Raw genomic sequence first — 142178 nt, 5'->3', positions numbered from 1 at the left:
AATGTTCCCTGAAGCACTAGGTCACATCCAATTGTTCCCCACCAACTATTGGTGGGGGCAATTTAATTTAATAGTGGAGTTATAGTAATGACTTAATTTGAGGTGGTGTGATGGCATTATTTAATTAATGCTAGGATGGTTAGTGGATTATTAATTTAATGTGGGGCTAAGTTTATACAGAATAATGGCTATTAATTGTGAACAGTGCTGGGGTTGTGAGTTCGATTCCCAACCATGGCTTTATCTGTCTGGAGTTTGTATGTTCTCTCCGTGTTTGCGTGGGTTTCCTCCGGGTGCTCCGGTTTCCTCCCACACTCCAAAAACATACTAGTAGATTAATTGGCTGCTATAAAAATTGAGCCTGTCTGTGGGTGTATGTTAGGGAATTTAGACTGTAAGCTCTAAAGGGGCAGGGACTGATGTGCGTGACAAATATTCTCTGCAGAATTAGTGGTACTATATAAATAAATGATGATACCAATATATAATATTGCAGCAATTTGAGAGAATTGGGTTTAATTATTAAACAGGAATACCAATTATTTAATACTGGGAGAGTATTGAGGTGTATTTATTAAATGTGAGTACCATTAATTTGAATTCATGGGCATGGTGGTGGTGCTGGGGAAATATGTCTTATTAATTCTGAATACTATTAATTTAATGGGGCGAATTGTGGGGAAATAGGTCTATTCATTAAATGTGAATGCTATTAATTTAATGGGCTGTTTCAGGACTAATTATTGAATGTAGGTGCTATTAATTTAATGTCAGGGCTGGTTGGGGGGAGGAGGCCTAAATGGTTCACTCAATGCTAGACTTTCCTTATTTTATGTATCTCCCTTTTTTTTTTTAACAGGGCCTTGACATTCCAGACAAAGCAGCAAATGTGCATAAGGCACCAGCAGCTGCAGGTAGTGAAAGCTGAAAGAACAATTAGGAGAGAGCAGAAGAGCCTGCCAGCTGTCCTGATTCTGGTGGGGCAGTCAATATTTTGTGTGACTCTCCCACTCAGTCATGACTTTGTCCCAGCTGCTTGTACTGCTCGTTACGGGCAAGCTGTATGCAATACCGTCCTTAATAAGCAGTACAATGTGAAGCAGGCCATACATTCAAGCTACCCTTGCAGCCTTAACAAAGTTCTTACTGAGTGGGACCGTCACATAAAATTGGTACTGCCCCACCAGAATCGGGACAGTTGGTTACCATTGCCCACATTGCCCATGTATTTGAATGGGATGGGAACAGTTGGAGAGCAGCCCAGCACTGTCTCCAATGATAGCCCAGTCACTAGCATACACTGTAGTAGCTGGCATGGACAACCCCTTCTAGAAATCCTGCATTTGCCCTTGTGCCCCTGGTGTATGCAGCACCTGCTCACTATGGTGATGTGGGGTATACCTCCCAAGTTACCATGAGTCAGCACTGTCTGTGGGGACAGCATTACAGCCCCACTGAAACCAGGACAGTTGAGTGAAATGCACAAAGCTAGGCGACAAGTGCTTTGCTATGTGCAGTTCAAAGTAGCTGTGGGCATGGACTGACGCGTTCTTCTGAAGCTGGAGTTTCATCAGTGACACGAAGACACATCTTTGAGAGTAGTATTTAAATACAATCGGTATCTGGGATTAATTAGTCACCAGCAACTACAGAAGTGTTAACCTCTTTGGAATCATAGATGTGCTGATGTACAGGCTTTTATTTTAATAAACGTTATTGGTATTCAAACTGCTAAATATCTGCCTAAATCATTATAAAAAAAATAATTTATAGTGAAATCAATACAGAGAGACTATTTCTGCATTAGCATAAAAAAAAAATATTATGTGTAAGAAAATATCTCTTTGGTCCCAAAGAAATATTATCTTAATTAACCCAAAAACTGAATGTTGTTACAGGCGTAGACCTATTTCAATATCCGTCGTTTTTATAAAAGCCAAAGAAATCTCATTTCAATCTCTATAATAAACTGTACAGCCCTTAATATACCTGATTTCACTATGATACGTAAATAATTTTAACCAACTGATGAACCATGTAGATTAATCGGTCTCAATTTATAAATTAGTAGCTCAGTACAGGAGCTTTATCTTCCATAGTATAAAACATAACAGCAAAAATGTAAATAGAGTACAATAAAACAAATGTCCAGTCTCTGATACTTTATTTATTATGTATTACTTGGTAAGTTATTTTGCTGTTAATGCATTAAAAGTCGTATCATATCATGCTCTTATAGACAGTACAGCTGACTGTAATGTGAATAAATTGGACATTATACAGCTGCCACTGCTCTCCCTTTCACTCCTAAAATTTACTGTGCACAGTGTCATAATCTTTCTGCCCCCATTCGCTGGAGCCATTTTTACATAGTTTACTGCGTACGCTTCACTGAAGTTCTGTCTCCGAGAAAATGTCCGCTGCCTTAGATCTTTGCATAGAACTTGGAGACACTTTCCGGTCATATGTGTGTGAAAAGTGAATGTGAAAGCGTTGTTGACTGCTGTGGGTGGGGGAGGCTGTGCCGATCGGCTTGAGTGGAGCTGGAGTGAAGATGATGTGAGAACTGGAATAAAGAGCCGACATGTCGTGGGTCTGGGGTCTGATGCTCCAGCTACTGCCCGTCCTGCTGCTGGCGGCCATGGCATCGTCAGGTCAGTCCACACATGTGTCCATGTATGATTGGGGCCCTGTCAGTTGTGTCACTAACCTGTCCAGCTGCCCCGCTCTGCTTCACCTCCACTCACCATGTCTGTATTGTGCCAGTCACTGCCAGTCTGTGCTATGCCCCCTGCACTGCTCCTCACTACTCCCCTTATTCTTATTTTATGATCCCAGCACTTCCACCTATCCCACCACCTCCTGGGTTCTACACTGCATTCCAAATTTAGTGGTTTTTTTTATTGTACTAGTTCTACTAATGCCCCCATGCCCTTTCACACACCGATTCTTACAATCACCATCATCATCATTATTATTATTATCTTTGACTTATAACACGCCACAAAGAGTCCGCAGCGCCGTAGATCACCATTTATTTATATAGCGCCACTAATTCCGTAGCGCTGTACAGAGAACTCATTCACATCAGTCCCTGCCCCATTGGAGCCTACAGTCTAAATTTCCTAACACACACACACACACACACACACACACACAGAGACTAGGGTCAATTTGATAGTAGTCCTTTAACCTACCAGTTTGTTTTTGGAGTGTGGGAGGAAACCGGAGCACCCGGAGGAAACCCACGTAAACACGGGGAGAACATACAAACTCCACACAGATAAGGCCATGGTCGGTAATCGAACGCATGACCCCAGCGCTGTGAGACAGAAGTGCTAACCACTTAGCCACCGTGCTGCTTAGTGTACCAACGCCCACTGTGCCCTTCACTGCCCCCCTTTGTTTTCCCCCTGTGTATTTTGATTAAATATTACATTCTATTGGAGCTGCTAAGAAAGTGCACATAATGGACCTGATTTGAGATAAGGCACGCAAAAAGGAACGTAAATTGCGTTTCTTTTTTTTTAAACGCTTGTAATTCGGGCACATGCAGGTCTGTATTCAACAAGGAGCGGATCTGATGAAACGTTTTTTTGTTGAATACACCCTGCTCTGACAGACAAGACACTGCAGGATACGTTCAACAAATATGTGGAAAATAAAGTCCCAGCAGAACGCACAGAGAAAAAAAGTATTACTGTCACCAGTTAATAATAGTCATTAATGACAAAACATTCCAAAAAATTTTCTTATAATTTTTTTGTGTTTGCTTATAAAATACATTTATTAGGAGAATATTAATGTCTGCTGGACATAAAATGCATTTTTACAGTTGCTCCTACTTGCAGACACATGTTGTAGCATGCATACGCAACCATCATCACTTTAACCGGGCACTTACACCTGTGGAGAAACGCGTACCTTAGAGAGGCCCAAGCTTGAATAAGACATTGCTGCGTGCGCACGCCCTTACTGTACATTGACTACATGCATACACTCTTTCCCCTCCCCATTTTGTGCCTGAAATCGGTCCTTTGCGGTTGAAGATGAATCCGATGTTTTTGCGTTCACTGGTGTATAGTCTGGTTCTGGGCATGCACAGATCGATTTTAAACAAAATATGACACGTAACGATATTTACGTTTCTTAATGAGTCAAGCCCATTATGCATTACATCACTTTGTAGGGCTGAGAACCTCTTTAAAATTATTCCTTATTTTCACAGGGCACAGAGTCAGATGGTTAGGTTAATAGTATTTTTTTGTGAAATAATCATTCAGCATCTACCAGATTAAGAAATATTTTAACATGTTGTACAGGGGTTCAGTTTACATGAATATATTTGCTTGTACACTTCATCCTGCAACGTTTAGTAAATATCTCTTACTAGCATCCTTCTGTGGTTTTCAGCCATGATATAATCAGCTTTTGAGTTTATTCTGGCTAATTGTATAAATACATGGCTACAATGCACAGTAGAAAGAGAACTCTATGTATTCTGTAAGTGTTTCAGGAAGCATGTACAGGCCAATAAACTAAAGTTATCTCAGGATGGAAAATGCCTTTAAATGTTCTACATTCTCCATATCTGTTATTACTAGTGAAGGCACCTTTTTCTTTTACATTTTGTTGGTGCATTTTGGAATAAGTCATTTAAAACACGCTTTAAAAAAATATTTTCAAGGTTTGGCAACCTTGCTTCATCGTCACAAATATTATTCTAGCATTCGTATATCTCAGCCTTCTCTGAATGTGTGCCTCTCCCGATGCCCCCTAGCTGTGCACCTCCGTGGGGCATACGTCTTCTATTGCCACACCATCCCCTTTGTGCCCCCTCACCCATATGTACTGTCATCATGTGCACCCCAAACCTCTCTGTTGTTTTGCACGATATTTAGCCCATGTTGCAGCTTTTCTTTCCATTCAGGTTTCATGTAAGGTGTCCCATTCTCACGCTGTTCACTGCACTGCATACCCTGACTAAGGGCTTCCCAAATCCAGACCTCCGGGAGCCCTACCAGAGCATGTTTTCCAGGCCACAAGTGAAATAATTAGTACCACCATCTTTTTAAAATGTGTCATTCTGTAATGACTACACCTGTCCTCCACAAGGAAATCTGGAAAACATGCACTGTCCATGAGGGCTGTATTTGGCAAACTGCACTAACCCTTCGCTTTAGAGAGAACATAAAATACATTAGTGCAGGGTTTCCCAAACCCAGTCCTCAGGGCTCCCCAACAGTGCAGGTTTTCTGGATCACATGTGTCATAATTAGGACCACCTGTGGATCTGTTACAATGTGTCTGTCAGTAATGAATACACCTGTGCTCCAGCAAGGAGATATGGAAAACCTGCACTGTTGGGGAGCCCTGAAGACTGGGTTTGGGAAACCCTGCATTAGTGTAATGCATTCATTACCATTTTATGTTGTTTTAATGTGTCAATCATTTTAAAGATGGATTATGTTGGGAAAAATTGTTTAGTGGACGCACAAAATGTTTGTTCCTGTTTTTGATGTCATGTGCCCAGGCACACGTATGGATTAGAGTGGTAATATGGGACTGACACGGAACATGCCTCCCTGACCTGTGGGATATAATATTGCCCCTGATTTTGTGCACAAATGAAATAAATTTAGTATTGCAATATATTGTAATGAACTTCAAGAGGTGAAGGCTCCATATACTTGTTTTAGTGGGAGTCCACAGCCATTTTTGTCGCGGTTGTTAATTGGAACTGGACCGCTAATTACAATGTGACACCTCTTGCTCCATTTAGGAGCATTTTCTAGGGTTAGCTCATTAGAATGTGCACAAAATGCGTAAATAACGCTTGACATAAAGGCAAGTCTTACTACTGTCATGAGATATTTAAGTCACAATCCAGCAGTAGTTTAGGAAAATGTAAATAAATGAATGATCCTTTCCAAATGTAATAATAGACAATACTCTCTTTCAATTCTTCTCTGACCAAACATTATCAAATATTGCGAAAAGCAGAGACGGGCATTTAAATCCAGCAAATGTTGCTTGCACCTTCGTGTTTTTACACATCGTAAATGACTATTACAAATTTGTGTTTGACCAAACTGTCCGCAGATCCTGTTTATCTCTACAAATTATTTTTCATAACCTTTAACCAGAGAAGGGGAAATATGCAATCCATTACCAAAAATATACCCCAATTAGATTTTTTTTGCTTGTCACACAGGATTTGGAGACGTCTATTAAAAAATTGTGGTTTTATATATCCTTTAATGTTCGGAATATTTTGTATTTATTTCCTCCTTTGAAATATTGTAGTACACTTGTGTTATTTTAGTGCTGTTTATCCTCTAATAACCAGGCTATGTATGTTATGAAACCTCTGATGTGCTGTGATTAGCACGTAGTTTCCACAGAGGCCACAGAGCCGATCTTCCCCTTGTTGTGTCTTAACCATGACATTATGAACCAGATTTCCTGAACCATCGAACATTGTTGACTTGCTGGAAACTGTTAGCAGGCTCTAATAGTTTTATATTACTATGATAAAATGAATAATATTTTTGTGCTAACAGTAGTCTATATAGAGGCTTGTTATTCAGGTGGTAGGACGGTTCCATAGGTTGAATACATTTTCTTTGCTTGGTTGAGCACATATTTGACTTTCTTTCTCCAAGTTATATGTATTACACCTGTTGAACACACAAGTATTTTTTTAGAATACTAATTGCAATAACCCCTAATAACTACTTAAGAAGCATGGGCCTGATTTCATTAAGGATCTTAACTTAAGAAACTACTTATTTCAGTCTCCTGGACAAAACCATGTTACAATGCAAGGGGTGCAAACTAGTCTTCTGTTTTGCACATAAGTTAAATACTGACTGTTTTTCATGTAGCACACAAATATCAACTTTACATTTCAGTGAACAAATAAGCTATCAAGTGTGTGCTACATGAAAAAACAGTCAGTATTTAACTTATGTGCAAAACAGAAAACTAATTTTCACCCCTTGCATTGTAACATGGTTTTGTCCAGGAGACTGAAATAAGAAGTTTCTTGAGTTAAGATCCTTAATGAATCAGGCCCCAGATCTTCTTGCATGTGAAACTGATAATTGGGTATATTATACTAATTGACAGTAGTCTGACAATCTCAGACTTAATTGCCTGGGAACTGTAGCTTTCATTAATGTCCATTGTGTAGATCGTAATAAAAAATAAATCAATCAAGCAATATCCAGTCAGAGACTTGAATTCTGTGATGGACTGTCACAGAAATCTGGTAGACGATAGTGAACAACATATTAAATTGATGATTGTTTATATGCAGATTATGTGATTTGTGAGTTACCACACCCAAAAAAAAGGATTAAAGTGTTCTTGTACTAAGTAGCCACTTTAACCGTCACTAGGCGTGGGTCCATCATTCTGTCCCCCACATATAGGTACACACAAACTTTCTTCAAGGAATAGTACCCAGATTACAGTGACCTCTTACCATAACGTGAGGTTTATTCAGCTATACTGAGCTGCACTTTCTCATTGATGAACCATATCTTGGGTTCGTAAATGGGGTACAGGCAAACGTGGAGCAATAAACCCGCTTAGCGTCTTGGCACCACATTTTCATAAGAGGGACAATCATGTTTTTGCGGCCAAACGAGGGTGAGCCACTTAGTAAAACTGCACTGGGACGGGGCACACACGATGCTGAACACTAACGATATAATTATTTATCCGGCACAGAGCCTTGTATTGGTATACACTTGCCAGATGGTCTAATGTGATCCGGGAGAGCCTTAGCCAGGCAGTCCCGGAAGGGTTCTAATGAACGCAAAAGCAACATGACTTCCTGTGTGTCTTTAGAGGCCAAACTCTACAGCAGAACATTGTGACCTGTGACTGCCGACTCCTCCCAATTGTTCCCCTTAAATCTGCCTCTTAACCTCCTTGAGCTCAATTTGCCTCAGAGATGGCACTAGCCCCTGCTGACAAAACACGGGAAGTAAATTTGGGTGGGAGATGTAAGGATTAGATCTCTCAGCCCAAATGGTTCCAGTGCTTATTGTAAAATGTCCAGACTGACCCTCGTGGGCAGATAAGGGGCTAGTGGTGGCAGCTTTTACCCTCCGATGAGTGACTGGCTGAGCCAAGTGACACCAGTAGGTATACTCAGTGACGGTTACTTGCTGAAAACCAGCAAGACTACAAAGTGTGGCCGAGCCGAGAGAAGTCCAAGCAGCTACACACATACTGAGGACACAAATAATATAGTTACCAGAGGCTACACATTGTCATCACAATTTAGTGTGAGAAACCGCACAAGGTTTTTCCTTTTCATTCACCATTATGAGGTGAACTATCTATTGTAGGAGTGGATATGTGGATACACTTTATTGTTCTTTATTGTTCTGTTTCAACAAATCACTATTACACTCGGAAAATTTCTAAATTACCGCTGTGTAGGACTAGATCTTTAGCTCTTTGATTTATTAAGTGCAAGTACGCCCATGAAGTGAAAATATGAAGCAACAACTTTCCATTATTGGTATCAGTAGTTAAAGACTGACTCATATATTGCAGGGACCGTATTTTGTAATTAGCTTTCTTCTTTTCAACATTCTCGCTATTCATTTCTGATTACTGGTGTTTTTTAAACTCCCCCTGTGTATAGCAGTCAGTATATTCCATATATGTTTAATATATACTAATATGCAAATTGCATGAAAATCACTGACAATTTGACGGACGTTTTTTCCGCAGCCTGCGTTCTGTTAGACCGCTGCGTCCCACTCCTTTTGCAAACTACTTCTAAGCTGGGGAAAAGGAAATGTTATTGAGCATTTGTTGTTTGTTTCCAAAGTATTTTCCTATGTGCTCACCCTGATGAGCACATTAATACAGCTTGCTGTGCATTCACTAATCTACGCACCACAAAGTATACGCCAAGGGTCATCTACACTTATTATCCCTGATAACAGACACTAGTACATCTTGTGGTGTACATTGCAATGATGAGCCCAATAAATTGTAAGTCCATCCAATAATATCCCATTGTGTTGTGTTCAGAGAAATGTGATCCAGATATCAAATTTCAATGAATCGATATAAGAAAATAAACAACCACATATATACAGTGTGGTAGAACTATGAATTATTATAAAATCAAAGCATGTGTCAATTCAATAAAGTATATCAATGTGAATATAAAACTAAAACCTCTTGCGATGTGAAACGCTTTCTAATACAAGTTCCGATAAGTGAAAAAGCTCAAATGTAGGTTGTGTGAGCTTTTGTTTATTATTACATTTATTATGTTATCGTCTTGATCACTGGCACCTGTTGTAATTTTTTTTTTTATTCTGAAAACAGAAATGAAGTTCACAAAAACAAACAAACAAAAAACAATATTATATACAGTATACTCCCACACTTATGGGCGGTTATTTTGAGTCAAATATATATGTGAATCCGGGAACTCATACCGGTAGTGATAGCAGCCAGTGAACGTGCTCACTTTAAATACTCCTGACCACACTGTGTATCAGACGTGAAAACACTGCATAGCCAGGAACTTGGTAGAGTGAAATTCTTATCTTTCTAACATATAGGAACCAAGGCTGGTGCACTACTCTTGATAAAACTTGATATTTAATCACAATAAATGACATTGACATTAAAACATATAAATTATACAGGAGCAATTCTCCTGCCCAGAGAGATGAAAAGTTGAGCGTGGGCTTCTTGCTTCTGGTGTCTTCTCCTTTGCAGTTAGGTTGCATTAGGTGTCAAGGAGACGGTTGTTTAGAATACACTGTAACAGGCACTAGAGTCGCCCTTGTCTGGTGCCATTTCAATTGCAAATTTACTTGGAAAGGGATCCATTAACCCGAAGTCTTGCATAGCGTCTTTATACGTGTCAGACCATTTTCTCCCATACCATGTAATCCCCATCAATCCTATTGAATGCTTTGTCCGCCTTTGTAGAGAGAAGCAGCAGTGAGTGACCTAGCGGATGGATTTGATGGTCTTAATTTGACAACACCCACCTGATAGGTGGACGGTGCCTGGTAAACTATTTTTAAAAGTTTACTAACACTTTGAATATAATTTAGGTACACACTTAAGAGAAAAATGGGTCTGTAATCTACACAATGGGCTGCATCCTTACCCGGTTTGGGGATAACTGATGTGGGCTTCAAGGATGCTCGTGGAAAGCTGTGTAGTTCAGTGATGGCTAACCTGTGACACTCCAGGTGTTGTGAAACTACAAGTCTCAGCATGCTCTGCCAATATATAGCAGCTTATTGCTGGAAGGGTATGCTGGGACTTGTAGTTTCACAACAACTGGAGTGTCACAGGTTAGCCAACACTGATCTACACAGTCTCTGAGTGTCTTGTTACATTCTATGGTATATCCATCTAATTCCAGACTTTCCTTCCAGGTGGGGTGGGTTCCTTTAATTTTATTGTATAGTTCCTGTTGGGTAAAAGGAAGTAATTTATTTACCGCACTGGGTGAAAGGGGGTATTGTGTAATAAAGCTCATAGGATTTGTTCTGTACATTTCTGTCCGAGACTTGGTTTGTATAGGTTGGTGAGTGTATAAATCTGTGAAAAGCAAAGAATGTAGTAAGTGTCCTGTGTAATCTCTTTGACACCAAACTTATTTAATTTATGGGCAGTATATGTAACGGGTCTCCTTTCCTCTAAGGCTTTTGACAGCCGTTTAATTTAATCTTTCATATTCTGGGTTTTAACTTTTCTTTTTTTTTCACTGCTAGCCCCATTTTGATTTTTGATATTGCTGTTTTTATGGACAAGAGTATAGAATATAGTTGAAATAATGTGTGGATGTATGGTTTGCCCATACTTTATCTGTTGTGGACAGCCTTGTGTTGTGTGTGCTGGATAGGAGGTGTTATCATTTAGTGCTAGTGTTAACTAAATTTTAACCAGTTGCTGGCGACAGTTGTAGTTTCAGATGAAAAATGTCAAATACAGTTCATCTCCCCTCCGGCTGTACGTTCTACCCTGATCTCATTCTCTTAGTGACAAGCTGCTGCCTCTCGACAGTACTAAAGAAGCAGTATTTGGATCCCCCGTCAATGGGCAGCACGGTGGCTCAGTGGTTAGCACTGCTGCCTCATAGCACTGGGGTGCTACGGTTTCCTCATACACTCCAAAAACATACTAGTAGGTTAATTGGCTGCTATTAAATTAACCTTAGTCTGTCTTTCTCTGTCTGTCTCTGTGAGTGTTAGGGAATTTAGACTGTAAGCTCCAATGGGGCAGGGACTGATGTGAGTGAGTTCTCTGTACAGCGCTGCGGAATTAGTGTTTCTATATAAATAGATGATGATGATGGTATTATAAAGTTGATTGCTGAAAGGCTGCATGTGACCGGACAGCCTGGCAGCACCTTACTAATACCATGGACAGAGGCGCCAGCCACCACTGCTGGTAAGTTCTGTTCAGAGGTAATAGTGTGAATGTGGCCTTCTCACAGTGGAGACAGAGATTTTGTAGGAGGAACCAGTATTCATGAAAGTGCTGGCTACCAATTCACCAGGAACTAGTGACACAGTTGTGGTTCAGTGATATCACAAGTTCGTAGTGAACTGACAGGAAAAATGTTACTACAAAGCAAAACGCTTGTAGGCAGCCATAACTCTACACACAAATCCCCTTGTAGTTGTCTCTTCCCTATAATTCCCTTAATCTTCTCACAGCCCTTCTCTCAATCATTATCATGTGTGATAATCCTCTGACAATAAATCGGAATGAAAGTATGGTCTAGTGCACATGTATACAACCAACAGACCTGTACGGCCATTTTTATGAAGCCCTCTGGACAGACACAGGTGGGACCAAGGCCACCAGGACAGATACTCATCAGAAGTGTCCATGATCCCCCACTGTATGTCCTGTCCCACATAACATGGGGACTCAGTGTAGTGGTGGGGGCTCTCTCAAGCCCCACCCATGGAGCCACTGTGAGACTCCAGCATTTTGTCCGTGAGGTCAGTCTGTCAGTGAATCTCTGCACTGTGATTTGCTGCTGGGCTGTGACTGAGAGAGCTGATCCAAGTCTCATAGTCTCATACAAAGTTGCTTGCTTGACAGGACCATGCTCCCTACATGGGGTGGCCTTATCTCCTCTGGCACCACTAAGGGGTATATTTACTAAACTGCTGGTTTGAAAAAGGTGAAGATGTTGCCTATAGCAACCAATCAGATTCTAGCTGTCATTTTGTAGAATGTACTAAATAAATGACAGCTAGAATCTGATTGGTTGCTATAGGCAACATCTCCACTTTTTCAAACAGTTTAGTAAATATACCCTTAAGAGTCCCTGCACACAATTCTATTTCTGTGGGGACTGTTAACACTGCTGCGAAGAGTTTCCTCTTTTGCTGCAGTACATTTACTTATTAAAGCAAGTGAACTTTTATTGCGCCCCCTTCAAATGAGGAGCTCCATCCAATATGGCTGACAAAACAAGAAGATTGTGGACCCCTGGTCTAGTACCATGGACATGTCTGTCTTAGCGGGGTGATATGAAGTCATTAGGGGTGTGAACAGGTCTGTTAGAGAGGAAGCACATGGTGGAAACACTGAATTTCAAAATGGAAATCAGGACATTTTTAGGCCACACCACTGAGCTGACAACGCCATTGTGGAGCCAGTTTCACAGTGAATACCAGTTTGCTCATACTCTGTATAGAGACCCTGCTGCTGTGTAGCTTGGAAGATGGTGCAGCTCTATCACCGCAGGGGAACCACATCTTCTTATTTTGGCTAACAACGTAATGCACAAGGCACTATGTAATAAAACAACAAAATGACCTTAGAGTGCCGGGTGACACATCCTCTTTAAACATATATTTTAGAACTACTATTTGTGACACCGCTCCAGGGATTGATCAGGAGAGTCGCATGTAAGAAATAGATTTGTGAATCGAATCCTTCTTCTGCCAGTTTCACTTTCCTCTTAAACATTTACTGTGTTCTGCGATGTCTGTAAAATAAAATCCACTTACTGCGCATATGAGATATTATGTGATTATTGGTACATCACTCGTTGCTGTTTCCTAAAGTAGTAATACACACACAATACCTTTTAGTTTTGAACTAATTAATAATAAATATATATATATATATATTTTATTCTCTCCACTTAATACTATACTACTTTCACTACATATAACATTCTGAGTTTTCCAGTTCTACAGTGCTGAGATTTTCGGTTTCAGAAATGGCTGGTGCCATATTTAAGCTGAACACAATGGAAAAATATCTAAACAGCTTATATTGCCCTTGACACTCGAATGTATAGTTATTAGTGTCAAGTTTGGTAACAAAATTAAACAATATGATGGCTTGAAATGAATGTATAAAATAAAAAATTTAATTTCAAGATCCTAATTTTGTAAACAGTAAGATCTAAGTCAGCATATATTGCAAATTAAAAGATCTATGAGGACGATCCACAGGTGAGAAATGACAAATGATGATAAATAAACACAATGTACCAATAGAGTTGAATATAATGACCAATTAAAACAAGCAGAATTTCTTTGTATGTTTGCTTTTTAATAAACAAGCCAGTAGGGGGCACTGTCCAGCATGATAGTACAAGTCCAGTACCCTCTGCTCTCACAAGGGAGGAACATCCCATGATCAGCTGACCTTCAGAAGGGATGTATTAGCTACAATAAGGGTCAAAAATCAGCCCAATGTGCACCCCAAACACCACTGTGATGGCAAGCAGGAACCCCAAATCTGCTGCAAACAGCTCAAAGTGTAATGACTTTCATCACTCTCTGTCTATTGAATTCTCTCATATGAAAGCTGATGAAGTAACACAATACAAACCGCAAGGCACTAAATAAAACAATAGAGTCTAGCAGCTTGATTTTTATACCATGCCATATAGTCAGTAACAAGTTCATCATACTATGCTAAAGAGACACCTGTGCATTATTTATACAATTTAAAAATATTTATTTTATAATAAAGTAGAAGGACTTCTGATTAACGAGTTCTCTTCAGCACAAATTCCTATATCTACCTCCCGCTGAATATATTAAGTCCTGTGATCTTCATATTCCTAGGATTACTATTGTGTGAGGTGTCTCTGAACTTGATTATTGAATTAATAATGTTCCTTCTATGTTTTAAATGACAACAATCTATGGACCTAGTAGTATATCTTGTCGTAGGGCGCACCGATACTCTAAGAGAGAGATCACAATTTTGGTTTCATAGTTAATACTAGTAATATAAGTACATGTCATACAAGTGGATCTCTTTGTCTGCCCCTTTCCCCTTAGATTGTAAGCTCTGGTGATCAGGGCCCTCTTCCCTCCTGTTCTCATTACCTATAACCTCTGCTCACCAGTACACTGCGCACCTCCTCCTTGTGCTCTCTGCTCATTGACTCCATTGTCTTCGTACCTCTTTCAGTGGCTCTAAACCTGTTAGTTGTGCCCACACTAATGTGCACAGGTTTCAGCCTTCGCTGTATATACCCCTTGTACCCCAGTAGCTGTGTTGAGAATTGTAGTGTTATTTGTTTACTGTTATACCACATACTGTCTTCCCTCTGTACGGTGCTGAGGACCTCATGTAGCGCCCCATAAGTAAAGGTTAATAATAATAATAACCTATCACAAATTTTAACATCGGTGGACCTTGGATGGTAACCAGCTTTTATTTAATCTCTTAAGGGGAACAAAATGTTCCCTATTGAAACTACGAACCAACCTATATATTTTGCCTTAAAGGTAACTGCCTTTCTGGAAAGTGTCCTTTATTGTTCAAGACTATAATAAGGAATATTCAATTTAGAATTGTAGAAATGATCCCACTGAGACCCAATCAATCTGTGTTGAGGTGACAAATAAAATACATGATAGGGCTGGATGACAGGTCGTCTGTGAACACTTTTTATCGCTTGTTCTTGTGACACCGCTCCAGGGATTGACCTGGAGCGTTACATGTAATAAGATGGACTCTGTTCCTTGTCAATGGAATTCCCCAGTCAGTTTCACTTTCCTCTTACAGATTAGTTTTTCTGGGAACTCTGTAACTATGGTAACTGAAAACATTTGACATCAGTTCAGTAAACATATGAATGAGTAACCCTCTGATTGTTCGTGTGTGTTACTATATTATTTTCAATACATGTAACATTTCTCCTGAGTTTGTACACTTACTGTAGTACAGAGATTTTTCTATTTAGGAAATGGTGGGTGCTATATACAAAGTGGCCGTATTTTCTTCTTCACCTTAGATGAGGAATGTAAAATGAGTATTCTTGGGTCTATGTCCAGAAAAGAATGAGGGACCTTTAAGAAACTGGTGGAAATGTGGCATTGCCTGTGGCAACCATATAGATGTCTGATATCATTTTCTAATCTGCACTAGAAAAGGTAATTCTGCCAATGATTCCTGCGGACAGTTGTCGTTAAGGTAAAGTAGGCAACTTTCTGCAGCTCTCTTGCTGCACAATCTATTATTTTTCCATCAAACGATGCTTCTCCGTTCTTAGGGGAAATTCTGTAATAGAGAATAATGGAAATCACCCGTGTGACAGGCTCTGAGTTTTTCCAGTCCACGTAGAGTATATATACTATTTGTCCCCCTTGAACTTAGGTCCCGCCACATTTAAATGTTCCGGCACGGTCAAATGCAACATACGTCAGTGTGCCTGGCATAACTGCAATCAATTATTTCCTTTAACATAACCAAACGTCCCCAGAAGATGAATGATAGCAAAAAGCCTTTGTGGTATAAATCATTAATTATGTCTACCCACAGTATAGATTTAAATGACACCTTAACTAAGAAAAATAAGCATTTTTACAAATGTCAGTAACGTTGAGCCGGTGTTTCCCCTAAGATACGCCCGTTGACGATCCTTGTGTAGGGCGTTGGCACCAACGTTATCTGATTATAACATGTCGTCCCAGCAGGTATCTCCTCCGCACGTGCTGGGATGAACGGTTGTAGATGGTGAATTAAACATTGATGTTTGTACAGGATATACTGTGACTATTTCTAAAAATGATATAGGACCTCTTTACTTTTATTATATTTATATAGCCATTCTTTCTATAGTAGCTACTAGAAGACACTGTGATAGTGTTGAGTGTTAGTCAGTGGTTATAAGGTACCAGGAAGTATGGCTAGTGTCAATTACAGAAGCTAGAACGAGTTAAGGGCAGGAAATAAAATGGAAATTTAGCAAGAGCAAATACCATTTTTCATTTAAAGGAAATGTCCGCTTTCAAATTATACAAGTCACCTGCCCCCGCGTTTGGGAGTACACGAGTCCGTTTGCATTGGTGCGGGTCCTTTCCTTATGTCTGGACAAGATGAGAGATTTGAAATGTAAACTCACGTGCCGATTGCACTTCCTCTGCAAGGAGAGGATCATCTCTGGCATGGAATCCTCTAATGGAGGGAAGGGTTTGGTGTCTAAAATATGTATTGAGGGTATATATTTCCCTTTTAAAGACAGAATGAAGGATGCAGAATAGAATTAACAAGGTAGTAACTTCTACTAATTGGATGATTGACCCATAATATCCATTTTAGTAATGTATTTCATAGTATTGTCTTATAGTTCCTTAGTATGTTCAGCACTTCGAATCCTGAAGACATCACTGCAGAGCTCAATATATGTCACTCAAAAGTGCACTTGCCTATGTTTTATTTGTTTTGTTTCTTTAAATAACCCTTTACTCTGACCCATCCACCATGTAGTTGAACCACAGGGGTTCCATGCCCAGTTCAGAATACAATCCCCCTGGCGTTAACACTGGGCCAGGAAGGTAAATGTAAAAAAATGAAAGTAAACGGTTTATAGTTGTCCGTGATGCTGTGGACAGACCACGGCGGCTGTCTGACTATTAGCTACCTGCTATTTGCTTTTAATCCCAGATGTCTGCTTGGTAGAAGTTGCACTCTTTGGCACGGTAAGCATCTGTTGAACTATGCAGACCCCAAGCTTGGTACCATGGTGGTAGGTGGTACTACTATTGGGGCGGAGGGAGAGTGCGACAGGATGGACCGCCTATGCCACCCTCTCTGTTGTTGCTGGGAACCGGCTGGGCTTACTTTGTCACCGCCCCCTTTCGATATTCCGAATACGCCTTTCCTGCCACAGTAGGAGGAGCTTGCTGCCACCACTGAGCTCCTTTATAGCTCCCAGAACCACGTTCCTTCTGGGTAACTGTCACTGCTAGTGACTCCTGTGCTGGTACACTTGGGCTGGTACCCCTGACTGCTTACTATGGATCAGGGTGCTGTGGATGGATCCCCCTGGCCTATCACACTGGCCAAAGCTGCTGGGTAGCGGCAGAGCGGAAGTACTGGAGAAACAGCCGGAGAACGGATTAGATTTAGGGACTAATCTGCAGGTCACAGAATTACAGCAATATTGAAGAAGTTGTCAAGCAGGATCTTGAAGCAAAGAGTGATGTTTTATTTCGCTCAGGTGCCCTGACAAGGACAGTTTCACTGATTAAAGGTATTAGTGGTCAGGTCAGATGGAACACCATAATGATACATTTCAGTGTACAAGACAGTGCTTTTTATATTGATTTTTAGAATCAGGATGCAATGTGTTCACACAAACATGGATTTACATGCATTGCAAAGCTAACACTATTTACGCTTATCTGCTTATCTTAAAACCTTGCTGTGATATCCTGCATCTTACAGTGGACATCAAGTCTAATTACATCTTCCTATGACCCTCACACATCAAAAGGCCTGATTAGCATGAGACCTTTCTTCCAACAGTTGCAGAATATACATTCCCAAAGAAAGGTATAAACCCCAAACAAGTCATTTCCCCACATCACGATACACAAAAGACTTTCTAAACAAACGCTTATTGTATCAGTTATATACATCAGAAATAAGGCATTTTTTTTAGCAAGGTTAAAACAGAAAAAGCTAATTTTCTACCCTGGTCTCAGAAATAGCGATTTCCTATATCAAAATATACACAGTATAAAAAATAAAGTGCATTGGCAATTATATAAATAAGCGCCCTGTGCTACTTTCTTTAAATAAATGTATACCATAAGTTATTTATAAGTGATCCAGTCACAGAGAGTTATTGGGAAATATTGCTTGTGGGTTAAGGTTCACTTTTACAGCCACATATTATATAATTGGTATTTTTACGGTTTCCTAAAAGAATACACATTTGTTTTAGGTGCCAGATCAAACAGCACAATAACTTTAATGTCACTTAGTTTGTAGATGCAACAAATGCTTCTGCCGGAACTCCTTGCTTGTACCTCGCCCTTGACCTCGCTGCAGCTTAGTGATGTCACTTCTTCTGCCCTGTGTGTGGCTGGCTAAGGTGTGCATGTGTTACCTACAATCTATGTATCTCTTCAGGAGGTCTCGCCTTCACTTCTCATCATCTTGCAGAGCTGGAACCACCAAGTAACATTCAGATCAGGAATTATAACGGGATCCTTTCTGTGTCGTGGAACTGGGATAATGGTGATAGTGATGGCAGCCCAAATGTGACCTTTACTGCATTTTATCAGAAGTATGTTCCGCTCCCTTCTTGTAACACGGTATAAGAATAGAATGCGCTGCATGTTGTGTAATATCATGTATCCATACTTATCTGTGCAAATAACAGACAGGATACATTAACAGACACACAGTACAAAGGGTAAATATGACAATGGAATGACGCTATGAACAACACAAACATTACATATAGAGAGTTCCGAATTCAAAAGGTCGCAAAACAGGAACAACAAGTTCTCCACTCCTTTAACAGCTGAGTGGGCACCTTGTGTTGCTTGTCAGGCTTCAATATATGTATAAAAGGGAAATAAAGAGGCATCTATATGGTGAAGTATGTTTGAGTAGTGTTCCTAGTTACTATAATTGTAAATGTAGCTGAAGATATAATGGAGATTGCTTATGTGTAATTGTACCGTCATCTGTATCCCCAACTCTCTTGTAAAGGGGTCAAAATTGATGTATAATGTGGACTCTGCTTCAACACACCAAATCCACTAGGAGAAAAGAAGAATGATAGAAACAGCAATAGTATAATACCATTTTAAAAAAATTATTCCCACATAAAATAAAGTAAAAACACATATATGAAAAGGATTTACAAATCGTCAATAGAGACTTTGTGGAGATTCTTGGTTCTAAAGATCAGGTTCTCTGTTGCTACCAGAAATGCAAATCAGTGGAAGCTACAGGAGGGAGGCAGTAGAAGTGTCACCTGGGCATAGAAAGCAGATCCCCTGCTCCACGCGTTTCACCTCTCATGAACTTCATCTGGGGAAGCTTTGTTTTGAGAGATCAATGTTCAGAACTCACTCTGAGTTAATATGTTAATATTATTTGCTTATATGGAATCTATTAAAAACAAATATATATTTCTTCGGGGGGAGGAGGGGGGCTCTTAAGTGCAGACTACTGCTGTTGCTGAGAACCACATTGGAGAGTATCTTCCTGTGCATCCGGTTCAGGTTTAGGAGCCAGTGAACTTACCTTGGTCAGGTACAGGGTTTTACAGACTAAAACAAAATAATCACAGGGATGTAATCTGTTATACACATCGTCTGTGATTTAGGGTTTTCCAAATAAGGGTTGTTGTTTTTTTTTTTCTATTATTTGGAAAACAACTCCTAAAATACAATGCATTATACAAGAGATGCCTGTAATATACAGATGGAGCCTCTCTAACATAGTGACACTAGGCTTTATTTATGGCAGGTTATAGGCTGTTTATAGGGATTATTACAATTTCTCTGGATTAAACAGTGCTGGTCATCTAAGTTTAGGCAACATTCACAGTCAGTAGGGCAGCAACTAGATTTTTTTACTCTACAATGCCATAGGGGTAGATTTCTCAAATCTTCTAAAAAGGAAAATTGGAGTGGTTGCTATGGGCAATCCATCATATTCTAAATATCATTTATCCAGTACATTCTAGTTCTAATTGGTTGCTATAGGCAACATCTCCACTTTTCTTGTTTAGAAGTTTTGATAAACCTACCCCATATCTCCTCTGTTGGGTTATCACCATGTACTAAAAATGTGAAGATCATTTTGTTGTAAACTTAAATGTTATTAAAAATAATTTATTGAAAGAACTGTACTCCTCCACGTTTCCCCTTTTAGTACTTAAACTCGTTTAGACAAATGACAGAAATATGTCTCGTTTACTGAATTGAGTCTTTGCAACTGTACAAACAAGGAATAAAACTATAATATGACCCTAAAATAGACTATCCTGTTTTACCCTTCTACTGATTACATGTTATATTGCTCTGAAGGTCTGGGGCACTAGCCAGCGAAATCCCTGGATGTATTCACACTGATTCATACATATGCAATATCCCCCCTGAATTACTGGATATCAGTCAACAGTATATTCTACAGGTCCGAAGTGAAGCACCCCAAGGAGAAAGCCTATCTAACGCCATAGTCTTCAGTCCAAACCTTGTTGGTAAGCAAGTGGTAGTCCATTGTCCTATCTTTTATACACTATACACTATAAATTTGAATTTCAGAATACTCCTGTTGTGTTAGTGACATTGGCTATTTACGCTGGAGTCCACCAGTGTCGCCATCCTGCTCTACGAACGTAGGACTTTGTATGGGGGACTAATTCCTTAGAGGGAGCAGCAAAGCAGAATATCCACCAAGGAGGAAGCCATTTATATGTGAAAGAATAAGGTTTCCGTTCATATTCCCTGCAGACCAGGCTGCCCATATTATTTAAATAAAAAATAGAGCACCCGTGGTATATGAAATGTGTTCATACGTCTTGTGTTCTCTCGGGCACTAAGTGCAGATATGCTATATTTAGTTCTCTGCAGGCAGACGGTAAACCTCTTAATTTTTACATTTATGAGTAATCTACCAAACTGGGCCCATCATGTACAAACATCAAAATGATCTGGACAGAAATAGCGCCCCCATCTCAAATGGAGAAGATTAAAACTACACCCTCCATGTGGGCGTATTCCTTTTTTTTTCCCCCCAATAGCCCCATATAAAGTAATGTGTTAACAACAGAGCACAGGTAGATTGACATCATATTGGTTAATTATACCGCTCCTAATTCAGAATAACTTGAACGGCATTATTTTTCCCTTTGTCTTGGCCATTTAACTAGATACTGAACCTCCTCCTCTTCTGTGGGTGGATTCTACTGATGGGATTGTAATAGTTAATATGTCAACTCAATATACATTGTCCGATGATGCAGCTGTGATTTATATCATATTTCTCCAAGAAAATGACTCTAACGTGGAGGTAAGTGGCTCTTTGGATTCTGCAGTAGGCAGTATGGAAGTTCTCAGTTTAATTTAAGCTACTTTAATATGTAGAATGGGAAAGGCATAGATTGTATATCATCTTCTGTATTGAAATGTTAGGAAACATTTTGATATTTAACAAGGAAGTCATCTTATATTTGAGTCTTTGTTAAAGATGGTGATTATGGAATTATGGATGGTGAAAAGGAAATATCACTTTTCTTACCATAATCCATATGTGCCGCTCTGTCTATGATTAATGGACTCTTATTCTCTAGACTCTTCGGCTTCATAAATCACTTTACTACCTAACTCTGTGCATCTTGTCTGCACCCTATTTTTTTTTCTTTGTTAAATAAAATTGTCAGAATCACTGGTCACTGCCAATAGATTCATTAAGGAACGTAGATGCCGATACATGCCACATTTTGTGTAAAATGCTCATATAGTGCCTGTTCTAATAGTAGAAACAATGGTTATTTTTTATTATAATAGGACTCGGGAAATAGGTGACATTCAATATCATAATCCTGAGCCCTCAAAACCCAAATGGAGATATGTATATAGTATAAACTAAATGATCCCTGTCGCAAACCTGCTCAAGGGCACCACCCCTTGTGAAAACATACCAAACAAATACAAAGTAAGGTGCGCCCGGGGAAGAAACCACAATAATAATTGAATAATATAAAAAATATTTGATATATATTAAAAAAAATAAAAGATGTCGGACCTTGTCTGAAATACAAAAAATATCTTTATTTTGACCAATACTAAAAAATGTGTTGTTATAAAAAATATTAATATTATGAATGCAACAAATATATATCTCAGAATGATTACATTCAAACTAATGCATAAAACGCTGACTCCATAACAGGATGATAGTATGTGTCAATTATTATTGTGGTTTGTTCCCTCGGCGCACCTTACTTTGTATTTATCCGGGAAGTACCCTATTTGCTGGCGTATAAGACTACTTTTTTGCCCTGAAAAACATGCCTCCAAGTGGGGGGGTCGTCTTATACACCGGGTCCAGTATCGCGCGGTATCCAATGCAGCCGCGGCGGGTCATCAGCGTGGCTGCGGCGAGCATCAGCAGCGATACAGGGGTGCCAGCCTTTTCGGCGTGACCGGCCCATTCTGCTGACAGGGAGGGCAGACAAGGAGCAGGGACCAATCCAATCAGGCTTTGTATACAGCCAACAGCCAACCACATTACTGCACCATTGTACAGTACAATACAGCATAGAAAATGTCCAGCAGTCAAACCCCTATCAACCCTATCATGGCACCAGCAAAAAGAAAGAAATATAATGCAAGTTTTAAACTTAAAGTTGTAAACTTTGCCATGGAACATAATAATTGTGCTGCTGCAAGACAATATGGAGTAACAGAAAAGATGGTTCGGGACTGGAAATCAAATGAAAAAGCATTAAAGATTATGCCAAGGGGTAAGTGTGCACTTGCTCTCTCCCTCTATTTGCTATCTTCCTTCTATCATTGACTAGTGAATTACGTTTAATAAACTTGCACTGTTTTAAGTTTACTGTACATGTTTGATAACATACAGCCTTGTGACAGTTTCCCTGCATGTCATAGGCATTCGAATATAAATTAACATGTTGAAATCAAATCTGATGTTTTTTACGTTTTATTTGGTGGGGTAGTCTTATATGGCGAGTATATAACAAACTCTATATTTTGAGTGGAAATGTTGGGGGTCGTCTTATACGCCGGCAAATACGGTAGGTGCTGGGGAGAACACTGGCATATATACTGTTATAAAATTGACTTTTCCAAAATCTACCATTCACCTATGTGACTTTCCTTTTAGCCTTCAAGATCAGTCAGAACCTGTCACGCCCATCCTTAAAAATGACAGCAGTAATATCTGGGTATTTATCTAGGACAAAGGTTCTTAACCTTTTCCTTTTGAATGTTTTATCTGTGAATCAGCTTTGTGACCTATGCTTCAGTTTTTAATTAATCGTGTCCTTTAAAACCACGTTACTGTGGTCTAACCTCGGGTATTATTATTGAGTGTAATGCATTGGAAATTGGCTTCTAGCTTCAAATAATAATAAAATATGATATAACAATTAGCTAATTAGTTGGTAGAGCACAATCGGTTTGCCAAAAGTGGATCATGGCAATCTCCCCTAAATGGCATAGTGACCAATGTTTAGAGACCTGACCTATAGGTTAAAAATACCCTGTCCTAGAAGTCTGACCTGGCAGCATTGCGGGTGCTAGATATTACGGCTCAACGCGCTTTGGTACAAGAGTAGTTCTAGCAGCACAGAGATCACACAGCCACAAGGCATAAAACTTTGTTGCATCCATTTTATTTGGAAATGGGGCTGTATTATGTACTGGGCAGTGAAGGCTGCACCATACTGTATTATATACTGGACAGTGAAGGCTGTAATTTATTTAATTACATACAAGACAATGGGCCTGATTCATTAGTGATCTTATCTTGTGCAAAAGTTAGGATGCTTATTTTTAAGAAGAAACGGGGAGATAAGAGTGAAGTTAAGATGGATTTTCATCTTAACTCAAGAAATTCTTCACTTACGCAATGGATTTTGCTTCTTATCTCCCTTTTCTGAGCATGCACAGAGTGGATTTGCTTAAGATAATCACAAAATGGCAGATAAGATCACTAATGAATCAGGCCCAATGTTTGTATTATATACAGGACAATGGGGCTTATCTCTTAATATATGCTGGCCATTATGGCTTTACTGTACTGTTAGTAGGGGAAGTGATAAGGGTCATTTTTTTTCAGTTGCTGTACTTTTTTGGGCATTATGCACTGTTCATCCATTTTAATTTTGTATTTTAGAGCTTTGAAAGCAATTATCAGCAATATATAATACCATATAAAAGCATTTCACCTGGTGTAACCTATTGTGTGAGGGTTCAGTTATTTCATTTTTCGAAGAGATTGCACAGTCCATCTAGTCCTGCAAACTGTTTCAAACTTCAACTTGAAGGTAAGTTTATTTTGTGTGTAGCTCTATATAGAGCAGAGCGTGTACTCTGTGTAACAATGTGTATTTTCCCTTAGAATGAAAGTATACAAATATCTTTGGCTTGTTATGTCATTATATTTATAGTATCATTTTACAGCCTTCATTAAGAGAATTAGTTGGCAACTAAGAGCTAGTTAGCAAGCTGCTAGGTTACAGGCACAGGGGCGTCTCGTCTCTAGCCTGCTCCCCGTCGGACGCTCTGTCTTTAGGGACACTCCGGAGTAGCTTTAAGCAAGCTTGTTCCTATTGTGATCACATGATCATTTGGAGCCTTGTGATTGGTGCTATGCTTCTACTTACCAGAGGCTGTTAAATATTCCCATTACCTAATAGTAGATTTTAAGTTTTCGATTAGGGTCTTCTTTACATAAGATGTTTACAGCTTAATGTAAAGTTAACAGACTAACGTTTTTAAGCAGTAGTTCTTTAAAAGGCCTATCCAGTCTGAGCATTTGTATCACATTGCAGAGGAGGTATGAGGCTTTTCTGAGCATCACAGACACTGTTAACCCTCCCGCCATAGCACATTCTATTCCTGCGTGTCCCATATCTAAGCAGTGATGGGCTGCTGGGGACCCCAGGGCCACACGTGGCCCTCCGAGCCTTCGAAGGGCCACGTGGTCCCTTGTAATATTCAGCAGTATGAGTTCTACTTTAAGTAATGTTTCTGGTCTCTTGAATGGGATTGCATGTTTTAACTGATGGTTCCTAAACTCTTTATGATCACATACGACCTCACAAACTCATCACCAACAATAATGAACCATCATCGGTTTAAAGAGAAAATCGCCGTTTACATATCTCATAGTTTTTCCTGTGTCAGATATCACTAGTTTGCTTATAGTAAAATATTTTCTGCCAGTTTAATGCATTGCACACAGAAACTTATTTAAATGAAAACGAGAGCGTAATTATGCATTGAGGGACATTTTGGGATATTTGAAATATATGTTATACAAATTTTCTTACTAAAATTTAAAAATCTAAATTGGCGTTGCTACTTTGAGAATAGAAAATGTATAGCACGTTTGTTATATGTATAGCTTGTCTTGCTGTCATTTAAACATTTAGCACAACTAAAATCTAACATTCTACAGGAGCGACAAATGTTTAATTTAAATAACCGGGAATAGAAATCAAAACTGCAGATTAGAAACCTGTTTAATTGAATTGAATAGTAAAATATTGATTCCAGTTCAATACGTTTCGATCACTAAGATCCTCTCTAGGTTATAGTGAAACTAATTAATACGCCTTTCATCTCCTTAATAAAACATGTACTTGCAGCAGATTCCAGTAACAGCAGCCAACAGGAGCTGGATTAGGTTGCAAAATTGCTACTGACAATAGTATGACCTCCGACGCGTTTCGACAAACCCTGTCAGACTTTTTCAAAGATAGCTTTTTCTCTATAGAAATGGAGTGTTAAGCATCTCTTAATTGCTTTGCTTCCAACATGTGTGATCGTGTGTACTCCGCTTCTAAAGACAGAGCTGATCTTTAGGAGCATGACAATTGGATTGGGGAAAGACTGTTATCTCAGTCCTGGAAATGTTGTGTTTAAGAAAGCAAGGGGACGTCCAAAAAGAAGGTGGCTGAGGGGCAGCAGAAGACATAAGGGAAGGAGAGGAAATATAGATTTCATCGTTATACAGGTGTTACTGGAGGCCACGGGAGATGATAAGGTCACCAAGGGAGGAGGTGTGGAGGGAGAAGAGCAGAGAAGAGTTGATCCTTGAGGAACTCGGACAGGTAATGGACAAGGGAGGTGGAGTCTCGGGAGTCGGGTTTAGAGACCGAAAAGGAGCTATGTGTGAGATACATATGTAGTCTGGAAATGTTTATTAGATGTATGTAACAGGATTTGGAAGCAAATTGGATGTGGGGAACAAATTACAGTTTTGAGACACTTAGGCAGCAATCTTGAGGGGTAGGGTTCATTTTCGTGTTAAAATAGTGATTTCTGGTAGACAGCTGCTGTTGACAGTGGGAATATTACTATATTTACAAACCTAGATCAGTTTTTTCCGCTGAAGATGAAAGAATCCATTGTACAAAATTCTTGCCGTCATGTACAACAGGGTTGTAGACTATATTGCTGGATCACACACATAAAGATTTGTATTCTGCAACATTTGAAAGTTCCTTTCCAACATAAAGTCTTAACTGTGTTGTTTGCTTTGTAATACAGTCATCATTAACATTTACATAGTACTATCATCTCTTCCTTTGGATCTTGGATCCAGGAGATTTTCCGCAGTGGAGGTGCACTTAGATTCACATAATTGAAAATAAAACCTGACCTCCCCTGTACCTCTGTCAACCTCGTCTGGGCCCTATGTAACTGTTCCCCAAATCTGAGCCCCCCCGTGTTGTGGTTTTAATTGAAAATTAATTGTGGAATAAATATGAATTTCTCTTGTCTTGCAGGGTCCCCAAAGAATCTCCGGGTGGAGGCAGTAGACACAAGATACCTGTTGCAGTGGGACTGGGACTATGAACAATATCCAAACGTGACATTTTCAGTGGAACAATGGTATGATTTTTAAGATGTATTGGACTTGACCCAGAGTACCTCCTTATCAGTCTTCATCTCCTGCACATGCACTTACATGTCAGTGGCACAAAGTATTTCAGGAGAGAAGTGTCATGCTCAGAAGAGGGTGACCCGTGGCTGTGGTTCCAATTCATTCTTTTCTGTTTTTTATTTGTAATTAAGAAAAAGCTTTAGAGGGTTTTTTTTTGGGGGGGGGGATATTTGCCGAAACACAGTATTTTGCGTTGGTAAGTGGTAACTACTGAATAAATTAATTTTTATTCCAAAAAGGGGAAAGGCGAGGATGAGTATACTTCTAATAATTACTAATAATTACTCTATGTATCCTAACCGGAGATACCCTGCAGATTCCAAGAGAGTGTTCTTAGAATATATCTTTCAGTATATGCAACACAGTTTTCTTTTTGAGTGTATCAGCCCATAAATGGCCGCGTCCACTCTATGTAGGTGTTAGGTAATTTTAAGGTGTACCTATGGAGGCAGACATTTTGTGGGATGAACCAATCTGCATAAGACTGGAGCCAATCAATTCATTGTGAATCGGTAGCATTACTGAGGCACGAATACTCATGAGGCATCGGTTCCTGGTAAAAAGACCTATCCGGTGCTAAGATAGGTCAATAGATCTGAATATCATCATCATCATCACCGTTTATTTATATAGCGCCACTGATTCCGTAGCGCTGTACAGAGAACTCATTCACATCAGTCCCTGCCCCATTGGAGCTTACAGTCTAAATTCCCTAACACACACACACACACACACACACACACACACACACACACACACACACACACACACACACACACAGACTAGGGTCAATTTGATAGCAGCCAATTAACCTACCAGTATGTTTTTGGAGTGTGGGAGGAAACCGGAGCACCCGGAGGAAACCCACAAAAACACGGGGAGAACATACAAACTCCACACAGATAAGGACATGGTCGGGAATTGAACTCAGTGCTGTAAGGCAGAAGTGCTAACCACTGAGCCACCGTGCTGAATATGTAAAACATCTATATAAAACAGAACAATACAATAAAAATATATGCGAGATATATGATCTGTCAGACCAGAAACCATTTTGCTTCTAAAAAGAGAAACTGGTGCCTGAAAATGCTGAACCAGACCTAATATAATAAGTGCAGATAAATATCATAGTGTCACCGACCACTCTGTCATCTATGGAGAATTCAGCCTATATCTAAAACTGATATATGTTTGTTAACAATATAAAAATAAATCTTTATACAAATGTCTACCTAGTTACTCAGCGGTAACCAACACTGTAGTAAGAGGTAATTGATAAATTAAACATGAAAGTGACAACGATTGTTGCTACCTGTATGGATATTTTGTATTCTCATCTCTTTCATTGAGTTCAGCGTGGATCAGTGGTACTTTGTTATATGCCTGGCGTGAGCTGAACGCTAAATACTTCAAGATATAAGAACATTTAGTGGCCACTCGCGGAGTTCATCTCTCACACTTAATTATAAATGGGGCATAGCTTTGATTCATAAGGAGAACATTTATTGGTCTGAGCTCAGATTGAAGACAGCTCAATTCAGCGCGAACAGTCCACGGAGACACATCACGCTGATATCGGGGCTGAAATCTCTGCTCATTTTGGGGTGCGAGGGAAAAATGACCATAGATTCCTTACCGTAATGGCCGGCAGTAAACGCTACCCCTAGTGGCCAATAGAATCTTCACCTTTGTTTGAAATATTATTCTCCATTTGATTCTGTTAGTTTGATCCCGGTTCTGTATGAATTTCTTTATTTCTTTGTATTAGTGATTATCTTTAACTGAAAGCTCTGTCTGTATATATGTTTATGCTTCATCCCATCTAGTTATTTAAGGATTTATTTAGGAGTTTTTGTATATTTTTAATAAACATATTTCAATTCTAGACTTGGGGGGAATTTTTCATAGAGACTGTGCAGTCAGTCACCCTGGGGGGAAATTTACTAAGTTGTCATTTTTTTGAGCTATTTGGCCATCTGGAAGATAATTGGAGGCACAATACACATATTAATTATGAGAGCATCCTTTATTTATTGATTAAAGGGGCAAAAATCATTATTATTTTATGGGGACAATTATTTTATGAATATATTTGAGGGACCAAATTAATGTATGGTTGTATTCAGAGGGGTATATTATTTTATAATTATGGGGGCGGTACTATTTGATTGATTGCTAATGGGGGCCATAATAATTTATTTATGACAGGGGCAACACTTAATATTTTATGATATCGGTACCATTTATAGTGCACACTTGTGGCACTACAAGTGTCAGCATCCACATGAGCAAGTGATCGGGGCATTTGTTAGGGTGAATTTCATATAGTTGGGGGTTGTTTTGTTTTATTTGTTTAGTGAATGAATAGGGTTTCTTTTGGTGTTTTTAAATACATTTTTTTAGGGTACAAAGGTCAGATTAGATTTAAAAATAAATAAAAAAAATAGTAAAGAAAAATTATAATTAATAATTATTCACCTTATGTCCCCCTATTTATCCAGTTCATTTTGACACTTAATATGTGTAGTTTTCTCTAGTTTGAGTTATGTTAAATAGGCTAGACATGAGGGTGTGTTATTAATTTTTTTTCCCCTAGTGTGTATTTCATTTATTTTTTATTCTAACTTATCAGAGTGTCCCGCACTAGGTCAGAGTACACTTTGAGGGACGCTACAAATATATTTTTTAAACAGAACGGATATCCTACGTGTGCCCCAGTTAGTGCAGAACTAAATGGTAAATAGTGAAATTTGGTCATGTGATCACTGTGGGTTTTATTTAATGCTGCGCAAAACTAATCAACCAATCATAACTGTCCCTGGCTGCAGACCTGTGGCCAGCGCAGCAGCGCCCCGCTGCCATTTCTAATACGGCACATAGGAATAAGTCTCCCTGCCGCCCGCCGTGCTTTACAGGTAGTTGAGGGGAACAATTAGCACAAAGATGTAGAGAAGGTCTGTTGTAGCAAATATATATTTTTTGTTGTGGGTTAATAGTAATAATTGAGTGAACTACCACATCTCGGCAATCTATAAATAAGAATGAATGTTTATGCGGTGCTAATGATATTTTTCTTTTTGTTTAAAGCAATCTTCCCGATAGAGTTTGGAAAAATATTGACGTATGTGGAAATATCACCGTCTCTGAGTGTGATATATCAGGCATATACTTTTACCAGTCATGTATTTTACGCACATCTGTATATGAGAGCCAAAGAGGGGAATACAACTCCAGCCTTGTGCGTTTTTCTCCATACGAGGATGGTAAGTTGCCATTACTAAAATAACAAGGCCTTAATTTGCAGACCACATTCATGCTTACTAGGTAAAACAACATATACTTGCTTTTTTTCCATCTATAACTATTATTTTTTTGTTTTTCTTCGATGTAACTAATGGTCTAGAAATAAAAAGTAAAAGAGGACAAGGCGCGCAATAGTGTAGTATGTTTGTAGTAGAAATATCAAAAGTGCATATTAGAACCCAAAAAGGTCCAAAATACAGCCAATCCTCGTCACCAAAGAGGAGTATAGAGAAAGTAAACCAGAGATCTTAGTGCAGTGATCAATCCAAATGTAACACCAGCCACTCTTGTGTGTATATGTGCGTACCAGATTTAAGGTCTTTAAGGCTTATCTGTATAGATGTCCAAAAGAATGCTGTATCAGGTCACACAATCTCCATATCCCGACAAATAGCTGGATGTCTCAAAGATTAATCAAATACAAGCCAATAGTGTATTATCTCAAGAATACAATTTATTAAGTGCACATAAACCACTCACATTTCAAGTAGCAGAAAATCAGCTTATCTGTGAACGATGATGAACCACATCCAGATACCTTCTCATCGCGTTTCGTCTGCTCAGGTATCAGACTTCATCAGGAGTAACTAATGGTCTGTTGAAATTTTCAGATTAAAGTCTTCAATGTGTCCACCTCCACTACATTAAGTTTGGCTCAGCTGTCTTTTTTGTATGGAGGCAACAGATGCATTTTAAAGGGACAGGTTTTTTCTTGTGCGCAGTAAGACATCAGGAGGTCGCTGGTGCGTATGAACCCAAGCTTTGTTTCTAGGATACCTTGACAAGTCTAGCTTACTTCAAAACTTGCTTCCGTTACATCAGGAACTGCTTCTTTATGTGTGTAACACCGTTGCTCTGGGATGCTAGGGTTGGGGGGGATTCAGGACACCTGTGGATGCAGGGTCCCACAGCCGGAGCACACCAGACTTGTGTTACACTCCCAGAGTCCAGCTTGCTTGTTTTACCAATGTCCGTAAGTAAACAGACTGTTGACACTAAAGGCGATCCAATGCACTATTGCGAGGAAGAAGTGAGCGACCCAGTGGAGAGAGTCACTTGTGTGGGAAAGTGACCGCCACAAAATATATGGAGTCACCTGCAGTTGATCCACAAGGGGGACCTCTGAAGGAAGGTGGACTGAAAGACTTTGTGGCCTCAATTACTGTGGATAGCCCCTACCGTAGTGACCCTGCTATATTGCAGGGTCACTGTGGATTGGTTACATCTCATGTTGTGAACAATACTGCTGTCTTTTGCCAACTGCCTGATATCGTCTGCAATATCGGATCATGTGTGGCCTCCTTAACAATGACTAGGAGGTGGAACGCGGAGGTAGCTTTTCAGACAAATGGTTTAACCCTCTACTTTCCATGTCTACCCAGAGCTGGATTAAGGCTTCGGGGGGCCCGGGGCACTTAAGACAGGGGGGCCCCTAAGATCTAAAATTAAGGGCTTTGCTGCTCTCTCCTACCTGTTCTTCTCACTTTCACCACCTGTGCTGCAGGTTTCTTTAGTTGCGGCTTGTCTGGATCCAGGAATGGGTACATTTAGAAAATTACAGCCACTCCCGGCGTTAAATCAGTACCACCCATGATTAATAATTAGGTCTTCCTCCAGCCCCAACATTAAAATAATAGTATTCACATTTAATAAATAAACCTATTTCCCTCCCTACAAACAGCCCCAGCAATAAATTAATAGTATTTACATTTCAGAAATATACCTATTTCCCGCAACCGTCACTGCCATTAAATAATTCATAGGCACATCTAATAAAGGGACCTCATTCTCCCCAAACTCACCCCCACATTCAGTAGGACCCAAACCACCCCATCTTAAATTAATTAATTGTCCCCACTATTGTGCCTCTCTTCTCCCCCTTTTTTCCTTACTGTGCCTCTCTTCTCCCCCTTTTTTCCTTACTGTGCCTCTCTTCTCCCCCTTTTTACCTTACTGTGCCTCTCTTCTCCCCCTTTTTCCTTACTGTGCCTCTCTTCTCCCCCTTTTTCCTTACTGTGCCTCTCTTCTCCCCCTTTTTCCTTACTGTGCCTCTCTTCTCCCCCTTTTTCCTTACTGTGCCTCTCTTCTCCCCCTTTTTTCCTTACTGTGCCTCTCTTCTCCCCCTTTTTTCCTTACTGTGCCTCTCTTCTCCCCCTTTTTCCTTACTGTGCTTCTCTTCTCCCCCTTTTTTCCTTACTGTGCCTCTCTTCTCCCCCTTTTTCCTTACTGTGCCTCTCTTCTTCCCCTTTTCCTCCATAGTGTGCCTCTCTTCTCCCCCTTTTTCCTTACTGTGCCTCTCTTCTTCCCCTTTTTCCTACATAGTGTCCCTTTCTTCTCCCCTTTTTCCTACATAGTGTCCCTTTCTTCTCCCCCTCTTTCCTACATAGTGTCCCTTTCTTCTCCCCCTCTTTCCTACATAGTGTCCCTTTCTTCTCCCCCTCTTTCCTACATAGTGTCCCTTTCTTCTCCCCCTCTTTCCTACATAGTGTCCCTTTCTTCTCCCCCTCTTTCCTACATAGTCTCCCTTTCTTCTCCCCCTTTTTCCTACACAGTGTCCCTTCCTTCTCCCCCTTTTTCCTACATAGTGTCCCTTTCTTCTCCCCCTTTTTCCTACATAGTGTCCCTTTCTTCTCCCCCTTTTTCCTACATAGTGTCCCTTCCTTCTCCCCCTCTTTCCTACATAGTGTCCCTTTCTTCTCCCCCTTTTTCCTACATAGTGTCCCTTCCTTCTCCTCCTTTTTTCCTACATAGTGTCCCTTTCTTCGTTATTCCCTTTTTTTTTTTACTTACCTTTCTTGTAGCTTCTTTCTTCTCTTCTCTTCTGTCTTCCTGTTTCTTTCCTGGTCCTCTCCGCGCTGCTCCTCACTGAAGGACAGACGTGACTTGACGTCACGCCTGTCATTCAGTGTTAACAGTGCAGAGAGGAGGGAGGAGGAGGTACGCCGGCGCTGCGATGAGGTGAGTAGTATCTATACATATTTTTTTTCACTATCCTGCTCCCCCCACCAACGCAGGGAGCCCCGAACCCGACCGCAACCCCCCCCTTTCTCTGAGGGCCCCCCGCCGCCGCCATTAAGGAAAAAATCAGTAGAGGTTATGCGCGCGACGGCGGGGGGCCCGGGGCACGTGCCCCCTGTGCCCCATCCTTAATCCGGCTATGTGTCTACCATAAAGACTGATCGAGGAAGCTTCTACCGCTACCAGCTCTGGTGCCGCCGCTCTCTTCCCCGTTGATGGTACAATAGGGAAATGTCATGAACATCCTGTAGGCTTGTGTGGTCCCATGGTGTTTACCTGACCTCCATTACTTGTACTTCATACTGCTTCTAAGAGCAGACATCCTGCTGTGTAATCCTTCACCTAAAGCACTTCTTATTATGAACAGTGGATGAAAGGGTGTTGTTTTTTTAATACCGTTATAAAATAAAGATGATACTTTCACTTTAACCTGTATTTCCACTTAAACGCTGATTCTAAAACTTTCCCACAATGTTGTGTTAAGCGTCAATTTCCTTTTTAAACTAGTGATGAAAGGTCAGCTGCGGTCAATGCTTCTTTGATAGAAGTTTTTTAGTAGATATACACAGAGACAAGTCACCGTGCAGAGGCAGTATATAGGATACAGGACAAGGGTATGTAAGTACATTGACACTGTTGTATACTTCCAAGATGCATCAGAAACCCAAGTAACTAAAAGAGGGGCATTAGGCATTAAAAGGGGGGGGGGGATGATGGTGCAAATGTAACCACAGTAAACTCATCTGCCGGCAGAGAGGATTTAACATAAACAAATACTTAATTAGAATATAAGTGTGAGTAAATATACACTAATCGTGTGGAGCATTTGCCTGGCACACCTAGATAGACTATATCGGTGGAGCAGCTCACCGCAGTAAGTGTAGCCAAACCTCCCAATTTTAAAGTCAAGGTATTGGCATTCGCTTCAGTGTTCATTGACCGTTTTGCCACCTAACACTGCAATCTGCTTTACAGTGTACACTCCCAGGACTTCCCCCTTATAACGCCCTCATCTCTTTATTTCTGTCCATTATTCCTCTAGATTTTGCTTTTTCGTATAAGTGTAAAAATTGTCTCTGTCTTATATATACAGTATATCACCATCATCCTCATCACCATATATATATATATATATATATATATATATATATATATAGCGTCACTAATTCTGCAGCGCTGTACAGAGAACTCACTCACATCAGTCACTGCCCCATTGGGGCTTACAGTCTAAATTCCCTAACACAGATTCCCTAAATTGAGGTCAATTTGTTAGCAGCCAATTAACCTACCAGTATGTTTTTTTTGGAGTATGGGAGGAAACCGGAGCACCCGGAGGCAACCCACACAAACACAGGGAGAACATACAAACTCCACACAGATAAGGCCATGGTCGGGAATTGAACTCATGACCCCAGTGCTGTGAGGCAGAAGTGCTAACCACTGTGCTGCCCTATATACTGCTTACGCTCTTTGTCACTCAATAATGATAATTTTAATGTGTAATCTAGGTTGCTTGATTTCATACAATACTCTTCGTGAGACTGAGTTTCATTGGACAGTAGACTACACGTTCTACACTCCATAAAATATATAAATGTTTGCTCAGTGCAGCTAACCTACAACTTTGCATCGGTTCCTTATAAGATTACATTGTTAAATGGACACTGTAGAGTGTAAGTACCTGCTTATAGAGAAAGCTGCTCTTTATTCTTATCTAATTTACAATTTATGTATATTGTAAAACTGTACTTATACATATGTTCTGTAATATACTGTATATTTCTCTTTATTCAAAGCTATCATGGGACCTCCAACAAACATTGACATAACCATTGTAAACAATGATCTGTTTGTTCTTGTAAGTGCGCCTGAAGGATTTAAAGATTCTAACCTGCTAAGTGTTTGTGATTGGGAGTACTACCTGGAATTCTGGAATAATTCAACACACACAGAGGTAAATTCAAAAAGATTAAGATCTGTTATTCCATATTTACATTAACTACCTTCAGTAATTTAATTCTATAATCTAATAAATCTCTCGTAAAATATTCTCAATCTGTTCTCATAGATATCATATTGGGTAAATTGAAAGTAAGCCTTATTCTTTTTTGTATTTCATTTTATTCTATTTGTTTCAATTTTATTACTGGCTGATTACTGGACATTGCTATACTTCTGACCGAATATGTTCCTTATCACAATAATTCTAGTACAGTAAGTAAATAGAGGCCCATGTAGCGTAATATGTCACTGCAGATGTATTCATCTTTATTGAATCTTATTTATTTTAATATATGGAATATCCATAATAATGTACAGTAGGGGGTGGTTTCCTGATTTCCTAATGTACAATGAAGTGATCACAACTCTCCGAATATAAACAATAACAGTCCGTGTTGTCCCCAGAAAATTTTTCCAGCCGGGTGGCATTAATAAGTAGCCGGGTGGGGGCAGTGTAATACTTTGCATTAATAATGAAAATTGCTGGGGGTTATTGCCCACACCTGCCAGGACTGGTCAGACTGGTGGTCAGTGGTCCAACACACACTGCTGGCTGTAGTGCTCACATAGTGCTTGTTATAATAGGAGAAAGAATGGTTTATTTTATTATAATAGGACTCTGTTGGGTTCTAAGCTACGGGTGGCAAATAAAAACAGCCGGGTGGAACACCTGGGAAATAGGTGCTGGGGAGAACACTGAATGACATCACTCTTTGGAAGTCATTGTTGCAGCTCCAGGTAACCCATTGTTGACAAAAACGGAGACCATAGGAGTATGAAATACTTAATCACTTTCAAATAAGGATTGGGCTTCTGACTAGGATTTTAAAAAATCAGAAATGAATCATTGTAGCACCCCCTTCCCCCAAATCTCTCCTCTCTTTCTTATTTGCATAGTGTAGCCAATTATATATTGATATTGAGCCACTGCTTTACCCAGGAATATTAGAGCAAGACACAGGCCAGTGTCAAGTTAGAATATCCACCTGTAAACTGCAGACTCCTCAGTGCAGGTAAACATGTGACTAACTATAGAAACAACCTTTCTGGAACAATGCAACAAGTTAGGTAGCTCTTCAATATGGGCACCATGCAATAAAGCCACTTCAATTCAGGAGAATAGACTTCTGACTAATGTAATTTACTGTACTGCTGCAAATTTTTGTTCCCGTTTATGGGAGAAACTAAAGAAAACCCACAGCATTAGTTTTACTTGTTAAGTAATCTGATGCACGTGGCAGCACGGTGGCTTAGTGATTAGCACTTCTGCCTCACAGCACTGGGATTATGAAAACACTCCAAGAACATACTAGTAGGTTAATTGGCAGCCACCAAATCGACCCTAGTCTCTCTCTCTCTGTCTGTGTGTGTTAGGGAATTTAGACTGTAAGCCCCAATGGGGCAGGGACTGATGTGAATGAGTTCTCTGTACAGCGCTGCGGAATTAGTGGCGCTATATATATAAATGATGATGATTCTTGCTGAACTACCCAATTCCTCTCAATTTGGAGGGGGCAGATAAATTACAAAAATTTCAAGTATTACATAAAGGTTTTAATTTATTTATTACCATTAAATAAAAACAACAGGTCCATGGTAATTTAGGAAATACAACTTTTTGATTTTTTATTTTTTTTTCCTGTTTTTCTTTTAGTTTCTTTATGATTTGTGGGTTTTTATACCAAACGGATATATTAAAGCTTAGACAAGTAATACTAATTCAGTCATTGAATTGTGAAGGTGTAAACGGCTCATTACTGACCTTCTAGCCCAGAGCTGCTTAAGAATTGATTTCAGTCGCTCATATGTCTTAAGATAAGTTTAATAGCCATTTCCTGCCTCTGTGTATCTTATGTTGTTTTATGTCTCATTTTCTTTTATAGGTAAAATATATGAACAAGAGTGGACCTCATTTTCATATAGAAGCTCTGGAAATCTCAACAACCTATTGTATGAAAGTAAGAACAAAGTGTGACAGCAGATTTCAAGACAGAACGGGTCTTTACAGCGAGATTCGGTGCATCACCACTGGTGTGTAATCTGTCATTTGCTTTGCTGTAGCACAGAGTGAGTTGAGCTTGGCCTGTTTGTTAGAACAGGTCTGTCCCTTCCCTCTTTGATAAAGCCATGATGGCAAGAGAGACCTTCTCATGTATGTCCAAGAATATAGAGGACATAGATGAGAGAAACTATGTAATGCCTGTGAAATAGTAGGACTCACCCTGACTCCTCTAAACACCACTCACACAGTGCCAAAAGCCCCTACCGCGTCTCAAACACTAGCCTTATCATTTAAATCTGACTGACCTAGGGAGGGCCGTGCGCCCCTCTTCCAGAGTTATTCATGCTACACTCATCCTCATCACACTAGAATAAATTACTTTTTTAAATAAAACATCTAAGCCTGACTACAGAGATTTCTATTGGTTCTTATCGCAGGCCTGGCCAACCTGTGGCTCTCCAGGTGTTGTGAAACTACAAGCCCCAGCATGCCTTGCCAGTTATCGACTGGTTATATACTGGCAAAGCATGCTGGGGCTTGCAGTTTCACAACCCCTGGAGAGCCAGAGGTTGGCCAGGCCTTGCCCTATCACATTGTTTTCTCATTCTCAGCCCTCTCTACCTCCTATCTCCTTGTCCCCTTTGTTCTAGCTGTGTCTTCTAATGTTGTTGCTTTCTCTATAGTCTAGTCTTTAATGATTTACATTGATTCTGTTGTTTCTCTTGCCCCTTACTTATCTGTATATTGTTTTGTTTATACCTTGTTGATTGCACGGTATTACGGATTCTGTGGAGCCTTATAAATAAAATATAATGATTCTTCCATATACATAACTGTGTTCCCTAGCCATACCAAATTGGTTGATGTTGCAGGACCTCAAGAAATACCAGAGGACATCCAAAGATTCTTTGCTGAAAGTAACAACCTCCGTTGTAGACCCTACACATATCTGTACAGTTAGGAGTAATTCTATAGATATTGGTTCCACTAAGAAAAAACAAAGGGATAAGCAATCAAAGGAATTGGTAGCCTAAATCCAGGGACTGGACTCCCATCACATGAGATACCTGTCCACATAAGATGCCATCCGCTAAACAGATGTGAAAGAGCAACGTAATCTCCTTTTGGGTTCTGGAGCCAAGCGCGTCTTTGACTTCGATTCCAAAATGTTTTGCCTAGAGAGCAAAACGAGTGGACATATGTTGGTGAGGTCCCACAAACAAAAAATGTGTGCAATATATTTTATGATAAAGGAGAGACTCTCAGATCTTTAAAATGTCAGAAGAATGTGTCCAAAACGACCCAATGTTATGAGAAATAATGACATCTCTGATGCCGTGCAAGGTCTTGTTTGTTGTGCTGTACTGGTTGTCAGAGTGGTTGGAGGAGCTCTCTGCACTGGCACACAGCATACGTACCAACAGTTATAGTCTGGGCTCAGAAAGTGGGAAAGGTTAGACAGATGGAGGGCAGTGTGATCAATGTACAAGCACTTCATTATGGATTCTCTTTCTTGTCTTGTTACCTATTTGTTCTTCACCCTAAACTTAATCTTAAATTAGGTTGGACCTATTTGCCATTATATCCGTAGTTTCCCTCCCTTTCGTCACCTGCTCCTTCTCTTTGTTGCTTTCATCAGTTTTTGTTATAATAACATTTTTTCGCATAAACACAGAATTGACAAAAAATATGTTTTTTAGTAAAATGTCCAAAGCATGCGAGTCATTCCAGTGTGTTCTGAGATCTCCAGTGCACTAGATTCCAGTGTGCAAGCTCTGAGATCTCCGGTGCACTAGATTCCAGTGTGCAAGCTCTGAGATCTCCGGTGCACTAGATTCCAGTGTGCAAGCTCTGAGATCTCCGGTGCACTAGATTCCAGTGTGCAAGCTCTGAGATCTCCGGTGCACTAGATTCCAGTGTGCAAGCTCTGAGATCTCCGGTGCACTAGATTCCAGTGTGCAAGCTCTGAGATCTCCGGTGCACTAGATTCCAGTGTGCAAGCTCTGAGATCTCCGGTGCACTAGATTCCAGTGTGCAAGCTCTGAGATCTCCGGTGCACTAGATTCCAGTGTGCAAGCTCTGAGATCTCCGGTGCACTGGATTCCAGTGTGCAAGCTCTGAGATCTCCGGTGCACTAGATTCCAGTGTGCAAGCTCTGAGATCTCCGGTGCACTAGATTCCAGTGTGTTCTGAGATCTCCAGTGCACTAGATTCCAGTGTGCAAGCTCTGAGATCTCCGGTGCACTAGATTCCAGTGTGCAAGCGCTGAGATCTCCGGTGCACTAGATTCCAGTGTGCAAGCTCTGAGATCTCCGGTGCACTAGATTCCAGTATGCAAGCTCTGAGATCTCCGGTGCACTAGATTCCAGTGTGCAAGCTCTGAGATCTCCGGTGCACTAGATTCCAATGATGCAAACTCTGTGTGGCTAATATCTAAGCACCCTCAAAATCAGCAGCTACAGAGGTTATTGCCAGTTACATAGTTAAAATTCTTGACAAGATATTAGACTGTAATAATCATATTCTCATCATATATTATCATATTAATAATGAGACATAATACTCTGACAGGTCCACTTTAATTATAATGATGTTAAAATTTGTTGTGTTTCTTTTAATTGTAGATCCCCGATCTTATGTGACTGCGTGGATTACAGGGTCGGTCTTTTTTGGAATAATTGTAATTTCCATATTTGTTTACATTTGCCTCTGCCCCTTAAAACGTTACATGAAGACTATATTCTTTCCATCCAGCAAGCTGCCATCCAGTATTGGGAAGGTATGAGAGAAAAAATACCATATATCTCATAGAACTTATGTTTTATTTTCAAATGTTCAGTATATGATATGGAAACAGTTTATTTAGTATATAGAGTCGTGTGTATTCATTTGAGAGGGGGTTTGAAATTCTGATTGCTCAGTTGAGATATGAGGAATACCATCCAATGGAATACTGTCCTCAGATCCAGTACAATTTATTATTAAAGGTAGAATTTCAAGCTTTCAGGACTACTTGGGTCTCTTTGTTAGACCTGGTATCATACCTTGTGCCCTAAATGGTTGGCAAAAAAAACCGAGAGTTACCCCAGAATTCCATTTGTCTGGGGAAGAGCATTTTTGATGCGCTGTGCCCTCTCCTACACGAGCTTCCACCAGCTGGTACATGAAGACTGGAGGCTGGTCCGGGAGTTGGGCTCGCTTTCAGACTGCACCATGCTCTCTCCTGAGCTCACTTTCTCTGTATGTAAACTCGTGTGATGGACTGACGGGCAGCCACAATCAATTAATTTCTGTCTACAATAGAAGGGAGAATGGACAGCATTTGTATATGCTTTTTTTAATTCAGATATTTTGCATTGATTTTTCAATCACAAAGCAACTACAAACACACACAAAAGAAAACCCTAGTCAACCGCTTTAGGACAGACAAAAATGATAGATTATGGATGTAGTACAGTCACTGTAGTGTGGTTAGTATGTGGGGTGGGTGGGAGGGAGAGAGGCTGAAAACAGTAGTGATTTCAGTAATAGGGGATGACTTGATAGAATGAGGGGTAGGATTCCAGAGGAAAGGTTCAGCACGGAAGAAGTCTTCCAGGCAAGAATAGGAATGGATGATAATAGATTATGAAGTAATCGGTCACTTTGTTGGTAAATATATTGATGAGAAATGAATGCTTTGCATGTGCAGCATTGTGATGAGGTTTAAGGTGGGAAACAGACTCTTGAATTCAAATTGACAGTCAATGTAGTGACTAAGAGATACAGCATTGGAAAGACAGTTACAAAGTAATATTAATCTACTAGCCGAACTAGCGGTGGATTATAGTAGTGCCATCTTAGTGATGTAGGCCGATTTAGCAGAGAGATACAATTATCATGTGGGATATAATAAATGCGTTAGGTGGTGTAAAATAACTTTCATTTTCTTTTCTAGGATATGCAGGATTCATCCCGGAATTTTATCAAAATTCCATTTTCATTACACGAAGATGAGACATTTGACAGGTGCTACATTATTCAGGACACTCAACCAGAAGATATGGAGCAAATCGATAAAAATGCATCAAAAGCCAAGAACCAGGACTCCGGGAACTATTCAAATGACGATCAAGCCACAGGGGAGACCGATATTTGCACGCTGTGAACTTCATGGACCTTGTACTTCATCTGTTTTCAGGCTTTTGCCAAGTAGTCTGGGATGATCCCTCCTCCAGGACAAATAAGCTCTCAAACAGGGGTTTCTCCCCAGTGACCGTATTGGATGACTCAAGTCAAATATGAATTAGTCAAACATCTTGATAGAATGCACCTGCTAACCTGTACACAATAAGGGCAGACTGTTTAGGTGCTGAATGAACATTCCTGTGAGGTGATGTCACTAGTCCTTATGGCATTAATAGGGTGCTTCCTTATGAATTTGGGTTTAGCCCATAAAGTTGGTGCTTCCACAGGTGACAGAACTGTGATAACGGGTAAGGAGCACATTTAATGCAGCTTCTCCCATCTTTTTGTGAATTCTCTGCACTCCACCATGGGTTGCAGTTGTATTTTGTATCTCCAGATGACTCTTTGTAAGAGTTGCTTTATGTATATATTATACTTTGCTGTCGTAATGTTATAAATATGCCAAATCATCCTATTAACAGCACGTCTGCAGGCTTGGAAGCTTGTGTACTGAACACATAACTTATTATCCATGTTCATACCATGCAAGTTTATTTATATGTAAAACCTTTTTTATATATTCTTATGGGCATTGTTCATTTCCTTTAATTTTGTAGTGTTTGCCCTAAACATTTCAAGGAAAGAGGGTGAGAGTTTGTAAATTGGTGGGTGAGTTTTATATACTTACCCAGGATCTGTGCTCATTATGTGACAACCGTATTCTGTTCATGAAGCCATTTATAGTCGTGGACAAAAATATCCTAGATTTGAAGGGTTCCTTCTCCCAAAGGCTGTTCAGAGATTTCTTCTATTCCTTTCTGTTCTCCAAGCTCATTGCAGAACACACAACAACACAAACAGGAGAATGAATCCCTTTCTCTATTCAAGCTTGTTTTTTACAAGTGATTTTTATATTGCAGGCACCTGTTAATCACCAGAGGTGAGTTCAGTTCTACAGTAAAGGAGAATCATCTGCTTGAAAGCTAATTATTTCTAACTACTTCTAAAAGATACAATATTCCACTGCTAACCAAATAAATACATACACTATATGGACAAAGGTATTTGGCCACACCTGCTAATTATCGAATTGAGGTGTTTCAATCAGACCCGTTGCCAGAAGTGTATAACATCAAGCACCTAGCCATGCAGTCTCCATTTGCAAACATTTGTGATACAAAATGGGTCGTTCTGAAGAGCTCAGAGACTTCAAGCCTGGTACTGTGATAGGATATCACCATTGCAATAAGACAGTTTGTGAACATTCATCCCTGCTGGATATTCCATAGTCAACTGTAAGTGATATTATTAGAAAGTGCAAGCCACGAAGCGGAAGACTACATAAAATCACAGAGCGAGGTCAATGACTGCTAAGGCGCATGGTGCGCATAATTTGCCAACGCTCTGCTGATTCCATAGCTGAAGAGTTCTGAACTTCCACTGGCATTAATGTAAGCACACAAATTGTGCGGCAAAAGCTTAATGGAATGGATTTTCATGGCCGAGCAGTTGCATGCAAGCCTCAATCACCAAGACCAATGCTAAGCGTCGGCTGGAGTGGTGTAAAGTACGCAGACACTGGACTGTGGAGCAGTGGAAACGTGTTCTGCGGAATGACGTATCACATTTCTCTGTTTGGCAGTCAGATGGGCGAGTCTGGGTTTGGCGGATGCTACGAAAACGTTACCTGTCTGACTGCATTATGCCAACTGTGAAGTTTGGTGGAGGAGGGATAATGGTATTGGGCTGTTTTTCAGGGTTTTGTCTAGGCCCATTATCTCCAGTGAAGGGCAATCTTAATGCTTCAGCATACCAAGTCATTTTGGACAACACTATGCTTCCAACTTTGTGGCAACTGTTTGGGGAAGGCCCTTTTCTATTCCAACATGACTGTGCCCCAGTGCACAAAGCAAGGACTACAAAGACCTGGTTTGATGAGTTTGGTGTGGAAGAACTTGACTGGCCCGCGCAGAGCCCTGACCTCAACCCCATTGAACACTTTTGGGATGAACTGGAACGGAGATAAATTCTCTACAGAATGAATGGGCACAAATTCCCACAGAAACACTCCCAATATCTCGTAGAAAGCCTTCCAAGAACAGTGGAAGCTGTTATCGCTGCAAAAGGGGGACCAACTCCATATTAAAGTATATGTATTTGAATACAATGTCATTACAGTCCATCTTTGTGTAATGGTCAAGCATCCGAATACTTGTATAGTGTATTTGGATACTAAAATATTTTTTAATGTCAACATTTACTGGAAGAAAGAGAAACATTACTAGAAAAAACTAAGGGAGGCAATAATTTCGGGCACAACTGTATGTGCGAACAGGAGCAACATCTCTGGAGCACAGAATTCCTCAGCTCAACTTCTTACTCTGTAGTATTTACTTATCGAGAAATTGTGGCTCTGACCAAAACCCAGTAATGTTTAGTACAAGACTTTGGTAACAGGTACTTGAAGTGTATACAGTGGGGGGCATTTTCTTATCAGAAAAATGAGGCACGGTGCCTAATTCTGTAGAAATGTTTGTCAATGCGCAAGGATGATGCAAGAGACATCCCATTGAAACTAAAGGTCAGGACATTGGGCCTGATTTATTATGGAAAGTTAAACAAAAAATTGAGTAAGTTTTCTTGCTCATGTTTTCTGGACGAAACCATGTTACAATGCAAGGGGTGCAAATTAGTTTATTGTTTTGCACATTAGGAAAATACTGCCTGTTTTTCATGTACCACACAAATACTTAATAGCTTATTTGTACACTGAAATTTAAAGTTGATCTAGGACATGCCCTAAAGCCTATTTTGTCACTTTTTGGGCTGGTCACATTCCAACATCAATATCAGTATTTTGTTGGTGCTGTACCCACATGTTTTATACCTTGTTTTTTTGTTCAGAAAACGTTACATTTTCAGAAACTACCTTCAGTTTGGTTAAACCTCCTGTTACTGAAAAAATGTCTACCTAAAATGGGGGGAAAAGTGTTTGCTTGTTTTTATTGAAATTTCAAGAAAGTGAACTAAAAGCAAATGTGTGTATTTTTTTTTTTGTGAACACCAACAAGAGATGCTTTGTGGTTCTTGCTTTGGCTTTTCCAGAATAGCAACAGGCAGGTTTGTACACCTAGTTTTTCATAATAAAAGCTGCACTTGATGATAATATAGCATTATTATTTTTTTGCTAGTTTGCACTGTCTTGAATGAAACGCATAAACAATATGGATAGCCCAACAAGGCATAGCATTTTGAAAACTAAACAATCGACTGCATCTAATGAGAGAACCCATGAGTTTATTCAAGCCAGTTTTGGGGATATCCTTGCCCTTCTCCTCTATCACTGGACTTCTAATTATTTCTGTAATGTAGGGTATTATTGTCTGGTACGCATCCGATAATAACTATCAACTGGGCACCTCATTTGAAAGAGGGGTCTCGCATCTTTCAAGATTCTAGTTGCCAAGATGAAGAAGAATAGAGCACTTTAGTGCCCTCTCCCCATTCTCTGGCTCTTCATTATGTTTCTATAGGTGGTGGGTGAGGAGGCGGGGCTTATTTACACCTAGTTTAAGCCTAGTTCCCTCCTCCATTGACCATCAACAGGAATTAGCTGTTAGGGACATAGGGAACATGAGTGAAAATCCAAAAGTAGGTGACTGACAGAAAAAGAAAGGAAAACACCGCACATGTCTGATTTTTTTTTTCCCAGTTTGTAAATAACCTTAACGTCCTAATTTTTATAGTTGAAACAGAATGCATTAAGTATTTTCTACTAACATTTCAGTGAATTTGAAGCTTCTAACATTAATATGTGCTTTCCAAGTGGTATAGAACCTTTAGAGCATGTAGTTAGTACATACACCTGCATTATTATTTAAACAATTGTTTTGGGAATGAAAAGTTACAACAATCTTGACCTCTACATTAGCAAAACTCTTGTTTATTAGCTGATTTGCACTAAAAAAATGTAAAGCTATAGAGGCCATTTTTTTATGTAATGTATGATTTATTTTTTGTAAATATTTAAAGTTCTCAAATTCTAAATTTGATATTATTTCTCCAGGTAACACTTTTTTTTTTTATTGTTTGCACAGCTGTCTTGTTTTTTTACTTATTTGTACTGTAAAGTTGTTTTTTTTACATTTTATATTAAAAATGATCAACGTACAATACTTATTGAAATTTCCTTCCTTGCTGTTGTCATTTCAAATACATATGGAGCTAAGCTTGTAATTTAACATAAACCACCACATATGATCAATTCCTTTTAGACCCTAGTGCATGGCTTCCTTGCATCAGAGCAAACCTCCCAATATTGGATGAGCTGTCCTACATTTTTGATCTTTAAAGGGGCTTGTCCTACTGGAAAGCAGATGTGGCTTAACTTTAAAGTGGGCATAGTTTTGGGGTTTGGGCGGGGTACGTGCGGACTGAGGATGTAGCAGGGTGGCATGTGTGTAGGGCTTATTTTGTCCATATTTCCCTTTTATTATTTTTATTTTTTTTAAATCGGGAACATTTTTATTGAGATTTTCCAAAACAGAAAAGAACGACACACAAACAACCACCACCCCACTAAACCCCTAGAACAGTATGGTATTTAGAACACAACTGAGACGTAACCAGGTATGTGAAATGATCTGCATATCAACAATATGAGTTAACTGGTACATAGAAAAATAAGCCCTAAAAAAATCTAACTAGAGCGGAAGAAAAAGGATATACTAAATGGAGAGGTTGAACCCTGTTAGCTTTATTTTGCAAGAACCCTCCCATATATTATTCCGTACAACCTCTGCCACCAACCCTCAGAAAACACAAATCTCTCTACAGGGACTTGAGGGGAAAAGGCCTTTGGCACGTTCTAGAAGACCAACACACCTAAGATTATTCCACCTCAACCTACTCTCCAATTCCGTTGTTTTTTGTTCTCACTGAATAATTTGAACAGTCAGAGTAGTAATCTCCCCTTTGAGAGGGGCAGTGGAATCCTCCAAATTTGGAGATACAATGCTCAGCTTCTCCCACTCGCTCATGCATTTTTGTAGGTCATGTATGATAAGTGGTAGGTCCACCTGCACTTCGCCAATCTTGTCAGTGACCCGTTTGTCCGTATCTGAGATGGGTGAGAGTTTGGTAGGCCATCCTTAGCATTTGTAGAAGATGGTTGATGAACGTATTGCTCAAGTTTGGCCATAGCCAATGTTTGCAGTAACCTTCCCTCAAATTTATATTTGATTATAATGCCTGATTCTCATAGTCTCCCTTGGCTGCACTGTCTGAATATTTTTGGTTGGGGCTGTGACCAGACATTGTGCTTGAGCTGTTTCCTAACTGACTATTGACCCCTGCTGGCTTAATACTAAACCAACTTTTGAAAATCTGAGAGTTTAAATACTTTTGAGTGCTCAGTTTTTGCAGTCCCTGTTTGTTGCAAACATTACTCTTGGCTTCTGTTCAAAATAGGGCACAGGATTTTGGGCAGTTGGAAATGTAACCTACTAATTTGCTATAACAACAGAAAAACACTGCACTTTCTACATGCTGTATGTGCGCCTCTACATTATTGGTTCCAGTCTGATTTGTACAAACTCCTAGACTCTTATCCTTCTTTGGCCTTCTCAGGTTCTATGAGGCAGCAATCCGTGAGCCTTTGCATGTTGGAACCTAATGAATTGGGTTGAATCATCTCTTCTTTGCTCTCTAGAATTCCATTTCCATCAGCAACAAACTGCCCTGTATCCATGACCTCTTCATCTCCAACTCTCTCAACCTTCTTGCCATCGCAAAAACCTGGCTTTTGTCCACTTATACTGTTCCCCTGCTGCTGGCTTCTATGGGGGCCTCTCTTTCACCCACTCCATCATTCCTCCTATCCCCCACATTGCTGCCTTTCTTTGCTCTCCCTGATCCCTTTCCTAGTAAACCTGCACTCTTCGCCCACTCATTTGATAGTCCATCCTTTCCCTACTCTCTTAGTCTTTCACCTTGTCAACTTGCTCAAGTCCAATATCCATCCTCACCCCCTCCCCTTACCACCTCTTGGGCTCCTTCCTCCCCACTACAGGGTACGAAGTCCATTCTCTTATATTATGCTCTCCTCCCTCAACCTGACCCCTGGATCCGATCCCTCTCCCTCACTTTATGCTCCCACCTTGCTCACCTTTTCAATCTGTCCCTCTCCACTGGCATCTTCCCCCTCATCCTTTAAACATGCTGTTGTCTCACCCATTCTGGCTTCCACCCCTTCCACTCCCTGCACTCCACAGAAACTGCCTTGACTAAAGTCACCAACGATCTTCTCTCGGCCAAATCCAGGAACCACTTCTCCCAGCTTATCTGTCTGGACCTCTCTGCAGCTTTTGATACAGTGGATCACCCTCTCCTACTCCACATCCTTCACATCACTGGCCTTTCTGACACCGTCCATTTGTAGTTCACATCCTACCACGCCTACCGCTCCTTCTCTGTTTCTACTTCTGCACCCCCCCAATCCATCCTTCCTGTAGGAGTCCCAAAGGGTTCCGTCCTTGGCCCTCTGCTCTTTTCAATGTACATCTCCCTGGGTGAACTCATCAGTTGTTTCGGCCTCCAGTACCACTTCTATTCCAACGATACTCAACTCTACCTCTCACCTCCTGATCTCATCCCATCCTTCTTCTATCAGGTGTCCAGTTGCCTCTCTGCCATCTCCATGTGGATGTCCTTATGCTTTCACAAACTTTACATGGCAAAACTGAACTCATTGTCTTCCCTCCATCAAGAGTCTCTTCCCCTCCTGTCCTCTCTATCACTGTTGACAACACCACTATCTCCTCTGTTCCCCAAGTCCGCTGCCTGGGTGTCATTCTTGTCTCATCCCTATCCTTCGCCCCTCACATTCAATCTCTTGCCCAATACTGTCACTTCCGGCTTCGCTTCATTGCCCGTATAAGATTCTTCCTCTTCCAGGATGCCACCAAAACTAGTATCCACTTACTGATCATTTCTCGTCTCTATTGCAACCTTCTCCTTACTGGCCTCTCCCCGATCCTATCTTGCTCATCTTCAATCTATATTATGATGCAGCTATACTTACCGTATCTTCCTCTCTCGTTGCTCCACATCTGGCACCCCTCCCTGCCAAACCTTACACTGGCTCACCTTCCTTGCAGAATCCTCTTCAAAGTCCTCATCCTCACGTACAAGGCATTCTCAAACTCCACTGCACCCTATATCTCCAACCTCATCTCCATACATACTCCCGCCCTCTCCGGTCGGTCAATGACTATCGCCTTCCTTCCCCTCTGATAACCACATCTCACTATCTTATCCAAAATTTCTCCCATGCTGCCCCCCTCCACTGAAATGATCTCCCTTGTTCTATCAGACTATACCCTAGCCTGTATAACTTCAAACGGTCATTGAAAACCCACCTGTTTAGAAAAGCCTACCAGTTCTCTACGTAACCATTTCACCATGTAGTATACCTCACCCTCCGTCATCCTCCATCTCTCTTGGTTCTTGTCCTCAGATCCCTTTCCATTGGCTCACCCCATGTGTCAATCGTTTGTCTGCCCCTTTCCCTTTAGATTGTAAGCTCTAGTGAGCAAGGTTCTCTTCACTCCTGTTCTCATTACCTATACCTTTATTTGTCAGGCTATCAGTAGCTGTAGTGTTATTTGTTTACTGTATTGTACTGTTTTACCATGTACTGTGCTGTTGTTTGCCCTCTGTACTGCGCTGCGGACCTCATGTGAACCCCTATAAAGATTATTATTAATAATAATAACAACTGGCTGGCTTTGTATGGCAAGCTAAATAGCACCTTAAAACAGGTCATAGATCTGGAAAATGATTTGGTGTTACTTGAAGAAAAAAAAGTACTACGGCTGATTGTGTACCTTCAAACTGTCCGTATTGCGGTGTAACAGCATTGATTTGTGTAACCCAACAAATATGGGCCTAGTGGTTAGCACTTCTGCCTCACAGCACTGGGGTCATGAGTTCAATTCCCAACCATGGCCTTATCTGTGTGGAGTTTGTATGTGCTCCCTGTATTTGCGTGGGTTTCCTCCTACACTCCAAAAACATACTGATAGGTTAAATGGCTGCTATCAAAATTGGCCCTAGTCTCTCCCTCTCTGTCTGTCTCTGTCTGTCTCTGTCTGTCTCTGTGTGTATGGGTGTGTATGGGTGTGTATGGGTGTGTCTTTATTAGGGAATTTAGACTGTAAGCTCCAATGGGGCAGGGACTGATGTGAGTTCTCTGCAGTGCTGCGGAATTAGTGGCGCTATATAAATAAATGATGATGATGATATGGGGCTTGAAGTGAAGCGTTGCACAGATCGAGATCTGGGCTTGTTCTGCCCAGATATTACCTGGATAAATGTTGGACGGTAGGTAATTGTATCTCCATGTGTGAAAAGTCTTGTCTGCAAATCTGCACTGACAATCATGGAATTATTTAATACATGGAAATATTCCATGTATTAACTCTAAAAGAGTACAACAATAAATCTATTTTACAGGGAGCTGAGTCATCAAGTCAACAGAAAGTACTTGTAACATTGCATAAAGTTTTTCTGAGAACACATGTAGTTGCCCAACAGTGATTGACAGCTGTTGTATTTATTTTATTCAGGGGAAGCAAAAGCCAATCCAAGTCATTCATGATAACAGCAAGAAAACGAATCACTTTATTAAAAAGGAAACAAGCACTTTATTAGTCAGCGCTTTTAGGGAACCACATTCTGGGAAGTTGTGTAACAGACCTGCAGAAATACTAGTCAGTCCTTGATGTTCTTGATACCACACATCACGCGATGACCTTATGACTTATGAGACGCTAAACTTCTTGCTAAACGATACTAAGGTAACATGTTCAAGCTTAGATGAGTATATTGTGTGGTGTTTTTAAAACGTTTTCATTGTGATCAGCAAACTCAAACACGGGAATGTTAACTGGTGGTACAAGCCTGAGGCCCTCAAACTACTCCACTACTTCACTTTTGAATCAGTTCAAATATTTCAAGTATCTCCACGTTCTTTCTATTGGTCACTTTCACCAGGAATAACAGTTTTATTTTGTAGTTCTACCCAAGTGACTTTTTTTTTTCGGGACAGATTGTAATTCCTTTTGGTATCATTTTTGGAATATATACCTTTTTCTTTGAATTTATTTATTTGGATATCACAGGCAAAAATAGAAAAAACTTAGGTGTGGTTTTGGTTATTTTCATTTTCACAGAGTAAACCCCACAAATATATGGCCAAGTTTATTATATGATTTGTAACGTTTGTAGGGATACCTGTTATGTCTTCATTATATAACATGCTGAGCATTATGTTATATGTAATGGTGTGTTTTTACATTTATTTTCAAATTTTTATATCCTACGGGGAGATGCTTTTTTTTTTTTTTAAAAAAAAAAAAAAAATTTTTATCGAATTAGCGTGTGTTTATATACAGAAACATTAGCTGAATATGTGAGTGATATCTCAGCATGTTAACAAGGGCTCTAACAATATCGCCATAGTGTAAAGAGCCAGAGGCTTTCCGTCCTATATGGAAACCCCGATGATGTCACTAAGGTTTACGATGGGACCTCTGCTTCTGTGCACACGGTTTAAAACATCTTGTTACTGCCCATTATACAGGAGTCGGCATCTGTCAGAGACTACTGGAAAGGCCACCCAAAATTCAACAGGAAGTAACTACTAGCTGGTGGCATGCACGGCAAAATGTATTGTTCTGTCCTTTTACACCAAAAAATTGAGGAAGCCCCTTTGTGCGCTTAACCAATAATCATGAAAATGTAACCTTGTAATTTGCTAGTGGCATCGCTACAGCCCAAAGTCTGGTGACAGGATAGAGTTCAAACTTTGAAGCTATCACACCTAGGTCAAACTAGAATAACCCACAAACTCTAACCTTTGTTCTAGGATAAATACAAATCTCAGCAACCTTCTAAAAAACATATGAATATCTGAATGGAATATTAATTACCCAAAGACACAATAGACCAATGACCGTAAGTGAAAATATATGCAAGCACTCCTGAAGATAAATAAAGGGCCATTCGATACCACTTTTGAGATGCTAATCGGGCAGTGATAAAGGTAGATGTATTAAGACTGCATAAGGAGCCCTAATCACTTAATCCAATGCCAAGCAAAAGTCCCATCACCAGCCTTAGGGACTTCCAAATATGAAATGCAGCGTTGTTTTTGGACAAGCGCTAGAAGAATCATCAACATCAACATTTATATAGTGCAAGCAAATTCTGTAGCGCTTTATAAATGGGGACAAAAACAATAATAAAACAATACTGGGCAATACAGACAAAGAGGTAAGAAGGCTTATTATATATGGGACAATGGGCGTTTGATACAGGAGGATAAGTGCTACATATTGCATATTGGTCCATCCAGATTGCAAAGCTTAAAAGTGCTTAGTGGACTAGATGATCCAGTGACACAGAAATGTTGGTGAAAGGCTTGTTGTCTTGTGTGAACTGTAAAGAGTGAAAGTAGGGTAACCAAGGGAGGTGAAGAGGGTAGTTGAGGAATATTATAAGCTTGACTGAAGATGGGTTTTCAGAGAACGCTTAAAGGTTTCAAGACTATATGAAAGTCTTATTGATCAAGGGAGGGAATTCCGCAAATTGGGTGTAGTCTGAAAAAAGTCCAGTTACCCGGGAATAGGAGCAGGAAATGAGTGTGGATGAGAGACGCAGATCTTGCACAGAACGGAGAAGAAGAATTATCAGGCTTAGAGAATAGATTGCGCACAAACATTATACCTGGGAAATATTGTAGAAACTGCAGTTGCTGTCTCTTTGCCCACCTTCCTCAGAGACCCTTTCAAGCACTTATTGACAGACACCTCAGATTCTGAGCTGCAACTAGATAGAACACTAAGGGCACACAGAGCTTGCCAGCTGCAGGGCAAAATACGTCCCCAATATTTTAAGAGAGAAGATCCTGAATGCCATTCGGGACTCCCCAAATTTGGAATTCCAAGGTATGCAGATACAGCTTTTTTTAAGATTTGGCACCAACTACTATCCAGAAGAGGCAAGAGCTGCAAGTTGTTACTAAAATATTGTATAATTACAGATACATTGCAAGTATTTGTGGATAACTCCATCTTGTTCGCTAAAATGATCACACAAGGCCAAGGAATGTTTTAGAAAATAGGGATCTTGTTTGAATCTAGCCTACAAGATTCAGGCACAAACTCTGCGCTCAAAGCTTCCTTCAGCACAATGGGAAATAATTCCACTGCGATCACACCTGGAATTTCCCTCTTCATGATAAAAGAACTACCCTTATTCAGAAAGACTATTAGGAATGGAATTCGGTCTTTCCCCTTCTCTGTCTTTGCTATTTATTGCTGGTTTCTATCTTTTCCTTTGAAGATGACACCACCTCTGCATTGGCCGATGTTCTCCTTCCATCTTAGCAGAATGTGAGAACAGTGATTTGGTTCTTCCAGCTACATACCTCTCAATTAGGTGACAACTGCATATAGTATACAATGAACTGCTGGTATCTATATCACTATTATTGCCCCTAAGGCCTTTGACCTTATAAGATCATCTAACTTCCACCAGGAATGTTTAACCCAACACATTATATTGACACTATCAGAACAATGGTTCTATCAGTTACTTAGTTCAATTTAAGATAGTTTGCTGACCTTTTATTTCTCAGATAAGTTACCACTGGTTTCTGCTTCCCACATACACTTTGTTCCATTTAGAATAAAGTTTTTTTTTTTATCATGTTAGAAACATGTAGAATTTCACTAGTTGTTACTGTTTACTGTGTTGCTTGAATCTTCTGGCTGCCCCACGCCTCCCTCCAGACATACACTACATGGCCAACAGTATTTGGACAACCCTTCTAATTAGAGTAATTGCCTATTTCAGCCACACCCATTGCTAACAGATGCAATAAATCAAGCATACAGCCATGCAATCTCCATATTCCAACATTAGCAGTAGAGTGTGTTGTACTGAATAGCTCAGTGGCTTCCAATAACATTCAATGTGGCACTTTTATAGGATGTCACCTATCCAACAAGTCAGTTCGTCAAATTTCTGCCGTGTCAGAGTTCTGTTATTATGAAATGTAAATGTGTAGGAGCAACAAGAGCTCAGTCGCTAAGCTGTAGGCCACACAACTTCACAAAACGGGACCGCTGAGTACTGAAGCCTATAGCGAGTAAAAATAATCATCTTTTCTCAGTTGCAACACTCACTATCGAGGTCCAAACTGCTTCTGAAAGCAACGTCAGTGCAAGAGTGAGGAGTGATGTAAAGTTCACTGGCATTGAGCACTGGAAACGCGTTCACATCTTACAGTGTTTTCTACCCAAATGTGTACTGCTAATGTAAAGCTTGGTGGAGAAAGAATAATGGTCGGGCTATTTTTCATGGAATGACCTGTCAGAGCAATCGGCCAGTACCCCACCCTGAGTTAGAAGGCTGACATCAATGCACGGTATGTGGTATGTGTCACTGATCATTGTCATTTGTGTTGCCTGAAGTCCATGCAGAACCTGATACTCCCAACATTCCTTGGAGCAAGGACCACTGGAGAGGCTCAGGAACTGTGGGATAAATACTAACTGCTGCATTTCCACTAACTCAATTGTCATGAGCTCTTGAACTGCCTCTAGAGCCCTGTATGGAGCCTGTTGGATAGGGCGCTGTCCTGAATTTTATATTTGATGGGTGACTAGGTTTTTCCCTAAAATTGGACCTGCCCAAGGAAACGATTGAGCATTAGCTCTGACCTCCCCGAAGCATTGATGGGATATGGCCATCATGTAGATTGTCCTGTTAAAGTATGCATTGTGAATGTTAACATGTTGATTTTTTTTTGGGTGTTTAGCACTGGGGTTGATGAAACTAGGGGGATTCTGTATCTTGCACCTCCATTATTCCCACAGTAAGGACAGAGAGCTCTGTACCATTCTACCATATAGCCACTTGAAAGACAAGAAACCAGTGGACTCTTGTGGTAACTCCCTGTAGGCAAACACTAGGTCGAACTCAGTTAATGCCTGGAGCAAGCCCTTAAGGGTCCCATTAAAACCATTGTTGTGGACGATATGGACTGCTACACTTACCAAGCATACTTGCTCAGACACTGGACAAATTCGGAGATAAACTGAGTCCCCTGGCCGGACACAATCGTACTAGGAAAAATTACCGAAACGGCCTCTGCAACCTTCAGGGCTGAGATGCTAGACAGGGCTCTGGGTGGCATAGTCAACCATGCACAGGATGTATCCTCAGAATGAGTCAATCATATAGGAACCGGGATCATGGCATCTTGTCTCACAGTCTTTGAGTCAACAATGGTGAGGAAACCTCCAGAATTGCGGAATTAGTTGTCTCACTTCCCATTAATCACCACCTTCTATAGATGTATCTGCTCAGGGTAGTTTACTCCATCCAAGCTTGACTGGGCCTGACTAAGGTGGGGTTCAGTGAATGGCTCTGGTGGACGGGGAAGACTCTCTCTTTCCATCAATTAAGGGGTCTCTACATAGTGGATAGGGTGAAATTCTGATTGGAGTATCTCCCTCTGGAAGTGGGGAGGGCACCTGGATTGCAATTGTCTGGCTTGCTGACAGTTATAACAGCTTCTTTCAGTGCAAGGTTAGCTACTCCTGATTGAAAAAGGGAGAAGCACAGGAAAAGGGGCAGGAAAGTGGTAGCCCTTTGACGCATTGTTGTTGGGGGTACAGCAGGGATTTTGGAAAACGAACTTGGCTGAACCATGTGGTTGAGCAAATTATTCCAGTTCAGTTTAATGTGCAGGGTCTTGTCCACCAGGGCAGCAGTTAAGTCTTCACCCATTCTCTTTTACACGGGTCTTTCGCCAGCATCCTTGCAGGCTGCTCTTGAATGGACCTAGCAAATACAGTCAACAGCACAAAGGGTTAATCCAGGTTCTTCAGGTAACGCTGCTAGATCCCAACCCTGCCACAGGACCCAGCCAGTTCCCTGCTGTATACCAGCCTGGAATGGTGCAGCAAATCTCATCCAACGCAGGCCTCTGCACATGATGCGGAGAGAGAGAGAGGTTTTTTCTTTTTGCTCCATTTCACATTGAAATCTGCCACCCCTGTAATTCTGTTGCCCTAGGCACAGGGTCTATAGAAACATTTTCCAAATCTAGGCCTTCCCCACTTTTCATATGGGCCTCTTCCATTTTTTGCAAGCGGCTTGCTTGCGATCCCCCCAGCAGGCTACTCCCTATCTTATCTGAACGGGGCAGCCGACTTCCATGTCATGTGACCTCCTATGCATAGTGCAGGGAGGTTGCACAGTACACACGGAGTAGCAGGTAGTACACTGCGCGGCCTCTTTGTAGGATGGAGCGATGCACAAGCGGCCCGCCAGCTACTGTATGTTGCCTATCACTGTAATACATTGATAATGTGTTTTCAAAACACAATTTATTCAGTCTCTCAGATATTTAGGTTCTGTCAGATTGTCAGTCAGTGGTATCTAGTCTCCAGACAGGATGAGAACATGTGTGATTAATGACTAAGTATACTGCTATTTGCCGGACAAGAAAGAATCCTATTTTATGTTGTTGTTTTGTAACTGACACTGTGCAGAAGAATATCTCACATAAGTTGCAAACATTCATATTTGTAGTTCCTTTTTATTTTAACCACAACCCACTAATGTTGTAACACATTCATGGTGGTTTTACATCTGCATGAGAAACGGGAAACACTGTTCTCTGATAAGAGTGTTGTGTCACATACACTATATGGACAAAAGTATTTGGTCACACCTGTTAATTATTGAATTCATCATCATCATCATCAATTTATTTAGCGACACTAATTTTGAGGTGTGTCAATCAGACCCGTTGCCAGAGGTCTATAACATCAAGCACCTAGCCGTGCAGTTTCCATCTGCAAACATTAGTGATACAAAATGGGTCGATCTGAAGAGCTCAGGGACTTCAAGCGTGGTACTGAGATAGGATGACAACTTTGCAATAAGACGGCTTGTGAAATTTCATCCCTGCTGGATAGTCCACGGTCAACTGTAAGTGATATTATTAGAAAGTGGAAGCGTTTAGGAACAACAGCAACTCAGCCACGAAGCGGAAGACCACGTAAAATCACAGAGCGGGGTCAACGACTGCTAAGGCGCATGGTGCGTAAAAGTCGCTAATGCCCTGCTGATTCCATAGCTGAAGAGTTCCGAACTTCCACTGGCATTAATGTAAGCACAGAAACTGTGCAGCGGGAGCTTAATGGAATGGGTTTCCATGGCCGAGCAGCTGCATGCAAGCCTCACATCACCAAGACCAATGGCAAGCGTCGGATGGAGGGGTGTAAAGCACACAGACACTGGACTGTGAAACAGTGGAAATGTGGAGTGACAAATCACGCTTCTCTGGCAGTCAAATGGGCGAGTCTGGGTTTGGCGGATGCCGGGAGAACATTACCTGCCTGACTGTATTATGCCAACTGTGACGTTTTGATGGATGTGAGATAAAGGTATTGGGCTTTATTTCAGGCTTTGGGTTAGGCCCCTTATCTCCAGTAAAGGGCAAGCTTAATGCTTCAGCATACCAAGTCATTTTGCAAACAGTCTGATCCGAATTAAGAAAATGCAGTTTTATTTCTAATGGTAATTACTACTACACCTTATTGCAAGTTGTCCTTTCACTGTTTGTTTAAACATTTTACTGCTAAGGTTTGTTTGAGGGGAGGGGGGGGGGTTTATTGGGGGCTTGATTGAACAACTCTGATCACATGTGTCTGTTAAGCAGATATATTCATAGTAGAATGGCTGCAAAGCCAGTGATGGCTGCATAGCTCTAAGTGTGTATAGATACAAGTGTGAAACAAAAAATGTAAACAGCATAATTCGGAGTTATACCGGAGGAAACAGGAGAAGAACATTCTGCCTATTAACACAGCTTCACAAGGACAACAGTCAGTATTCACCTGAAACTCCATATTCTACCTCTGATGTTTTCAACTCAGTCTGGCTACAAGCTACATGCAACATGAGGACTGTTTTGGACTCTGATCTCATTTTCCTCTCATCTCATGAAAGTTTGTTCTATTTGTCAGTTTGTTTTCAATGCAAAATCCACTCTGTTTAATCTGCCTGCTGTAGTACTTGCTCAACCACTCCCTACCCATGCTACAGTTATTTCAGTCCCCTTTCTCACCACTGTACTTCAATTCTATTTAAGCTTTGTCTCCCTTTACAAGTAGGAAGAAATTATACTGTCTTTCAACCAATCTCCTCTCTCATGAGTCTGCAAAATCTCAGCTACTCAATTACCTGCTCTTTATTACTCTCCATTCAACACTTCCACCCACTCCCCCACATGGCTCCCCACATCACTACTTAATACTATCCAGACATCCAGGAATACACTACATTTGCTGCAGCCTAGCTCTGCACTACTTATCTGATTACACTGGACATTGCAATTAGCAAAAATGAGGAATTAAAGGAATTGCCTATTTGACTACTAGTCCCAATGCTTGCCAAAATATTTTTCTTTCTCTCTTTTCATGGCATTATCTTTAGGACTATATCATCCCTCACCCATCCTGCAACACACACCTCTGTCCACATTGCCCCTTCATTACTTCACTCACCTCTAGTGAACACTCATGAACTGTTGTCCTATTTAAATTCAATAACTTTAACAGCCTAACCCTGCCGCCAGAAACTAAAAGGACACACATCTTACAATCATCTTTCCTACCTTTCTTCCTCTCTGCTTCTAATAGCTGGTGATATATCACCTAATCCAGGTCCCCCTCACTTCTCCCACACACATATATCTGAACACTACAGAAATCTGGCAAACCTCAAACACATCACCTGTCTCCCCTCTCTTCCAAAGTCCTTTAGATGTGCCCTTTGGAATGCACGCTCTGTTTGTAACAAACTTACCCCCGTACACGATCAATAATAGTGATAATAGCAATAATAATAGCAATAATAGAAACATGGCTCACGCAATCAGACACTGTCTCACCTGCAGTCCTCTCACATGGTGGTCTCCATTTCACCCACACCCCCAGACCTGGAAGCAGACAAGGAGGTGGGGTTGGACTACTTCTCTCCCCACAGTGCACATTCACAGTTCTACCAAGTATCCCTTCACTCACGTTCACATCTTTTGAAGTACATGCTGTTAGGATTTTTAACTCATTCTCTATGCGTGTTGCTGTCATCTATCGCCCCCCTGGTCCACACCAACAATTTCTTGAACACTTCTCTGCATGGCTCCCTCACTTCTTATCTACTGATATCCCCACCATCATCATGGGTGATTTCAACATCCCTATTTCTAATCCACGTTCCAATGCTGCTTCCAAACTACTCTCTCTAACCTCCTCACTTGACCTCTCCCAGTGGATTGAATCTGCTACTCATCAGGATGGCCACTGTCTTGATCTTGTTTTCTCTAGACTATGCTCAGTTTCTAATTTCTTTAACACTCCTTTCCCCCTCTCGGATCATCACCTTATTAGGTACGCACTCACCCCCAGTTCTTTACCCTCCCTAGTGTCAAACTGTTCCAAGCCTCCTCGTACCCGCAGGAATATCAACGCTATTGATTTTCAACAGTTTTCCACCTCTCTCCAACACCTTCTCTCCCCAATTTCTACATTCTCCTCCCCTGATCGGGCAGTACCCCATTTTCATCAAACCCTAGCAACTGCCCTGGATCAAGTGGCTCCAGCGACACTACATACTTCGCGTAGAATTCGTTGCCAACCGTGGCACACTACAGTAACACAAACTCTACGTAAAGCAGAACGTCACTGGCGTAAATCTTGTGCCTCTAATGATTTCATCAAATATACTGATATCTATCACTCCTACAGAAATGCTCTGGACACTGCTAAACAAGCATACTACCAATCTCTCATCTATGCTCAGGCTTCTAACCCCAAACGCCTCTTTAACACATTTAACTCTCTTCTGAATCCTCCTGCCCCAAATCCTCCAACTAACATCAGTGCACAGGATCTTGCTTCCTATTTCAAGGACAACATTGATAAGATCAGGCTTGAAATGGTATCTCCCTTGACAAGCAATCTGCTCAATTCCTTTGTTTCACTGGAGCCTGCTTTCTTTCCTATGGGGTCCGGTCAAGCCAGAAAGGCTTCGCATGACCTCCGTTGGGTCAGATATCTATGCACGGACTTTACCCTTACATGTGCATTCAACTTGTAACACTCGAGAAAAAACAAGCCCGCGCTCGGTATATCCCATATTACATATGGTACCAGCTGCTTGGCAATAAGCCCACGCTTGGTATATCCCATATTGTATGTGGTACCAGCTGCGTAGCAATATAAATGCCCATGTATGTATACAAAACAAAAAGACAGTTGTCAGCGCTTATCCTTTACACTGCATATCTGTGTGTATCTAGCAAAATGAAAACATGAGGTATTAGTTCATATTTCGATCAAAACATTTAAGCCTGCATCCCAACGTCAAGGGCACCTCATTATATGCAGGTCCTACACTAACCTATATGCTTTAAACACCATTAAAATAACTTGTAAAACTCGCAGCATTAGGCTGTCGGTGAAGAGTAAAAATATTTTGTACGGTAAGGTGGTCTTCACTTTGGTTCACAGAACAGTCCCAGCATAGTAAATACCTGTGATACAACATTATGCTGCAATAAATAATGTTATCTATCGCAGTGTACTGAGCATCCTAAGTAAACAGATTGTCTATTTACCAAAGGGCAGCCTGCTTATGGTGAAAGCTAATATATTATACAGCTGTTTATTGCAGTGATAAATAGGTCTATTTATTAAAGTAGTGCACTGTCAATCAATATGCATGGCTGCAAACCACAGTGATCCATATTGCACTGCAGTAATTTACCATGCCGGGGCTGCTCTGGGAGCCCCAATAAAGTCACCCCCTTTTTCACAAACTATTTTAAGTATTTACTGGCAGCACTACCACGAGTAAGAGATCCAGCGAAGCCGGACAGGGTTCATCTTGATCCCATTGAAAAGCTTTCCAATGCTTAATAGGTTGGAGAACTTTGCAGACCCCATATTGATATATAGGGTCTGCGTTAAAAACCGTTAAATGGTATATGACAGAAGAAATCTTATCATTTCACCTGTGTTGAACCTTCATAAATTATGCAATGGTCCTTTTTACGGAGAAAACTATCGTCTCAGTTTTTATGGCTGATCGCATCTTAATAAATACACCCCAAAGTCTTCCTCCAGCAGAGGTAACTTAAGCTAAAGAAAGCAGATTATAAAGTCTTCTCATGTCTGCCTGCTTCAGTGGTACCAGATAATAATGCTGGCACATATCTCTTTACCTTGCCTCTGGCAAAGAAAGATGTGTTTGGGAGCAAATTAAATTGCAACAGAGATAATTCCCAGGTTTTAAAGGCTGCCTTGCACCAGGATCTGCTTGAAGTTAACCCTTTCTCCTGCATTCAATACAAACCGTCCTGCTCTCACTTCTGCAGAAATGTTTGACACTTAGCTCTCCTTTTGCAGTTTGTCCTTAGTACAGGCAGACATTGGGTTAAACACAGAGCTGGAAAAGGGAGGGAGGGTCTGTCAGCCTGCTGCCCGGGAATCAGGAAGAAGTGAGCTGCTTCTGGTGAAAAACTAATATTTTATATTGTTGCTTTGCTTAAGTAGTAATTATAAATATAGAGGTATCTGAGACTGACAGGGCTGAAGTGCATTGCAGGTATCTACAGATGGCGTTAACTTTTCATGATCTTAAATGTCCATGCAGTGAGAGGTTACCCTGATGCAATACTAATGGTATTGTACAATTCCTGCAGCACTTCCACACACAACCACATGAACTGCATATATTTGACAACTTTATGTCTAAAGAGCTCACAGGACACGTACAGTAGAGGGAGGATTCAGTTCCAGGGGCTGTGACTATGGGAAAACCCTGGCTGGGTTACAGTAAAGGAGGGGCCAGAAGAGAGAAGCAGGAAGAAATGTTATTACCAGGCCAACTGCTGCACTAGGCCGCCTGAAAATCACCAGCCCCAGGGTGGATCTAGGTAGGAAGTCACGCTAAGGGGGAAGAAAAGATGAGGCCTCTAAACCTGCTGCTCCTGGTGCTCTGTATCCTGTGGCCTGTGCCCATTGCTACGACCTCTGCCTCTGGTGAGTGCTCGTCTAGGGCTGCAAAATTCAGGAACAATGTCAGTGCAAGTCCAATTGCACAATTGCTCTTTGCTGCAAACCTATGTCTCTGCCATTTACAGCCGTGCATGTTGCTTGACTTTAATAAATGTGTTTTGCTAGTATTTCTACACAGCAATACACTGCATTTCCCAACAAAAGACCCTGCATTTGGTCTAGTGGGGAGAGCTGTGTGGATAAACTGCTTCATTGGCTCTCAAAGGTATATCCATGGCATGGAGATGTAATATAATAACATTCACTCTGGTGTGGGCAGCCTGTGGATCTCCAGATGTTGTGGAACTACAAGTCCCAACGTGCCATGCCAGTCTCCGGTTGGGGTTCGTAGTCCCACAACAACTGGCGAGTCCCAGTGCCTGTCTCGGCTCTATATCATTGTGAGTTTTGTTTAGTGACTTGTGGTCTTTGTGGCTTTTCTTAGCAAACTATGTGTTAAGTGACAATATGTGAAAGTGTGCAGAGGTGTGTGTGGGAATGTGTTAGTGCGTGGGCATCAGAATACAAACAAAATCAGAAGAATTGGTTAAAAAATCAGTATTGGTTAAAATCAGAAGAACTTATTAAAAATCAGAAGAATTGATTAAGAGTGATAAACATATTACCTCGCATTGTCTGAGCTCAATAAATGTGTGTTTATGCAAATATGGCTCATGCAGACCTGCAGAAGCATGTATATACATACGCATGTTAGGCGGTGTATCTTTTGCATCAGCTATAAGCACAAATACACTCTGATGATGATGACCACGCGCATGTACTGCTTAGGCGGACGCTGTTGTTCCGTGCTCCTTTTTTTTTTTTTTTTAAAGGGTAATTTACTCTTATTTTGCCAGCAACTCGCATCTGCTCTACAGCTAGGATCACCAGTTAATCACTTATCCCCAGATTTTGTTTGAATACAGGATATATTTTATATATTGTTTCCTTGTGTGTGAGGCAATATTGTGTTACTCCGTATGTGACAGGATAGACCGCCTATGCCACCCTGTCTGTTGTTGCTGGGGACCGGCTGGGCTTACTTTGCAATTGTCCCCTTTCGTTATCCCAATTGCGCTCTCTTGCTGCAGTAGGAGGGGCTTACAATGCTGACACCACTGAGCTCCTTCTATGGCACTCAGAACCACGTTCCTTCTGAGTAACTGATGCTGCAAGTGTACCTCGTTGCTGGTTTACCGGACTGGTACTCCTGACCTCTCACAATAGATCAGGGTTGCCTGTGGATAGATCCCCCCCTGGCCTATCACACTAACCAAGGCTGCATGGGTAGCAGGCAGAGCAGTGCTACTGGAAAAGCTTGGGATTTTTAGAATCAGGATGTTACCCTGCTTACCAAAACATAAATTTACATGCATTGCAAAGCTAACAATATTTACATTTATCTGTGAAATTCTAGAAACACTATGATGTCCGGCATCTTTGTTTTAGGCGCAGGTAATGTAGCAGCATGTTTTAAATTAAACCTTCCTGTCTCCGAGTGAAACCTCACACATCAAAAGGCCTGAATTAGCATTAGACCTTTTTGTTCCAACAGTTACAGAATATTCCCAAAGACAGGTTTAAACTTCTAACAAGTCATTTCCCCACATCACAATACACAGCAGACTTTCTAAACAAAGGCCCGTTGTATCAGATATATACATCAGAAATAAATAATTTCCTTTAGCAAGGGTAGACAGAAAAACCAAATTTTCTACCCTGGTCTCAGAGATAACGATTTCTTATCTCACAATATACACAATATCAAAAATAAGTGCACGTGTAATTATATAAATAAGTGCCCTGGGGTATTTGCTTTAAATAAATTTATACCAAAAGTTATTTAGTAGTGATCCAGTCACACCGTACTGCTGTGTAACGGTATTGAGGACATATAAGTAAGCTACTTCACTTTAAGCAAAAGGTAGCAGTACAAGAGAAAATTACTTACTAGGCAAAATACAATTATAATGTATTGAGTGCTGTCACGTTATGGAATTGGCTATTTGACAGAAGTTTCTCCTCTTAAGACCCCAACAGTTAGCAGGAGCTCGCTCCGTCAACTACACTTAGAGCATTTGCCTTCCTGATGGTCCGTCCATGGCACGGCCGGACAAATCCCAGAAGCCAATCTTCCTAGAAATACACTGCTGGCCACTAATTATTATGAGTAATTTCTATTAAGCTCAAAGTATGCCGCTGACGGTCAAGTTCTGGTCTTCAGTTCACAATGGCTATTATAAACAATGCACCCCCCCCCCCTTTCTGTCATAAGACCTTCTCCACACTGGGCACCAGAGGTCAGTGATGGGCTGCTCACGTGGGTGGTGCTGTATAATATTTGAGTTATATGCTGGCTATTGTTAGTTATGATACTACATTACCTGAGCAGGGTTATGCATATGAAATAACACCAATACAACATGTCGGCTATTTGTGTGGTTTCACCAGACCACAGTACGAGTTGCCTTATATAAGATAGCACCTAACACCTTCCACAAATATATATATATATATATAATGTGTGTGTGTAAACAACCTGTGCCAGAATTTGACTTGCTTTTGAAATTCTTTAATTTCCCTTTCTCTATAGGGTTTATAAAGTCCACTTTGAATATGGATTTTAATCTGTACTTATATCACTCCCAAGGTACAGTTACCCCTCTATTGATTGATAATGGGTTATGTATGACATCAATCAATTAACATTCCTGTATTGAACAAAATTGTAGTAAAAGAAATAGTAAAGTCAAACTGTATAATTAAATTGATTCAACGAATAACACACAATATCCATAATTGTTATATAGTAATCATAAATAAGCCGAAGTTCCCTGTACCACCATTATTACGCTGACAGGAGTGGCGAGCGCTATTAACCCCGTTTGTATGAGGTTTCTTCCTTTACGTGGGAGATGTGCTACTAACAAAAGACCAGTTCTGTTTAATCCTATATTGTGGTACTGCCTGTAAAACTGCTACCTCACAACATAAAAAATACAAAAAACAGAATTGTTTTTTAATTTAAATATTGTTTCCTTATGTTAAATCTTTTGACAGTAGATACTTAGAGGCCTATTTATTAAGCCATAGACCATGCGGAAACGATGTTTTCCTCACTGTTTGGCATTTTTAAGTGTCATAGCTGTTTGACAAAAGCCTAACGCAGGAGATATCGTAGATGACTCCTGATAAGTATCACATTATACAGCAGCTCCAATAATTCTCGCTGTGGTCTGGACCAGTCTGCTGACGCCATCTGCCCTATGGGGAGAGCATCGCGGGGGGGGGTGGATCTTCGGATCCCTCCCCGGGAGCCTTCCTACTTTGCCCTTCGCTAAGTACCGAAAATGACTGGGCGACATTAGGTCGGGCATGTGGTGATTCCGGGTCAGATCCTGGAGTTAATGCTACAGTAAAGTTATCACTGGATAAGTATTTTTAAATAAATGACTCGTAATATCATCCCTCGTTGCGTTAAGGGATTATAATTAACGGGGGAAATGGGGCCATTCATTAATAGGACCCATAGGGCCTGATTTAGGGCTGAACTCAAGTCGAAACTTTTTCGTGTTGTAAAGAAACTATCACATTGATCATGGACACAAGTTGGGCCTGTATTTTGAGCTGCAGTAATCTAACACATACTTGCCAACCGGGAGACTCCCGAAATTCGGGACAGTCTCACGGACTCCCGGGAGAGCTGGAAAATCTCCCGCATCCCGTAATTGTGGGGTTAAAATGACGTGATTCGCGGGAAATCCCGTCATTTTGGCCCCACCCCCTCCCGTCCTCTAGACACGCCCCTCTCCCAGATACGACTTGCCAAATGTTGGCAAGTATGATCTTACACTTGTGCTACAAGAGGCGGTCAGGGGTGTTCATATGTAAGGGCAGTCCAGTAACCGTGTGGAGACACAGGATAAGCACATCATGAGCAAGGGGTAGATTTACTAAACCGTCTAAAAAAGAAAAGTGGTGGTGTTGCCCATGGCAACCAATCAGATTCTAGCTATTATTTTGTGCATTCTAGAAAATTGTAGCTAGAATCTGATTGGTCTAGAGGATTCCCAGGGTATTGCAAGGCATCAGGGACGCCTGTCCATGTGTTAACACAATCTCTGTTAGTTATGGAATTTCATGCTTAGTTCAGTAACAGATCCTTTGCCCATAGGCAGCTCTTTTACACTAATTTTACCTTTAGACCCATCGAACCTGTGTGAACAAGTATTTTTCCCGTTTCATATATGTATACAAGTTGGATGTATGGGGCAGCACGTTGGCTCAGTTGTTAGCACTTCCTCCTCACAGCAATGGGCTTGTGGGTTCAATTCTGAACCATGGCCTTATCTGTGTGGAATTTGTATGTTCACCCCGTGCTTGTGTGGGTTTCCTCCCACACTCCAAAAACATACTAGTAGGTTGATTGGCTGCTAACAAAATTAACCCTAGTGTGTGTCTGTGTGTGTAAATTTAGACTGTAAGCTCCAATGGGGCAGGGACTGATGTGAGTGACAAATATTATCTGTACAGCGCTGTGGAATTGTTGGCGCTATCTAGATGATTCTGATACAAGAGCTTTGAATTGTGTTTGACACTACAATGTTCCTGCACCACTGTGACAGGAGCCTCAAATCACTACTCTGTGCTGTTGAAAGACCCATTTCCTGCGTGTCTCCATTCCCTTCCTCATTTTATAGCTGTGCCTGTCACACGCAGCCCTGTCCTGACATAATCACACAACACTTCTCTCCTGATAATGTGAGCATTCTGATGATCTGATTGGCTACAGGTTGTTCTATCTCCACCCAACTAAGGACTTCCTGACGAATAGGTGATGAAGACTGAATACACTGAACCTTGTCACACACCCTTACATAAGGTACATAACATACATATTTCCCAACATTTCAGTCCCTGACATGGGGACATTGGGTGTGGCCATGTCACAATGGGGGCGAGGCCAGGTTCACAGATGGCTCCCTAGCGCTGTAAAGCACTAGGCTAGAAATCTCCCTTCCCCCCCCCCAACGTTCTCACCCATGGGAGAAATATGTTCTCGGATGATACAAAGAGAAAAATCCCCCAGCACACTTCTATAACCAGCAAAGGAGCTACTGTTTCTACTTGTACATAAAAATACAGAATTCTCAGTTGAACACATTTGCAAATGTATGGAAAGCCACCCGCCACTTCACGGTGCTTCTGCTAATAGGGTGGTTCTAACTCTAACCAGTGAGAGTCCCATATATTTGGGCCATATGTATATGTGTTTTTAAATTGAGAGCTAACTCACCAAGAGGTACCCCAAAAGCCTCCAAATGACAATACAGCACCAGCACTCCCCCTCAGCTACTGACCCCAACATGCCTCGCAAACAAACAGTACAGAAGTGGAAGTTGCTCAATCAATTTATAGGTTCATAGCAGGTGCTTGAAAGGGTCCCGGATGAGACAGTGGTACAGAGCCCTAAAATCAGGACTGTTTTGCTGAAATCGGGACAGTTGGGAGGTATGATCTAAAACCCATGAAAGACATGCAAGAAAATTGATATAAAGTAAAAACACAGAAGTTTGAAAACAATTACAGAACAGTTATCCACGATGCCACCGTTCCCCTCTACACAGCTGCTAGAAATGCCCTTTTGATAGTTTTCATCATCACAATTCACATCTCTGCATTCATATTATAGATGTTGCCCTTTTATCAAGGCAGCATTTTATATATTTTCATGTAACATCTGGTTTTCCACTGACCCTTATTTGCTGCCAAGTATAGCAACCTGAACCATACCTGTGCCAAGATCTGCTGAACTGTGGTAGACCTCACAAACCTAACTTCTGTTTCTCCTAGCTCCACTTACTGTTAAAATGCAAAAAAATGCTGACGTTCTTATGCACCTAACCTCCTTTAGCGTATGACTTATTGGTGTATTTATACCATCAAATAAACACACTGACACCAGATTAAGTTTGGAAGAAAGGTCACAGTTTATTAATTATAAATTATATCGGCGAGAGCAGGGCTGTCAGCCAGCGTATTTGCAAAGCCAACAAGGAGGAAGGTCAGACCATTTCACCACCAACCCAGGATATAATCCTTAACTATTGGCTGGTGCTAAATTCTGACAACAGAGTGACTGCACCCCTTCTGGTCTCGACAGTGACGTGCCCAGACAAAGCAGGACAAGGGGTCCTCTTCTAAAAGGACCAAGGGGTCTATTTATGACCCTTCGTTTTTTTCTGTAGAAACTTTTCAATCCTCATCGCATAGATGCGGATTGAAAAGTTTCTCGTATGTATTAAAAATCAACACAGGAACAGCCGTTCCGAAAAACGGCTGCTCTTGTAAAGTCTTACACTTGCCTAACACTGGATTCTTCTCTTTTCCTCCTCTGCGGTGCCGATCGTCCCTCTTTCAATCCCTGTGCGCATGCGCCGACCAGTAAACTCGGGCATGCGCACAGAGATCCGTGTCTGCAGGAACCTGAATCATGTGATGGAGGGATCATGTGATCCCTCCACACATGCGCTGTGCAGCTCTGCTCGTCAGAGCAGCACTGTTTTCAGTGTAATGTTTCACTTATGTTGATGTACGCCAGCTTCAGAGGGCGCCAGCTTCAGATGGCGCCAGCTTCAGAGGGCGTACATTAACAAGTAAAAAAAGAGAAATACTTCACCTGCTAGTCTTTAATACATGGCGTTACTGAGCACTCCCCATACATTGTTATGGGGAGTGCTCAGAAAAACGCTAATGGGTGCAAAGCAGCAGATATCTCCGATATTAATACAAAAGGATTTTAACGGTAAAGCTTTACAAGGGGGAAAAACTTTAATAAATAGACCCCCAAAAGCCTTGTTGCTTTGAATGGGGCAGTGATCTGTGGCCAATCCGTGGAAGCACCATATGCTTCCTAGTTGCTGTGATGCTCTCCTACCAACTGTGCTTTGCCGTGCAGGGAGAAGAGAGGGTTAGTGCAATCACAGAATTATGACAGTAGCAGGGTCGGAGGGAGATATCCAGTGCAGGAAAGAGACCCAGCAGCCCCTGGTGTAGGAAAATACAGAGAAGCCTTGACACTCTGTGGATATTATTGGCTGGGAATGCAGGAGAATTAACCACGATTGGGTAAGTGCTATGACAGACACAAACACATGATTTTAGCTGCGTTTGGCTTATGGCCTCTCTTGTCATACACTGAAATAACTGGTATTTAGCATGAACCAGCAGCAATCACAGTGATTGACAAAGCTTAGCAGCTGAGTTAAGGAATTTGCGTATGGTGAATGGCATTGCAGGACTCCTTGGCTGAAACAAAAACCCGAAAGTAATAATATATATTTGCAGATGTATTATACAGCCTTGTGCATGTCAAAAATAAATGTGATCACAGTACCTGGCAGGTGCACTTTGAAGTGCAGCTTGTCCACAGTGGAGGCAGCCATATTGGTTTTTAACTAGGAACTTTCCATTTACTGACATCACTGAAAATTCCTAGTGAATTAATAAAATGACGTGTAAAAATATCTTCCAGGCGCATTTGTTAATGTTTGTTGTTGTTAGATATGATTGGAGATCTGTTGTGTATACACAGTTGCCTGAAATGGGAGGATATGAAACTATATTCATTCATATCCAGGGAATCAAATATTAGCATTTCTGTCCAGAAGATAAATGTGACTCGAGGGGAAGTTCCCCTTTTATATTTGCAGAAGCAGAAACTTGTCGCTCTGTGTATGTACAATAGTACTCAGTGCTTTACTCAATTACAAGACTGTAATGCAGATTAACTTGGTGTTACTGGCTGTCTAGAAATCTAGTGAGCATGAACCTTACAGTCCAATGGTTTTCACTTAAAGTTTTAGATTTATGGAAGAGAAAATAATTTCTCTCCCATGACACCATGGGTATATTTACTAAACTGTGGGTTTGAAAAAGTGGAGATGTTGCCTATAGCAACCAATCAGATTCTAGTTATTTATTTAGTACTTTCTACAGAATAACAGCTAGAATCTGATTGGTTGCTATAAGCAACATCTATAGAATAACATCATAATGTGGAACTGAAAATACTTCTGTTGACATATGTATGCAAGGTGTATGAGTTTATACACATGTACACACATTACATAATACATATGGGCCTAGATATTAATGGCCGCATATGCCCCTCCCCCCCCCCCCGTTAAATATCGTCCCTTATTGCAATGATAACGGATGATATTTTGTACCCATTTATTAAACAGTTGTCCCGGGACCACGCATATGATAGGAGGCTGTCCCAGCAATGACTTCCCTTACCTAACCATTCCGGTTTCTGATCCTGGGGTAAATGTATTAAGCTGCGAGTTTCCAGTGGGTTTGAAAAGTGGAGAAGTTGCCTATAGCAACCAATCAGATTCTAGCTATCATTTTGTAGAATGTACTAAATAAATGAAAGCTAGAATCTGATTGGTTGCTATAGGCAACATCTCCACTTTTCAAAACCGCTGGAAACTCGCAGCTTAATACATTTACCCCCCAGAGTGTTGAATGCGCAGGTGTGACCTGAGATTGTGCATGCACAAAGCCGTGTTTCAATAGTTATCAGAGGGGAGTGCAGGAATGTCTCTTTCCTGCATTGCTCTCCCTATAGGGTAGAACGGCTAACACCATCTTCAGATGGCATTAGCCCATAGTTGCCTACTCTCCCGGAATGTCCGGGAGACTCCCGAATTTTTAGGAGTTCTCCCGGACTCCCGAGAGAGCAGGCAAAAATCCTGGATCCAGATTTCGGCGTTGTGGGGGGGGGGGGGGGGCTAAACGCGCCATCGTGGCCCTGCCCCCTGATGCGATTGGCTAAAATTGGCTGAGATTGACAGGGGCGGAGCCTAACGGTGCACCGCGCATGGCCATGCCCCCCTCGACGGACCCCCTCCTGGAAAGCTGCCTGCAAAAGTAGGCAAGTATGCATTAGCCATCGGGTTCAAGCTCTGAAAAGCTAGGATTTTTTGTCGCTTCTTAAATTGGCCCCATAAGGCTTTTGCATACTTGCCAACTCTCCCGCATTTTGCGAGAGTCTCCCGGGCGAGTGTTGAAATCTCCCGGATCTGCCCACTTCACTAGGAAGTGCCCACTTCCTAGTGAAGTGGGTAGAATTAGCTCCCAACCGCTGCGATTCCCAGTGAATCGCGGTGTTTGGCCCCGCCCCCCGCTGTCAAATGACGCGTTTGCATCATTACGTCATGGGAGCGGGTCCAAAATGGCGCGCATTTTGGAGTCCCGACCCCTGCCACGCCCACCTCTCCCGCAGCCTCCCGGAAAAGAAGAATATAAAGTTGGTAAGTATGGGCTTTTGCAAATAATTGGCATATACTGACTGATCAGAGGAGGCAGCCATTTTGTGGGATGAACCAATGGAATGCAGCCTATCGATTCATTAAGAACTAGTGATGTCACTGATTCATGAATTGGTTCAGCTCACAAAATAGCTGCCTTCACCCCACTGTGTTGGTGAGAGAGACACTGTAAAGTGGTTAGTGGTGTATTGGTTGACAGCAATGAAAACCCGGTGGCCATGTAAATTCTGTGTATAGTATAGGAAACAAAAGAAACCACACACAGCTCAGTATCAGGTGTGATTACATATATTAAATGTTCTCAGAAAATGTGTAAAATGCTTTCACTATACAGCAGTGGCAACTGTGGGCGTTAAATGAGAGATTTATATGTTGCTTATTATAGATACCAATGGAAATACTGAAAAAAAAAATACTGTTGTTAAGGGAAAACAATGAGGTTTCACTGGTAATAGAATTGCATTGTAAGGTAGACATTGGTACTAGAATATTTTAATTCACATCGCTGCCCATGACAGGCCTTGTATAAATCTTCTCCAGAACTCAACAGTACTTTTCATATCCTACATAGCTTTCAATGCAAGAGCAGTTTGAGAACATGGAATTATTAATTCTCCAGGCTTTGTGGCCTGGAGAATTAAAGTGGGTGGAGTTTGTCCCTCTGGGTAGATTCACCTGATTAGACGTCACTTGAGGCTCCCAATTTATTGAGGTTAGAACCGAAAGGGCCTGTCAAAAAAAAAAAAGTTGGAGTACCAAACATTCTGCTTGATTAAAACCAAATAGAACCCTTATTATTTTTTTATTATGTCTCAAATTATGACCTATTATACTGTTTAAAATCATAATGAATTATTAAATACAAATTTAGCAATATAGAGCTTGCCCAGCGTTGTATTCCAGGAGAACCATTCTATGTCCTCCTGAAAAACTGAACTTGCTTTTTGGCCAAATCACGCACCCCTCTGTGATCTACATCTCAGGAAAGGTATAGCCTCACGCCATTCTGCTGGAGGTCAAGAGGGTAATTAATTTGTCGCTTAAAAAAATCCCTTTCTTATATTTTGGAGTCTGGCTCGGAATATGACAAAGCCCTACAGAAATCTAGAAAACACCCAGAATTTTCAGAGGTGAGAGTAAAGTCGGCTGTTGGCTATCTGGCTGCTTTGTATTATTCCACTGGGCCTTCATTTATACCATGTGCATTTTTTTTTTATAATTGCAAGTTCCTTCAGTAGCTCATATACATATTTTGTTCGTTACAGAACTGTCTGCCCCAAGTAATGTCCACATTGATTCCTACAACATGAAGCATGTACTGAGGTGGGATCCTGTGGAAGTGACGGATGAGCTGATTCCTGTAACTTACAATGTGGAATATGCCTGGTAAGTGTTGCTATATATAGGACTGCTCTCTATGTATTAGTCTGTTGTGTTTGGTGCTATATGGATCATCTGCTGTCTGTATGAATTGTTTGCCTAAAGTGATCAACGTTCTACTCACAGCAATGTCAAAGGATAATTTCCTCATATTCATCTTCCTGGACTATTCACTATCCGTTGGGGTACCACAAGGCTTTGTTCTCAGCCCTCTGTTTTCTTCATGGTACACTTACTTCTTCTCTTGGGGAACTAATCTTCTCATTCGACCACCAGTATCATTTCTATGCCGACATCCTCCCCCTGACATTTCGTTCTCTCTACTGTTCATCTTTTATCTCTACATGGATTTCCCAATGCTAAAGCTCAACACTTCCAAACCAGAGCTCATTTCCCCTCCTCCTATAGTCACCACCACTCCCCCCAATCTCCCTGTCAACAACAGCACAGTTTCCGCATATATATTATAAATCTCGTTCACCACTTTATTTATAAAATAAAATCTACTTTCTTTGTTTTCATTGTGTCACAATCCAATGGGCAATTCTTCTGTTTTTGTAAGCCAAAGCAAGAAATATATAACAAAAGCCGACACAATGGCAGCTACGAGCGCCCGCTGCTGAATGACTGTGACCAATCACAAACGTTTTCCCACCCTGGCCACTTGTGATTGGCTAGCGGCTAAGAGAAGTCTCAATCCATTCAAGTCTTCATCACTCAGCAGCAAACAGTTACGTTGGCTTATTATTGTTTTATTTTGTCTCATTGGATTACAAAGACAGAAGAATTTTCCTTTAGATTACGATGAAGAGAGAATAATTTATATTTATTGGTTAGTAGTGAACATGGTGTTTCGTTGAGTGTTTTATTCAATTACACTTTATTTTAAAATATGTGTCTTTGTTTTTATTTGATTGTGTTTTGAAACTACATGTCCCAGCATGCACTGGCAGCCTTTTGAGTGCTGATGCTTGTGGTTCAGTAAGATTTTATTGTGGAACTACATGTTTCAGCATGCACTGACAGCCATTACAATAAGACAGACACAGCTGGGGAATCGGTGCTGCTCAAAGCTTCCTGTCCGTCAAACCCAGCACTGTGTACACGATGTCCAGCGAACGTGTACTTCCATTATATGAGGTGAAACTTTGGGTGCAAAAATGAATGTTATTTTTCCATGAGCAAAAATGTTCCTCCTGTTGCTCGGGATGAAATCGGCAACTGTGCGTTTGGAGAAACTCTATCGGAGTCCATTACATGACCTGTCTGTATCTTTGTATTTCAGGCACAATGATGCTCATCAGCTGTGTGTAAACATCACAGAGACACAGTGCGACTTCACAGACAAAATACTTACATTTTTTAGAGGTACATTGAAAGTCCAGGCTCAGCTGGGAGAGCGGAGGTCTAAGTGGACCGAAACAGGAGTATTCCAAGCAAGTTGGAACAGTGAGTAGATACAGGATTGTAATTAACTTTTCTTTTTATCTTTTTTATTTTTTAACGGGGAGCTTAGCAACATTTCCACATGTGTTGTCTTAGTGTGGGTGGTGATTGAAATATTTGTAGAGTAATATCTGACACACTGGAATCCGTCCACATGGGATTGAGTTTAATAAGTCACCAGGTCCCTGTTCCACTCTCCTCTGCATTGGCCTTACTTTGACTCCTCTGGATAGATAAGTTTCTCTATATCATACTTGCCAACTCCGGGAGACTCCCGAAATTTGGGTCGGTCTCACAGACTCCCGGGAGAGCAGGCAAGTCTCCCGCATCCCGCAACTGCCTAGTCTGAATGACGCGATTCGCGGGAAGTCATTTTGGCGGGGCCAAAATTATGCGTGTGGCAGCGCCCCGCCCCCTCCCGCCCTCTAGTCACGCCCCTCTCCCGGACTACACTTGCCGAAAGTAGGCAAGTATGCTCTATATAAAGAAATGCTACAAAGGCGACTCTCTTACATTCGGATAATTATTGATGTGTCCCTCCTGTGGGGCTGTAGGTGGGTGTATTGGCACATAAATGGACATACCCATCACAAGTAGTAAATGAAGAGAAAACAGTGTGTGCCCACTCCCTCAACGTGAGTTACTAACCAGAAGGAAACAAAACTGACTGCGGCACTCTGCAAAACAGGCCGACTTGTGGTGCCTTCAGGATGGGGTCAATCTGTGCAGCACATGAAACTGTTACATGACCCAGTGCACGCTCATATAAAAAAGGACAGTCCATTCATCTTGCACTGTAGCAGCGAAATTAAATGTGTACAGTCCTCTTAACCCAGCAGTCTTACCAGCACCTGCACCCCCCTCATTATGTCTCTGCACTATTGCCTTTAAACTTCAAATATTCTCAATATAAAAAAGCCACATACAGAAAACAGAGAGTACGTAACATACTTCTACTTCATACAAATAGGAAGACTCCAAAATGCCGAACGCTGTTCGGACAGAGATTGCAACCAAATTAAATGCAAACCAACCAAACCCCACATCTTATCATGTATATGGGTCTTACTGCTGTCCTGTGTATTATTCTTTATTGATCCTGAAGACCCATGAATCAAATATACTCAGATTACAATCCCACCCTCTCAGCACTGCTGTGCAGCACCATCTCCTCCTAAAATTGATGTGAAAAATAAATAGTAACACAAAACAATGAATATTAAATAGAAGAAGTAAACACATTGAACATACCAGCTCTCTCCCCGGCCCTGTGTCTAGGTTGGCCTATACATGTACATATATCCTGACTGTGTGTACTGGTGAGAATACCATCGTCCTGCATGTACAATGTTACACTCATAATATTACTCTTCACTGCAGCAACAATCGGCCCCGTGAAGTCTCTTATCCTGGTTCCACATTCGGGGCAGCTGGATGTTGATTTTTCTCCCCCTTTTTCACCAATTCCCAACACATGGACGATGAAATACCGGCTGATTTACTGGAAGGAAAACTCCAAGGAGGAGGTATGTAATTCTGTATTATAGATTAGTTCTATCTTTCTTATTATTATTAATTATTATTATCATCTGCGTATTTCTATCTATTAACCTGAGTAGACATTATTCAGCAGCTATGTGCCAATGTCACAGTGTTCTAGTGACACCGCTTCAAACCATTTCTTCTTTTCAAACTAATGAATGTTTCTATATGTGCATATATACAAGTACAGCAGGCTGGATATTTGCATGAGTGCTGTAAAATGTGTAACAGGCCAGAGGTGCGTACTGTGGGCCGTGTGACAGGCCGGAGGTGGGTACTGTGGGCCTGTGACAGGCCGGAGGTGCGTACTGTGGGCCCGTGACAGGCCGGAGGTGCGTACTGTGGGCCGTGTGACAGGCCGGAGGTGCGTACTGTGGGCCCGTGACAGGCCGGAGGTGCGTACTGTGGGCCCGTGACAGGCCGGAGGTGCGTACTGTGGGCCGTGTGACAGGCCGGAGGTGCGTACTGTGGGCCGTGTGACAGGCCGGAAGTGGGTACTGTGGGCCGTGTGACAGGCCGGAGGTGGGTACTGTGGGCCGTGTGACAGGCCGGAGGTGGGTACTGTGGGCCTGTGACAGGCCGGAGGTGCGTACTGTGGGCCTGTGACAGGCCGGAGGTGCGTACTGTGGGCCAGTGACAGGCCGGAGGTGCGTACTGTGGGCCGTGTGACAGGCCGGAGGTGCGTACTGTGGGCCGTGTGACAGGCCGGAGGTGCGTACTGTGGGCCCGTGACAGGCCGGAGGTGCGTACTGTGGGCCGTGTGACAGGCCGGAGGTGGGTACTGTGGGCCCGTGACAGGCCGGAGGTGCGTACTGTGGGCCCGTGACAGGCCGGAGGTGGGTACTGTGGGCCCGGGACAGGCCGGAGGTGCGTACTGTGGGCCGTGTGACAGGCCGGAGGTGGGTACTGTGGGCCGTGTGACAGGCCGGAGGTGGGTACTGTGGGCCGTGTGACAGGCCGGAGGTGCGTACTGTGGGCCGTGTGACAGGCCGGAGGTGCGTACTGTGGGCCGTGTGACAGGCCGGAAGTGGGTACTGTGGGCCGTGTGACAGGCCGGAGGTGGGTACTGTGGGCCGTGTGACAGGCCGGAGGTGGGTACTGTGGGCCGTGTGACAGGCCGGAGGTGGGTACTGTGGGCCGTGTGACAGGCCGGAGGTGGGTACTGTGGGCCGTGTGACAGGCCGGAGGTGGGTACTGTGGGCCGTGTGACAGGCCGGAGGTGGGTACTGTGGGCCGTGTGACAGGCCGGAGGTGGGTACTGTGGGCCGTGTGACAGGCCGGAGGTGGGTACTGTGGGCCGTGTGACAGGCCGGAGGTGCGTACTGTGGGCCGTGTGACAGGCCGGAGGTGCGTACTGTGGGCCGTGTGACAGGCCGGAGGTGCGTACTGTGGGCCGTGTGACAGGCCGGAGGTGCGTACTGTGGGCCGTGTGACAGGCCGGAGGTGCGTACTGTGGGCCGTGTGACAGGCCGGAGGTGCGTACTGTGGGCCGTGTGACAGGCCGGAGGTGCGTACTGTGGGCCGTGTGACAGGCCGGAGGTGCGTACTGTGGGCCCTGGACAGGCCGGAGGTGGGTACTGTGGGCCGTGTGACAGGCCGGAGGTGGGTACTGTGGGCCTTAAGCTGTTTTGTGCTTTTTTGTTTTCACTTTCAATTGAACTGTTATGGATTTTACAAAATATTGAAACTTAATATTTTCCATCAAACAGAGCGGTCATGTCACAGTGCGATTGAATAATAGGAGCATTCTTAGTACATTTACAAACTTTGTTACAATTTGATTGTTCTGAATTCCTGACATTTAGAAAGAAGTTAATCTGGGCATAAAAACCATCTACAGACTGAACAATCTGGAACCATGGACCAAGTACTGTGTACGGGTGACGTCTTGCACTCACTACATACAAGGTCAGACAAGTGATCCTGTATGTGAAACTACCACGAATACAGGTAAGTCACCCTTCCCCACTGACTGAGGCAGTTACAGGGAACGGCTCCCACGCCCAGGTATTGCCTGTGGTTTCTGTGCTGGTAAATTATACATGTTGGGACTGTTGACTTTAGCGGGTGACACGACAAGGGGTGTAGTGGTATTTCTGCTGCCTCGAAGATTGAAAATCCTCTCACTATTTTCCTCTATTTTACGTTGTGTCACCTTCTACCATGTGAGCAAATTGCAGCAGGAACAACGATATATTGGTACAGCAGACTGTCCATGCTGAACCTTCTGACGTTCATAGCTAGACCGTTGTATATACAGTCCCCCCACTTTGTTAATAACTCCACCTTCTTCGTCACATTGCCTAAGAGTCTAAGGGGTATATTTGCTAAGCTGCGGGTTTGAAAAAGTGGGGATGTTGCCTATAGCAACCAATCAGATTCTAGCTGTCATTTATTTAGTACTTTCTACAAAATGACAACTAGAATCTGATTGGTTGCTATAGGCAACATCCCCACTTTTTCAAACCCGCAGCTTAGTAAATCTAGCCCTAAGTGTCACTTACACTATTGTTTACACTTGTATTTGTCCAATCTAAATATTAAAAGCTGAATATCTAAATAAAAATCATGTGCCCTTTGTGTCCTTACAAATCATTGTAACGTTCTATCCAGGGGCAGCGCACATAAACCACCCTGACTGGATGATATAACAGATTTGCTGAAATACGCAGAAACAAGGCAGAAACATAGCACAATAAACGACATTGATTAAAACGACACCGAGAGAAAACAGTGCAAAAATCATCCAGAGATTTATGTTGACTTTTTTAAAACTGCATATTTTTTTTAAACACACTTGCCTGTTGTTTTTTGTTTTTTGTTTTCGTTTTTTTAAACCTTTGTACAAAACGGGTGCAGAGAGATACCAGTGACATAAAAAGCGCTACTTAAACTGCGGTCTGGTACATCCTATTTATAATGTAACTACGGTGCATGCCATGGGATTTTTCAAGAGAAAACTCGGGCAAAAGTACTGTCTGCCCCCCCCCCCTCTCCCCAGTAAGTGTACAAGCTGCACAGTGCTCTAGAGTTCTTTGCTGTGGGCAGTGTTGTAGTTTGTTTGTTTTTTTTCTCTTCTTCTGTATGTGTTTGTGTAACATTTGTATAGCACGTTATGTTGATTTTAAAAATGTTCCGCTAATCAACGTGTCGTCAGCCATGCCGGTTCTATAAATGGTGCTTAATACATTTATTAACAATAGCAGTTGTTCACATGTAAACCAGTGCACTAAAGTCCTCTCAGGTTGATGTTTGGTTTTTATATTTCAGAGTTCACTACGTGGCAGCTGATAATGATTGTGGTCTTCAGTTTTGTCGGCTTTGCGTTGTTCGTGTTTGGTGTATATCTCGTCCACAAGAAAGGCTGCGTTCTACTCAAGCATTTCCTCTACCCCCCTTTCGTGATGCCCTCTCATATGCAGGAGGTAAGTACCCATGTTTATGTCATGGTGAGGGGAGAGCCAGATATAAGCAGCAGTGTTTGTCTTATTATCTACACTGTCTGCTTTGCACATACAATAGTGTTGTCCCACTTTAGTACACAGATTTACTCTGTGTAGATGTTCACTTTGGAGGTGTGATACCGCTGGGGGTAGTTAATACATTAGAGTGTTGTTCCACGGATGTTACATTTCGCTCAGAAAAAGATTTATCATATTGGTAAATAATTAATTAAAACAAGTAAAATTACATCATAGATTAAATAATAATAAAAAAATCCATATATATTACAGTCGTAATTGTATCGGCATTAGGGGGTACGTGATAGGACATAGGATATTTGGAATTGTTACTACAAATGTCGGATGGTTTGATTAGTACAATGTCAATACAATTATAGTAGGTTTAGACAGTTTTTCTTTTTATACTGTTGATTTGTATTTTTTACCATAAAACTTGTCTGTGATGTAACATCCAGCAAGTCCTTCCAATCAGAATCTGGCGCACAGCGCAGTAACCCCGTACAGCCAATCAGAAGCCAGCTTTGATGTATCAAGTCCACGATAGACTGATAAGAGCATGTCTATTGGTGACAGCAGTGTGCAAGTTTTGCTCCTATATTAGTAACCCCAATTATTGCGTAATAAAGTACTTACTCTTTATACCACTAACCTGGCCATCAAATAAATTAGGATACATTGATGAAAACCATTGTGTGAGTAACAGATTAGAAAAGGTGGCGTTGGCCCTGACGACCAATGCTTGCATTCATTTTCTAAACTGTGCTATAAATAAAAGACAGGATTTGATTGGTTGCTATTCAGGGGCGACGCCTACTTTTACACAGTTACCTGTAGAACTGGTTTCATAAATATGCCCCATTGTATACCAATCAGTAGTTCAGCTATGAAACCACAAGTACCAGCACAAGCTGCCAGCCATGTGGAAGACAGCTGTAGACCTAAAAGTCACAGCATATGCTGCTAGCCAGGGTTGAGAATCTCATGCTGGGACTTGTAGTTCCACAGCAGATAGAGAGCTACTGATTGGCACACATCTGATCTAGAACAAGGGTTCTTAAAATGTCAGCTGCGCAAAAAAGATGGATCAGACGGATCCTCTTATTGTGCGCTATCAGTATATTATTACGGCTGTAACCCTTTACATTACTGGCATCACATCGTTTATAACATCTGTATTAATGTGAGCTCTGTTGCTGTGTTTTACAGTATTTACAGAATCCTCCTCAACATGCGTATGTGGAAAACTGTGAATTTCATTATAACGAAGAGCAGTTTGATGATATCTCGCTTGTGGGATCGGCGTGCCTTCAGGACGGTAGAGAAACATGTACTGAAGTAATACAGCATTGTGCGGAGAAGACCTGAGAGGGCTCAGGGGGGGCCGAAAGGACATTATGGCTTACACCTCAGCACGTTACACCCAAATAATGGGACTGTGTGTACTCGCAGTCCTAGCGATTGCTGCCTGACATGCAGTGTGTACTCGCAGTCCTAGGGATCGCTGCCTCACATGTGTGTGTACTCGCAATCCTAGTGATCGCTGACTCGCATGCAGTGTGTACTCGCAGTCCTAGTGATCGCTATGTTGGATGATGGTTGAAGGAACAGATGTCATGTGACCATCCAGCGTTTCCAGGTTAAGGCTCTGCATGTGACCATTGTACTTGGGGAATATACCACAAATGATGCTGGTTCTAGCTTAATGTTTCCCAGGAGCTGTTTATCTGTAAAGCTAAACCATGGAAAAATACCAGCGACCAATATGAGCCAACTGCAAGTTAGAGATTCCTGTCTTGCATTGAGCACAGGAACACGCGTCAATATCACGTACATTGAGGACCTGATGGGGGGGGGGGGCCTTCAGCCTGGATGGGGGGTCCTGCTTCTCTCACTAGCTATGGATTTGGCTTATGTAACTAACACAGGTGGTTCCTTCTCATGAAACATTTTAATGCCAAAAAATACCTTTTGCACATTTTTCTTCAGCCTGGCTTTCATATGTACCCCCTGGACAAGCCACGCCCACTTGTGTCACGTGATTTATTTTTACAATGCCCCACAATAGGAATGTCTAAAACTAAACGCATCCAGATATGAGGATGACGGATAACGTTAAATGTCACAGAAAGCTTAAGGTGTTGTTTTACTTAATACTTTGCCAACGCCATAGTTGGCAGCAAATTGGAATAGAAACGTTGAATTTGACGGCAGATAAGAACCGTTTGCCCATCTAGTCTGCCCATTTTTTAACCTATGGTGTCCTCAAAGCCTATTTGATCCTTTATAAGGATATCCTTATGTCTATCCCAAGCAGGTTTAATTTGCTCTACTGTATTAGCCTCTACCCCCTCTGATGAGAGGCTATTCCACTTATCCACTACTCTTTCTGTGAAGTAATTTTTCCTCACATTTCCTCCGTCCCCCCAGTGTCAGTACATGTCCTCATGTTCTAATACTTCTCTTCCTTTGAAGAATGTTTCCCTCCTACACCTTGTTAGAACCCTTCATATATTTGAATATTTCTATCTTGTCCCCTGTTCCCTTCTCTGCTCCAAACAATGTTGTCCAGGGAAACCAGTTTTGTTAATGGCTATTAACAAAAATGGTTGATAATCTTTGGCAATTCAGGTAATCTTTGGGTGGAAATGTAATATTATAGGCTTTATCACACTCTCCATGTGAAAAAAAAACCCCTGTGGATTACATATTTTTGATGTAATACATTGTCAATGTGAAGTTTGCAGCGAATTCAAATGAGCTTAAGTTCACCAATTAACTGTGATCCCTACTTTTAGAAATGATTTGTCTATGGCCAAAGGATTCTGTCTGCCTGTCCATACATACAGGCCGCACACGTGTGTGACGTGATATCTGCGCTGGATACAGGTACACTGTGGTCTGTCTTACCACAACTAGCCCCAATACACCCAGGACAAGAGCTTCTTGACTCTGCTAAAGTCTACATAAACTTTATGCACAAAGTGTTTGATACAGTGTGCAGCAATAAATTCAGTATCAGACAATCCTTAGATTTGACAGGTAGATAGTGGACTGGGTAAAGGACAGGAGACAGAATGTTGTAGTCGGTGATGTACAGGCTGGTAACCTGTGCTGTTTAATGTGTACACTAATGATATGACCTGTGGTCTACAACGGGAGGTGATAGATGATAAAAACATTTATAACGGTTGGTACCACAGAGGAGGGAAATCAACAGTAATTTAGAGAAAATAGAGGGAATTGACTAAGCGTGGAATCTTAGATATATGAAAATACAACAATCCAAAAGCAGAAAGGCTGGTGATGTAATGACAATAATAACATAGGAAGGGGTGCCTGGGGGGTATTGTTAGATCAGAGGTGTCTAAGTTCAGTCCTCAAGGGCTACCAACAGTTCATGTTTTCAGGATTTCTGTCTGGAGATAATCACTGACCCAGCCAAACAGATGAACTCACCTGTGCATGAATAAAGACATCCTGAAAACATGACCTGTTGGCAGCCCCTGAGGACTGAACTTGGACACCTCTGTGATAGAGGATACAACGGTCCACACGCAGAGTAGTCAGACAGTGGGAGTAGTCAGTAGGATACCTGGTTGTATAGGAAGAGGTAGCAGGGGGAGGGAGGGTTTGCCAACTTTTGAAAAATCACTTCAGGGAGATCGTGATTGAACATCGCCATGGGGGGGGGGCGGGCGTGGTCTGTTCCGCCAAAGGGTGTGTTCTGCTCCACTCGGGGGCGTGGCCACCCATGTATTAATTTGCATACTGTTGTACTATATTTATTATTTATATCATAATACTTTTTAACTTGTAACACCCAGTAATATTAATATATGTGTGTGTGTTCACTGTACATGTCGCTAAATATGTCACAATACTGTGAGTTTATATGGGTAAGACTGAAGAGCTGAACATGTCCAGCTTAGATAAGAAAAGAGACCGGTGATGTGAGAGAAGTCTATATAACAGTGTTGGCTAACCTGTGACACTCCAGGTGTTGTAAAACTACAAGTCCCAGCATGCTTTGCCAATATACAGCAGCTTATTGCTGGAAGGGTATGCTGGGACTTGTAGTTTCACAACACCTGGAGTGTCACAGGTTAGCCAACACTGCTATATAACATACGTACCTACTTTTGACAGGCTCCCTCCAGAGGATCACTGAGGAGGGGTGTGAAGGGAGGGCGGAAGGAGACGGGGTTTGCGATTTGAGTCATTTTGGCCCCACCCCCCAGTGATGTATGCCTGTTTGGGCTCTTTTTACAGTGGTAAAAAGAGCCCAGGCATTACGTCTCTGGGGGCGGGGACAAAATTACGCGAATCACGACAGGCCGCCCCCCTTTCGCCCATACACCCCTCCATGCCAGCAGATGCGGGAGAATTGCCAGCTATTCCGGGAGACCTACCCGGAATTCGGGAGTCTACCAGACATTCCGGGAGAGTTGGCATGTAATCTATATAAGAAAGCTGTTGTTTTTTTTTTTTTCATGTGAGTGAACAGTCAGTACAAAGGGAAACAAATGATTAAACAAACAAAGATACAATTGTGCTAAATAAAATAAACTTTTCTCACATGGCTGTGGTGTAATACAGAAGTGGAAGTTACTCAATCAGTTTACAGCAGGTGTTGAAAGGGTGCGGTTATCCAACGAGGAACAAACACAGAGGAAAACCCCCCAGTAACACTGCTAGAAAATGGTATAATTTAACGAAGGAGGGCGCAAAAATGATTTACACAGACTAATGATGTAATGTTTGATTAAGTTTATAGCTCTTTCCAGATAATTAAAAGTTGCCAAATCGATTAGGAAATTCCAAAAAAACCATCAGCATAAAGGAGAAAAAAACGATCTTACCCTATATGACCCTGATCACTGGTCCCGGGACTCGATCCAATTTATTTTCTTCCTTAACTCTCACAGTCAGCACTGGATGGACTTGTTGTGAGATTTAAAGTTACTCCAGACGCAAATGGCTGCTATTTTTTCTACATAGTTAATGTGTAACAGAATTCTGCATTTTTAGCGTCTCTATTACTGGGTATAGCAGTGTTGCTGGGGAATTTTTCTCTGTGTTCTAACCAAATATATTACTGGAAATACTGTAAGCGGAGAACCATCACAGATCACGTGTCTGTAGTAGTGATAACTGTCACTAAATGCATCTGTGATCTGTGAGCAACGGGCCTCACTTACTTGTTTGGAGCAAAGCAAAAAAAAAAAAAAGGAACAAATTTGCTCCTGGACAAACCAAGTTACAATACCAGGGGAAATGCATGTGTAATTATTTTTGCATGCAGGGGATATACTCGCTGCCTTTATGTATATAGCACACAAATGCTGGACGGCTTTATTTTTACACTGCAATTTAGAGTTGAGCTAAGACATGACCCGTCCTAACTTTAAATCTGTCCGCAAATTTTACATATCCCCCCCCCCCCCCCCCCCCTGCACCACAATGCACCACAACATGGTTTTACCAAGGTGCAAATTTGCAACTTTTTTTTTTGTACTGTGCTCCTAACTCTAAACGATGCCCAATATATGTAATCACAACTGTATAGGCGGTACTCTTAAAAGCAAACGAGTTTCATACCATGAACAATGTTTGTCATCTGTCGTTTTGTGAGATTTGGTAATGTATAAATAAAGTTTTCCCCCACTTCAATGCACCTTGTTGTGTTTCCTGCATCCTGAACACCCCCCAGCTAAAATATTCAATATACATGAACTAATGATTTATTAATAAGATTAACATGGGTGGGGGGGTTCATGTATCCACACGTGTAAAATACTGTTCCTGGCTGCGGCCGAGAGTATTAACAATTTCCTACAACGCTTGTGAGCCTGGTAGGTGTGGATGCTGTACTCCAAATTGCGCACTTTAGAGAGGGCAACAGATAATTAAAGCAGATGGTCCATAGTTTATTATGTTACACGAACCATTGTTTTAGGGGGACAATCCTATGAACCATGACAGATTGGCTTCATTAGAATTCAGCACACGCGTCTGAATGGGACAATCATCATGTATATGTTCTGTGAGATCTCATTATACATCGCAGCAGGTAACATGTTGAGAGAATATTTCAATGTATTCATCAGAATTATTTCTGGAAAATGGGACAATCCTTATCGATTTAGTGTGATCACAGGTAAGTTATCTATGGAAGTTGCTTTCTGTTTGGTGAAGGGTACGGGACATCATTCAGTCACATAGTTCATCCAATCTGCATTACACAAATGTTTAATGGCGATACCAGAACAGTATAACGGCAGCACGGTGGCTCAGTGGTTATCACTTCTGCCTCACAGCACTGGGGTCATGAGTTCAATTCCCGACCATGGCCTTATCTGTGTGGAGTTTGTATGTTCTCCCCGTGTTTGCGTGGGTTTCCTCTGGGTGCTCCAGTTTCCTCCCACACTCTACAAACATACTAGTAGGTTAATTGGCTGCTATCAAAATTGACCCTAGTCTCTGTCTGTGTGTGTGTGTGTATTAGGGAATTTAGACTGTAAGCTCCAATGGGGCAGGGACTGTTGTCAGTGAGTTCTCTGTACAGCGCTGCAGAATCAGTGGTGCTATATAAATAGATTATGATGATAGTATTGGGTCTGTACAAATTGTTCACCTTTGATAAGCCCCTTAGCACTGCAGGAAATATATCACTGTAGAATGGTTTCCTATCCCAGTATAGTTATTTTTTATGAATCCCTTAGTCTTATCATCTGTCCTGATTTACAGCCTCTGATGAATCTCACAGTTCTGCAAATCCGCAAATATGATTTGTAACCAGTAATAGTGTAAAATAGGAGTTACCATTGCATTCATATGGACTGATTCGGGGGTGGGGGGGGTTAGCAATCATATTTATTTTGCTATATATAGTGTGGTGGAAGTGGGGCAGCATGTGCCAATATGACATAACGCCACAGGATGCTTTTGAATCATTCTGTCGGGGCTGAGAAGAAAGATGGCAGATTCTCACTGCTATAACCTGCCAGTTACACAGCTGTGAGGAGCAGAGTATTAGTAAAATACTTCTGTGTTGCAATATATTTCTCATAGCTGTTCAATGCAGAGCTTGAATTTGATCGCTGTGATTGGGAGACAACTTACATAGTATCAATGTGTGAAATCTCTGACCACAATGTGATTTCAATGTAACAAGACATGCTTGCAATGCAATAATAAACTGATTTTTTGAATGGCACCAGGCAAGCAGAGAGTTAGAACCTTTATAAAGGGAGCTAATATCCTGTCTGACTATTTTACAGTCATTAGTGCCTTAAGTAATGAAGTGATCATTAGGTGAATGTCTCTGTTCAGATCAGTATTAGTACATGACCCCATGGTCCCAGGAAGGTAGGTTACCTGGACTTTGAGAGAGGTTCAGTGAGAAAGATCTCAGTCTTGTCTGTTGCTGGTAAAAGGGAAAAATAGGAGCAAGGACAGAGATAGAGAGGGGATAAGAGGAGCGGGAGAAGCAGGCAGCGAGGCACATGGGAAAGGGAGTTATCTGCACTGAACATAGGCGCACATGGGGAGAGTGCACAAAATAGGAAGCGGATCAGGAAAAGGACACATGCAATACATAAGGGAGAGGTGAAGAACACAAGGGAAACATTATGGATATTGAAGATACAAAAGAGAGATGAGGAAAAATATAAGTGCACAAAGGTGACATGAGAGAGATAGAGGAACACCGGAGATATTTGGGAAGGTAAAGTAATACAGGAGACAGGAGGGAGAGATGATTGGAAACAGGAGAAGGGGGGATACAGGGTGGATAGCCTTGCATCATTTAATATGGTTTATATTATACTATATAGGGTTAAAATACATCTAAAATTAATTCTACCCTATCAAAATCTGTAAGGCTTCAGGGGTGCCTAGGCCACTCACTTTCCCTAACAGCACTTCTAAGTTCCCTCCTCAAACATGCCCTACCCCAACTATAAATCTGTCCCCATATTTTACATTTACCTCCCCCTCTAATGCAACATGGTTTTGCCCAGGTGCAAAGTTACTCTTTTTATGCATTGCTCTCCTTAATGACTCAGGCCCGCAGGCTGGAGAGCGGTACAATAATGAGTGTCTGCAGATAACAGTGAAGCATAGTGGAGGGTCCTTGCAAGTTTGAGGCTGCATTTCAGCAAATGGAGTTGGGGATTTGGTCAGGATTAATGGGGTTCTCAATGCTGAGAAATATAGGCAGGTACTTATCCATCATGTGATACCGTCAGTGAGGCGTCTGATTGGCTCCAACTTTATTCTGCAGCAGGACAACGACCCCAAACATACAGCTAATATCACTTCTTCATCTTAAAAAAGAACAAGGAGTCCTGGAAGTGGTGAAATGGCCCCCACAGAGCCCTGATCTCACCATCATGGAGTCTGTCTGGGGTTACATGAAGAGACAGTAGGATTTGAACAAGCTACATCCACAGAAGATCTGTGGTTCTCCAAGATGTGTGGAACAACCTCCCTACCGAGTTCCTTCAAAAACTGTGTGCAAGTGTACCTAGAAGATTGATGCTGGTTTAAAGGCAGCGGGAGGTCACACTAAATATTGACTTGATTTAGATTTCTCTTCTGTTCATTCACTTTTCATTTTGTTAATTGATAAGAATTAACTATTAACACTTCTGTTTTTGAAAACATTCTTACTTTGCAGCATTTTCTCCACATCTGCCTAAAACTTTTGCACAGTACTATATGTATGTATGTGTGTGTGTGTGTGTATGTATTTATATATATACATATGACAAGTAACTAAGTACTGACCTGCTCACAGAAATATATTAAATAATATGTAGAATTAGGGAAGTAGAATATAAGGTGAAATAACCCCCAAGATGCATCAGTGCATTTAAATACGTCTTAAAAGGATTAATTAATAAAGACTAATAAGAATTTACATTAACGTGAAAAATACAGTAAAATGTCAATGACCCAAACAAGTACTACAGAATATGCTGGTGCTATATAAATAAATGGTAATAATAATATGGATTAAGCAATAAATACCTTGAGGGCCCATTAGCTGTGAATTGCAGATACTGCAACTCAAGTAGTGTAAGGGGGCAAATCCAGTTAAAGGGGACAATTTACACCTGGGCAAACCGTGTTGGCATGTAAGGGGTGCAGGGAACAGCGGGAGATGATGGAAAGCTGAAATCACATGGAGTTCCTGGCAATGACTTCATGTAATGGAGATATGTGCACAACATCTGCTTTACATCCAATCATCTCTAATAAATTGTCCAAATTGGACTCGGAGCACATCCAGACCACGTAATCTCAGCACTCTCTGTTTGGCCCATGGGATTTCACTGTTCCAAGGTCTCCTCCTACGCTGCCTAGAGGACTGTCCTGACTCCATCCTCCAGCTGTATATCCGTATCCTCTGGCTGCATCCTCTCTCCATTATCCAGCGCTCTGCACGTCCCTAACACTGCGATTAGATGGCAGCCGTGCTCACTCTTATACCTGCCTGCTGTTCCCAGGGAAGGAGGGGGGAAACATATGTGATAAGGGAACATATGTGGAATATGCTCAGAGCCGTAACGACGGCGGTGCGGGCGGTGCGACTGCCCAGGGCGCAAGCCCAAGGGTGCGCAGCCGCCCGATACCTGCCTCTGTGCCCAGATGAATCGCGGCTCTAATCCAGCTCCCCTACAAGCAACAATCCATTCCCGGCATCAAAAGCAGCGTAGTGGGCGGCATGTGCGTTCCACCGAAAGCAGGAAGTTCAGCATTTGGAACGCATGCCGAACTTCCTGTCATTGGAACGCATGTGCGTTCCACTGTGGGACGGTAAAAGGCTGAAGAAAAAATCTCTCCTCCCGCCCCCACCCCCACCCCCACCCCCATAGTGTGGACAACCAAGTCATTGTCCAGAATGTCAATCTGCATACACCAAGGGACATATCAGAAGTACTTAAGATGATTATGGACTTTCTTATGCTTTCTAATGGTTAGCATAGTGGTTTTAATTGATTTTCATCTGACATTGTGGTACTATCTCTCAGCTCCCTGCTAGATTCAGATGTTTGTAGACTGCTGCAAGAAAGAATTATAACCTTATTTCCCTGTCCTCCTCAACTGCTTTTTATTAATGAAGTTCAACAATCATATTTCGAAATCTGGGTTTTGCAAAGTATCTGCTAACAAGCACGGTAAGCTTGACGATGATACTGGCTCCACAGTCTTATGTAAAATAATACAAATTTATATTACAATTTGTGGGTCATTCTTTATTAATGATAATGGCATTTATAAGGAATGCCCTGCAGGGTACTACAAATTAAATAAATGGCTGAAAAGCACAGGAGAAAATCAATATATCAAACGTTGCAGGAGGCCATACAAGCTAATACATTAAAGTCATCTAAGGGTGGTAAATGCTTTAAATGTTACTATTGCTAGAATAAAATAATTATGACTTAATAATAGATGACATGCCAAATATTATTACATTTACATTTTACTTGGTCTATGATAATAGTGATGGGGAATAGGTAAATTCATAATGATGAAACTGAATTGCTTGACAAATCAATGCAGATTCTGCTACCTTGCTCTGTATTAGACTTTTACTTTCCCGCAGAATTCTTTCAGTAAAGTGCTAGCCACACCCCCACATTAGGTTGGCCACACCCACTTGGCAAATGTCACTCCCATTTAGATGGGGGGCGCCAGTGCCCTGTCTCGCCCAGGGCACTAAAATGTCTAGTTACGGCACTGCATATGCTATCCTTGTCAGAAATGATACACTACCTTGTACTGTGCCATTGTTTGTCCTTGTACGGCGCTACGGATACTTTGTGGCGCCCTATAAATAAAAATTAATAATAATAATAATAATAATAATAATAACTACAATTCTTCACTTATCATGTGTGCCCAAGCTAATATGGTGGTTACTCCTTGGGCGAGTCAAAAGGAAGGACCCCAATGCCAGGACCAGCCCCAACCATGTGCTGCCCCTCCTTTTCCCCCTCCCTACATTTAGACATTCTTCTTACCTCTCTACGTGGCGTTTCGTGGTCTCAACATTAGCAGGGATGATACCATCTGCTCTTGTGGACGAACCAATAAGATAGGAAGCACCACAATTATATCCACTGAAATCGTCTGCTTCCACCAACCGGAACCACACGTAGCTCCAGCCAAGCAAAGCGCTGCGCTCTCAGCTTGTGACTCTTCACATTGAAACCGCCCGGCTTCTAGAAGTAACAGCAGCAACAGTTGTAACTGCTCATTGTTGTTAGGGAAGATGAAGCCTTTTGTGGTCAGTGATGTCTAACATGTTGTGGGCCACAGAAATGTCCTGTTGGGCTGCATGTGGGCTGCGAACAGCCAGTAAGGCAGTGCTGATAATTATCTTTAAATAAGGTAATTACAAATATAAATACTCTGCATAACCGAGGTATACTTCTACCACATTGCTATGGTCACACCACTCATTGTGCAGGATTAACTGATGGCAGCAGATTTACCCACAATGCTCTAGGATTAGTTGTAGCCATAACCGAGGTTATCCTGCAGTAGAACATAGCTGATGGCTCTTCCTCAGGGCTGGAGCTGTAGTAACATTTAATTGTGCTCATGTCCCCCACAGTCCTGCTTCATTGTCTGCAGTAGGTACAAGCTAACAATATAAGGGTGTGGCCAGGGCACATTGTGTCAGTGTAGGTTGGGGTAGTGGGACATTATAAGCTATCCCCTAGATGAACTCACTGTGATGTATTTCAGTGAGGGTTATTTACTAACTTTGCATTTAGGTGCAAGTTTGAACTAAATCATATTAACCAATCAGGAGCTTGCTTTTGACTGTCCAGCCCACCAGACCAGGGCTGGCCAACCTGTGGCTCTCCAGGTGTTGTGAAACTACATGTCCCAGCATGCAACGTAAGCAGTGGTGGGATTCAGCCGGTTCGCACCGGTTCTATAGAACCGATTCCTAAAATACTTGCGGTTCGGCAGAACCGTTTGCTGGCCTGCTGTGCGGCACTGGCTCCTGGCTCTCACCCGATCCGGCATCCGGCTCCCGGCTCCCTCCCCCGATCCGTCACGCAGAGCTTCCGATGCTCTGCTGGAAAACTGCATATTACCTCATGCGGCTGCGCGATGTGACATCCTGACGCAGCCGCCGTGATGTCATGCGCAGTCGCCTAGGAGCCTCTGACTACGCGGTTTCACTGCTGGGTGCGCACAGTGAATGCCAGCAGCCTGCTCAGGTAATTTGTTTATTAATTTGTATTCGTCCTTCGTTTTGGTTTTAAGTAAGAAAGAGTATTTTTTTGTCATTGTTTCTGGGGGGGGGGGTGTAAGGAAATATCTGCGGGGGGAATAAGTAAAAATTATTGCAGGGGGGGCAATGACTGCAGGGGAAAGTATAAGGAAATTACTTTAGGGGGAGTATAAGGAAATACCTTCAGGGGGGGAATAAGTAAAATTTATTGCAGGGGGAGGCAATGACTTCGGGGAAGTATATGGAAATTACTTTGGGGGGGTGTAAGGAAATACCTGCGGGGGGGGGGGGGGGGGATAAGTAAAAATGGTTGCAGGGGGGGGGCAATGGCTGTAGGAGGGGGAAATGAAAATACCTGCACGGGTGACAATGACTGTAGGAAAGGGCTAATGAAAATACCATGCAGGAAGGAGTAAGGAAAAATGGCTTTTTTATCTATACATATTTTGTTAAATATATATATATAATAACTAACCCACGCATCTAAACACAACAAAAACAGCGTTGTGGGCAGTAAACTGTATAAAGATGTATATAAATATATATATCTATATATATCTATTTATATACATCTTTATACAGTTTACTGCCCACAACGCTGTTTATGTTGTGTTTAGATGCGCGGTTTAGTTAGAGGGAGCACAATAGTCCATATTAACAGCTACAGTGGGAAGTAATAACTATTTTGGAAGTACACAATTTATTTTTGTGTATCTGAGTTTATTCCCTGTTTGAAGTTGTTGTTGTAATGAAAATACCTGCAGGGGTAATGAAATGTCTTAGGGGGTATTTAATAAATAGAGCAGCTTTGGGAGGCATGATAACTTTATTGCGTGACGGTTACATGGATGCTCTCTGTGGTCTCAGCGATCACTAGAATATTAAATACTAGTGAAATGGGGCTGGTAGAGGTTAATATTTTATTGACCACAAATGTTCAGATATTGCTTATATATGCCTGTACAATGGGGTAGTTTTATCTGTCCATAATGAAGTGTTTTGTTTGAACTAAGGAGCCTAATCATTCAGGGTTTGTTAACATTTTGCATTATAATACAATTTTTGCATTTTCAATACAGGACTCCAACTTTCACAAGCCAGCGAGAGGACAACAAAGCTGCAAGAGAGAAGAGCAAGAACAGGTAAGAGAATGGCACAATCTGTCTAAATTTAATGCTGGAGAACACTTATGAATATTCATATTTAGGAGTATTCAGTAACATATTTGTTTCAATTGCTTCATTATTGTAGGGTATGCAACTTATTTAAACACATTGTTGGTTGTGCAGTATTTGTGCTGATTTAGTCTTTTAGTGTATGCTACGTGCCGGATTAGTTATTTATTTTAGAATGATTTTTATTTTTTCATTTTGAATTTACGTCTATTGTGTTAAATTATATGGGCCTGAGTCAATGAGGAAAGCAAAGCAAAATAAGAAGTAAGATGGTTAAGGGTAAATCAGACAGCTGATGATGCTTGGATAAAAGCAAAGAAAATTGCAAGTGAGGACGCCAATCAAACAGCAATATGGAAATATCTTCACTAACTGTTTATGGGGTATTTAATATTTAAAATCTTACGTTACACATAATCTAGTTGTCTTTACCTCTTTTACTGTTCTTACTGCAGTATTTAATGCGTGAATTGTTAGACTACCTTTCGGTTTATCTTTTGGTATAGTTAAAATGGTCATTAGGACATAGAACCTGTTGTTCATTTTTTTGAATCCCACCACTGAACGTAAGCTATAGACTGGTTTTCTACTGGCAAAGCATGGTGGGGCTTGTAGTTTCACAACATCTGGAGAGCAATGGGTTGGCCAGGCCTTCCCTGGACCGATGCAAGTTAAATGCTGATTGGTTGCTATAGTTATATATATATTGCTATAGACGGTACAAATGTACACATAGATGCAATGTTAGTACTTATATAGCCCTCTGTGTCTACAGATATGATTATATGTGTTTACATATGAAACTGAATAACAACTAGGGAAAATAAATCAGCTAACTAAATAGCGGCGCTTACTTACATCCAGTAATGTCAAGTGATGGCTACTAAATAGCTTCAAAATAAGGTTATTAAATCATATATTTTACTCAAATAAATGAAAACACAACAATCATGAAATTTGTTGAAAATATATATTTAATATCACTTGTATAAGATATAAACTAAACATAATTTAATATTTCAAAAACATTAAAATGATCACAAGGGTTAAATATCATTAAAACATAATATTTTCTTTACAATAAATAGTGTCTTGTCTATCCAACTAGCCAGAGTCATTCTGGGACTTGTAGTTCTACAACAGCTGGAGAGCTGCTTCTATTAAATGACTGCCGACCATCAGACATGAAGCAGCTTGATTAAAAATGCTGAAAAAAGATCACCAGGAACTGTCGAGACTGGATCCACATAAGTACTACAGGTTCTGTGTACAGCGCTGGTTTATAAATAGCTGATGATGATGATGTCATGTTTGTGATGATCCGTGCACCCTCCTGTGGTAGGTCTTAGAGTGAAAGTTACCCCGAATACACTTTGGATCTTTTAAAAACCACACTTGCCAACATTTTCGTTTGGGCTTCCGGGAGCTGCGGAGGGAAGGTGGGCGTGCAGGGGGCGGGGCGCCGAAAATCGCGTGAATCGCAGCGTTTCAACCAAATTCTGCCCACTTCACTAGGAAGTGGGCAGATCAGGGAGATTGCCACACTCTCCAAGGAGTCCGGACATTCCGCGAGAGTTGGCAAGTATGTTAAAAACTAGTTTAAGAGAAAACCTAAAATGTTACATATGTGAAAAGGGATGGTCCTAAAGTGTTACATATGTGAAAGGGGATGGTCCTAAAATGTTACATATGTGAAAGGGGATGGTCCTAAAGTGTTACATATGTGAAAGGGGATGGTCCTAAAATGTTACATATGTGAAAGGGGATGGTCCTAAAGTGTTAATAGACAGATGTAGAAGTGACAGATACTGGTCCCACCATGTGCATTTCCTGCTGACCCACATAAGGTCCCGCACATTGTTTTCACAGTAAAATTCAGAACACAGACCTGCTTTGGGCACGTTATTGGTTATTCATACTGTGGAAAATTATGTGCATTTATATGTCTGCATAAATGGCCTTTTTGTCTGAAATGGTCATTTATAGTGTACCTGTTGTCTGCATGCAGTGGAGGCAGCCATTTTGTTGGCTACACCAATATTCAACCTACAGGTGCAACTTACTAGGAAGCAGTGAGATCATGGAGGCACAAGACACATACATTCAGTGATGTCACTGTAAACTACTGAATTTATAGCCTGCATTCCCATGATCACTGGCTCCACCCACAAAATGGCTGCCTCCTCTATGCTTATATGGTAGGAACACTTTAAAGGGAAATATATAATTAGTTTATTTCAATATATATATCCTCATTTCTACATAAAGGTAGCTGTACGTCAGACAGAATGTACCAGTCTCCAGCTGCTGGTATCACACATTCAGGGCTCTATTTACTAATATTGGGTGACATGGAAGATAGCGCCCATTTCCACAATAAATTGTCCCCGGTGATACTGTCTGGCAGCAGTAAGAGGGTTCGTCTGGCCAGCGTAGTGCACTGGGATGGCCTGGACGTGGGCTTCCAGCGCCAGATTCAATTAAAAACAGTAAAAAAAATAATATATATATATTTAAAAAAATATAAAAAAAATAAAATAAAAAAAATAACTGTATTTAAAAAAACTGGTAAAACGCTTTATTGAATAATAAAGCATGTTTTCCTACGTGGAACCTCTGCCCTGAGATGGCGATAAGAGTACAGAAGCTGCACTTGTACCACCGCTGTATGTGGTAAAGAGGTTTCCTCATTAGAGTCACTAGAATTAGTGTAATTTCTCAAATATACAAACATCTATTTCGTTATAGTTAATATTACATAATTTAACATAACATATTTTACAACTTATCTCCTCATTAAAACGACCATTTAATTACATGCTGCCTTGTGGAAAGCGTCAGTGCCCGTTGTAGCCTTTCAAACGTTCTATCTGCAATGGAAAAGGGTCTGGCCAAACCATGGCGCTACGAAACAATCTCATTTGTGGCTTCATTCTCCTCAGAGACAAAGGTTAGCTGCTCACAGGACTCTCCGTATTCCTCAGTAGGTAGTGTTGGTAGATGTGGAGTGCTATAGAACGGCTTGCTTAAATACTGTAAGGAAAACAAAACAAATCAGTTCATTTATAAACAAGAATACTTGCAAAAAATGAGTCACACCACTATTTCACAGCCCTAGGCCCTATACACAGTCACTATTGGTTGTCACAAATTCTGACGTTGAAAGATTGACATGGGAAACTCATCTACTAAGTATTGAGCACCGTGTCCTACCAAAATAAATATTTCAAAACCATTCTACAAATTGCTAAAACTAAAAACAGAATTGTTTTTGTCTTTGTTTTACGACTTCTTCATAACCTGTTGTAATTATAAGCTCAAACAGCAACAGGAGCATCAGAAGTGAGAACATTTGTTCATTAATTCTAGAGATGGGCGGGTCCGGTTCCCCGAGAACCGAACCCACCCGAACTTTGGGTATCCGAGTACCGAGCCGAGCAGCTCAGTACTCTCCCGCCCGTTCCGAATCCAAATCGAGGCCGAACGTCATTGTGACGTCGTCAGGTCTCGGGGCTCGGTTCTCGCGATACTTCAACTTTATAAATACACGCCTCCACAGCAATCCATCGCAATTTGACAGAGGGAGAGAGCAGGGTGTAGTCATAGGCTAATTAGAGCAGGGACAGAGAATACAATATTGTTCTTGCAATTGCTCTAACCAAAATCGCTAGAGAAGAGAGGAGGATAGAGGTTTATTATTTTTTGTTAATATTTGGCACTCCCCAGTGCTTTTGGGGTGTCCCCCATAATTGTGCATAAATATTTCTGGCTGTCAAAAGACATATCTGTCAGCAGTATCTACCAAATAATTTTTAGCACTCCTCGGTGCTTTTGGGGTGTCCCCCATAATTGTGCATAAATATTTCTGGCTGTCAAAAGTCATATCTGTCAGCAGTATCTACCAAATAATTTTTAGCACTCCTCAGTGCTTTAGGGGTGTCCCCCATAATTGTGCATAAATATTTCTGGCTGTCAAAAGTCATATCTGTCAGCAGTATCTACCAAATAATTTTTAGCACTCCCCAGTGGTTTGCGCTCAGAATGGATTCAAAGCAGTCCACATATGATCAGAATGAGCAACCAGGTTCTGTCACCAGTCCTGATGTTAGTGTTCCCAGTACGTCATCTGGCCAAGGCGATGTCAAACAACAGAGTGTTTCCAAATTAGTGCAAAAAACAAAACCCCCAAAAAAATTTACTGTATTGAAGCGAAAAAGAAGTGTAACTGAGCAAAAGTTAAGTAACGATAAAAAAAAAATTGCAAGCATGCCATTCTACACACGCAGTGGCAAAGAGAGAATGAGGCCTTCACCTTTGGCTATTAGTGGCAGATCCCAAAAAGTTACCCAGCCTACAATTGGTGCACAACTACTGTTACGCGTCAAAGCCGAGCTGCAAGATAACAGTGAGGCATTAGAGGAGAATGTTTGCTCTGATTCACAAATGACAACAATCCCTGTGGAGAGTCCATCCAACAGTGGGATGTCTAATCGTGAGCATTCTGCTGATGTGTGCCTTAATAGCCCGAGTGTAGCCGGTGATACCCAAATTGGGGATGCCACTTTGGAATTAGAAGAGGATGAGGGGGAGATTTGTGTAGGCGACGAGGGCGCTAATGAGGATGTTGATGAGGATGAGGTTGTTTGTGTAAGTCCTGCACCAGTGACAGCAGTTCTGGCACGTGACAAGAAAAAGGCCATTGTCATGCCTGGGCATAAAACAAAAAAATCCACTTCTTATGTGTGGAATTATTTCTACCTAAATCCAGACAACAATTTTATAGCCATTTGTAGTGTATGTCAAGCCACAGTCAGTCGAGGGAGGGACCTTAACCATCTTGGAACCTCGTCTATGTTACGCCATTTAACCAGAGTTCATGGCAAAGTGTTGGGAAAAGCTGAAAGTTCTTCCCAAAAAAATACAAGCACTCCATCATCAGCTTAGACCCTCCGCTCACCGACATCCCAACGGCTACAAAATACACCCACCACACCATCCTCATCAATATCCTCAGTAGCGCTCGGAGTTAGCCCGGCATCCCACTTAAGGCTGGATGACTCCTGCACTATTATTGATTCCTCTGAAGAAAGCGTTAGTCCTGCTGCTGCTGTTGCTGCTGCTGGGGGTGAATCGTCATCCCAGAGGCAGGTCAATAAAATGAGCAGTCCTACATTTCAGCAATTAACTGTGAAACAATCATTTGCGAGGGGAAGCAAATATGACAGCAGTCACCCAGTCGCCAAGCGAATCACAGACGCCATGGCTGCAATGTTAGTGTTAGATCTGCGTCCAATCTCCACAATAAACGCAGCTGGTTTTTCACAGTTAATTGAGGTTTTGTGTCCGCGTTACAGAATTCCATCGCGACACCATTTCTCCCGTAAAGCAATTCCACAACTATACCAAAAGTGTGTAAAAATGTAGAGATTGCGCTGAAAAATGCCATTCTGCCCACTGTTCACTTAACCACAGATATGTGGACAAGTGGAAGTGGCCAAACCAAAGACTATATGACTGTGACAGCCCACTGGGTTGGTCATTCATCTTCACCAGCAGGAACAGCAGCAGCATGTACACCACTTCGTAACATTTGTCACAGGCAGGCCACTCTTTGTATCACCGGCTTCACTAACAGGCATACGGCTGACAATTTGTTATGCAAACTGAGAGATGTGATTGATGCATGGCTTATACCACTCGGACTCTCCCCAGGGTATGTCATTTCTGATAACGCCAACAATATAGTGCGAGCATTACAGCTGGGTGATTTCCAGCACATTCCCTGTTTTGCTCACACCATCAACTTGGTGGTGCAGAGCTTCCTACGAAATAACCGTGAGGTGCAGGAGATGCTTTCGGTGGCCCGTAAAATTTCAGGCCATTTCAGGCATTCAGCCACAGCATGTAGGAGATTACAGCAGCTCCAAGAGCAGTTTAACTTGCCCTGCCACCAACTTAAGCAGGAGGTGGTAACTAGGTGGAATTCCACCCTGTACATGCTTCAGAGGATGGAGGAACAGCGCAAAGCCATCCAAGCATATTGCACAAGCCATGACATTGGGAAAGGAGGGGGGATGTATTTCACTCTTGCACAGTGGGGAATCCTTTCAGTGCTGTGCAAGGTGCTGAAACCATTTGAAGTTGTGACGTGTGAGGTGAGTGCAGACTCTGCTAGTTTGAGCCAAGTCATTCCTTTAATTAGACTATTGGAAAAGCAGCTTGAGAAAATGAAGGAGGAGCTGAAAGCAAGCAATTCAGCAAAGTATGTTGGCCTTGTCGATCAAGTACTTAATTCGCTTCACAATGATCCTCGAGTTATTAAGATCTTGAACTCGGATCAGTACGTTTTGGCCACTGTGCTTGATCCAAGGTTTAAAACCTACATTGAGTCTTTACTTGTAAATGAGCGAGATGTGAACTTTTGCAAGGAGCTATTGCTCAGCAAGTTGGCCGCTGAACTGGGCCTCGGCTTGACGACGTGTCCTCCTTCACTTTCTCAAGCTGCTGCTGCTCGTAAAAAATTTAATTTCCAAAAAAGAAGCAGGGAAGACGCAGGGGGCAGACCAGAACAATTTAACATCTGGGCTGGTTTGAAGGTTTTTTCAAAAAAATGTGTCACTTTGCCAATAACTCCATCCAATACGAGTATAAACATGCAAAGGATGGTGGAGGATTATTTTCAAGAGGTAGTTGATATGGAAATGTCAGACAGTCCCTTTCCTTACTGGGAAGAAAAGCAGGCCATTTGGAAACCCATGTACAAACTTGCTTTGCAATACCTAAGCTGCCCACCCTCCAGTGTGTACTCTGAACGAGTGTTCAGCACAGCAGGGAACTTAGTCAGTGATCGCCGTAGAAGGTTACTTCCCAAAAATGTGGAGAAAATTATGTTTATAAAAATGAACTACATCTTCCACGAGGAAGGCCTTCACCATCCAAGACATCCAAGCACTGACTGTTCTCTAATGGCGGATTCAAGCGGCGATGAATTGATAGTCTGTGATGATGACGTACACACTGATGAGGGTGAGGATGAAGCTGAAGATGATGATGATAACATCTTTTTAAAACTTTCTATGTAAGTGTAGGGTGCAATCTACCCCCAAAGAGGAAAGGGACTTGTGGCATTTCCATATCACATACCATCTTGAAAGGCTGCTGTTAGGGCAATTTATCCTTAAGGGTAGGGTGTCATAGACAGAGTGACCCCAAACTGGCTTTGTCCATTTTTCATAATATTGTACAGTCTATAACGGCTGAATTTTTTGGTATTTTATACAAGTGGAGGGGGGCCTAGAGAGACAGAAACCAAACTGGCTTTCTCCATGTCAATTAATATTGTACAGTCTATAATGGCTGAATTTTTTGGTATTTTATACAAGTGGAGGGGGGCCTAGAGAGACAGAAACCAAACTGGCTTTCTCCATGTCAATTAATATTGTACAGTCTATAATGGCTGAATTTTTTGGTATTTTATACAAGTGGAGGGGGCCTAGAGAGACAGAAACCAAACTGGCTTTCTCCATGTCAATTAATATTGTACAGTCTATAATGGCTGAATTTTTTGGTATTTTATACAAGTAGAGGGGGGCCTAGAGAGACAGAAACCAAACTGGCTTTCTCCATGTCAATTAATATTGTACAGTCTATAACGGCTGAATTTTTTGGTATTTTATACAAGTGGAGGGGGGCCTATAGATGCAGAAACCAAACTGGATTTGTCCATTTCAATTAATATTGTACAGTCTATAACGGCTGAATTTTTTGTTTTTTTTAAACAAGTGGAGGGGGGCATATAGAGACAGAAAGCAAACTGTCTTTTTCCATTTCTTTACATATTTAACTATAAGTGTAGGGTGCCATATACATTCAAAGACGATGGCTGCATTGCCAATATGCATAGATGGAGAGGAAGACAATCTGTTTTGTGTGTAGAATAAATGAAGGCCTACCAACGAAGAATTAAACTGTTTTTTTGGATGATTTATTACCTCAACAATTAGATTACTTATCTCTAAAACAGTTGGAGCACTAAATTGGGTTAATTTAGGCCCAAAAACATGGATTTTCCAACAAAATAGCAAAACAAAACCAAACAAAACCAAAACCAAAACACGCAATGGCGGTTTTGCAAAACCAAAACCAAAACACGACGGTAATCCAGATCCAAAACCGAATCCAAAACCAAAACATGGGGGTCAGTGACCATCTCTAATTAATTCCACCTGTGTGCATAGTTGCCAACCTTTAACAATTGGCCTCCGGGAGTCTCGGTGTAGAGGTGGGCGTGAGGGGGCGGGCTCCGCGAATCGCGTCATTTTGGTCACGCCCCCTCTGACGTAATGACGCAAATGCATCATTTTAACATGGGCAGGCCAAAATGATGCGATTGCCGGAGAATTGCATCATGGAGGCTTCAAATCTGCCCACTTCACCAGGAAGTGGGCAGATGCGGGAGAATTATCAGCTCTTCCGGGAGTCCGGGAGACCTACCCGGAATTCGGGAGTCTCCCGGGAGAGTTGGCAATTATGCCTGTGTGTGATATAAATACATCACCCGATCTCTGTTCTTTTAAAATGAACAATTGCCCTCTCTGTGAGGTCTTACAGCACGGTAGAGACTTTCCAAAGATTCTGAAGAAGATAGAGCATTCCAAACAAGTCAGATATATGATTATAGAGAGGCACAGAGCTGGAGAAGAGTTCAAGATCATTACAGGGGCATTAAACCCTCTCAGAGCTCCATGCCATCCATTGTAACGAAGCAGAAGATTAAATTATTAAATTACAGCCACACTACATAGATCAGGCAGACTTATATGCCCTTCTGCAGGAAAGAAGAGCTCTTGTCAGAGAAACTACTGTGAGGCCAACTGGGGCATATAACAAGCTACAGACGTCAGGGGCTGTGATGGAAGATAATCTACCTGGGTCAACATTCTCCAAAGCAACCACAGAATGGGTCATTATGGAAGGTTCACAAGTAAAACACACATCATTGCCATCAAAGTTTGCAAAATGCCATCTAAAAGATACTTCTAAGTTGCGTCGGAAAGTCTTGTGGTCTTGCAAGACTAAAGTCCAAATTTGTGGCCAAAATGCTAAGCAGTAAGTATAACACATAGGAAACAATGCAAACCAGCCAGGAAACAGCGTCCGCACTGTGACACATGCTATGGGGACTGGACTGACAAAAACTTTCTACTCTCTGCCTAAACCAGGGAGGAAGTTGGTCAATGCTCCAAAGGATAGAGCAAAACAGGAAAAGTCTAACATTATATTTCTGGACGGTGAGAGGAAACTGGAGCGTCAGGGGAAAACCCACGCACATGGAGAGCATATAAACTCTACGCAGATAGCGTAAAATATAATACAATGCTAACCACTGTAGTGTCCATTTATTGTGAGCTATGTCTTGCAGTAAATGCAATTTGATTTTTACATTGATAGGTCCACTAAGTATCTTAGGTTTCCATTTGTGACATTTTTTAACGTATATAAAGCATTTAATATGTTTTAAAAAGAAGGTATTCTCTCTTGGCCTTATCTATGGAGGTCCTTGCTAATAAATAGAAATAAAACAGCTAAATTATACTTTCACGATATTATTGCACTGGCTTTTGCTGCTGCTAACTGACACAGGGCAGACTTATCGCATTGAACGTATCTCCCTATTCATCAGAGGGTTACCCCTGCGATAACACTGTTTATTGCCGGCAACAGCTCAGATTATTTAACTTTAATATCAAGCATTGTGGTGGGTTATTATTTAATTAAGTGGAACTGATAGAACAAATCTAACCCACACCTGCAAAGACTGGTCCAGTGAATTTGTAAGTTAACTCTTACAGCTTATACTCTGCTGCATAACAACTTAAACACAATAGGGCTCAATCACTAGCGCTGCATTTAGGTGCCCGAAATCATAGCAACCAATCAGAAACATGCTTTCATTATCTGACATGCACTAGACAGATAAAAAGCTAATTGCTGATTGGTTGCTGTTGTTCAGTGCAAATATTCCACCTATGTGCAAGTTTTCACAAGGTATGGGAATGTTTAAACATATTTGTGACATGTGACATATTTTAACAGTCCTTAAAGTCATTTAAAGCAGGATAAAGTACAAACCTCTTTTAGATGCTGTGGGAAGGAGTAAGATGGGAAAAATATATATCGGGTCATCTTATATGCCTTGAATATGGCGTAGGTAAGTCCTATGGTTGCAATAATTGTAATGACCATAGCTCCAAGGAACAGCACGGCTATTTTCCATGACAGTATCCTACCTGCAGAGCATACACAATGTTATCCAATAAAATCATCTGTTGTGTCCGACTGCGTCATTGTCATCATTATATTCATAAATTGCCACATTAAGAAATGGAAGACTTTAAACAAGAACTCAGCATTCATATTGAATATATTTGTTTTATGTTAATATGGTTGAAACAAATGAATATATTTTACATTTGTTCAATTACAAATGCACTAGTTAAACAAAATATGGTTCCAAAGCACATCATATCTTTTTATTTTATTTTTAAACCAGACTACAAATCTCGTTCAACGATGGAACGATGTCGTTCCGATTCTGCAGTGTGTATGTACTCAGGACCGGCAGTGTCCATAGATCTCCATGGAGTGTGCAGAGTCACCATCTTTTCAGCCGATGGTTATGACAGATGAAGAGCACTGATCTGACGGTAAATGGTGTAAAATGTGTTTAGTGTGCACACATGGATCAGCTGCTGATCGGGACTTTTTTTTTTTTTAATTGTTAGTAAAATCATTAAGGATATTGCATCAGGAGAAATTTTGTACAGTGTGTACCCAGCCTTACAGTAGGGCAAAGGTAACGATTTAATTACATAATTACCTGCAATAATTGAGCTGCAATAGGCATGAAAGCTATGACCGAAAGTTTCTGTGTACAGTGCTGTCTAAACTGTATTTGCTATATTAATATAAGACATAAAAATGATATTTCTTACCATCATCTGTGGTTTTCTCACAGACCACTGGGCTGAACCGTCCGGTTTTGTTATACTCCGGAATATAAGCTTGGACTTTAAGACAGTACGTGGTCCATTTCTCTAATTTATTCAGAATGTCTGTGTTTTGTGACGTCTTCATGGTTATAACCTGGGAAAAGGTCATTTTTATATATGAAGTAACGATTACAAGTCATTTTCCATTATCTAGCGATCACATTTATACCAGGAGATCAGAAAGCAGAATATACTCAAGATGAACTAAAACATACAAATAAAATAAAAACTGAGCAGTATAATTTGGGGGTAATAAAATTGAACAACTGGATCAGTACTATTGGACCACGTGTTGTGGCCAGATCGCTGACTAATTTGGTCACTGACTATTGGGCTGATCAACCTGGTTACACAGTTTTTGGGCAGATTTAGTCGTAGGTCCTGTCTGCTGAATTATAGATGAGAGCAAAGCAGACATAATAATAACCGACCCATCCTATAATGATACAAAGACTTGTGTGCTCAGTCTCTCAGTTAGTGTACATTACTTACATGCGTAGGGTCTAGTTCCTTCCAGTACGCCATTATGTAAAGAAGTTCCCCATATTTGTCCTTCAATGAACTACCATCAGATTCTAGTTTGGGTCCTGACAAACTGACATCCAGAAATCCTGACCTGGAGGAGACTGTCACCTCTGGGGGGCCGATAATTGCTGGAGGCAAAAACAGAATAATGTCACATAGTATTCTATCGTACATGATTTTGGGTGGACTTACATGTAGGCACCTTTAGACCTTTGTTGACAGGTGCATTGAGAATAGAGGCTTCTCAGACCCCAATTTGATGTGGCCACACCCCCTTAATGTGACCGCACCCCTTCTGTATATAAATATTACAAATCACATGGGGACTATGTCATACATGCCTACTCTGCCGGAATTCCTGGGAGGCTCCCGGAAGAGTAGGCAAACTTCCCGTTTTCGCCAAAATTCACGGCATTGAATGGCGGGGGCAGGGCTTAATTGTGTCGTTAAGCCCCGCCCCTGTTATTCAATGCGTGAATTTCGGCATTTTATAGTGGGGACAGGGCTATGGTGATGCGACAACGTCACGCCCCCTCCTACCCCATGTCATATGACTTATCCCCGGCATGTATGGACTATGTTCTAAGACTAGGATCTGTAATTTAACTCTAATATTATTAACCAGAGCTATAAAAGTTTTCTTGTCAAGATGAACCACAATAGCATCATTTGCAAAATGATTATGGTATTGTATGTTATCATCATCATCATCATCTATTTATATAGCGCCACTAATTCCGCAGCACTGTACAGAGAACTCACTCACATCGGTCCCTGTCCCATTGGAGCTTACGATCTAAATGTGTTATCAAAGTAGCCTGATATAACAATAAGAAGGGAAGTATATTTGCTAATGGTTAGATATGCCCGTCTTTGTTAAATTAGGTCCCCATGTCCAGCACGGTTTACTTTTGTTCCTATATTGTATCAGCTAAGCCTAATAACAGAAGTACATTATATTTTATCCACCCCACCCACTGTGTACTTATTCTTTATGTGTGCGGCATGGGAAGCCTGATCTGTAGAGCATTTACATACCAATCTATTTATATAGAGACAAATACAGGATAATATAAGCCCAGCCGCCAATCAGCACAAAGCACACGATTCACCAAAACACTCCCTGATCTGCCTAGCCACAGGGCCGTCTTTCTCATTGGGCACAACGGGGCAGGTGCCCAGGGGCCCTGCAGCCCAGGGGGGCCCGTCGGAGGCACGACGGAGGAGGAGAACATAGAGGGAGCCGGATCGCCAGCTGACCACAAGGTAAGTATTGTCTTTTTTTTTTCCAGGTTTTTTTTTTTTTTTTGCTGCCTCCGACGTGCCCCCCTGGGCTGCAGGGCCCATATATATAATCATATTTATTTTTTTCTATATATATATATATATATATATATATATATATATATATGTATATATAAGGGCCCTGGTGCACTGCTGTGCCCGGGGGCCCAAGATGTTGTTAAGAGGGCCCTGCCTAGCCACAGTCACTTCCCTGTGAATCCACCTTGTGTGGGGTCTGCAAATCAGGGTAGTTGGCAGGTATGTATGTACCATAGAGAGCAATGATCAATAACAGCTGTATCCACAGTGTGATCGATGAGCCTCAATCCTCCTGAGGTAAAATGATCTTATATTGGGCTTCTCACAATTTGTCGCTTTAGGACACTCTGTCATCTCCCTTACATGGTCCCTGCTTAGGTGAGGTGCTCCCCTCTCCTCATTATAAGTCAAACCTTGGACTCTCTAAGCATTTTACAGATTATAGATGGCATGTCAGCACATGAGTTTACAGAAATGACTTTTATGACCTTTAAGCTGCAATATAAAACTGCTCTTCTATAATATATTCCTCATATTCACAATGACTCAGAAGCTTCACCTCATAGCCTGAGGCTTTCCATCAAGGCTGCATCTGTCAAACGTTCCGTTAAGATATTTTCCTTCAGTCCCCTACTTCATTAGTCCCTGAATGCTACTATCGCATATCAACCTACCTCACTCCTCCGCACAAGACAGTATTGCAGTTAACCCAACTTTTGTGAACTTTTACACCAGTTGTCCTAACGATTTCTATGTAGTATGAGTTTCTACACCTTTCTAGAATATAAGCTCTCATTAGAGTGGAGCCAACATAGAGTAGAGGCAGCCATTTTGTGGACTAACCCTATAGAGAATGCAGCCTCCACTAATGAATGATAGGCTGCTTTATCAAAATGGCTGCCTCCATTGTATGTAGGTGATAAGTATATTTTAATATTAATGTGTAAAATCACATTAATCCTTAGTATTACTGTCTGTAAGGTTCCCATTTATATGAATGTATTTTAATACTGCTGAGTAGCAGCGAAGTAAATTTTAAATTCATGAACTGGTGCAAGGATGTTTCCATTATAATGTGACTATAAAGACATAAATTGAATATAGAAAAATCCTAGCAAAGTTATCATACCCAGCAACATTTTAGGCCATGCCCCTGATCAGCCAAAACCCTTCTCAAACAAGCCCATTTATGACAATACACATCTTGTCCACCAAGATTGGCAGATATTAGCTATTGTTGGGCAAGTACGATAGGCTTACATTTTCTATTATAATGTAATCATCATCATCACCATTTATTTATATAGCGCCACTGATTCTGCAGTGCTGTACAGAGAACTCATTCACATCAGTCCCTGCCCCATTGGAGATTACACTCTAAATTCCCTAACACACACACACAGACATGGTCGGGAATTGAACTCATGACCCCAGTGCTGTGAGACAGAAGTGCTAACCACTGAGCTGCCCACTAAGGGCACTGTTCCACGAAAGTGTTTAAGCATGTTTGTCATGCAGAGCAGCTTTGGACAGAAACTCCCCCCAACCTTCCCACCTATCAGGACAAAGCTGTCCTGATAGGGATGACAGAATGGAGTCCTCAAATCGGGACTGTTCCACCAAAATCAGGATGGTTGGGAGGTATGCTTTGGGTGATAACGCAAATCACACACATCAAAGTTAATTTGTGGGCTCAACCAACCTTGATCATGCAGCCTATACAGTCACCAGGAGGCAGTGCCTCATGCATATTAGTCAGTGCCTCACTGTTATCATTGGTTCTTAGATGTATACAACTGATAATGCAGCCTATACAGTCACCAGGGAGCAGTGCCTCATGCATATTAGTCAGTGCCTCCCTGTTATCATTGGTTCTTAGATGCATACAACATAATGTAAATAAACTCTTCCTATAAACAGTCTATATTAAGCACATAAGCTATATAAGGAAAACCACTTACTTTGTTGGTAGGGGTCAAAGTGTATCTTTGCCCAGTCAGATACACTGTCATTTACTTCCGCTCTAACTCTCACATAGGATGCGTATGTAACCATGGTGAGATCGCAGAATAGCTGGTTGGTGATACACACTTCTTTATAGAAATTATTCTTACTATTAAAATCCCTGTAAAAATGAAGACATTTACCATTATACTCCTGTCAGGAAATCATGTACTGTACTGTGAACATAATTTGCTGCAAATATGCAATGCTAACGCAAAACTTTTTTTTTATTGACTATAGTATACAATACAACTCTCAATAAAGCAATAAAATGGTTGCTCCTTTCTGACATAGTTCACTGTATGGTAAAGAGCAGGACATGGTGTGTATTGAAGTGATGAGGCTTTTTATAATGCCATATAACCGTCTTACAGATGCATTATCACCTAGGAAAACATTTTACGGAGCAGCCCCCCTGAGGCTTCGGTTAGGGGGAGGAAAATATTTTCCTAGGGGGCAATGCATTAAAATGGATAATGGAGGCAGCCATTTTGTGGACTGAATCGATATTTATCAAAATATTTTCTATTTGGTTAAAAACCAGCGACATCACTGAGGTACAACTGACTTTAGTGGTTGCTGGTTCCTAGAGAACTGATGCCACAAAATGGCCGACACCGTAACGTCAAAGAGAGGCCTACTTTAAGTTTAGTTTTCTTTAAAGTAAAAGTGTCATCAAGATACAATATTGTGTACAGTGAAAGTCCCTTTAGCTTCCTTTGTACAATATGTTGATAATAAGTTAGATAATCAACATCGAGATGTAGGTGACGATCAGGTGACTGAGTGATTTAAAATTGGTGAGGTAATTAGTAACACTAAATATGATAATGTCATTTAGTTTCTGTTTTTTATTTTAGTATTTATAAGAAAATCATATATCCAAGACGTACAACTTATAATGCACTCTGTATATCGCATCATCGCCGAGGTCAGATGACAGATTCCATTGTAAAATGTTCTTGAAGTTCACAGAATACATAGTGAGATTGACGGGTGCTGGTACTTTCCCGAAACCTGAAATGTAGACAAAACCAGAAGCTGATCAGGCTGCAGAGGGGATTATATTAGCTACAATATGAAGCCATGGACATCGCTTTTAAGAATTGCAATACATTGTGTACACTGGGAAGAGTTGTCAACTTGTAGAATGTTAAACACATACTTCTTTGTAACACTTATTTTGTATATATTATTACACGTGTTGTTATCAGTTACAGCAGGGGCAAACGCAGGATTTGTAGAGGGCGGTTTCCACACCATGACGCCAATGGGCGTGACCAGCATGCATGGGGGCGTGGCTATAATATTAGACAGTGCTTGGCTGCTCTCCAACTCTTCCTATCCCCATAATATACATGGGCTACTACTGTTAGGTGCAGGCAGCTCTCCCTTTTCAAGTAGAGCCGTGTGAAGCGGGGGCAGGGTCCAGCCACCTCAATTATACAATGCCCCAGGCTTGAAGGGGGGTTTCCAGGCACTAGGAAACTCCCTCTCGGTTTGCCTATGTACAGGTACCAAGAGCAATGAATTACTTCCTGAGGTAAATCAACCATTAATATCAAATTATGTTTAGGGCCATGTATACAAATGCTGGGGAGGTATAATTTCCTAATATTCTGGCTGCAGGAGGAGGCCTCAGACTATTGAAATGTTGGGAGGTTTGGTTTATATGTCAAATAAAAAACAAACAAACATTAGAAACCAATGGGCATTCACAAGAGAACCTCGCACAACCACTATTAGAACTTTTTTTGTTCTATTATTTGTTTTTAAACTAATAACATGTAATGTACAGAACATTGAAAAATGTAAATGTTGTTGGGGCCACTTTAACTAGCAAGTAATGGCTGCAAGGTCCTCACCCGTGTATCACATCATTATGATGTCATGCTGCAAAATACTATATATTAGTCCATCCAGGCTGTTTCAATTCAGAACATAACTACAAGATGGCACATTGTAATGCTGGTTATGAAATGGTAAGTAACACTAAGCAGAAATTACTAGCACTTTGATTAACAATTATTAGAATAAATGTGTATCAATTGTATGTAGTGGCAGCAAATTTAAGGTTTGAAGAATGATTCATATGTATAATTTATTTTCTATTTTTAGGAGCTAGATGACGACGACGATATTATTTGGTTTACCGCTCCTCGGAGTGAGGACAATGATAAGCAATGTAATTAAAGCTCTGAAATTATAATAAGTCCTTCTTTAATGTCCTGGCCCTTCCTTCCCCTTTATTTGTAAGGATATTCCTCTGTGCCAATCTGAGCATATGTACCAGAAAAATAACACATCAATTCAAGTACATAGATCAGGCACTTAGAAATAAAATGGTGTAAGGTGCACATATTGGGGTCAGAAGGGGAGATAGTTTGGCTAATTGCACTTATGGTGCTAGTCAAGATTATTGACTGTTACTTTGCATCTTATCTACAGAACGAATCAAGTGGAGGAGGATCTTTAAAAAGAAGGTACGTCAATAGTCACCTGTACATTACATTTACACCTAGGAATATCCATCCACTACAAAACATGTTCCAGATGTTGTGGGACTACATCACACAAAGTCATCATACAATTACTGGCTGACTGAAGGCTGGATGACAATTGTTAGAGTGTGTCTGTTTCTCTGTCTACCTACCTACCTACCTACCTACTCTGGCTGAGTGACATGTCTGTAATAATAGAATAGTGTTTGGGTTTCTGCTACATTCCCCCATTAATACCCCACACCTCTGCTTACACTACTCTACTGATAGCACACTTTTATAGACATATTTTATCTTCTGAATTAAATCTCATAAGCATATAATGTCCCATAAAGAGTTTTTATTGTTGGTTAGATTGTTTTCTCCTATTAAAATGTTTTTTTTTATTCTCTTCCCTGTACCATATGAAACCTCTGAATATGAACTCTTAGAGGAACCCATGCAGGAGCCCAGCATGAAGTAAGTGACTTTCATAGCTCCAGAAAAACTGAAAAAGTGTAAACACTTCCAAACCCTTTCCCAGTGTCTTCCCCTCACAGTGTGTATATATAGATATGTTTGCCCTTCTAAAATGTTTGCATTGTGCACACGGCTCCCCATTTACCAGGTTTCTCTTCATTTTACAGGAAGAAGCCCAACATATTCATCAGGGCATTATTTACTATATGCTGTATAACAATGAGCAACGAGGACGCAGAGTAAAAGCTGTTGCCCTATGGTGTTGGTTGGGCTTCCATCCTGGTGGAGTGAATTAGGTTGGTGACTGCTGTGGAGAAATGACCTACCTAACCAAGGTAGCGTACCTACCTTGGTTAGGTGCACCTGAACAAGATAGGTAACTTCTCCACAGCAGTCACCAACCTATTCACTCCACCAGGATGGAAGCCCAACCAACACCTAGGAGGATCTTCTAGAAACATCAGATTAAACATGAAATAAAAAACCAGCATCTAATGTGTGGGAGTCAGTCACGGGCTGGCAGGTATCAATAATAGCCGTTGGACTGAGCGGCCCGGGGGCTGTCCCCTGGTCCAGCCCGCCCCTGGTGGGAGTGGTTCTTTAAATGAATGAGTGTGCCAAGTCTCCTATTCTAACACATATTGTCCATGCTGATAGTGTGGACATTGTCTGAGATGCAGTCTTATGGTGCTGTGTGTGTCTTTATATGACTCAGGACTTGCAGGTGATTGGGAGCAGCTGTGAGTGGGTTTGTGGATGTGGAGGGATAAGAATGTGTGGGAAGTAATATACTAAGGGAACGGTCTTTATAGTGTGTGCTTGTATGTGTGTGTGTGTGTGGGGGGGTAATATATTAATGAGGGGAAACACAAATAAAGTGACGTGTCATTGAGAAACATTGTTAGGGAAGTAACTGTAGTGTTTGTATTTCTCAATGAGATGACCTGTAGGGATGGGCAGTATGGAAGGGGCTCTCAGTAGGGGAGGATGTTCTGACCTGTTGAATAGTTTGAGGCAGTGGTAGTATGAGTTGTGGGGAATCAGGAATTATGAATGGAGGACATGCTCAAGCATGACATTTGAGATCCAGGAATCTTAACAACTTCCAGGACAATTCACACCATTTTACATAAATACAATACACTACCCAATCAGGCACAGTACTTCACCATCACCTGCAATAGCAAAGTTCAAAAGTAACTTTGTTTCTTCTTCCCAGATATTTTTATGCACAATAGTCCCATAAGAACAGAACAGTCTATTCCCCATTTTTACACCTAACTAAACTGGAGATAAGGGGCCTAGCTCAAACCCTGAAAAACAGCCCCATACCATTATCCCTCCTCCACCATACTTCACAGTTGGCATAATGCAGTCAGGTAGGTAATGTTCTCATCCACCAAACCCAACTCATCCCCATCCCCCAACTCGCCCATCTGACTGCCAAACAGAGAAGCGTGATTCATCACTCCACAGAACACGTTTCCACAGTCCAGTGTCTGTGTGCTTTACACAACTCCATACGACACTTGGCATTGGTCTTGGTGATGTGAGGTTTGCATGCAGCTGCTCAGCCAAAGAAACCATTCCATTAAGCTCCCGCCGCACAATTTTTGTGCTTACATTAATGCCAGAGGAAGGTTCAGAACTCTTCAGCTATGGAATCAGCAGAGCGTTGGCGACTTATACGCACCATGCACCTTAGCAGTCGTTGACCCCGCTCTGTGATTTTAGCTGAGTTGCTGTTGTTTCTAAACACTTCCATTTTCTAATAATATCACTTACAGTTGACCGTAGTATATCCAGCAGGGAAGAAATTTCACGAACTGTCTTATTGCAAAGGTGACATCCTATCACACTTGAAGTCACTGAGCTCTTCAGAACGACCCATTTTGTATCACAAATGTTTGCAAATGGAGACTGCATGGCTAGGTGCTTGATTTTATACACCTCTGGCAACGGCTTGATTGAAACAATTCAATAATTAACAGGTGTGGCCAAATACTTTTGTCCATGTAGTGTGCATATATTTATAAAGCTGTGTGCAGGTAATCTTCAACCCAGATAAAAAGTATAGCATTTGATCATGTGTCTGGCCAGAATGGGTAGAGTTTGGCGTGAGTTGGTCAGCTCAACATATATTGCAATATGTGGAACTAACATTCCATGCTTTTAATACATTTCACCAAGTAAAGAATTCTTGTTGTCATAGTGATAGACGCAGGAATGTTCTGTTACGTGACAATAACTGTCACTCTATTTCTGCAATCACTAGAGGTAAGGGTGAGTCATAATGTCATAATGCAATTGGGGAAATTGTAATTGTAACTTCCTTGTAAAGTATTTGCTCAGTGATTGGTATAGATTTGTCCTATACCCCTGAGTATAGACACCAAGGGGTATATTTAGTAATCGGCGGGTTTGAAAAAGTGGAGGTGTTGCCTATAGCAACCAATCAGACTCTAGTTAGCATTTACTTAGTGCATTCTACAGAGTGACAGCTAGAATCCGATTGGTTGCTATAGGCAACATCTCCACTTTTTCAAACCCGCAGTTTAGTAAATCTATCCCCAAGAGCCTGCTAAGGTATGAATTACCAGAACAGGTGAATAACGCTACTTGGTGGCATTGTCTAATCTTTTAAGGTCTATAATGCAGCATATATACAACATGATTAAAAAAAATACATCCTTATCCACTCTCCTCTAGTGATTTTGGTATTTAAAGTTTAATATTTCAGTCAGTAACTCTTAAAGCAATTCAACATCATCCATGATGTAGATTTATTTTGCACTTTATCTGTAGAGATTCCTCCTTTTCCGGGAACAATGCCAGCCGTCATATCACTGTTATGTTTCTGGTCTTTTAAACCAATCCCAATTTTCACTGGCTAGACCTGTAGGTGGCACCTCTATATGTCTGTGATACGTATTTCATTACTGACTATCTAAAGAGCACATGGGCATTGACTCATTTCTCCAGTGTTGTACTTGTGTCTACTACATGCTCTTCTGAATACAAAATGAGTATTCACTGTGTATTTCTAGATTTGAGTTAAGGTGCAAGTATTGCCTATACACAGTGGAGGAAGCAATTTTCTCGGCCAAACAATATCAAGCTTATCAATTAACTATTTCCTAGTGATTTTATAGTTTGTGTTCTCATAGCGGTTCAGCCCCCAAATAGCTGCATCCACTGGAGATAGGCAGCAAGTACATTTTAAAAAAAACACATTTCAACTCCACTTTTGTTCATGCTGGTGCAATTTTAACGGTGAATGCATCGTTAACATTACTTGGCGATAGGGTGCAATGATCCCTGTGAAGAAGTACACTCGGAGCTCATATTAAACCCTGGATGGGCTGCTCCTTGCTGTATTGTCCTGTGGTTATGGTCCTTCTGTTGCTCACTTATGTTGTACGTGTTTTGCTCAGGAATCTATGATATCTATTCCAAAGTAATGATAAAGCTGCTTTCACCGAGCGTCTGAACGGACCATGGATACAAGTAGAGCAGCCTTACGGGTAAAGGTATAGGTTTAAGGAACTGAATGTATGGACCTGTAAGCGTCTATGATCTTGAACCTCCGACAGCATCTCTTTATCTATGGGGCTGTGCGGTAACGTGTTGTCAGTGAGAGGGTGTATACACAATGTTTAGACTTAGTAGAATATTCCTTTAGGAGTTATAGTGAACTGGTCAATAACCTACACAGACATAAGCGCAGACTAAAACTTTCATTGACAAACCTATATGCAGGGGCAGGTTGGAGGGCTGGGGGGCATCTGCCCCCCGAGCTGGTCCCATAATGGGCTACCTTGGGCTGGGTCACTGAGCCACCTGCATTTTTAACCTTTAAAATAGGCTCCTGAGTCGAGTTTTGCCCCCCAGGTTGAAATTCGTCAGCCCTTCCCTGCCTATATGTCCCAATAACGTCCCTGAACATATTATAGAGCTGGTAACTATACTTAAGCCCAGAAACCTGCATAAGTAGACACTAGCTGTTAGGTTATTACTAAACGTTAACTTCTGTTACTAGTAGTTCTAATGTTAAATAATACAACTTACTTGAAATCCAGACAGAGACAAAAATGATAATTCCATAGCGATACATGATCTGGTCTTTGTGTGCTGTGGTTTGTAATATGCTGCTGTATTGTCACATTCAGCGACAACACATTCACTTCCTCATTTCTGTAGGAATATACAGAGTTACAGGAAAGTACTACAAAGGGAGGAGACTACTGACAGCACACAACAGTGTCACGTACCTCCCACATTGACTACAGTGTACGTATCTCCCACATTGACTGCAGTGTACGTACCTCCCACATTGACTACAGTGTACGTATCTCCCACATTGACTACAGTGTACGTATCTCCCACATTGACTACAGTGTACGTATCTCCCACATTGACTACAGTGTACGTATCTCCCACATTGACTGCAGTGTACGTACCTCCCACATTGACTACAGTGTACGTATCTCCCACATTGACTACAGTGTACGTATCTCCCACATTGACTACAGTGTACGTATCTCCCACATTGACTACAGTGTACGTATCTCCCACATTGACTACAGTGTACGTACCTCCCACATTGACTACAGTGTACGTATCTCCCACATTGACTACAGTGTACGTATCTCCCACATTGACTACAGTGTACGTATCTCCCACATTGACTACAGTGTCACGTATCTCCCACATTGACTACAGTGTACGTATCTCCCACATTGACTACAGTGTACGTATCTCCCACATTGACTACAGTGTACGTATCTCCCACATTGACTACAGTGTACGTATCTCCCACATTGACTACAGTGTACGTATCTCCCACATTGACTACAGTGTACGTACCTCCCACATTGACTACAGTGTACGTATCTCCCACATTGACTACAGTGTACGTATCTCCCACATTGACTACAGTGTACGTATCTCCCACATTGACTACAGTGTCACGTATCTCCCACATTGACTACAGTGTACGTATCTCCCACATTGACTACAGTGTACGTATCTCCCACATTGACTACAGTGTACGTACCTCCCACATTGACTACAGTGTGCGTACCTCCCACATTGACTACAGTGTACGTATCTCCCACATTGACTACAGTGTGCGTACCTCCCACATTGACTACAGTGTACGTATCTCCCACATTGACTACAGTGTACGTATCTCCCACATTGACTACAGTGTACGTATCTCCCACATTGACTACAGTGTACGTACCTCCCACATTGACTACAGTGTACGTATCTCCTGCATCGCCTCAGTTTCCTTATGCCTAATCAATACATATTTTACAATAATTATTAGGGAATATTTGCGATTCTCATTTTCATTTACCTTTTTGTCTAAATAATCTGTTTTTCAGTGAGTTTAAAAACAAATACACAAATAAATAGAATGTAATTCACCAATTTTGTAACTTTCACATGCGCTTTATTGAATGTTTTAATGCTTTTTACCTTGAATGGATATTTTTTTTTTCTATAAACCTTTTCATCACATAACAAAGCAGTCCGTATTGCTATTTGACAGCACGATTGAGAACATTTTATACACATATTTGTAAATGAAAGAAACAGTATTGTAATTAATGTTATATAGTCTTTGAACATTTTAGACAATTTGTTCTCCATTCATAAAGTAAATATAATAAGATGGAACACACTAAAATGAAACAGAAATTAAATATTATACATAACAAAAAAAAAAGAGAGAGAAAACAGTAAAGTAGCTCACAATGATGTATGCAAATATTCTTGTTGAACTGAATTAGACAAACCACGTTGTAAGTTGTTATAGGGCTGGGACTATTTTGTGTTAATTGAGGGGGTTTTCTTTCTAAAAATATATATAAATACAAGTACAAGTTAACTTGTGTCTATATAATTTATTTGCAATAATGCACCACTGCTTGCATCTATAGTAGAGATGCTCACTGACCCCCGTGTTTTGGTTTTGTTTTTTGTAAAACCGCCCTTGCGTGTTTTGGTTTTGTTTTTGCTTAGTTTTGTTTTGCAATTTGTTAAAAAATTATTTTTAGCCTAAAATAACATAATTTAGTGCTCCACCTGTTTCTTGGATAAGTGAGGTAATTCTACAGTTAATAAATTTCAATGAGGGCTGACCCCCCTCTCCCCCCTCCCCCAGGTTGTGTGCTTTTATCAGACACACACCAATCCAGGGTGCCAGACTCATCGGCTACACAAATCTCCCCCTTCTAATTCCAAAGGGGCATTCTCAATTTGTGTATCACCGGCTACACTCGGCCTGTTAAGGCACACATCAGCAGAACTGCTGAAAGGGCCCTTCTTTATGGGTACACTATCAGAATAGTTACGATTAGACATCCCACTGGTGGATGGACTCTCCACAGAGATTGGTGTAATTTCTGATTCTGAGCATACTTTTTCCTCTAATGCCTTACTGTTTTCTTGCAGCTCGGCTTTCACGCGTAACAGTAGTTGTGCACCACTTTTGGACTCCAAATTACTTGGTCTTGCTTGGTCACGAGTGACCGTACAAGAAGAAGGCTCTGTAACATTTTTAGATCTCGCACTAATAGAGAAAGGCGAAGGCCTCCCTCGACTGACTCTGACTTGACATACACTACAAATGGCTATACAGTTGTTGTCTGGATTGGGGTAGAAATAATTCCGCACATAAGAAGTGGATTTTTTTGCTTTATGGCCAGGCCTGACAATGGCCTTTTTCTTGTCACGTGCCAGAACTGCTGCCACTGGTGCAGGACTTACACAAACAACCTCATCCTCATCAACATCCTCATTAGCGCCCTCGTCGCCTACACAAATCTCCCCCTCATCCTCTTCTATTTCCAAAGTGGCATCCTCAATTTGTGTATCACCGGCTACACTCGGGCTGTTCAGGCACACATCAGCAGAACTGCTGAAAGGGTCCCTCTTTATGGGTACACTAACAGAATGCTCACGATTAGACATACCACTGGTGGATGGACTCTCCACAGGGACTGGTGTCATTTCTGATTCAGAGCAAACATTCTCCTCTAATGCCTTACTGTTATCTTGCAGCTTGGCTTTGACGCGTAACAGTAGTTGTGCACCACTTGTAGGCTCGGTAACATTTTTTGATCTGCCACTAATAGACAAAGGTGAAGGCCTCATTCTCTCTTTGCCACTGTGTGTGTAGAATGGCATGTTGGCAATTTTTTTTTTATCGGCACTTAACTTTTCCTCAGTTACACTTCTTTTTCGCTTCAACACGGTAAAAAAAAATTTGTGTGTTTTTTCCCTGATTTAAAAAGACTTGCCAATTTTTTCTTTCTTGGCAGTTAACTTTCCTCAGTTACACCTCTTTTTCTCTTCAACACGGTAAAAGTTTTTTGTTGGTGTGTTTTTTTTCTTGACTTAAAAAGACTATGTACTTTTACATAGCCTTTACCAGATTTACCAGATGACGTACAGGGAAGACTACCATCAGGACCGGTGCCAGCACCTGCTTGCTGATCCTGCTCATATATGGACTGCTGTGAATCCATTTTAATGAGACCCAAAGCACTTGTAGTGCGAATTCAGAAATATATAGTGCTGGTATATAATAATTTCAACACCAGAAAATAGATTTTTGGACAATGGGGAAAATGTCACAGCCCAAGCACTTGTAGTGCAAATTCGGAAATATATAGTGCTGGTATATAATAATTTCAACACCAGAAAATAGCTTTTTTCAAAGAGGGGAATATCAGACACCCCAAACACTTGTAGTGCAAATTCAGAAAGATATAGTGGCGGTATATAATAATTTCAACACCAGAAAATAGCTTTTTTCAAAGAGGGGAATATGTGACACCCAACACTTGTAGTGCAAATTCAGAAATATATAGTGCTGATATATAATAATTTCAACACCAGAAAATAGATTTTTGGGCAATGGGGAAAATGTCACACCCCAAACACTTGTAGTGCAAATTCAGATATATATAGTGCTGGTATATAATAATTTCAGCACCAGAAAATAGCTTTTTACTACAGGGGAATTATATGACACCCAACACTTGTAGTGCAAATTCAGAAAGAAATTGTGCTGAGATATTACAATTTCTGCAGGCAGAAAATAGTTTCATTAGGAGGGAATATGACACCCCAAACAGTTTGTAATGTTTGGAAAAACGCCTCCTCTATCCTCCTCTCTTCCTGCTCTAATAACTGCTGTAATAACTGCTATAATAACTGCTATAATAACTGCTCTAATAACTGTTCTCTCCCTGCTGTAATCTTGTGACCTAACCCTTCCCTCTCCCTCTGTCAAATGGCGCTGGATTGCTGTGGAGGCGGCTATTTATGCATTTGATACCTCGCGAGAACCGAGCTCCGAGATCTGACGACGTCACGTTGACGTTTTGCCTCGTTTTCAATTCCGAATCGGCGGGAGAGTACCGAGCCGGCTCGGCTCAATACTCGGATACCTGAAGTTTGGGTGGGGTCGGTTCTCGGGGGAACCAAGCCCATCTCTAATCTATACTGACATGTTATGGTATAAAAGAAATACTACTATATTATAGATTATACGGTAACTCAACAGCAATAAACGACCCCATCTCTGCTGTGTGGTTGTTAATGTGCACCTATCACCTACACACAGTGGGGGCAGCCATTTTGTAGGCTTGTCTGATGTTACTAAACAAGAATTAATGGATTTACTAGGAACCAGTGACATCACTGAGGCAAAAATAGACAAAAAAAACACAGCTCTCTGTCACACTTGGCACAGACAGAGAGCAACTTCTTCTTTTCTTGTTCCAATGTAATCCCTATGGGGATAAACCCCCCACCGAGACGGAGCTGCTGCTCCCAACAAGCCCCCGTCACAAAATCAGTTATTTTGTGGTAAGTCCGCCTACTTAACAGACAGGCAGCCAATCAGAAATGGCCGCTCAACTGTGAAGACGTAAAGAAGATTCTAGATAAGTGATGAATATAGTGCACACTGCACTACAGGAAATATTTTGGAGCTAATAATATGAAAAATAATACTTGGGACACATTAATTATTAACTAAACTAAGGGGGCACAGTTTTGGAATATTTACTATACAGAGGCACCATTATGGAATATTTATAATAGGGGCGCACGGTTTTGGGTATTTAATAATAGGAGACACAATTTTCTTTTAATTGCAGCAAAGGGGCCAAAAAATGTGGTGGCCGCTCTTTGGTGAACTACACTAATACATGCTGGCACTTGTAGTTCCACAAAAGCAGCCTCTATATTTAAACATTTATAAACTATAATCCATTAATTCATGGGTACTAGGAAGGGCCCGGTGCTACGTAGCCGGACATCTCTAGGTGCGGGCTGTGACAGATAGGGGGGAGGTCAGCAAGACGATAAATAAAAGTCCATTAAAATGACAAGAAAAAGGGTTATAGTGTTGCAGACACATTATTTAAGTTCCAAGACTCCAGGGCCTAGATTTACTAAGCTGCGGGTTTGAAAAAGTGGGGATGTTGCCTATAGCAACCAATCAGATTCTAGCTGTCATTTTGTAGAAAGTACTATATAAATGAAAGCTAGAATCTGATTGGTTGCTATAGGCAACATCCCCCACTTTTTCAAACCCACAGCTTAGTAAATCTAGCCCCAAATATGTATAGACATAAGAATGAATTATCCAGCTGTGCTTTACACACCTTGGTATCCACTTCAGAGCACAATATACGTAAGTGCATTAGCTAATAGTGCTCATCTAAACGTGCCTTTGTTTAGAGACAGTGTGGGAGTGGCCTATACCTTGGAGTGGGCGTCGCTTACCCCTGTGGGCTGTTCTGATTTGTCACAATTGTTTGTTTTATCATTTTGAAAAGTCCATTTATACTATTATACATTTTTTTATGATTATTTCTTAACCTTTATAAATAACGCATGAACATATTACTCAGCACATTACAGAGAATGTTTAATCAGACCCACAGAGCTTACAGTCTAAACGCTCTGCCACACAAATGCACACACACTATGGTCAATTTCCTACCAGTATGTTTTTGTAATGTGGGAGGAAACTGGAGCGATCATACGAAACGCATTCCTGGTGAGCAAGTTTGACATGTTAGGCCAGTTACCCACTGGCATTAAAGTCAAGCCTTTGCTAGTGTTTTTTTAAGCATATAAACAGGTATGGATATGGAACCTACTTGTTCCGATGACCCCATACCCACTTACGAAACAGCATTTTTTGCTCTATTTACTCACTCGACCCCTGGTGATAGAAAGTGCAAATGCTGGTTACCACCACATGCCAAACGTGATTGCATGTGACATGCGCTGTCACTGCCATTTTCTTAACCCTGGTAACCAGCCTTATTTGGTCTTTATTAACCACCTATTTTATAACATACTTCCCTATAATGGCATACGCGAAATGCGGGAGTCTTCCGGACATTCCGGGAGACTGCCACATTTCGCGTGAGTCTCACGGACTCCCAGGAGAGTGTGGCAATCTCCCGCATGTGCCCACTTCCTACTGAAGTGGGCAGAATTAGGTCCAAAATGCTGCGATTCACCAAGAATCGCAGCGTTTGGCCCCGCCCTCTGCTGTGAAATGACGCATTTGCGTCATTTCGTCACTGGGGCGGGTCCAAAATGATGCGAATTTTGGATCCCCGCACCTCCCATCACGCCCACCTCCCCCGGCAGGCTCCCGGAAGCCAACTTCAGAAAGTTGGTAAGTATGTATAATGGCAAGGGCAATTCCAACTGTACATACAACCTGTGACAGATCACTAGACTATCATTGATTGATTTTTCAGGAAGAGCTGAAGGACAAAAAAAAATAGCTAGAATTCTTTAAAAAAAATAATAATACTTCAGTAGACAGTTCCTTGTTGTGGTGCCTCTATGGAAGTGTATCATATGTCAGCTGTGTTTTTCTCCTCTCAGTGTGAGAAGGAAACATGATGTAAACATTCATGAAGGCATCTTTTCAACTCATCAACAACGTAATGTTGGCCGTGTTTTGGGAAGTTTTGTTTTTATCGGGCTGTGGACATAAAATATCTTCCACTTTGCCATCAAATTGCCATCAACATAGGTTGAGAAAACTATTTAGACCACTTACTTCCACCGTGCATAATGTGCTTGATTCACCAAGCCAGGTATTCTGAGCACAACCCACGTTTAGTATTATACGCACGTATTTAGGGTTTGCGCCCACCTAAATTCAGCAAGGCGTGGATCTCAAGCCACGTGTCTGCTCTGCTCTACTGCAGCGGAAGAAGCAGAATGCGTCCAATATCTATGTGGATCAATAAATTCTCAAAAGGACATACTGGAAAAAAATAGGCATTAATGATAAATCAGTATAAAAAAAAGTGTTTTTTGTTATTGTTTTCCCCCATTAAAAACATTTATTAGAATGTTGTTACTGTCTACTGAGCATAAAATATGTATTTACAGTTGCTTGTGATTGCAAACACATGTTATAGCATGCATACGAGACTGTCATCACTACTGATCAGGACTTAGACTAGCCCTGTAGCTGGAGCAAGAGATACTGCAGAAAAACAAGTAACTTTGGGATTCCCAAAGTTTGATTAGGACATGGCTGCGTACGCTCGAGTTTGGCATGCCCCTACTGTAACACTGACTAGCCCCTTTTAGTCCACAAAATTGGGTGTAGGCTGTAGTAAGTGTCCTTTGTGCTCGCAAGCGCACGGAACAGTACTGTGATCACGGGCGTTTCTGCCGGTTCTGGGCATACGTAGAGTGAATTTGCGTATGACACCTTCAAAACATACTTGCCAACTCTCCCTGAATGTCAGGGCGACTGCCTGAAATAGGGGTGATCTCCCTCACTCCCTGAAGAGTCTGGCATTCTCCCTGATGCTAGGCCAGTACAAGACGTGGTTGGCTTCGCCATCTGTGGCATGATGACACAGTTCAGAAATTGTGTCCTATGTCCATGTACTGATGCCTATGGAGGTGGCCATTTTCATGGAGACCAAGATTTAATCAAAGACTGACAGGTAAGACAACATGACTTCAGTAATGGAAACCGAAATTATAAAAGACACTTCAGTCTCTAGAGATTCATTAGCTGCTTTTCTTTAACGCATAGTTGCCTACTCTCCCGGAATGTCCGTGAGACTCCCGCATTTCTGGGAGACCTCCCAGGCTCCTGGGTGAGCAGGGCAACTCCCGGTTCTCGCCCTCACAATAGATAAATGGCGGGGGGGGGGGGGGGGGGGGGCTTAATGACTCAAATATCGCATCATCTTAGCCCCGCTCCCTGCTGTAATTGGCCAAAATTGTGACAATTGTTTAGGGGACGGGGTCAAAATGATGAGATTTGTCAAGCCCCGCCCCCGCATGTCCACCTCCCCCGGGATCTCCCTGAAGCCAACGAGGAGAAGTTGGCAAGTATGATTTAAGATAAGTGCTTGTAAACAGCTGTGAAGAGAAAACTCATTGTATCGTACATATTTGTGTTACTACATCGAGTAGTTTTGTTGTCTTGTAGAGCTTTGAACACTTCTTGCTCCTTTTCAGTGCAACTTTCAGCTGAAAACTTACATTCATCTCAAAGGCAGTGCAATGTAAACACTATGAGATGTGGTTAACAGTTTACATAGATGTTTCCACTTACGTTTGAACAAGATAACAACATCCGGCTTTGTCACAAATGTATGTTTAAAAAAAGACAGATTGAATGCCTGTAACACGCATCAAATGCAAACATAGCAATGCTGTTTGTATATGGTTTTTACACGCGTTCAATGTATTGCAAACGTCAGTGTGTACGTAGCCTTTCTCTATGAAACTCCCACAACGCTTACCAGTGTTACACGTGGGTCAGTCCAACCACAAATTAATCCCAATGACTCTATGTTTTTCATGTTGTGCTTTTTAGAAAAATATTATTTATAGGGTGCCACAGATTCTGTAGCGCCGGATAATTGTAGAAATAAACATAAGACATAACTAGTACAGCAAACAAAATCACGTATACATGAAAACAGTTACACCGCATGAGAATGAGTGTGAGGAGAGAAAAAAACAAAAACCTGTGGGAAGTCACACAGAATGTAGCAAAAGACACGACAAGGACACATGAGAGGCGGACAGTAGACAAATTGCAACTGTGCAAGAAAAATACATGCATGTATTTATTTATTTAGGAGTGTTAAATCCCATTGACATCTTCATGGAAAAGCTTAAGGGGTATATTTACTAAACGGCGGGTTTTGAAAAAGTGGAGATGTTGCCTATAGCAGCCAGATGCTAGCTGTCATTTTGTATAATGTAGCAAATAAATTATAACTAAAATCTGATTGGTTGCTATAGGCAACATCTTCACTTTATCAAACACATAGTTTAGTAAATCTAGCCCTTAGTTGCGGTTTATTAATTTATTAAGAGCAGTCCATTCTCCCACATCCAGCTCACTTCCCACTGAAGTGGGCGGGATGAGGGTCTCCATGACATCTTTCGTCATGAATAGATTCACTGCCACGGTGGCAAAATAATACTATCGACCCATTGATTCACATCACACCTACTACAGGTGCTTTGTAATGCTGAGTATGGTGGTGCCTAAAATAGACCAGTCACCTATACACAGAGGGGGCATCCATTTTGTCGGCTAAACCAGTGTGCAGCTAGCAACCAGCATACCTCCCAACATTTGGAGTTCCGAAAAAGGGACAAATAAGCCACGCCCCCGTCAAGCCCAATCACCGCCCACAAAGTTTCTGTTTGCGCAGTTTGCGCATGCGCAGTAGCGTTTCTGGGGCAGACGTCCTGCCCCACTTCCTCCTAGACCACTGAGGAAACTGGCTGCTATGGAAACAGAGCGTGGCGCTCCGATGCCGGAACACATTGTAAGTCGGGCGGGACCACAGGACAGTCACTGTAATCAGGACATTTGGGAGGTATGAACCAGTGAGGCACTGCCTAATATTCATGCGGCCTTATGAGGTACTTGGTCCTAGAGAACTGATATACTAATGTTCGTATGAATTTAGGCTATCACACAAAATGGTCGCCCCCCACTACATGCAGGTGACAGTTTCACCTTATTCATTAAAAATTAATATTGGATATTAAAGCTGCATTGCCACCTAGGGAGGAAGTAGAGATTTACAGCCATGTCCCCACCCCAGACTCAGACTCAGTCCCACAGCCTTGGCTGAAAATAGAGACTGTTGGTGTTTTAGTGGGTAGCGTGAGTGGGGTTAGGGACACTGTGGATTCTCATTGCTCGTAGTTCGGTTCTGCAGCCATTTTAAAGTGGTAACACCAAAATGTTCACCACTTTAGGTGGTAATTCAGCTTTCAAAACCACAGGAACTTAACTTTGGCTCAGAAAAATAGTCACATGAAACCTGAGACCAGAAACTGGCTGCTGTGTTGTCGGTTGGTGGCATAATGAAAACAATGTAAATTTGCTGGCTTTTCAATTGCACTGATGTAGACAGTTCACACTCTGTTACTAAACGTATATATTCAAATTGTGCCTGTAAATCAATATTTGCATAAAAACACAAATTCATTAACGTCTAGCTGGGATTATCACTCAGGGTGGTGTACGGTGCTCACCACAGCTGTAGTCCCAGACATTTGCATTCATGTCAGATCTGTGCACTCCCAGTAATCTAGCTACATACATAGTTTATACAAGTTAACCCGTGCATGATACTCATGCATTTTTTTGTCAAATAATGTCAGTATACCAAATTTCAGGTCATTCGGATGAGCCCTTTCTGAGAAAATAGTTTTTTCCACAGACACACACCCACTAACACACGCCGCTACACATGCAGGGGCGGATCTAGAAAATGTTTGTTCCCCGGGGGGATGTTAGGGCGGGGCGATTTAGGCCCCGCCCCCTTTCCGACTTCTGAGGCTGCCGGGGGCTGCACAGTATGTGCAGGTCCGCTCCGCAGTGACAGGCAGGGACAGTGTGCTGCCCGGCTGCTCTGATTGTGTTTAAAACACAGCAGCACACTGTCACTGCCAAACGGACCTGCACATACTGTGCAGCCCTCGGCAGCAAACCCCTGCTAGGGGGGGGGCGATTGCCCCGATCGCACCCCCCTGGATCCGCCACTGTACACATGTGTGTTCATGAGGTAAAATTACCTCTCGAAAATAAGTTTGACCCCTCAACTCGTCAATAATGTCAATATACCAAATTTCAGCCCTTTTTGAGTTTTTTTCCCCCCCACACACACTAAGAATTTAGTAGGTCAGTTAACCCGTGCATGATACTCATGCATTCTAGTCAAATCAAGCTACTTAAGGTGTTAAAAACTCCCCACTGTCACCCCCGGCAACCACCAACCACTCTCAACTGTCACTTCTCCTTCAAGAAATATATATATATTTTTTAAAAATCTTTATAAACACTTTTAACAATTAACAAATTAAATTAACAAATTAAAAACATCTTAGTATACCAAATTTCAGCCCTTTCTGAATTTTTTTTCCCACACACACTAAGAATTTAGTAGGTCAGTGTATAACTCTGCCCAGCAGGTGGCATTGCAGCTCGGTTTTATTTTTTTCCACACACACAGACAGACAGACTAACACACGCCACTAGACATTTATATATTAGATACATATAGAGTTTATTTATGATACGGTACAAAGAGCAATAAATGTCTGTAGCTATAACAGTCTGTCACGGATGCACTCCCAACGTCCGTGACTTTGAGTGTTTATGGCATGAGGTTACACACGATTCCAGCACACAATCATTCTTCAGGTTATAGATTTGCTGAATCGCCCCCAAACAGTGCTCTTACACCCGCACACACCTAGGTTATGCCACCACCTATTAAATAAGGACAATAGGACCCCAATATACTGTCCCACGCTGGCACACAATGCTCCTTGATACACACAGGTTAGCAGTGCCCACACCAACAATCAAAGGGTTAACACTTAACACTTCAGCACTCTGTTACACAAATGTACACGCTGGCCCACACTAGGCTTGTTAGTCAAATTCATTAACAATTCACACACCAGCATTCAAAGAGTTAACATGGCCAAGACATGCTCTTCATAACAGGCTAATGGATTTGTTAGAGTATAAAGGACAAAACTTATTAAACTTTAGATTTAATAGAGGTGGACCGTCCTTCATTAGATTGAGACCCCAAGAGCTGACAATCTTCACATGCAGACTTTTTAAGCAAACTGAAATGGGACGGCATTCAGAGGGGCAGGGTACATGCTAATGTGGGGGAGGAAATGTCTCCCGGGTGTCAACTATGGCCTTTTCAAAAGTATTCCAAAACTTTTAACCATTTCTCAGACATGTCCCAGGGATATAAATCCCCCTACAATAAACCAGTCATAACTTCCCACACATTTACATACCAAATATGATAAAATTACAGAAATATCAAATATCATTCCAAAAGACGTGACTACTGCGGTTTCCCTGTACAGTTGGTATCTACTGTATACTTCACAACCCTGACAGAGGGTCTGCTGAACCTAATTACCTCCCCTGGGCTAACTGACCAAGGGGTATATTTACTAAACTGCGGGTTTGAACAAGTAGGGATGTTGCCTATAGCAACCAATCAGATTCTAGCTGTCATTTATTTAGTACATTCTACAAAATGACAGCTAGAATCTGATTGGTTGCTATAGGCAACATCTCCACTTTTCAAACCCGCAGTTTAGTAAATATACCCCCAAATGTTTTTATCTGAGGGGGAAGTCATGTTCCTTCCTATTGATCATGTTAATATTTATCTGGGGGCCTGACATTTAATATTTTATTTAGGACATTTACCTGACACCAACAATCAGATTTGTTTTTAGCATTCTCCTCTAGTGTGATCAGAGCAGTGACAGCTGACAACTGGTAACTATGGGCTAAAGCACATGGTCTACTTGCGCTGTTTTCATTAAATAAGCCCTACAGTTTTGCAACAGAAGTGTCTATGTGGACCAAGGTCCAAACACAGGAGCACAAAAGCCATTAGCAACACTTTCAAATAAACCATCTGGTTGGCTTACTTTTTTGGGCCACTTTGATTATAAAGGCCAAAATATTATAATATACAGAAGGTACTGGAAGGTATATTAAGGGATAGTATTCAAGATTACTTGGTGCGTAATAAGATTATTAGTGGGAATCAGCATGGAATTGTGATGGATAGGTCATGTCAAACTAATCTAATTAGTTTCTACGAGGAAGTTAGTGGGAACTTAGACCAGGGCAGCACAGTAGATGTGCTCTACTTAGATTTTGCAAAGGCCTTTGATACAGGGCCACACAAGAGGTTGGTTTACAAAATAAGGGAACTTGGTCTAGGAAACAACATTTGTACTTGGATCAAAATCTGGTTAGAGAATAGGGAACAGAGAGTTGGGATAAATGGAACATTTTCTAATTGGAATGCTGATTCCCACTAATAATCTTATTCCGCACCAAGTAATCCTGAATACTATCCCTTAATATACCTTCCAGTAGTTTCCCCACTATTGATGTCAGGCTTACAGGTCTATAATTCCCTGGTTGTGATCTTGTCCCCTTTTTAAATAACGGCACCACATCTGCTATTCGCCAACCCTTGGTACTGAGCCTGATGAGATTGAATCTATGAAAATTAAAAATAGCGGTCGAGCTATTTCTGAGTTTAGCTCCATAAGAACCCTTGGGTGTATGCCATCTGGACCTGGAGCTTTATTTATCTTAATATTTTTCAGTCGCCTTTGGACTTCTTCCTCTGTCAACCAAGTATTAATTAATGTAATGGTTTCATTTCCATTTTTATGTATTATTCCTACCATTTGTTCCTCTCTAGTAAATACTGAAGAATCGTGGTCATGTATTCCATTCGGGATATATATACTAAATGGAATACATTCTCTTTAAAACTGCAGCAAAACAGGGGGTGGGAGGGAGATTGTGAGTTCCAGTTTGCCGCAAGCGCAGACGAAATAAAATTACAGATAAGCTTGAGCATCAGGAGGTGCTAGAGGGAGTAGATAGAATTTCGGGGATAATGGGAGGTCAAATTGTAAGACTGAAAAAATTAGGTTTCTCAAAGCATTCCAGTAGCTGAGTAATTTTTAAGAAGACCACACACTCAATTTTTTAAGGGTAAACAACAGCTGTGAAAGTGTTTATGTTTAATTACATTTTTGTATAGAAAATGCTACTTTCATATTACTAACTCTCAAGATAATACTCTCTTGTGCGTATATATAGAGGGTGATGCGATATTAGCATTTACTGCTAACATTGTCTAGTAATACCTCTACGCTATCTCTAGGCATAAGTATATGAACTTGTGTGAAGAGGTGTCCAGTGGAGCATGGGCTCTTACTGGGTACCCAACGTTGGAAAACGGGTAAGGATCCGGGGACTTCATCTAACTCGGAATCAAGCAAATCTTCAGAGATCCACTTGGTCCCGGGCCAGATGTCACAAACCACACGTCATCTCAAGCTGGCTCCACAAAGATGACAATGAGTACAGTCTACTTCAATGTTCTCCACATTCATTGGATTTCAATCCAATAGATCACCTTTTGGATATAGTGGAGAGGGAGATTCGCAGTATGAATGTGCAACTGACAAATCTTCAGAAACTGCATGATGTTGTCATGTCACCATGGACCAGAATCTCTAAGGAATATTTTCTGCACCTTGTTGAATCTATTATACGAAGAATTCAGACTGTTCTGGAGGAAAAGTGGTTCCTACCCAGTACTAGAAAGGTGTACCTAATAGTGTTTATCAACCCCGTTCATGATACAAAGAGGGAAGAGGGCAAGAAGGTCTGTAACCTCTGTTATTCGCAGCCCTGGTGATTTATTAAGACGGCTTTTTTTGCAGATGATATGTTTTTGATGATATGAATTCCAGTTAAATCAACACCAGCAATATTAAACATGATAAAAAGGGTACGGCTCATTCTCCGGTTATAAGATAAATATCAGCATATCAGATATTGTCGCAGGGATAGAGGTGAGACATAATTCATAACAAACATTGTCCTGATTTAGGTTGGGTAAGGATAAACTCTATCATTTAGGGAAATATATACCGTCTTCACTACATAACCTCTGCAAATTTAATTTTATGCCGGTAATATACAATATAGTTACAGGGGCAAACACAGGATTTGTAGAGGGGGGTTTCCACACCACGCCACCAGTGGGCGTGCCCAGCATGCATGGGGGCGTAGCTATAATTTTAGACAGTGCTTGGCTGCTCTCCAACTCTTCCTATCCCTATAATATACATGGGCAATGCTGCGTGGACTACTGTTAGGTGCACACAGCTCTCCCTTTTTAAGCAGAGCCGTGTGAAGCAGGGGCAGGGACCAGCTACCTCAATTATACAGTGCCCTAGAGTTGGAGGGGGGTTTCCAGGCACTAGGACCCCCCCCCTCAAGGTTTGCCTATGAGTTAGTATTCTTGGGAATTAGATTGTCCTGAATATCTCCCTTTTGGCAGAAATGTGGTAATTAAAATGATCTTCCCAAACCTATGTGATGTAGATGCTCCTGATCTGTTTGTCTAAACCAGACACAAACTGATGTAAAAAAAAAGTTTACCAACTTCCTATGGCAAAATACGAAGCTAGGGAGAGCCTGACTTAAACTATAATGAGATAAAGGACAGGGGGGCATAGGACTACCAGACATCATGGTGTTTGCATATTCCGTTCCGTTTGGATATATTTCGGGTTGGCTACTGGAGCAAAACAATTTCCGCAACCAAGAGTTAGAGGAAAAACTTTTAACCCATTTTCTGTGGCAGTCTCATTGCACCTACCCAGATCAGTGTTATGGATCCTATGTAACCCAAGCACAAAGAAAACATATAGTGAGTGAGGGCAGCTATGTGTTTGAAAGGTAAAAGGGTAAACACTGATTTCTATCATAACTGTTGGGAATGTAGAAAGACCAGAAGATTCTGGGACAAGGTAGTGATGTTTGTAAATACGATGTTTTGAATTAGGTTAAAGATAAACTCAATTTCTATGGTTCATTGTAAGTTTGAGAAGTTTGAATTGCTGATGAGTAACTCAGTCAATTCTTAGTAAGCAATAGTAGCAATACTACGAACATTTCCTATAACCCCAGAATTACTAGAAACTATTTACTTTGACAGAAGAGCGACACACCCAGATGTTGACATAGAAAGCTTAGACAATAATATGCAAATAATTATTATGAAATTGCTTGACTCTACTGATTGGTACCTCTACGAACAAATCAGAGAAATACCACCACTAGATGAGGATGGCCAGGTTAGAGGATGCAATAAATTTGAAAAATAAGGTCAAACGGTGGAAATAAACAAAAGTCATGAATCAATATCACTCTCTCTCTCTCTCTCTCTCTCTCTAGTCTGTCCCTCCCCCCATTGAACTCGGGCATTCCTCTTGGGCCAATCTTCTGTACTAGAAAGTGATAAGTCATATGAATTAAAGATATGAATATCCCACAGTAACATATGGGGTGCCTTATAAATCAAACTGGACATTTAAAAGGTACAGCGTTTCTTAAGATTATATCTATGACTTGTACCTGTTGAGTGGAGTTTATGTCATCATTATCATCATCATTTATTTATATAGCGCCACTAACTCCGCAGCAATGTACAGAGAACTCACATCAGTCCCTGCCCCATTGGAGCTTACAGTCTAAATTCCCTAACATACACACACAGGCAGAGAGATAGAGACTAGGGTCAATTTTGATAGCAGCCAATTAGCCTACCAGTATGTTTTTGGAGTGTGGGAGGAAACCGGAGCACCTGGAGGAAACCCATGCAAACACACTGGGAGAACATACAAACTCCACACAGATAAGGCCAACGACGGGAATTGAACTCATGACCCCAGTGCTGTGAGGCAGAAGTGCTAACCACTAGGCCACTGTGCTGTCATTCTGTTATTCTGTATCAATGAGACATAGTGATTTTAGCAGGTGTACCCCTAGCAACAACAACAACAATTGTACTAATGCAATATTTATAAACCTGCAAACTATATATTTGTTGGTGAGTATTGTATACAATTATTATTCACTTATACATGTTGTTATGACAGAAACTGTATTATATTGTATTGTAAACATGCACAATAAAAAAGATTTTAAAAAAATAGTAACACTTAAAAAGGATTATGAAAAGGAATTATTATTGTGGGTAGTTAGTCTCTAAATACCATAAAGCAATCAGCAGATATTGTAGAATGGGACTGTACTGGAAACACACAAATACCCTGGTTGAAGATAATATTAACTACAAATGTAGTTTATATGTGGTTTTAATAAAGGCGGGTTGAGTAGGTTAAGAATATCATTAAGAAAAATGAATATTTTCTTATTGGACCCTATCTTAAAAGACATAAAGTAGACCCTACAACAAAAAATAAAAAAATATCCCACGTGAAGCTACTGAGAACAATGGGACAAATGTCACTGTTGCAGTATGTGCAAGTTTTGCACCAATGTCTTCCCCTTGCATTCATTTTAATAGACTGCTGTAATTTGATTCCTGTGGGAATATTAATCCCTTGTGAATATGTCTGGTCACTAAGAGGAAATACTACAGTCAGCCAAAACATTAACACCACTAACAAGTGAAGTGAATAACATTGATTATCTCGTTACAATAACAGCTGTCATGGAGATATATTAGGCAGCGAGTGAACAGTCAGTTCTTGAAATTGTGTGTTGTAAATTGTCTGATGCCAGGGATGTCTGATGAAGATCTACTGATGGTTAAGGTCCACTATTATTTATTATTATTATTACCATTTATTTATATAGCGCCACTAATTCCGCAGCGCTGTACGGAGAACTCACATCAGTCCCTGCCCCATTGTGGATTACAGTCTAAATTCCCTAACATACACACACACACACAGACACATACACACACACAGGCTAGGGCCAATTTGTTAGCAGCCAATTAACCTACCAGTATGTTTTTGGAGTGTGGGAGGAAACCGGAGCACCTGGAGGAAACCCATGCAAACACGAGGAGAACATACAAACTCCACACAGATAAGGCCATGGTCGGCAATCGAACTCATGACCCCAGTGCTGAGAGGCAGAAGTGCTAACCACTGAGCCACTGTGCTGCCCACAACCTAAATGCAAATGAAAAAACAAATAAGTAGCAAACTACAAGGTAAAGTAGTCGGACTCAATGGTATTCTAGCCAAATAACTATCTGTCTGTGATTACTTTATTGTTCTTCAGTTTTGCATTCACAGCTAGGTTTACGCTGGCCCTCCTGATTATGCACTGGTCTGATAACATCCTCCACCCTTTTATTTGATCTCATGGGTCAAATTCGGCCACTACAGCCTTAATATTAGAGATGGGCGGGTCCGGTTCTCCGAGAACCGAACCCACCCGAACTTTGGGTATCCGAGTACCGAGCTGAGCAGCTCGGTACTCTCCCGCCCATTCCGAATCCAAATCGAGGCCGTACTTCAACTTTATAAATACACGCCTCCACAGCAATCCATCGCCATTTGACAGAGGGAGAGAGCAGGGTGTAGTCATAGGCTAATTAGAGCAGGGACAGAGAATACAATATTGTTCTTGCAATTGCTCTAACCAAAATCGCTAGTGCAGAGAGGAGGATAGAGGTTTATTATTTTTTCTTCATATTTGGCACTCCCCAGCGCTTTTGGGGTGTCCCCCATAATTGTGCATAAATATTTCTGGCTGTTAAAAGTCATATCTGTCAGCAGTATCTACTAAATAATTTTTAGCACTCCTCAGTGCTTTTGGGGTGTCCTCCCTAATTGTGCATTAATATTTCTGGCTGTCAAAAGTCATATCTGTCAGCAGTATCTACTAAATAATTTGTAGCACTCCTCAGTGCTTTTGGGGTGTCCTCCCTAATTGTGCATTAATATTTCTGGCTGTCAAAAGTCATATCTGTCAGCAGTATCTACTAAATAATTTTTAGCACTCCTCAGTGCTTTTGGGGTGTCCTCCCTAATTGTGCATTAATATTTCTGGCTGTCAAAAGTCATTTCTGTCAGCAGTATCTACCAAATAATTTTTAGCACTCCTCAGTGCTTTTGGGGTGTCCTCCCTAATTGTGCATTAATATTTCTGGCTGTCAAAAGTCATAACTGTCAGCAGTATCTACTAAATAATTTTTAGCACACCTCAGTGCTTTTGGGGTGTCCTCCCTAATTGTGCATTAATATTTCTGGCTGTCAAAAGTCATACCTGTCAGCAGTATCTACTAAATAATTTTTAGCACTCCTCAGTGCTTTTGGGGTGTCCTCCCTAATTGTGCATTAATATTTCTGGCTGTCAAAAGTCATATCTGTCAGCAGTATCTACTAAATAATTTTTAGCACTCCTCAGTGATTTTGGGGTGTCCTCCCTATTTGTGCATTAATATTTCTGGCTGTCAAAAGTCATATCTGTCAGCAGTATCTACTAAATAATTTTTAGCACTCCCCAGTGGTTTGCGCTCAGAATGGATTCAAAGCAGTCCACATATGATCTGAATGAGCAACCAGGTTCTGTCACCAGTCCTGATGTTAGTGTTCCCAGTACGTCATCTGGCCAAGGCGATGTCAAACAACAGAGTGTTTTCAAATTAGTGCAAAAAAAAAAAACCCCAAAAATTTTTACTGTATTGAAGCGAAAAAGAAGTGTAACTGAGCAAAAGTTAAGTGACGATAAAAAAAAATTGCAAGCATGCCATTCTACACACGCAGTGGCAAAGAGAGAATGAGGCCTTCACCTTTGGCTATTAGTGGCAGATCCCAAAAAGTTACCCAGCCTACAATTGGTGCACAACTACTGTTACGCGTCAAAGCCGAGCTGCAAGATAACAGTGAGGCATTACAGGAGAATATTTGCTCTGATTCACAAATGACAACAATCCCTGTGGAGAGTCCATCCAACAGTAGGATGTCTAATCGTGAGCATTCTGCTGATGTGGGCCTTAATAGCCCGAGTGTAGCCGGTGATACCCAAATTGAGGATGCCACTTTGGAATTAGAAGAGGATGAGGGGGAGATTTGTGTAGGCGACGAGGGCGCTAATGATGATGTTTATGATTATGATGCAGACAGATACCAAATTGCCTTTCTCAATTTCTATTTATATTCTAGATTATATAACGGCTGAATAGTTTTCTATTTTACTCCTAGTGGAGAGAGGATCTGATGCAGACAGATACCAAACTGCCTTTGTCCATTTCAATTTATATTGTACAGTATATAACGGCTGAATTTATTAGTATTTTATACAAGTGGAGGGGGGCCTAGAGAGACAGAAAGCAAACTGGCTTTCTCCATGTCAATTAATATTGTACAGTCTATAACGGCTGGATTTTTTGGTATTTTATACAAGTGGAGGGGGGCCTAGAGAGACAGAAAGCAAACTGGCTTTCTCCATGTCAATTAATATTGTACAGTCTATAATGGCTGAATTTTTTGTTTTTTTAAAAAAGTGGAGGGGGGCCTATAGAGACAGAAAGCAAACTGTCTTTTTCCATTTCTTTACATATTTAACTATAAGTGTAGGGTGTAATATACATCCAAAGACGATGGCTGCATTGCCAATATGCATAGATGGAGAGGAAGACAATCTGTTTTGTGTGTAGAATAAATGAAGGCCTACCAACGAAGAATTAAACAGTTTTTTTGGATGATTTATTACCTCAACAATTAGATTACTTATCTCTAAAACAGTTGGAGCACTAAATTGGGTTATTTTAGGCACAAAAACATGTATTTTCCAACAAAATAGCAAAACAAAACCAAACAAAACCAAAACCAAAACCAAAACACGCAATGGCGGTTTTGCAAAACCAAAACCAAAACCAAAACACGACGGTAATCCAGATCCAAAACCGAATCCAAAACCAAAACACGGGGGTCAGTGACCATCTCTACTTAATATACACTTTAAACTCAGAGACTGGATCCTGTCCTCCCCATGCCCCAATCAAAGTAGTAATATGCACACTCCCCCCCCCTAATAATTTGCACCCATAATTTACCCTCATATGTGCGGAATAAACTTCCCCGCCCCTTTGTCAGAGTCATCTCAGATTTTATTTGTAATGTTATAGCATATTCTTAGTGTTGTTTTGTGTTTTTCCCTTTTTCCTCTCTCTTGCTTCTCAGGTCCTAAACGCCCTCTCGGACAATGCTCTTCTTTAACAGTTAAAGCTATGTTACTCATTTACAGAATAACTACAGATCATCTCGACTTAAAGATATGATTACCCTACTCAGCTCCTTGCCATTGGAATCCTAAGTTTGCTTTCAACGCTGAGGGTCTCTTACATCCCAGAAATATCACTGGAGACCTGACAGGGCCATGTATTTATGGAGAGACCATGTAGCTAAACTGATTTTCATTAATATATTTCACCTTCCCTCTAGACACTTCTCCAGTAAGCTAGATAAGTCTGATGCTTTGTCCATCAGTTTGTGCTTGTTCGTATTAATTTGATGCTGTTATTAAAGCTTTAAAAAAAGAACTAAAAACCCCCGGAAAGCACCCTATACAGGCGAGTTCAAGTACGCGTTTACTTTCTAGTTTCCATGTATCACTGCAATTATTATCTCATTGTTATTACCTGTACATGTGTGGCTTTTCTCTGGTGGCCAATTTGCTTATATTGCTGTTGTAATTAATCCACACTTGCAAGTTAGTCTATTGGGTATACAATTGTTGGGATGGATCTGAGTGATTTACTTGTAAAAGTGATGGGAAATCACAGTTGCACAACTGAACACCAAGGGAGGACCAGCAACAGTCATCTGCTACATCCAGAATCTCTAGGGCCTGATTCTTTAAGGATCTTGAATTAAGAAGTTTCTTATTTCAGTCTCCTGGACAAAACCATGTTACAATTCAAGGGGTGAAAATTAGTTTTCTGTTTTGCACATAAGTTAAATACTGACTGTTTTTTTCATGTAGCACACAAATATCAACTTTAAATTTCAGTGTAAAAATAAGCTATCAAGTATTTGTGTGCTACATGAAAAAACAGTCAGTATTTAACTTATGTGCAAAACAGAAAACTAATTTTCACCCCTTGAATTGTAACATGGTTTTGTCCAGGAGACTTAAATACGAAACTTCTTAATTTAAGATCCTTAATGAATCAGGCCCCTCATCACCATTCCACTGTGCTGGACAATATAACTTGCTTTTATTTTTGAGTGTTCCGTTTTTTCTCATTCACATAATTCACAAACCCCTTAGAATTGAAACATCCTTCAAACTCTCCCAACACAACACACCCCTTTATTTAAATACCTCCTCACTACCCCACAACCTTCTAATTAACAGCCATGAACTGATTTCCTATATTCATTTTTAACTGCAATATTCTCAACCTATCAGCACAAAGTAAAACTTTTTAGATCTTCTGATCCTCTTCTTTAACCACTCAATCCTTCGGTTTCTGGCAGCTGGTTATAGATCACCAATTCCAGCAGGGCCTAATCAAGGGTTCAGTTCGCCCTAGGCTAATACACTCTCATACTCTCTTATCCTCAAGCGCCCGCCCAAGGATGACTCATTGTCTTCAGCCTTTACCGTGGGAATTAAACCTTACTACATTTTTCTCTTGCGTTTTCTTTTTAATTTGAAGAACAACTATTCACTTATATTTTAAAATGAATTTGTTTATACCTCCATCACAATTTTGCACTCCCCCAAATTTTCCACCCCCCAAGAGCCTTGCGCCCCTAGGTCGCAGCCTAAGCAGCCTATTGGATAATCAGGCCCTGAATTCCAGCAATCCTCAAACATTACCTGGATCTTAGAGAACTGGGGGTAAATGTATCAAGCTGAGAGTTTTCCGGCGGGTTTGAAAAGTGGAGATGTTGCCTGTAGCAACCAATCAGATTCTAGCTGACATTTTGTAGAATGTACTAAATAAATGACAGCTAGAATCTGATTGGTTTTTCAAACCTGCCAGAAAACTCTCAGCTTGATACATTTACCCCCTGGTGGGCTGTCTGCACCACAATCATGTTGTCCCATGAAGAGAAATATATTGGGATTCTAATAATGGAAGCACATTAAATCTATATTACTTGCATAAAGGTGCAACAATATGGTTATTCTCATTATAAAAAAATAATCTTTATTTCACAGTTTAAAATAAACCAATAAAATAAGACTTACCCAAGCGTAATATTAAAATTGGTGAAAAGAAGTAGGAATACTATGTGATATAGATTAAAAACAAGCAGGAAAGCAGATTCCCCCCACAGTTTCTCTGATGTCCGTCTCTATTCATTCATAATTTTTTCCTGTTATTGTGTCAATAATTAATGTCTATCATCATCACCATCAGCATTTATTTACATAGCGCTAGCAGATTCCGTAGCGCTTTACAATCCTGTACTCTCTTTTACTATCCTCCTCAATATTTAAATTGACCCTCATAGGTCCTATAGATGGTGATTGTGATTTAATTCTGTAGCATATATAGTTAATAATGTGTCATTAGTTTTTGAAACATGAAATCAGAGTATTATTATTGCATCATGGAAATTCTTTTCAGTCATATACAGACTAATTTATAATTAGTGATCTTTCATTCACATTTATAATATGAAAACACTTTATATACTTCAGATTTTCTCTTTCATCGCTGAATCAATGTTTAATATTATTATGTTTCACTTTATTGTATCACAACAAACTTTATCATTAATAACGACCATTGGGTTTATGTCTATGGATGAGAACTTTTACTATTGTAACAGTGCCCCCTTCTGGTCAGAGGTGCAGTAACATTCAATTATATATTTGTTAGCTGGTATAATTTGATTATTACCAAATATGTGCACTGATATGTTTAATGCTTGTAAATAATATTTCTTTAATCACTTGGTCTAAAACATGAATTGTTTGTAACAGCCTTTTGCACTGGTCTATAACCTAATCGCTGCTATTGTGATTATTATCCCCCTCTGATAGATAATTATTATGAAAATTTCTAGCACGCTGCCTACACTTTAAAAAGTGGTTTGTTCAGTCTTATTTGTCTCATCTATTGTGGCTTAGACACTGGATTTCATTAGTCCTGAGTCATGCACTACCCTTGTATTATAAATACATCTTTGCATCTTACTGTATTGATTTATTTAGAATTGTAAAATAAATATTATTTTTTTATAATAATAATAACAACCATATTATTGCATCTTTATACAAGTAATAGTTAGATTTACTAACCCTAACCCTAACCCTAACCCAGTAATAGAACCATCTTCCCTCTTTTATGTATTATAGCTATGGTAGGAGATACACCAATAGATTTCTCTTCTTGGGACATATTGCTTGGAGAAAATGTAGATGATTCTGGTGCAGATAGTCCTCCTTTGCTCTTAAATATTGAATAATTTATTGAGGTCTACCTCAACTCTTTGATCATCTAGCATGGATGAATAACATATGTAAAAATTAAGGAATCAATAATGGACACATTAACCACTTAATGAGAATTAGAACAACAGAGGTAAGTGAGACATTCAATAATAATGCATATATATATATATATATATATATATATATATATATACACACACACACACACATATAGATATATACACGTACGTACACACACATGTATATATATATATATATATATATATATATATGTGTGTATATATATATGTATATATACACTCACATATACATATATGTATATATATATATATATATATATATATATATATATATATATATATATACAAGTTAACCCGTGCATGATACTCATGCATTCTAGTCAAATCAAGCTACTTAAGGTGTTAAGAAGGTTCTTGTCATGCATTTGGGGCTAGCCCAGGCCTCCTCAGGGGAAGAGCGTTACTTCCCGATGTAAGCGCCCTTTTTTAACGTGGTTTTGTCCACATGTCACCACCTCATCATTCTTCTCCATCACCTCATCCTTCATCTTCATCGCCACATCCTTAATCTCCATCGTCTTACTGTTCTAAAACCTCTCGATACACAACGTTTCTGCTAAACACCTTATCGCTGTACTCAATCAGTCTTCCTTGAAGGGCAGTATTTATAACCTGCACTTTCACATCACTGCTTCTCCGTACTCGTGAAAATGCGACATACAATTGTCCATGACCAAACACAGGCTCTGGTAAATAAATACCCACACGGTCAAGTGTTTGACCCTGTGACTTGTTAATAGTCATAGCAAATGCCGCCTTCAAAGGGAACTGCCGCCGTCTTAGCTTAAATGGCAGTCCTGTTTTGGATGGACATAAGTCAATCTGAGGTATCATCACCTTCTCTCCTTCAGCAGAGCCAGTCAAAACTTCTGCTTATATCACATTCGTTTTCAGTGCTGTCACTACTAATCGAGTGCCATTGCACAGTCCTCACTTACCATTCAGATTTCTCAATAGCATAATAATGCTTCCAACTTCCAATCTTAATCTGTGCCTTGGCATTCCGGAAGGAGTCAAGAGTTTGAGCCCTCAACTCGTAAATTTAGCCTTTACTACCCCTCCCACAGGGGGAAGGGGGGATTATGGAAGTTAACTGACTTCACTATTATAATTTTTTTGTCAAATAATGTCAGTATACCAAATTTCAGGTCAATTGGATGAGCCCTTTCTGAGAAAATAGTTTTTTCCCCACACACACGCCGCTAAGCTTATATATATTATATATATATATATATATATATATATATATATATATATATATATATATATACATACATATACATATATATGTAACTTTTTACATGTTACCAAAAATACACAAAAATTATAACACCTCCCCACCCCAGGAAGGCCAATAATATCTGGCATGGGGTGCCTAGTGGAACACGCCAGTACTGGTATCAATATACACCTTAATAATGCATAAAAGACACATCCGATATCTTAAGAAGATTAAATGATTTGCGATTGGATAAAGCCATCTGGTTGGCCACATACTAGGGGTGTATTTGCAATACAATTGTTTCTACAAACAATTCAAAATTTTGCTAAAAGATCTCCTAGAATTTATTCTGCCTAAAAATAATTTTGTCTTTGATAACATATTTTATCTTCAGATCCAAGGTACAGCAATGGGCTTGGCTTGTGCACCAGCTTACGCCAACCTTGGGTGCTGGGAATGCGAAGCAGTCTTTTCTAAAAAAAATTAACAATTTATAAGACATGTAACACTATTGACACATTACAGTGATGACATCTTCATCATTTTGGGTGGTACAAACGAGCACCTTTTTGAATTCATCAATCAACTAAGTCAAAATGATCTGAATCTCAGGCTTACCAGCAAAATTGACAAACTTGCAATCAATATTTTAGATCTACAAATTAGAACTGGAGTGGATGGAAAAAGAGAAACAGATCTGTTCCATAAAAAAAACAGCAACGAATAGCTTGCTATACCATACCAGCTCACACTTTCCATCAGTATCGAAAGGAATACCTAAGGGAGAATTCCTGCGTCTTAGAAAAAACTGTTCAAATAAAGACAATTTTTATTAGTAGAGCAGAAGAACTATCAAGCTGATTGAAAGGTAGAGGTTATAACATATGCTCAATTAAAAGAGCCTTCAAAGAAACTCTAGAAATAGATTGCAACACCCTATTATACACGAATAAGAAATCCAAAATAAAGAATATTATAAGATGCATAGGTGATTTCTGCATGGAATGGAAAGAGATAAAAGATACTTTCCAAAGACAATGGAATATACTTAAATTTAATACATTCGTTTTTTATTTGTAGGTCTTGTGGGTGTCGTAATTGGGGTAATCGTGTTAACGATTACCACCGGTTTATATAAGTGCTGTTAAATATGTAATGGTCACTTAGGATCAGAATGGGAAAGAGCTCTAACCAATTGTTCCATTGAATTAATCAATATATTAATCAAACATAAGACCTTAATTCTTCAAGAATATGCTTCAGTTATAGAAGTACTCCGTGGACAATTGAAGCAGTCTGAAACACACATAGGGCCCTATGCCAGAGCCTTGAGCTGTGTGTCAGGGACTATGGCCAGGTTAGGTAAACATTTCATGATGAGGACTAGAGCACGGACTACAAGTGTGGGATATTTATAGATGCACCTGATCTGCAGCAAGGCATACCTGGAGATTATTTTAAAAATTGATTTCTGAATCGAAACGCGTCGGCAGTGAGTGACGTCAGACGCTCCAACGGGGATTCGTATAGTGTGAAGACTCTACTCCTCTGGAAGTCGGTTATCGCAGGGGTTTCGCCCGGGACACTCCATGCTGAGTGATATAACATCACGCTCACTGATTTCCGGAAAGGGGTAAGAGGCCACCTATGCTCGTTGTAGGAGCTTGTTTTTAGGAAGAATATATGTGAGGAGTCATTTGTTTATGACGGCCTCGTTTTTATATGTTTACAATAAAGTGTCTGAGGATTTTACACTATGGAGCATTGCTCTTTTCTTTTATTTTTTTAAACGGACAAGTACAAGCGGATGGTTTATATCGGGATCAGAAAGGAAGATCTAGATACTTCGTGATGTGCCTGATTATCATTTGGTTCTAGTGAGTGTATACCCTTAAGGGGCAAAAGAAGAGTTGTTTTTTATTTCTCTACACGAGGTGTCTACATTGTATCATTAGATCACAAGGGCATACAAGGAAATATGATGTCTGTTGTGATTTTTCTGCTATAAAAATTACTTGTTTTAGTAAGTGTACACCCTTAGGGGGATTTTTAGGAATTCTTCTTCACGAGGTGTTTTGATTATTATATCTACACACGGGCCTTAAAGGAGAGTATTATTCCTTTAATAACTATATGGCAAAAACAGGTTGCACTATGTTTGTTTTATATTTGTTTTACATATTCCTTTGATGAGTGAATACAGAGAAGCACATTGAATAAAGAGGACTGGATACACCAAGGATATGAAAATTACCAGAAATTGAAAATATATGGACATTTAATTCCATTTATAATAGTATCTGGATTGTTTACCAATAGCGCCATTTCTGTTCACAATTTTGTTTAGATTATATTTTGTATAGGCACGTTGAGGGGAT

General features: G+C 41.0%; 3 protein-coding genes across 8 annotated transcripts; 2 read left to right on the top strand and 1 right to left on the bottom strand.

Annotated features, from left to right (window-relative positions):
• The first annotated feature begins 2503 nt into the window (after positions 1-2503).
• LOC142139516 (interferon alpha/beta receptor 1-like) lies at positions 2504-42019 on the top strand. Of its 2 annotated transcripts, none has more exons than XM_075197187.1 (11): positions 2504-2654; positions 18448-18571; positions 20331-20503; positions 21176-21315; positions 24169-24319; positions 26789-26894; positions 30034-30209; positions 35064-35221; positions 37152-37299; positions 39895-40049; positions 41208-42019. In XM_075197187.1, exons 1-11 carry the CDS (start codon positions 2585-2587, stop codon positions 41415-41417), a joined length of 1611 nt encoding a protein of 536 aa, XP_075053288.1. In that variant the 5' UTR covers positions 2504-2584; the 3' UTR covers positions 41418-42019. The 2 variants fall into 2 exon arrangements, with proteins under 2 accessions (XP_075053288.1, XP_075053287.1); XM_075197186.1 differs by having other exon boundaries at positions 18415-18571.
• Positions 42020-50221: 8202 nt separating this feature from the next.
• Positions 50222-84481, top strand: LOC142139521 (interleukin-10 receptor subunit beta-like). 5 transcript variants are annotated; one of them, XR_012688223.1, is made up of 8 exons: positions 61303-61626; positions 72245-72365; positions 73645-73808; positions 75186-75331; positions 77153-77297; positions 78618-78772; positions 80018-80327; positions 80367-84481. XR_012688223.1 is itself a non-coding variant. In XM_075197196.1 (7 exons), the coding sequence occupies exons 2-7, from the start codon at positions 72286-72288 to the stop codon at positions 80174-80176; spliced, it is 849 nt and encodes a 282-aa protein (XP_075053297.1). In that variant the 5' UTR covers positions 50222-50295; positions 72245-72285; the 3' UTR covers positions 80177-84481. The 5 variants fall into 5 exon arrangements, 4 of the variants coding, with proteins under 4 accessions (XP_075053297.1, XP_075053298.1, XP_075053296.1 ...); XM_075197196.1 differs by lacking the exon at positions 61303-61626 and adding an exon at positions 50222-50295 and having other exon boundaries at positions 80018-84481; XM_075197197.1 differs by lacking the exon at positions 61303-61626 and adding an exon at positions 56230-56964 and having other exon boundaries at positions 80018-84481.
• An 8752-nt stretch (positions 84482-93233) lies between these two features.
• Positions 93234-114348, bottom strand: LOC142139515 (interleukin-10 receptor subunit beta-like). The gene is made up of 7 exons (XM_075197185.1): positions 114180-114348; positions 108045-108168; positions 107109-107272; positions 103792-103952; positions 103243-103393; positions 102380-102537; positions 93234-95281 (listed from the first exon to the last, which is right to left on the bottom strand). Exons 1-7 carry the CDS (start codon positions 114223-114225, stop codon positions 95153-95155), a joined length of 933 nt encoding a protein of 310 aa, XP_075053286.1. The 5' UTR covers positions 114226-114348; the 3' UTR covers positions 93234-95152.
• Positions 114349-142178: the final 27830 nt, after the last annotated feature.

This window comes from Mixophyes fleayi, chromosome 2 (assembly GCF_038048845.1).
Source record: "Mixophyes fleayi isolate aMixFle1 chromosome 2, aMixFle1.hap1, whole genome shotgun sequence".
NCBI classification, from domain to species: Eukaryota; Metazoa; Chordata; class Amphibia; order Anura; family Limnodynastidae; genus Mixophyes; species Mixophyes fleayi.
This window is presented reverse-complemented; position numbering and strand designations above follow the sequence as displayed.

Bases quoted from the DNA above. Each gene is read 5' to 3' on its own strand.
- LOC142139516 (XM_075197186.1), top strand. From the start codon at position 2,585: ATGTCGTGGGTCTGGGGTCTGATGCTCCAGCTACTGCCCGTCCTGCTG. The intron at 21,316-24,168 runs GTAAGTGGCTCT...TTTGTATTTTAG, and splicing joins AAAATGACTCTAACGTGGAG to AGCTTTGAAAGCAATTATCA. The intron at 26,895-30,033 runs GTATGATTTTTA...TTTTGTTTAAAG, and splicing joins ACATTTTCAGTGGAACAATG to CAATCTTCCCGATAGAGTTT.
- LOC142139521 (XM_075197195.1), top strand. From the start codon at position 61,551: ATGAGGCCTCTAAACCTGCTGCTCCTGGTGCTCTGTATCCTGTGGCCT. The intron at 75,332-77,152 runs GTATGTAATTCT...CCTGACATTTAG, and splicing joins AGGAAAACTCCAAGGAGGAG to AAAGAAGTTAATCTGGGCAT. The intron at 77,298-78,617 runs GTAAGTCACCCT...TTTATATTTCAG, and splicing joins TGAAACTACCACGAATACAG to AGTTCACTACGTGGCAGCTG.
- LOC142139515 (XM_075197185.1), bottom strand. From the start codon at position 114,225: ATGTATCGCTATGGAATTATCATTTTTGTCTCTGTCTGGATTTCAA. The intron at 103,953-107,108 runs GTAAGTGGTTTT...TTTTGCCTCCAG, and splicing joins CTTTGACCCCTACCAACAAA to CAATTATCGGCCCCCCAGAG. The intron at 103,394-103,791 runs GTAAGTAATGTA...ACCTTTTCCCAG, and splicing joins AGGAACTAGACCCTACGCAT to GTTATAACCATGAAGACGTC.